General features: G+C 43.8%; 3 protein-coding genes across 14 annotated transcripts in view; 1 reads left to right on the top strand and 2 right to left on the bottom strand.

Annotated features, from left to right (window-relative positions):
- Positions 1-3,188: 3,188 nt before the first annotated feature.
- LOC106888407 (chromosome unknown open reading frame, human C6orf58) lies at positions 3,189-16,678 on the top strand. Its single transcript, XM_014942615.1, has 6 exons — positions 3,189-3,510; positions 8,129-8,215; positions 10,745-10,929; positions 12,123-12,247; positions 12,689-12,927; positions 16,326-16,678. Exons 1-6 carry the CDS (start codon positions 3,189-3,191, stop codon positions 16,508-16,510), a joined length of 1,143 nt encoding a protein of 380 aa, XP_014798101.1. The 3' UTR covers positions 16,511-16,678.
- Positions 16,679-32,221: 15,543 nt separating this feature from the next.
- On the bottom strand, positions 32,222-108,620 carry THEMIS (thymocyte selection associated). Its single transcript, XM_014942616.1, has 6 exons — positions 108,492-108,620; positions 90,961-91,119; positions 82,572-83,030; positions 78,525-79,570; positions 42,405-42,558; positions 32,222-32,382 (listed from the first exon to the last, which is right to left on the bottom strand). Exons 1-6 carry the CDS (start codon positions 108,580-108,582, stop codon positions 32,222-32,224), a joined length of 2,070 nt encoding a protein of 689 aa, XP_014798102.1. The 5' UTR covers positions 108,583-108,620.
- A 16,853-nt stretch (positions 108,621-125,473) lies between these two features.
- PTPRK (protein tyrosine phosphatase, receptor type, K) overlaps positions 125,474-144,179 on the bottom strand; it is a 353,816-nt gene continuing 335,110 nt past the window's right edge. For all 12 annotated transcript variants that reach the window (XM_014942619.1, XM_014942624.1, XM_014942626.1 and 9 more), the window contains 11 exons: positions 144,029-144,126; positions 142,842-142,958; positions 141,943-142,097; positions 140,748-140,883; positions 138,389-138,538; positions 136,908-137,081; positions 133,867-133,998; positions 133,519-133,644; positions 131,402-131,565; positions 129,825-129,960; positions 125,474-126,770 (listed from right to left, as the gene is read on the bottom strand). In XM_014942619.1, coding sequence (XP_014798105.1) covers positions 126,717-126,770; positions 129,825-129,960; positions 131,402-131,565; positions 133,519-133,644; positions 133,867-133,998; positions 136,908-137,081; positions 138,389-138,538; positions 140,748-140,883; positions 141,943-142,097; positions 142,842-142,958; positions 144,029-144,126 — 1,442 coding nt within the window. In that variant the 3' untranslated portion in view covers positions 125,474-126,716. The remainder of the gene's footprint in view (positions 126,771-129,824; positions 129,961-131,401; positions 131,566-133,518; positions 133,645-133,866; positions 133,999-136,907; positions 137,082-138,388; positions 138,539-140,747; positions 140,884-141,942; positions 142,098-142,841; positions 142,959-144,028; positions 144,127-144,179) is intronic.

The following is a 144,179-nucleotide window of genomic DNA, read 5'->3' as shown; positions in this document are numbered from 1 at the left end:
TTCAGTTAATTTGTCTTATAAATGGATGCATAATTAATGAAAGATTGAAAAAAAGCCAACTCACGATGTGATTCTGGTGCTTTTTTTTTTCCCTGCTGTTTGCTCTTCCCCTTGTGATGTACAAACAAACAGCCAAAAAATTTCCTTGAATTTATAAGAGGACTTAGGGCTGTATTTCACTAACTATCTCTGAGACCAAATAGAGATTGTATTAAAAATTTACTGTCGTCTTCTTACATTAGACAATTGTTTACAACTCTGATGCTCTCAGGGATATATTTATCTATTTTGCTTTCACCAGATTTTAAATATATGTTTCAGTGAGCAGGGGTTTGGTGTGGTCTGCCTCAGAGGAATGAATTCCATCGCCTTAGGAAAATAAGGCTGATGCTTTTGGCAGTGAGTGCTGTTGAAGAGATGATGATGAAAACAATGTGTCTGGAGGTGCTGAGTACTAGAGACACCTGACTCCATCCTCAGCTTAACCTTCACCCTCTGGGCTGAAGATAACAGAAAGATGCGAAGATCTGAAGACCTGAACTAACCTATGAGGTAGCTACACTTCCATAATATCACCTTGAAAATGAGAAATATAAGTTAATTCAAGTTTCCCTGTTTCAGGTCTGATGGAGGGGGGGTTGGTTGGTTGTTTATATTTATATATCTATACCTTAGCATTGGTCCTGTAAGCAAGCCTGCCCAAGGAATTAGAGTATTGCCTGTGCTCCTCCTCTGGAGAGCTCTGATCTGCAAAGGGTACGTCTGGGACAGCATCAGGTTCCCATTTACACATCAAGTGTGTGGGCTTGCTCCTAAACCAGTGTAATGAAGATATTTATTCCCATCTCCTTATCTCAGGCACCTAGAGTGAAGTCACTGATGCAGGATGAATGACTGGTATCTCCCATCAGGAGAATTCAGAGTCTTCTCCTTGACTGCAGAAAGAGTTTAAACTCCCAAATTAGACACTTAGTTCAGTGATGGTAAAAATAGATCCCACTGTTACTCCTTCATGTCCCCAACCAAAAATTCTGCCCTAGTGTAATTATGACTGTTGTGTCTTTTGTTTCATAGAATCACAGGTTTCCCCCATGTATCTTGTGCATTAGCTAATGCTTTCAGCAGCCTTGCATTTCAGGTGATCCTCGCTGCCCATTACCTCAATTAGAGCCTAATATACATATATTTGTAAACAATACAGTTCTTGGCATTTATCCTCAGGATTATTTGATACAATGTTTTCTTTCAAGAAAAAACAAGTACCAGCGAAAACATTTCTGAAATGACTATATAAAAATTGCTAAAACCAATATTGATTTTATTTAATGTAAAAGTGTTTTTCTATGTCTAAAGCTAAACTTAAAATTTCAACTCCCTCTATAGTCAGTCAAGAGCAACACCTCTCAGTGGTGTATTTTAACTGAGTCACATTCTGGACGTGCCTGATTCCCTGCTTTGGCTGTTGAGGGAATCTTCATAGAGAGGTTAATGTTTGAATGTCCACAATTATGTTAGATAAATCTCATCTGTAGAAACTTAGTGAAAGAACAACTTAATTATTTGAAACCTCTGTGAAGCAGCATGATTAGAAATAATGTCCTCAGATCCGTGCTAATCTCTGATGAACACTGATTGTTTTTCAAAAGCCTTTGGGTTCCTTTCTCAGTAGTGGAGCCAGAAATGTGACCATTGAAAAATTATGCTATTAACTATTAGAAAGTCTCCTAATAAATAGAGAAGATGGAAAAAAATGAATTGAACTGATACATTTCTTTATTCTACTGTCAAAAGTTTGCAGCCCGTTTTGACTTGCTCTCATCCAGGGTTTAAGGTACTTTAAGCACACAAAGCCCAACCAATACTCTCAGAATTACTTCAAAGAAAATGAGCATTTGTGATTTTTCTCATGCAAAAGAAAGAGTAGAGAGATAAGAAATGATGTGTTTGTTTGGTGGCTGCCGTTTTGTAACCATTGCTTATCTGAGAAAAAGCAGCTGAAGATTATGGAGCCCTAGAAGTCCATGAGGTGAAGGTAAGGGGGCTGTTTCCTTTTGTTGGAGTGGGGCTTAGTCAGACACGGATTTTATCAGTGGAGGGGTGGTCTTTGTGTTCCCTCTGGAGTCTGCAAGATCATGGAAGTTTAGTAGGAGACTTTAGGTCTTTATAATGACTGTTTCCATTGCAAGACAAACAGACACTAAAAATACAGCTAACCAGGTGTTGCATGGCCTGCCACCCGGCTGATTTGGCTACATCCAATGCTTTTAGGACCTGAAGGCTGCAGGCAGTTGTCCCAAGGCCAAAAGACAAAGGTGCCAATGGCAGATATGTCACTGCTGCTCCTTGGTGGGCGTCTGGAGCCCTTCTCCAAGCACCTCAGCCCTAACCTAACCCTGCCCATGCCTCTTCTGGGGTGAGTTCTGTGGCATTGCTGTCCTGTCTTTACCTGAAGGAAAGGGAAGGTGACAGCTCGTAAGAAACACAGGGACAAAAAGGTTGATAATGGGGCTGTGCAATCACAAAATGGTTTGGGTTGGAAGGGACCTTAAAGATCATCCAGTTCCACCCTCTGCCCTGGGCAGGGACACCTCCCACCAGACCAGGTCACTCCAAGCCCCCTCCAACCTGCCCTTGAACCCCTCCAGGGATGGGGCAGCCACAGCTTCTCTGGGCAACCTGGGCCAGGCTCTCACCACCCTCACACCAAACAAGTTCTTCCCCACATCTCAGCTCAATCTCCCCTCTTTCAGTGTCAAACCCTTCCCCCTCCTCCTAGGGCTCCCCTCCCTCATCAAGAGTCCCTCTCCCGCTTTCCTGGATCCCCTTTATGGACTGGAAGGGGCTCTAAGGTCTCCCCGGAGCCTTTCCTTCTCCAGGCTGAACACCCCAACCCCCTTAGCCTGTACTGAAGCACCTCAGCCTTTTGGGAGGGTGGGTTTCTATCACAGACAGCACAGATTTGGCCATTTTCTGGTCAGACTGATCACCTTTAAACATCCTGCTGCTGCTCCCCAGACCCCACGGGGAGGACAGAGCATTACTCATGGTTTGCTAATCTGGCAGCTCCACGTCAGGGTCACTGGAGAGAGGGAAGGACCTCTGCGTCTGAGTCACCCTGTTTTACCCAGCCCTCACCTTTCATGATAAAAGCCCTGCAGCCACCAACACCTGGGTCACAGACCTTCACAATGCAGCCCTACTGTGGCGTATGTGCTCTTCTTCTGGTGGCTCTTACCCTGAGTCCAGCAGCCACCACAGCACAGAGTGGAAACGATGTCACTGGAGAAGATGTCTATCCCCCGCTGTGGGACCTCGCCCCTGAAAACCTGCTGGATTTCCCAGTAAAGGACAACAAAATTGTCATCAATGCTTGGAACTATCGAGAGCGACTGGGAGTCTACAAGAACTTGCTAAGCTCTTCAGCCAAATATTTTACAGCCTTTGGATCCCACAATTTTGGCAATATTCTCTGGGGATTGCCATTGCAGCACGGGTGGCAATTTCGTACAGGTATGAGTTATGGCCTTCAGATGCTGGAACACCTCAGTGTTTACTAGACCCACGTGAGGTTATTCTTCCCGAGGTTTCTGCCTCGTAAACCCAGTATTGCCTCAGACTGGGGAAATTCTGATGTACTGAGATAAACTGCCAATTTGAAAAAGAAATCCTGGATGAAGGGAACACCCTTACCTTGTTGAGCAACAGCGATTAAACTTCCCAGTAGGAAAAGGTATTGCCACACACAGGGCTGGTCAGAAACCAGAAGACCTGTGGTTTAGATTGGCAGTATTTCAGTCAGCTGAAAATCTTTGAAATGACTTTTACAGTTGCTCTGGTTTCCAGCAGGCAGATTTCAGGGCCTGCACTCTGCAGTGCTGGGCTTAAATTGTTAACTAGTGTTAACCAATAGGCTTTTTTGGGGGGGGTTGTTAATGTTGTGAACCTCTATTGGTGCTCTGAGTCTCATTTCTAATACAGGTAGTTGAAAGTCCACCTCTCCCTCTGAGAATATCTTTCCATTTGCCCTTCTTGGGTCAGTTTAGGAGTAGCCTCATTACTTTCTAAAGAAGTTTTTCACAAAAGTTCAAGTTTTTTCTGTTTGTTGGTTCAGAGTTTTTTGTGTCTTCTTTTGTTTTTTAAATTATGACCAACTTCTATTGGCTCATCCCCTAAAAGCTGGGTGTTATCTGGGACAGTCATTCTCGTTTGCTTGTTGGCCATGCCGGGGAGGCAGATACAGGAGCCTGTGTGAAAGGTCCCTTGAGGTTAAGGCTGCAATATGTTATCCAGGGCTTTTTGTGGGAGAACCTGCTCTCCCACAGGCTGCTTGGCTTACAGCAGGCAGAGAAGCTCTCCATTCAAAGCCTGAGTTGACCTGCCTCGTTCTAGCAACCAGGAGAGGTGGGAAGAAGGGAATAAGAGTCAGTGATGTTCTCAAGAACTTGTGCTGGCTGGTAACCAGGCATAAGCAAACGCATTTCTCTGCCTGGTCTTTTCTTTATCAGCTGTAATCTGTAGTTTCGTTGAGGTGGTGGCGTGGCTGAAGCTGTGTGTTTGGCAGAAGACAGAGGTGCTGCAGCTGGTGGTGAAGGAAGGCTGCCAGCACTTAGTCACACCAAATGGAAAATTAACTGCTAAGTCAAAATGAGGAAAAGGAGGTAGAGTAAACAAAATCCAAGCAGGCAACTAACTGGCAACCAGACAGAAGCAAGAAGAACTTGGCTGGAGTTTAGGTAAGCTTTTTCCTCTTTCCCTTCTTTATGTATAGGAGAGGAAAGAGGAGATGAAGAGGGAGGCTGATGAAGCAGGAGAGCTGACCCAAGGTGTGGCAGGGGCAGAGATGACTGAATGCAGAAGCTCCCCTTGGGTGGTTACCTACTAGAAAGGATCTAGTTGTATAGTGTGGCCTCATCCACAAAGTGAAGGTGTGCCTGGTTGCAGTGGCAGTTCCCAGATAGAGATGAGGGACACGGTAGGTGAGAGGAAGATCTGCACCTGGTTGCACAGATAGGTAAAGACCTGCTGTCAGCTGCCAAAAAATCATAGGACTGTATATTTTTGAAATTATGTGATCAGAAGGTTAAAAAAATAGTAGAAGGAGAATTATCATGTGTCTGGGAAGAGTTTTACAGAAAAAAACCCAAAAACATGAGAATTTGAAAGACAAATAGGTAAGGGGGAAAGAAAGACATAATTTTGGTGCATACAGTAGTGAGGTCAGCAACTGGCTTAACCTAATCCAGACAGGCAGCTGGGCTAGATCAGTGAGGAATGACTGAAACGTTTGTAAATTGACATAATAAGCTTGGACAAACAAAAGCAGGATTTGAGTTTGTGGCGCAAGACAGCAGATCCTTAAAAATACTACAAAAATTGTTGAATTAACAATTATGTCTGGTCATGAAAATTATGTTGCTGAGAAAATATTTTTTGGATTTGATCCCATATAAACCATAAAAAGGAAGTGAAGCTGATATTTAATGAGAGTGGCACAAAGATTTGCAATAATCTACTCATGGACATAAAGCAAAATCTGTGAGATGCCTAAATTTACAGCAGGGACAATGATGCTGAGGCAGCAGAGCTGATAGGAATGAGACTTGGGAAATGGAGCTAAACTGAGACTCCTGCCTACACAAACTGGGGAAACTGGATGGTCTCTGCACCCACTTGGAAGAATTGGCATATATAACCACAAATCCAGGAGCAAGAACCTTAAGAAAGATTCAGGTGGTATTGTACATCTGAAGAATAGGAAAGGATGTACCTATACTTAAGAAGAAGGGAAAATGGGATAAGGAGACAAAAATATTTATTTCTCTTACATAGTAGTAGATAAGACATTAGAAAAAGTATAGAGGAAAGAATATTTAAAGACATGGAGCCAAATAGAAAAAGGGATAAAGTGCAGCTTACGTGAATCAAAGGTAGACTGTGTCAGACTAACTCAGTATCTTCTTTTATGACATAAGTGATGTTTTACCAAAGTTCAGAAATAATTTCCTCCCTTTGTAAAATCAAAGCACAGAATGAAAGCTTTTAATGACACTTCACAAAATAAGAATGAAACAGGGAGTTGCAAACCTGGTGAAAGAGCACCTGAGGGAGAAATTAGTGATGAGCGTTGCTAAGGGAAGTTCACAGCTGAATGGAGGATTTGCTCAGAGTTCTTCAATTATTCCTGAGAACAACTGCATTTAGCTTTTACATTAACAACCTTGCCACAAAAAATAGCAGAGAGATCTTGCTGATGAGGCTGCACAGAGTTGCTAATGACATGCAGCTGGGAGGCAGTGTCAGTACAGACACAGAGCTTGGGTGGACCTGACGGCTGAAATAACAGCCCTGTTAAACACAGGGAATAAAAGGGAGCAGAGAAAGCAAATCTGCAGTGTAGTGGGGTTAATGCTTCCAGCTCCAAGTAATTTATACATATCATTATCACCGCTACTGCCCAGGTCACTTCGTTTTCCCAAAGCACCAAGGCTAACAATCTTTGGTAAATCTCACCTACAACTTTGCCTTCTTTTTCTTCTTTTTCTTTATCCTTCTCATTCATCGCCTTTGCATGTCAGCGAGCTGCTGCTGCCTATTTCTGATGTGCTGGCTGGAAGCAGAATCTTGGGGAAAAACTCTTTCTGTAAATATCACAAAGACCATTTTTCATTCAAAAAAAAAAAAAAAAATCCCGTTGAGCTGCATTCCTCACCACTGCAAGGTCATGCTCTCAGTGCTGTTACCTAAAGACAGAGGGTTGAACAGCCAGCATGACCCAAAGCATGAGCTCCGACCGGTCAGCTGGAGAGGATGAGTAGGGTAATCTGTATGCACATGGTTCATGATCTTCTCTTCTTCTCCGTCAAAAAGTATTAGAAAATTTGGGTTTGTTTTTTAAAGAATGTAATGAGGTTTAGTTCTAATCTGAGAGAAACGACACTGTTGCTATTCAGGTGACTCGTCAGAGGGTGAGTGCTTTGTGGGGCAGAGTTTGGGAGCTTCTGGAATGGCTCAGGTCGTCGGACCTGACCATGGTAATTTCATGCCATTCACTTAAAGCACCCTCCTGACTCGCTGCACGGCTCCTTACCACGTAATGGACACGTGCACACGGGGTTTAGGCTGTTTCTCCATGTCACGGGCGTACAGTACAACATTCCTGACACGCTGTCACCAAGAACTGTGGAATGTCACAGAATCACAGAATCTTCTAGGTTGGAAGGGACCTTAAAGATCATCTTGTCCAACCGTCAACCTGACTGACAAAAATAGACACCCACAGAACAAACAAGGAGCATCACCATCACTAAACCATACCTCCCAGCACTACATCAACCCGTCTTTTGAACACCTCCAGGGATGGGGCCTCAACCACCTCCCTGGGCAGCCCATTCCAATGGCTGATGACCCTTTCAGTGAAAAAAATTTTCCTAATATCCAGCCTGAACCTCCCCTGGGGTAACTTGAGGCCATTTCCTCTTGTCCTGTCACCTGTGACTTGAGAAAAGAGACCGGCCCCCACCTCTCTACACCCTCCTTTCAGGGAGTTGTAGAGAGAACAACTCTTGGGTGTTTGCCCCAGCATGGACGCTTGGGAACCCTGCTGATCAGCTACAGCAGCGTAGCCTCACGGTAAGGCCGTGTTTGTACGCATCGTTAAACCGGAAGGCAGTCTGTATCACCCAAACCAATTAGGTGAGACAATTAGGAGGTTTAATTTGTGCTGTTCTGCTCGTTGAGCGGCTCCCCCCACACCCGCAGCCCTGCACCTACCCAGGGCGACGCATCAGCCGTGCATCTGGTTGTGGCCCCATGTGCACGGACGTTCATCTCTCCATAAAAACGCCACTCTGAGGTCCTACTTCCAGGCAGTTCTGTAAATTCCCAGAATACATTTACAGCGAGGAACAAATCAAGCCATAAACCACAATTGAATCACTATGCACTGTGTGGAGTATTGACGGGGAAATTCAGCTACTCTTGGAACAGCAGCTCATGAAGTAATTGTTCTGCTTCTCTGAGGAAAATTCTGCCTGAGTTACATCTCTATGGTTTTTTTCTTTCATCTCCCTGGGAACTCCTGTGTGAAAAAGATTCAGAAGTATTTGGTGTTTTTTTACATTTGATTCAGGCAGATTAGCAGATCCTTCCAGGGTGACCTCCTGTGGCTACGAAGACGGAGACCTCCTGTGCATATCTGTGAGGAGCTGGTGGTCCTGTAAGTATGTGCTATGACGCTCTTCTGCTCCAAAATATAAGTGTTCAGAAGCCAATTTAGAATCTTTCTTCCCCTTAGGCTTCTATATTACAAAGTAATTTCAGTGCTACATAATTCTCTATCAAAAACTTGCAGCCAGGCACCTAAGTGTGAGGGAGTAAATGAAAGTTAATTGACTTTGGTAACTTATTTGAGGAAAGAAAAAAATGCAAATTTGCAGCCTTATGAATATTTACAGTACAAAAATGAATGTAAAATTGTGGTGGAACCAGCAAGAACGGTGTCTCTATTTGTAGGCATTTGTAGAAATTACAGTTTCCAGTTGCTCCAGAGCAGATTTGTTCAATTAGGATGCTAGTGCTTCTAACTAAATCTCAGCATGAGAATGTCAAGCTGCAATCTTTGTGGTCCTTGCATCACCCCTGGTAATCCAGGGCTTTGATTCCTTCAGCTGCACCTGAGCTACTTCCCTGTGGTCAGTAGGCTCCAGGGAAAGGAATAAAGGTAAACTTTGTGCCCATGACATCCAAACAACTTCAGTAGCTTCATACGCTGACATTTATCCAGTAGACTTTCAAGCATTCAGTTAAAACTTAGCTAATACTTTGACCTGGTGTACATGAAATATGAGGCAATTTCTATGCACTTTAGTATTGGCTTTGAACTTCTAGTAGGCTGAAATTCTGTTAAACATCTTTCATTATTCCAGTAAGGAGCAACAAACTGAAGACAGTGACAGAGAGAGAGAAAAGTGTAAAGATCTGAATTTCTGGTGTCAATGTCCCTGATTTTTTCAGTGTTTTCCTCAATATCTCAGTATTTCCTCAATATTTTATCCTCATTACACACCCAGATAAATCAGTCTTCCCAAAAAATGGAAGTGGGTGGCCAGCAGTAGGTGCTCCCTGGGAAGGTGTCCCATGCAGTGACAAGTCCCAGGAGTCATTGCACAACTCGGTGCAAGCAGGGGACCTCCCTGGAATGGAAACCACCACCTTCACTTCCTCAGCGTTTGCGTTCCTCACCTACTTCTAAGCACTGCATGTTTGCTTGATACCAATTTTGTTGCCTCCAGAAAAGGGATAAACTCAGCCTTGATTTACCCTGTTGCAGCAGGAACGTGCACAAAGTCTTTCAGGCTGCACAGAAGTGTCTCTCGTTGTTCTGAGGATGTGGGTGGTTTCTGCTGGCCCTCAGGCGTGAGTGCTCATGTCAAGCCAGGAATGAGCTTAAACCAGAAGCTCACATTTAATACACCCCAAGGTGTGTGAGACACTCCCTACTGAAGAACTTAATCCCTTTTTGCCCCAGCGTAGTCCTTTCCTGCCTTGCTTTCTGCCCTCTCAGTCACCCAAGCAGGTACAAATAGGTCATACATGCAACCCCGCTTCAGAGAATGTGAGTACCTTCTGATGTGAAACCCAGGTATTTAACATTTCTCATGAAAACACTGAACAAGAAGCAAGGCCCAGCTTAGCAATGGCTCCCAGTGCGACACTGTCTTCTCCTCACTTGGGACTTTTCCTTGCTCTTCTTCATACATTTCCATACATTCCCAGCCAGGTCCACATACAGGAGGTGGAACAATGGTTTCCCATGAGTACGACAGGGATACGTGGTAGGTGGCCAGGTTTTGATGATTTTGGTCCTCACTGCTGGGACCATGTACAAAATACCTGGGTGGTTCGTGGCCCTGAGACCAAGCACAACCAGGTGACTCCTCAGAGTGATGGCTCAGGAGTACCAACCCCAAGTGGGAGAACAAGCAGCTCTGCAGGCTCTTCTTCACTCAAAGTTATTAAACTTTGTTCCTCGAAAGAGGACACAATTAAGAGGAGAATATTAAATCCTCCTTTCAAATGAGGAATATCAAATAGCCCTACAGACACTTTCACTGGAGATGTGGTCCAGCACCGGTGAGAACTGAACCTGGGTTTCCTACCTGCTGGGTCTGACTGCTCTGACTTCTGGATCAGATCCGAGGAAGCCATCATCCTAAAATAAATCTAAACAAACTGAGGTCATTTCCAAGAAGCTTTCAGTCAGTGAAATGCTTTTAAAAAGCAAAATAATTAGTCTCCAGTAAAATATCACTTGTATTATATTTGCCTTTTCCTTTCTTCTATGGCTAGGACACACAGAAGAGGTTTTTTAATGAAAACAATACTCATGAAATACCCTTAGACTTTCTGGACTTAGTTTGCAACTGATATTTGAGAGACTTTTGATGTCCTGTCTGTGACAACCTGTGAAGATCTAACTTTTTTCAGTTGTTCATGCTTTCCTGCAAAGTATGGCACGGTGCCAGCTCACACAAGGCTATTAAAGGAAAATAGATAAATGAATATTAGAAATCACATCTAAACAATACAGATATCACCAGTGCATCTCAGTACGCATGTCCAACTGCTGAACACAGTTCTATCAGTGGCAATTTGAAAGGGTTGCCTTTGGTAGGGGACAGAGTTCGTTTTTCTTACGCGGGAGTTTTTCATTGGCTTGTGACTAAAACCTTCTTTTAAATTATAGGTATGAACTACTACCTGGCTGTCATCCCCTTCCTGGGGGCGGTGGATGCTGGTCTCTTCGGGCAGCTGCAGCACGAGATAGAAATATTGCCCCCTGAGGAGCGAAGCGCTGATTTCTGTTACAGCGTTGCCGACTGCCGGTCCCGCATCCCCAAGCTCATGGATGAGTGGAAGGCCTATTTTGAAGTAAATCACTTTACTTTTTTTTTCTCTTTTTTTCCATATTTTGTAGGAAATCATACCAGAATATTACTTTTAAAAATTATTATTCCTGTTGTTTGTAAGATTCAGAAAGCTTGGTTTGCTTTCAGTAATAGCTTGGTATAAAAGTAATGAGAAACAGAAAAAGTAAAAAGCACAACATAAAGGGAGTAAGAGATAAGAAGGCCAGTTATCTGTAAAGATTATGGATTTTTTTCCTTCCTCTTAAGATAATTCTGTGTTATTGGGAGTCTGTCCCAAGAGACTGTTTTGATAACAGTTATATTTGTATTCTTGCTATACTGCTTGTGTTAGCAATGCAAAATCAGCATGTGAGATGGAACATTACCTTCTAGAAATGGCCTTGTGTTGGCTTTATATGGTTCATTATTCCTTTGAACATCTAAAAACTGAAAATGCTGAAACTTCATTCAGAAGGACACTTCTTTATGCAAGTAGATATTCTCTTTCCTCCTCATCCAGCTGTTCCCTAATCCCAAAGATGGCAATATTTCTTACTTAATAGATCCATTAACTGCTTTTATAGAGAGACTTCTATATTCAATATTTTTGTTGGTACTCAAATAACTGATAATGAACAGAAAATTTACACTGTAAGTCCTTCTTGGCAACTGAGAATGAAGGTAAAGGTTTTAGGAGCAAGACTGTTTTCTTACGATTATTTTTCCTAAGTATGTTCCCGAAGTTATTATAAAAGATCTGCTCCTCAAATAGCCACAGCGATAACCATCAAGAATCATTTCCTTATTTTCTGAAAATCTCCAGAAAGTTGTGGCCAAAAGAGTATAAACAGGTTTTCAGGGGACCCAATATTTCGGCATATTTCCATGGCACTCAGATTCAAAAGTCCACTGAATTATTGTGACAGAATACCCAGATTATGTGGGTAAAACCCTCACTCTGTTGAAGTCAAAGAACAGGAGCTCCGGTCAGCTTCAGCATGGACATGTATTCACTCTCTAAATCTATATTCATCATCTTTTTCTCCCTATGTCAGACATTATAGTTACTTACAAAGCAACACATCCTAAGTAATTACAGCAATTTCCTTTAGTTTGCAAACTTTGTATTTTGTGAAGTGCGTGGAAGCCTGAAAAATTCATTGGGTTTAAACCACCCCCCTGTTTCTCTGCCTTTTTTCTCCCCTGTTGCTGCAGTATCTGTTGTCTACAGAACACAAAGCTGGGAGTCCCACAACCTTCAAACTGGACGATGCCCTTGGTCTGATGTGGAGAGCACATGTTTCCTCCATCGCGTACGCGCTGCCCAAGTTCCAGGACAGGTACTGGGATGATAGAGGTGGCCAACGGGGAATCTTCTCACCTGCATAGCTCTTTGGAAGGATGGTTTCCCAACGAAGTTGGCATGAGTTTTCTTACTTTAGACCTCTACTCTTCAGGTTCTCTTCCCTCGGCTCTCTTGGAGCATGCCATGACCAGCAAGAGGTGGTTGTCCCAGCTGTGATGGGTGGGCTGGCTCTGGGCTTAACAGGAGATGCTGGTTCCTCTCTGGGAGCTGCAACTGGAGTCAGGAGCTGTGACTAGTCTGGGGAGAGGCAGCCACAACAGGAGAAATTAGGTGTAAAATGCTGAAGTAGGCTTTAAGTCACTGAGACAGCTCAGGATTTTATACTGAACAAAACACATTGGGGATAAATGACAGACTAATGTGTTCTACAGTGGATTTCAATTATCTGTTATGTTTTCCTTCTTATCCCTTTCAGCTTAAAATATCTCCCTGATCCAGAAGCAAACTTTGGTGAAGACTGGGCTAATGCTGTAGATTTCATTGCAGCCACACACTTCTCTACAGATTTACAGTCCACAAACCAGTTCCAGACCTTCCTGCCCCAGAGGATGCTCGTTGAAGGGGATGTCCTCCCATCCATCAGTGACTTCAGCCCACAGCAAAACCGAGTCCTGCTTTCACTGAGAGTCCTTCACAGAGCAAATCAATTAACAGGTATGAGCCTGACAAACGTCTGTAGTTCATAGATATTTAATATGTTGTTCTCTTTTTATACCTTTCTCCGCACAGAGCAAATCAATTAACAGGTATGAGCCCGACCTACAGACGTCTGTAGTTCATAGATATTAAATATGTTGTTCTCTCTTTTTATACCTTTCTCCATATGAACACAGTGACTTTTTAATATACAATAGTATAAACACTTCCTAAGGGCTAGTGATAAAACAGTACAGCTGAAAATACAGCCATAAGTAAACAAGACCCCAGAGAGCAGCTGCAGTGATGGGGTAATGCTGACAGTGAGGATTTCACAGGAGACAAATGCATCCTTTGTTGGAGCAGAAAACCTTACTTTTTTCCCTCCATTTTTCATAAGAACTTTGAAAAGACAAAGAATAGTTTGTGTTTCACTAGTCACATCTGAAATCATTGAAGCTGTAGATGGGCATGTTTAGTTTGGAGAAGAGGAGGCTGAGGGGAGACCTCATTGCCCTCTACAACTCCCTGAAAGCAGGGTGTAGAGAGGTGGGGGTTGGCCTCTTCTCCCAGGGGAATAATGACAGGAGCAGAGGAAATGGTCTGAAGTTGGGGCAGGGGAGATTCAGATTAGATATTAGGAAGAATTACTTTACTGAAAGAGTGGTCAGGCACTGGGACAGCCTGCCCAGGGAGGTGGTGGAGTCACCATCCCTGGAGGTATTTAAGAAACATGTAGACGTGGCTCTTCAGGGCATGCTCTAGTGCCCAAGGTTATTTGTTTGTGGTGGGGTGTAGTGTGTGGGGTTGTGGGTGTGGGGTTTAGTTGGTGGGTGGTGGTTTTGGGGTTTGTTGTTTTTGTGGTGGGTTTTTTTTGGTTTTGGTTTTTTTTTATGTGGTTGGACTCACTGATATGGGAGGTCCCTTCCAACCACTAAGATTCTGTGAATCTGTGAAGTTATTCGATCAGTGAAGGTTGTTACAAAAAATGGGCAAATGATCAGGAACAACAGTTTGTGTGCCCACAAGTGTTCTGGTTTGGGGTTTTGTCTCGATCTTTGGTCTAAGAGAGAATATTCAGGCTATCCCAGTCTAATGCCTGTCCCAGCAGACCTGCATCCTTAGAGGATGTCGGAGTTTCACTAAAATAGGTTGTGTATCCCCATCCAGCGGCGAGACGCGGAATTACACCCTGCCCAGCTCAGCTCATGCCTAGGGATTGCTGGGTTGGATATTTTTGTTTGCCCTTTGTGAAGGAAAGTTATTTTGAATCTTAAAACGAAAACGCAGTCTAAAAATACGCTGAAAAACTAGTATCCAGAGCTACGGCGTGTGCTTTGTGATCGTCATCTTCTGGCCGTACATTCCAGTGAAAATTCTTTTGCTAGTTATATTTGTAGCTGAAAAAGACGTGATGAAGCTGTTCAGTGTTACATAGGAGCATCCTCGCATCACTGAGTGCTTCCCCCACACCTCCCACACAGCATTACTCCTCAGAGAATAAGGATTTTAGCAGCTCCATCCCAAGCCTGGTAGCCTGTGCCACAGCTCAGGGTTTCGTGACCTTTCTCCAGGAGGGGAGGGGGAAAGGAAAGCAAGAAAGCACCACCAGAAAAGCAGCAAGGAGGGAGCAGAGCACCAGGGCAGCGAGGAGGGAGAGCGGAAAAGAGGTGTGGATGATGAAGATGATACAGGGAAGGAAAGAAAGGGATGAAGAAGTTTCCTGCAGGTGCAGCCATCCTGAGGTCCATAGCTGAAATCCCTTGCCTTGCAGGTGAGAGGTTTCCCTGACTCTGAAGGGATGGGCTTTGCGTTCAGCTGACCACCAAAGGCCAGCTAACTCAACCCAGTGACTGCTTTGCAGATCAGAAAAGGAGCTTTAAACTAAATTTGACTTGGGTCTGGAGCCACAACCTCAGCAGGGACCTGAAACACTGGATCCTATTGCTACGAAACTCAGATGGCAAGATGTGACATGCTGGTTTTGTAGAGTCGGACTTCTCAAACTTTTAAAGACATCCCCTGAGGTGTGGAGTCCTCTTCTGGTGCTGCAAACTTCAACAGCAGATAGAGGGTCTCAGTACCTCTCAGGATGGGGCCCTGTCCAACCCAGAGTGAGATTTGGTTTCTTGATTCAGAGCTTGAGTACTCTGCCAGTCCTGCAGGGACCTGTACTGAGACAGTGCTCTGCTGCCTCTAAAGCTTTTTGGCTGTGGGCTGTCAGAAGCTTCACATTTTATGCTCTATCACTCAGCAATATTTGAAGGCAGAACAACAGATACCTTGTTATTCGAGACCTTTCCTGCGGTCCTCACCTTTCCTGCGGTCCTCCTAGGCAAGAGGAGCATTTGCTGCCTTCGCCTCTTAACTCCTCATCTCCCTCATACAATACTGTGCAAACTCAGTTCTTCACTGGTGAGGCCCCAACTGGAGGGCTGTGTCCAGTTTTGGGCCCCTCACCACAAAATGGACATCGAGGGGCTGGAGCGGGTCCAGAGAAGGGCAACAAAGATGGTGAGGGGTCTGGAGCACAAGTCTGGTGAGGAGAGGCTGAGGGAGCTGGGGGTGTTCAGCCTGGAGAAAAGGAGGCTGAGGGGAGACCTTCTGGCTCTCTCCAACTCCCTGAAAGGAGGGTGTAGCCAGGGGGGGTTGGTCTCTGCTCCCAAGGAACAGGCGATGGGACAAGAAGAAATGGCCTCAAGTTGCTCCAGGGGAGGTTTAGGATGGATATTAGGAACAATTTTGGCACTGAAAGGGTTATGAAGCCTTGGAATGGGCTGCCCAGGGCAGTGGTTGAGGTACCATCCCTGGAGGTATTGAAAAGACAGGTTGACATGGTGCTTAGAGACATGGTCTAGAGATGGTTTATTATCAGAGTTAAGTTGATGGTTGGTAAGAGACATGGTCTAGTGATGGTTTATTATCAGAGTTAAGTTGATGGTTGATATCAATGATCTTAAAGGTCCCTTCCAGCCCAGGCAATTCTATGATCCTATAATTCTAAGCATCAGCATAGATTTCTGCTTTAGCTTGAGGCCTTAACTGGCAGAAGTGCAAATTCTTGGTTGCTTTAGAGTCAGTAAAAGCAAAGATGTGCGTGATTGTAACTACCAGGCCGAGCCGTGAAGCTGTGTGCTACTGGAGAACAAGACCTTAATGCCCACCTTCAACCATTCTGACTTACAACCTTGGTGACAAGGAGACAAGCCTGGCTGTCTTATCGATAGCGAAAGGCTCCTGGGCTGAATAAATGGCCCGTGTCTCCCTGCACAGTTGTAGGCAATCATTACCCCATTGGCACGCTCCGGCTGTGCCTACGTTGCCCTGGCCACAGGAGAGCAGGGGGGTTGTTGCCAAAGGAGCACTCCATCCTGACACTGCTAACCTGACACTGTCACCTTGTGTTTCTCCCCAAGGAGGACTGCTGCTGAAGCTCTGGAGAAAGGCTATGTCTACCGAGGCAGGAAGAAAAATGGGCCGAAAATTGATGGAGGACTTGGTTTCCAGCCAGAAGTTTGACCTGGTGGGAATGTATAACGATTGGGAAGGAGCGGATTTGACAGCGTTCGGTTTCTCAGGGAAAAAGCAGTTCCAGCATTGATTGATTTAATCTTTCAGCAGATATGTGTCTGGTAATCTGGTCTTGGTAATTTCTTGTGGCAGGATTTCCTGGGTAGCCATGTGTGCATCCCTCTCATATTGAATCAATTTTTTTTATCCTTAATCTTCCTAATTAGCTCATTTGTTCAACTCATTTCCTTATAAATAAAAACTCTCACAGAAAAAACTTAATTTATTACTTTTTCAGACTTTATAAATAATGTATCATTATTGCAGACAAAATTAAATAAAGGCAGACACTGTCTGAAAAACATGCCATAAAATCTCAGGTAGCGCAGTTAGTTGGAAGAGGCTTAACTGATAAGTAAAATTACCAAAAAGAAAATTGGTTCTGTTTTACCTTAAACCAGGACAATTCTGTTTGAGACTGGCTTTTTTTGTCCCATATACAAGGATCCCACCAGGGATGTAGTTACACAGGTCCTTGATGGTCTAACAGATGATCATCCAAAACTTTTCCTTTGCGGTCCCGATCCAAACCCAATGCCTCAACTGTTTCCCACCAAAGCTGTTATTTCATAGACAAGCTGCAACCAGGGGGACACTTGATGAGGGAATGTAGTGGTAGGAGAAAGGGGAAGGGTTTGACACTAAAAGACGGGAGATTGAGCTGAGATGTGGGGAATAACTTGTTTGCTGTGAGGGTGGTGAGAGCCTGGCCCAGGTTGCCCAGAGAAGCTGTGGCTGCCCCATCCCTGGAGGGGTTCAAGGCCAGGTTGGAGGGGGCTTGGAGCAACCTGGTGTGGTGGGAGGTGTCCCTGCCCAGGGCAGGGGGTTGGAACTCGATGATCCTTCCAACTCAAACCATTCTATTATTTGATGATTCTGATTCTAATTTGAAGCTTTCAGGATTTTCAGATTAAATCCTCGAGTACAGACGGATCCCCTTGATAGGTTGCTTTGCAACAAGTGTGTGCCTCACGCCCCGATTCGGAGCCCGTCCTGAGAGGTCCTGAAGCAAATGGGCTTGTTCTTTAGCAGCCCTTATGTGACCAACAGAGATTTCTGGTATTTGATTTATTTCATTTGACTCTTGCCTCAAGAAAACATTGATCCATCTATCGATGTGTGTGATCACATAGTCTGTATAGCCACGGGTGGCTTTTCCATCCCCCCATGTCTAACCCTTCTTGTTGCAGGGCCTCACACATTAGATGTGATTACAGCACATCCACACCATGTGTCCTCCCAGCCCTGGCCACACGCAGAGCCAAGGGCTGGTCCCAGGCTGCTGGGTGAGAACACGTCCTGGGAATTAATTACAGCAAATTGGTGTCAGAGGGTGTGGGGAAGTGGGACAAGGTGCCCACAGGCAACCAGAGGTTGAAGTTCCTTAGGAAATTTGCTGATTCGAATCCCTTTCCCAATCTGATTGGTCCTTTCTCCCCAAACTTGCATAATATTTGCACTGCAAATTAAGAAATAATTATCAAGACATTGAGTGGTTAAACACTATTCTGTGTCCTTTAACGTCTCAGGACAAGGGTTTCAGTTATTCATTGTCATTTTATGGATAAACTCTTACTGTTCCATCATTAGCTAACAATTTTCAAAGGAAATACGTTAATGAGGCCTAAGAAAATGTGGGAGTTTTTACCTTAATTACCTGGTTCATAGATCAGAGTAATTAGATTCCAACAGACTTTAGGTATAATCCAAAAGTAATTACCACAACTGCCAGCTGTTAAAATATTAAGTTAATTGTGCTCCAGAAAAGTTTGAAAAATTTTTTGACCTTTTCTGTGGTCAACTTAGATTTAACCTAAGGTGTGCTTGGAGAAAACAAAAAGAGCCGTTAATACAAACAGAGAAAACAAATTTACAAATTGTAAACTGCTACGCTTGTGGGGATATTTTTAAAACGAATTTTTTAAAAAGCTAGTATGACCTTACCTGAATTTATGATGACATTAGGAAATACTTTGATATTTTGAAAATGAGCCACCTTTCTTAATATAACAGTGGGTATTTATGCATTTCAGACATTTTTTCCTAGTCCAGCATGCCAGCCGGTCAGGTAAAGGCTTTAGAAATTGCTTTTCAAAGCGAATAAAGAGGCTAAGGGGATAGAGACAAACGACGTTCAGAGGGAAGGTTAGAAATGGATGCGCAATAAAGGAAGAACTTGGGAGAATAACAAATCCACCAGGAAAGAGCCTGACCATCCTCAAAGCTTGGGCAATAGGGCTGAGCCCTGTGGCCCATGGGCAACCACTGCCCTCCTCCCCTGAGTCTGCTTTACCCTCTGTGGTCCCTAATCTGCACGGAATTATTTGGGCTTTCTTCCAGCCTATGCTCTCTAATGCATAATTAAGTGCTTTTAGCTGCTGGAAAAGCACTCTCCTCTACTCCTGCCAGGTACAGAGGGACAGCAAAGAGGTTCTTGTCCGGACTTTAACCTGGCAGGGAGGAGGCTTTGCTGGGAAGCAGAAGGTGTAGGTTTGGATCCTCCCAGAGAGAAAACAAAACTGAACCTAGTGTAAGTTCTTGGACTGTTGGTGCATAATATTTAAAAAAAATCCATTTTTCCCAAAACCAAACTGCTCACTTACTTTTTTTGATGCTGCCTGCCCCTTGGTGGGGTGTTGCGAGCTGTGGACCCCCAGGTCCCACTACGGAAGGTGGTGAGATGCAAGATGACACACTGTCTTTCCAACATTTCCCTCACCCTAATCTCAGTGGCTCCAGGAGGAGCACGTTGTGTTTCTCAGATCTCATGTTGAGCCTTTGTATACGGAGTACAAGGGGCTGGCACCTGAAAAGGGTCTGATATTTCCTTCAGTTTAATTTTCAGAAGAAAAAATCCCGTTTTGGTATCACCTCTCCCACTGCTGTTTTATTTTTGCAGGGATGCTGGACATCAGAGCACTTGCTGGGCTCTGTTCCGTTTAAGTTTGAAGAGCTTCCAGCCCAGATCCACAGATGCTTTTGGACTCCTGACACCCAATGGGATGTTCTTGGTATGATTTCAGGCGTTGAATATGCTTGTAGATCTGAACCTGAACTCATTTGGGGTCTAACCTTCTGGACTACAGGTGAGACGAGGCATCTTAAGAACAACTTGGATGGGGTGAAGTGCAGTTCTGCTCCAGGCAGGGGCTGGTGGGGATCCCCAGGAGACCCAAGGGGAGCCTGGGGCTGCAGCACTGCCAGACTCCACTGGCTGGAAAAGGCTGTTCTGGCTGGGAAATCACAGCCAATTACTCAAAATGGGGTTCAGAGGATGAGGACTGGAGGCAGAATACCATAAAGATTTGTTACAAGGCATTTATACCTACTTTAAAAAAATCAGTCTACTGATGTAACGTGTTTTTCTAGAAAAAAACATGATAATTTTGTAATGGTTTTTAACTCCTTCATGGAGTTAAAACTCTCCAAGTAACCAAACTCTTCAGGACAGAAAATGCAATGAAATAAAATTTTTAATGTCTCTCTCTTCCCTCAGCAAACCGTTTGTAGCTGTGGGAGGGAGCTGCAGGACCCATCAGCACGTGTTTTTGCAGGCAAGGGCTGCAGCAGGTTGGGCAGGACAGACAGTGGACTGGAGAAAAGCATCATTTTAGAAAGAAGGTGACGAGGTCATCTAATTGATATGTGCACGCTCCAGCACCAGGGCGGGGGGTAGTCTAATCTGGTCCCCAGTTGAGTGGGTGGTCACCATCTCTCATGGTAGTCTAATCTGGTCCCCAGTTGAGTGGGTAGTCACCATCTCCCACGGACACCTTTACCTTTCCCCCAGTTACTGCAAAATTTTGGTGAGTTTATTCCTTATCCAGCAGCTCTTGGGTTTTCAGCCAGTTTCGGCACCTCCTGTGGTGGGACGTTCCTTATTATCAGCCTTCTGTTCTTCTTCAAGGGTATATTCATTAGCAAGGCATTTATTTATACCAAGTGTCTGGTTTCATAGCGCCTTGTGGCCTTTTTACAGCTCTTTGTTCTTAGTGAGAGATTCTACCTTCTAAAATATATTTTACCTTTTCAAAAGTACATTCTACCTTCTTAAAGTACATCACTGGTACAGCACATGGGGATAAGGCATTTTAGAATCATAAAATCATAGAATTGTCTGGGTTAGAAGGGACCTTTAAGATCATCGCGTCCAACCATCAACCTAACTCTGATATGAACCATCACTAACCCATGTCTCTAAGCACTATGTCAACCCGGCTTTTGAACCCCTCTAGGGATGGTGCCTCAACCCCTGCCCTGGGCAGCCCATTCCAAGGCTTCATAACTCTTTCAGTGGAAAATTCTTAAATTCCAAGGCTTCATAACACTTTCAGTGGAAAATTCTTAAATTCTTAATTTTCTTTCTCAAATTCTGGAGGGATCAGGCCCTATAGACACCATGTAACCATTTCCACATACTCCCATTTCTTAACACACAGGCACACTAAAAAAAGAACGGAAGAAAATTTTTTTAAAAAACCCCAACAGCAACAACCTGCCACGAATACATGAAGTAGAAGCAAGAAAACTCTTTCTCTTCAGAGACTATTGCTCTTAATATGGTGTCAAGGAGTTGAAAGCTAACATGGTACAGGTGCATCAAAGTGAAAAAATGTTTGGAAGGCAGCTGGTCTGTCTTAGGAGGGGTAGGAAAAGTATCAAACATGTTAAGTGAAGAGATACCCAGAATAAACAGCGACTTCTTAAGGGGAGGAATGTGGTAGATAAGTGTTTGTTTGACACCTTGTATTTAAACAAAAGAACTTTTGGCATTTAAAGAAGAATGCAGGGAGAAGATTCCTCTTATCTTCTCAGGCACAAAGGCTGGATATATAAAATATGTGCATGTTGATCACCCAAACAGAAAATGCCATCTCACCCAGGGTTTTTGCACAGACGGAGTGCTCCTGAGCAGGCCTTCGGTGAGAATCTGCTGGAAATACTTCTCAGCATTAAGAGAGATAAGCCTTTAAGCTAGCGGGTCTGTGCAAAAGCTTATGCCAATCTTTTGCAAAGCAAACAGCTTATTATTTAAATACACATGTATTCTCCTCAGGCACAGCGATTGTGGTCTCTGTTTGGCTGAAAATGGCTTTTCCCTCTCGAATGCAGCCTCCTTGAGCAGTAATGTCTGGGAAGGATAACAGGGTCCCTCAAGGATCCCGGTGACATCATAGCTCTGTCAAACAGGTACTAGCAAACAGTACGGAATCACTGGGGTCATCTGTAGGGAAGGGAATTAAAATACTTATTGACTCTTAAACATCCAACATGAGCCTTTTACTAGGACTTACCTTCATGCCTCCTCCCTCCTTCTGCTTTCCCCATAGAATCACAGAATGGTTTGGGTTGGAAGGGACCTTAAAGCCCACCCAGTGCCACCCCCTGCCCTGGGCAGGGACACCTCCCACCACACCAGGTTGCTCCAAGCCCCCTCCAACCTGGCCTTGAACCCCTCCAGGGATGGGGCAGCCACAGCTTCTCTGGGCAACTTCTCCCCAGCGAGGCAAGAGGTCCTCTCCTCGCAGCAGGGCACCATGGACTCTCTTCTATGCCAAGGACTCAACACAGATGCCACTGTGTCACGTAAATCAAATGGCCAGGCTAGTGCTTGTTTCTGTGACAGGACACAGGGTTGGCTGATGTACCTGAGGAAAAGATACTGGAGACATCTCTGCCACTAATATATTTACAAGGTTCATAAAATCTGCCACCTTTACTTACATGAATAAAATTAATTGAACTCAGTGAGGTTGAAAACACAAGACAGGATCGTTGCACGTGACAAGGGTGGCAGAACCAGACTCCTTATGTGATGGGACCAACACAAGGAAGAGAAATTGCTTCTTTGGAAATATTGTCAAGGGGAAAACTTGCAAAAAGAGCTGAAAAGTCTTGGTTTTACAAGCAAGCAAGTTCCCAGATGCTTTTATACAGTGTCTGAAAGCAGCTCAGGTTTGTCAGGAAAGTAACTGCATCCCACCCCATTCACACACCTCCTAACACCTGGGGCATCTAACAAGAGCCTTGTTTTTTCAGCTGTCACAGCTTCTCCTTGCATGTCAGATGATCCAAGTCCTCAACCATCTTCATGACCCTTTATTGAGCTTACCTCAGCATGTCCACATCCTTCTTGTACTGGGGAACCCAGAAATGAACACAGTGGTCCATGTGTAGCCCCACCGGTGTTGAGCAGAGGAGAAGAGCCACCTCCCTCCACCTTCTGGCACTGCTGTCGTGCAGCCCAGAGGGCTGTTGGCTCTTCTTCCCTCCTTTCTAGCCACAGAAGTCAGGCTGCTGGTGCTTCAGTGAAGGAAAATTAAGGTAGTAACATATATGTTTGTTTGACACCTTGTATTTAAACAAAAGAACTTTTGGCATTTAAAGAAGAATGCAGGGAGAAGATTCCTCTTATCTTCTCAGGCACAAAGGCTGGATATATAAAATATGTGCATGTTGATCACCCAAACAGAAAATGCCATCTCACCCAGGGTTTTTGCACAGACGGAGTGCTCCTGAGCAGGCCTTCGGTGAGAATCTGCTGGAAATACTTCTCAGCATTAAGAGAGATAAGCCTTTAAGCTAGCGGGTCTGTGCAAAAGCTTATGCCAATCTTTTGCAAAGCAAACAGCTTATTATTTAAATACACATGTATTCTCCTCAGGCACAGCGATTGTGGTCTCTGTTTGGCTGAAAATGGCTTTTCCCTCTCGAATGCAGCCTCCTTGAGCAGTAATGTCTGGGAAGGATAACAGGGTCCCTCAAGGATCCCGGTGACATCATAGCTCTGTCAAACAGGTACTAGCAAACAGTACGGAATCACTGGGGTCATCTGTAGGGAAGGGAATTGAAATACTTATTGACTCTTAAACATCCAACATGAGCCTTTTACTAGGACTTACCTTCATGCCTCCTCCCTCCTTCCGTTTTAACATGAGCCTTTTACTAGGACTTACCTTCATGCCTCCTCCCTCCTTCTGCTTTCCCCATAGAATCACAGAATGGTTTGGGTTGGAAGGGACCTTAAAGCCCACCCAGTGCCACCCCCTGCCCTGGGCAGGGACACCTCCCACCACACCAGGTTGCTCCAAGCCCCCTCCAACCTGGCCTTGAACCCCTCCAGGGATGGGGCAGCCACAGCTTCTCTGGGCAACTTCTCCCCAGCGAGGCAAGAGGTCCTCTCCTCGCAGCAGGGCACCATGGACTCTCTTCTATGCCAAGGACTCAACACAGATGCCACTGTGTCACGTAAATCAAATGGCCAGGCTAGTGCTTGTTTCTGTGACAGGACACAGGGTTGGCTGATGTACCTGAGGAAAAGATACTGGAGACATCTCTGCCACTAATATATTTACAAGGTTCATAAAATCTGCCACCTTTACTTACATGAATAAAATTAATTGAACTCAGTGAGGTTGAAAACACAAGACAGGATCGTTGCACGTGACAAGGGTGGCAGAACCAGACTCCTTATGTGATGGGACCAACACAAGGAAGAGAAATTGCTTCTTTGGAAATATTGTCAAGGGGAAAACTTGCAAAAAGAGCTGAAAAGTCTTGGTTTTACAAGCAAGCAAGTTCCCAGATGCTTTTATATAGTGTCTGAAAGCAGCTCAGGTTTGTCAGGAAAGTAACTGCATCCCACCCCATTCACACACCTCCTAACACCTGGGGCATCTAACAAGAGCCTTGTTTTTTCAGCTGTCACAGCTTCTCCTTGCATGTCAGATGATCCAAGTCCTCAACCATCTTCATGACCCTTTATTGAGCTTACCTCAGCACGTCCACATCCTTCTTGTACTGGGGAACCCAGAAATGAACACAGTGGTCCATGTGTAGCCCCACCGGTGTTGAGCAGAGGAGAAGAGCCACCTCCCTCCACCTTCTGGCACTGCTGTCATGCAGCCCAGAGGGCTGTTGGCTCTTCTTTCCTACTTTCTAGCTGCAGCAGTCAGAATGCTGGTACTTCAGTGACGGCCCATTGTGATAGTAACATATATCTTTCAGACATCCAGCAGAGGACAACATCGCATTCAGCAGGAAAAGAAAATAAAAGTCAGTAAAATACACAACAAATTCCTTTTATTTAAATACCAGACTGCATTTGCTGGCATAACAAACTGGGCTGTGTTGAGCTGCTACAAAGAGAAACAGAGATTTTTGTGAAGAATGCTTAAAATGTATTTCAAATACCCACAAGTGATGTGTCAGCCAGTTACGAGTTTTGTACACACCTGCAAGCCTCCCTATGAACTAGTGATATGCAAAACGCTGGATGCTACATATGCATGGAATCAAAGCACTCTGAGCGATATTCTCAATACTTACATTGTAATTGATTTTAATGAGGGCGAACGTTTATCTTGAATAAATTAATGTGAGACAATATTGAGAAATTCTAAATTAATTTGCATTAGTGAAAATTAATAATTCAGTAGAATTTTAATAGGCAATTCTGAAGATACTATACTGTCTGCCTGAAAAGAATTTTTCTTTAAAGTATATTAAGACATTTTTTTTGTGAGCGTTTGCTTTTCAGCTCCTCAGTAGGACTGAAAATACGGTATGTCTAGGCTTTCTAAGCACGTTCCCTTTCTCCTCCCAGCTGTCTGGGATTTCTGAATGTGCCACTCTGATGGAGCTGCGCTTGAGTCTGGAAACTCCTGGCACATCAGCTTTGTATTTACACATCAGTCCTCAAGAGCTTTCCTTGAGAGCCAGAGCGCTGCCAGAGGGATGTGCACATGCCCTAGGTCTGGACACATGACACCACCCTCACAGCAAAGAATTTCTTCCCCACATCTCAGCTCCATCTCCCCTCTTTCAGTGTCAAACCCTTCCCCCTCCTCCTATGTTTCCCCTCCCTGATCCAGAGTCCCTCCCCATCTCTCCTGGAGCCCCTTTAGGGACTGGAAGGGGCTCAAAGGTCTCCCTGGAGCCTTCTCTTCTCCAGGTTGAATCCTCCCAACTCTCTCAGCCTGTCCTCACAGCAGAGGGGCTCCAGCCCTTCCAGCATCTCCATGGCCTCTTCTGGACCAAAGTAGATGGGACAGGAATATGACAGCTCGAATATCAACACCAATTAGGTGGTCGGTGCCAAGCCCACTGAGATGCTCGTCTGCGTAAGGACAGGCTCTCCCTGCTACGCTTGGCACTCACAGGGTAGGGCAAAGTCTTCTAGGCCAAGGAGGCCATGTATCTTTTCAGATACCATGTCACCATTTGGCTCTCATTTTTCATTTTCAAAAGTAGACAGTAAAAGGAAATCCTTCAAAGCAAACATTTGTTTTGTTTAATAAAGGGGAAGAGCAAGTGCTGCTCTTGCTGTGCCCTCTCTCCAGCAGGGCAGTGTTGACCATTCATGCACGATGCAGAAGCACCACAAGGTGCAGATGAAGCTCTTCAGAACTGCTTTTCCCCTCTTAAATGTGCCTTTTTCTTCTTTGGGAGGTCTGGCACTAACATTACTCTTTCTGCTCCAGCTTCTGTCCTTCCTTCTGGGCTGTGCTTTCACCAAATTGCTGAGCCTAATAGCAAAATATGCTGCTCTAGTGTGATTCTGGACAACCTAAGCTGTACAAGGGGTTATGGAGATGGCACCCCTGGTCCTCCTGAGCAGCACTTCTCTCCAGGAGGAGTGGCCTTGATTTCCAGGGTGAGTTAATTGTGGTGCAATAGTACTCCTTGTGCAATAAAGCATTGCTCACCTGTCTGAAAGAGTGGTAGAACCTGTCTGTTTGCAGTTTTGAGCCTTAACCTGAAGCATATGTGACTGGCTAAAGAGACAGATGTTCACCTTGGACAAACCTTCATTCCCCTCTCTGCGCCTCCCTCCTCCAAAAACCAAAGGAAACAACCACACAGCTGTTTCAGGGAGGGATGGTCCTTTTGCATATGCCCTCCTGCAGTTCAGAAAATCAACTGGTATTTCAGATGCAATAAGAATGAAGGATTGGACTTGGCATGACTGTCTGAATTCGTGAATAAATACGTACAGAACTTTGTCCTTTCAAAGGGTCATGAGACATTAGCTGGTTTGACTTCTTATTTGGGACAAGTAAGCAGTTTAGTTTCTCAGGGGATTATTATAGTCAAATTACAGCCTTTCGTGCTCTTCACGAGACAAGAAGGACACTTTCATGAGCAGCTCTTTTGTCCAGTTGCGGTCGATCTTAATATGTGAAGGGCACAACTTCCTATTTGTTCCCAGTTAATTCCAGAATTATTTTGCTTCAGATGTCTCTGAAAACAAACAAAACAAAAATGACAGGGTGAAACGGGAAACCTTAAATTTGGATTTAAAAATTACACAGAGAGTGCAAGTGAATGAGCTCTTGAGTCAAATTAATGGCTGCAAGTCAGGGCTCATCTGTGCTGTAAAATGGTTTGTCAGTACAATTATACCAGCGATGCCAAGACTACAGCAAAAATAAAGCTAATATATGACTCCTGCCCAGCTGTGCCGGCAACTTTGCCTAAGTGTGTGAAACTTCTACCAGTAAATTTTTCTTTTACTAGTGTAGCTCATGCAGTTTAGGTGCTTGTTTGACCCATATGGGGCGAAAGAGCTCCTTTAGGCAGTGTAAGTACACTGTGACGCCAGGAAAAAGTTTTCCCCGTGTTTCTCTGGTGTGACTGCACCTGTGATGCCTGCATCATGGTGAGATGCAGGCCTGGAGGGGAAGTTAATTAATAATTTAATTTCTATTTAATATGCTGGAATGCTAAGACTTCACCGGTGGGTTCTGCTCCCAGCTCTGCCACACTACAAAACCACACATTTTAATGTGTCCTCTAAGGGAATGGCAAGACCTCTGCAGATGGGAAGAACATCTAGATAATAATGGTGGTTTTTTAGTTTTCCCTGCCCTTAGGGAGGGAACTGCTTTGAGACAGGCTGCTTGAGGTCTCCGAAGAGAACTGAATTGCAGCTCTCAGAGAAGCACACTATTTATTTGCTCCCTCTCCACTCTTCCCTTCCTTTGTAATCACCAGTGATTGCACCCTGGAAAAAAAAGCTTCAGTTTGCATGTTAAGGAAAAGTGAAAACACCCAGCAGCAGAATAATTACCTAACAATGAAAATTAGCAAAGTAGGTGATGACCCCAAATCTGCACTGAAAACTGCCTAAAAAGGAGAGGGATTTTCAAAGGTGCTGAGAACGTACAATTCCAGTCGCAGATTTGGGTTCCTCACCTCGATATCCTCGAGGCTGCAAAGTTGACCTCAGCCTTCTCTGGCTTTGCAGTTGTTGGTTGTTGTTGTTGGGGCTCCTGCACACCTCCAACTCTTTCTTGTTGGGATGAAACATTACATTAGCACCAGAGCTACCCCACTTCATTGCAATCAACCTTTTCTTGCACTCAAGAAAAACTGCTATTGACATCTTTAATGCCTTCTAAAAGACTGCCAAACTGAGGGCTTTCCCTACTTAAAAAAAAAATAAAAATTACAAAAAAACCAAAACCAAAACCCCAAAACCCAACAAACAGCAACAACTACAAAAAAAACCCCAACCAAAAAACCCCCAAAAACTCATGGCAGTAAAAAGAAAGAAATTGGTGGTGCTGAAAAGAAAGCCACACATTTCAAATGTGTTCAGGGTTTTTTCCTACTTTCTCTCTACTCTTTTGTGAAAGGGTAAAATATGCTAATGGTGGTTGTTGCTATAGCAAGCTCAGGCGTCTGTAGCCAAGTCCCTTGTTCATTGCTTATTGTTCTGGAGTGATGAGGTCATGTTAACATCATTGACCCTCTGGGCACATTTATTCTATCAAAATTAACATAGCAATGACCTGAGGCAAATCTCTGTTCTCTCTTTCTCCTTCCTGCTTGGGGTGAGGACAGTATCACCCTGGCATGCTTTGGTCCTGATTGTGGAAAGATTTTTGGGAGCCACTGACGAAACACTGCAAATAATACATAACAATGTTTTAAAAGTGCACCTGACTGTTGAGGTTTACTTCTGTATTTCATTAAAACTACTTTTCCTTCTAATGGCTCCATTTTAAAGTAATTTGGATCAATAGAGCTCATTTTGATAGATCACACATACCAAATAATTAAAAGTAGATATTAAGATATAGCATAAATGTCCTGAGGAAGGGAGGGACCATGGGTGGGAAATGGGTGATTGATGAGTTCTTGAGGTAGAACCAACATGATCAGATTTGGCACAGATGAAAGGAACAACTCATTTTTCTGCATTATTTGCCTGTAAGTAAGCCCAAACCAGCTAATTTCATTATTTTTAACAGCCCCTTTAACTAGCTGCGTAGCATACAGGCTCAAAAGCTGATTTTTTAAAGCCCATCAATCATTTTACCTGTCTAGATATTTTATAGGCCTTTTGGTCTCGTTAAAATTTAATTTCATGTGCCCACATCAACTCTATATTTCTGAAAATGCTCTGATAGAAATTTTAAGTGCTGGATAAAAGCCATAATGGAGGTTTTGTGATGGTCGGGGGGAGACCAGGAGTCTGGAGGAGCTACCTGCTCCTTGGCTAGTTAACGATTTCAGAGGGTGGATACCTCTGTCATCCACCAAGGATAATAATTTCTGGGATTGCTTCATAATCGAAGACAGACAATGGTCTCCCTCAAGGCAGCAAAGGTCCCTTCTTTCATGTTTTGCTGGAGCCCTCAAAGAAGACACATAATAAAGTGAAAACTTGCCTCAATTGATAGGGAGTTCAAAGGGCAGGTGGATAACGACTTAAAGGAGATAATGCCACGAGAGTAAGTAATGTAATTAGAGGCTGATCCTCTGGGCTGGCATTGCTTCTTGAAATTGTGCTTAATGTCCACAGTCAAAGTACTAGTTTGGTCAAAAGAGAATTCCATTCTCTTTCTTGACTTCTTTATGCGAATGAGCTAGTCCCTGTCTTCAGCAACATGCGGACTGAGGAAGTAAAGCATCGTGTGAAACACCCTACTTCCTATCATTTTTCAGTCTTTCCTGTAACTTTGGGGTTTCTGTGGCCGTGAGCAGGTGAAGAGATGGCTGCACAGATACCAGACACTTGTCCTGTCATGTTTCTGAGGGGTCTGAGCATTTCAGAAGAAAAATAATAGCTTATTTTAGATTCAGTGCTCAACTAGAATAGAAAAGTTGCATTTTTTAAAATGTTATATTTAAATTTTTTCAAATTATTTTAAAATAAATACAAAGTACATTTTGAAATAAAATACTGTTTCATAATAAAATCATTTTTTAAATCCCTGAAAGACAACATTTCACTTTTTGCTGGGTTTTCAGGGGTTCCTCTTAACGAGAGAAGCTATTCAGCTGAATCAAGTGAAGTTCATAGAAGGTTCAGCTGTGAGTGAAAAGAGCTGGGGCTACGCAGCTTCACTCACATCCAGAAAAAAAAGTCCAATCTGTGTTTAGCTGGAAATGCTGCTTGTGCAGCTTTTCAGAAGGAAATGCCCTCTTCACTAGCACTTTATGTCTCTGCAGACTGACAGAGCAGAACCTTGAGGATTTAGTGAAAACACAGACAATTCCTGAAATCTTTTTAAGAGACAAACCTTGGTCATGCACGACAAGGCATCCGCTTCCAAAGAGAGGAAAAGGATTGCATTTAGAGCACTGTAATTTGTCACAGCAAACTGGCACAAATCAGAACAATTAGACAGGCTTCCTGAGACAAAGCCATTCTCTGGGTTTCTGTGTGGTTTTGGAAGGAGAACTGCTGGTCTAATTAACGTTTTGTCTCCACCTGCAAAGCTGGTCTTGCCCGTGCACTTCTACCATCAGAACGACCGTGGGTACCACTGTGACAAACGTGACATCTCCAAGAGGGACAGGGGCCACAGGAGGCAGCTCAGAGGTGCCCTTCATGCCGTCTTCACAGAACATTTAGGGTTGTGGCAGCTGCTAGGAGAAACCCTCCCTCGTTTTGGGCAATGAAGGTTACCAGTCAGTCTGAAAAATCCCCCCGCCCTCACTGGTTTGCATCTGGAAGCCATCATAGATCTCACTCACCTTCTTCCTTCAGAAAGCGCGGGCTTATTTCTGACTGTGGCGTCTTGAAATACTTTTCTTATGTTTTCAATCACGTTTTCATCCACATATTCGTAGTTGTGCTCTTCTTCCTCTTCCTTTTCTGCCTCACAGCTTCCAAGTCCCTGATCTGTTAGATCTGAGTAAATGGCAAAAAATAACTGTAAGGAAATTGAAGACTCTGCCTCTGCCCTGAAAAATGTACAATTTATACAGACAACCACAAAGGCATAAAATAAAGGGAGCAATGTTCTCCTCACTTTTCTGACTTTCACAGAGGTCTTAAATGACTTGCTCAAGTTCCTGAACAATATCTGTGGCAGATCAAGAACGAAACCCAGTTGAGCATTTAATAAAAAGCGCCTTCACTCTCAATGATTCCTCTTTCAGTTTTCACATCATACTTGTGCTTCTGAGTCTGTGGTGAAAGCAGGTAACCTGCTGTCCACAGGTCACTGTAAGGTTTGATAAAATGGTTAAAAAGTGTGATCGCTGACAGTGTAAAATCAGGCAGTGAAAATTGTCTGACCATACCAAGAGAAGAGTGTCCACCTGCCTTGTGCAGCACCCACCGTGCCTCCTGCAGATTTGCTCCCATGCTTTTGTATTTCATTACCTGGAGAGGTGAGCCTCTGCAGTTTGGAAACTGTGGTGTTACTTTGGGATTTCCAAGAGCCATAACCCCCAGCTTCTTCTTACTCAGAAGGTGAAATAACAGAGATGCAGGCTTGAAAGTGGTTTTGAGGTTAAACTGAAAAGTTTTGAAGTACATTTCTTCATGGCCACCAAGACCAACCTGGGCAATACAGAGGACAAACCTTCCAAAAAATGGTGGCCTTTCCCACAGGGGCAGAGACCTTCATGGGAGGCCTCTTTCCAGCTCTAGAGCCAGGGTAGGCTCTGCTCTGAAAAAGTTTCACCTGAAATGGCAAAACAGTGTGAAACACTCCCTTTGGTACAGAGGTTTTGGTTCCTGTTTGGTTAATTAGCTATGAGGCAACCTAAAAAAACCTGCAAACATGTACAAGGACTTGCTTGTCAAACCTCCTGGCAAGGCCCCGCTTGTCAAACAGGTCATTATTCACAGGAGTGGGCTTCTCAGACAAGAATCCTCCTAAGCTTACTCTTGTGACCACCGTGTGCCCCTTCACCAAGAAAATAGCTGTATATACTGTCGGCAGTCCCCAACTCCACCTATGTTCTCCATGGATTTTTCTCTCCCTGAAAAACTGGGAAGGACTCATTTCTTTCTGAAGTTGTGGAGGGACACGGTCAGTGATGGGTTTTGTCAGTGTTGGGTTGAAGGTTGGACTCAATGATCTGAAAGGTCCCTTCCCACCCAGGCAGTTCTATGATTCTACGAAAATGAGTGAAATCTGTAGGACTCAGAGCCTATGCTTGCTTTCCCCTGCTGCACAACAAGTTAGAGTTTAGTTAAGAGAACTGCTGGTCTAATTAACGTTTTGTCTCCACCTGCAAAGCTGGTCTTGCCCGTGCACTTCTACCATCAGAACGACCGTGGGTACCACTGTGACAAACGTGACATCTCCAAGAGGGACAGGGGCCACAGGAGGCAGCTCAGAGGTGCCCTTCATGCCGTCTTCACAGAACATTTAGGGTTGTGGCAGCTGCTAGGAGAAACCCTCCCTCGTTTTGGGCAATGAAGGTTACCAGTCAGTCTGAAAAATCCCCCCGCCCTCACTGGTTTGCATCTGGAAGCCATCATAGATCTCACTCACCTTCTTCCTTCAGAAAGCGCGGGCTTATTTCTGACTGTGGCGTCTTGAAATACTTTTCTTATGTTTTCAATCACGTTTTCATCCACATATTCGTAGTTGTGCTCTTCTTCCTCTTCCTTTTCTGCCTCACAGCTTCCAAGTCCCTGATCTGTTAGATCTGAGTAAATGGCAAAAAATAACTGTAAGGAAATTGAAGACTCTGCCTCTGCCCTGAAAAATGTACAATTTATACAGACAACCACAAAGGCATAAAATAAAGGGAGCAATGTTCTCCTCACTTTTCTGACTTTCACAGAGGTCTTAAATGACTTGCTCAAGTTCCTGAACAATATCTGTGGCAGATCAAGAACGAAACCCAGTTGAGCATTTAATAAAAAGCGCCTTCACTCTCAATGATTCCTCTTTCAGTTTTCACATCATACTTGTGCTTCTGAGTCTGTGGTGAAAGCAGGTAACCTGCTGTCCACAGGTCACTGTAAGGTTTGATAAAATGGTTAAAAAGTGTGATCGCTGACAGTGTAAAATCAGGCAGTGAAAATTGTCTGACCATACCAAGAGAAGAGTGTCCACCTGCCTTGTGCAGCACCCACCGTGCCTCCTGCAGATTTGCTCCCATGCTTTTGTATTTCATTACCTGGAGAGGTGAGCCTCTGCAGTTTGGAAACTGTGGTGTTACTTTGGGATTTCCAAGAGCCATAACCCCCAGCTTCTTCTTACTCAGAAGGTGAAATAACAGAGATGCAGGCTTGAAAGTGGTTTTGAGGTTAAACTGAAAAGTTTTGAAGTACATTTCTTCATGGCCACCAAGACCAACCTGGGCAATACAGAGGACAAACCTTCCAAAAAATGGTGGCCTTTCCCACAGGGGCAGAGACCTTCATGGGAGGCCTCTTTCCAGCTCTAGAGCCAGGGTAGGCTCTGCTCTGAAAAAGTTTCACCTGAAATGGCAAAACAGTGTGAAACACTCCCTTTGGTACAGAGGTTTTGGTTCCTGTTTGGTTAATTAGCTATGAGGCAACCTAAAAAAACCTGCAAACATGTACAAGGACTTGCTTGTCAAACCTCCTGGCAAGGCCCCGCTTGTCAAACAGGTCATTATTCACAGGAGTGGGCTTCTCAGACAAGAATCCTCCTAAGCTTACTCTTGTGACCACCGTGTGCCCCTTCACCAAGAAAATAGCTGTATATACTGTCAGCAGTCCCCAACTCCACCTATGTTCTCCATGGATTTTTCTCTCCCTGAAAAACTGGGAAGGACTCATTTCTTTCTGAAGTTGTGATCCTCTCCTTTATAGATTATTTTTTTTTTAAGGTCAGAAATAACCCTTAAGTTAATGAAGCAGCTGTCTGGCCACAGCAGAGTTCATCATAGACCAATTTACCTACAAGGCCACCTGCTATTTTTGAGGAATGAGTAAATTAGCAAAGTGTTTCCAGATCTAGGCATCAAAAGGACAAAAAATAATCCCAAACCCCAAACGTATGATGCGAAATTTAATGAGGATCCTGCTCGCACATGTGGCCACTATCTTGTTAATAAGAAGTTCCAGGTTTGTAGTTCATTTGCAAGTTGGCTGTGTTTGACATCAGTAAAAGTAAACTAATGAATAAAACAGTCTCTGAAAGAATAGGCTAATCCCCGTGATTCAGCAGGGGAAATACTGTTTGTGCACTTAGACTTGCTAATACGGATACAAAGTACAGATTGCTCAAGGATGGCAGAGCTAGACTTTCCTCTTTCCCAAACACACGCTAATAAAATGATACGCTTCTAAGCAAGGTAGCTCAAGGAGAGAGGAAATTAATGTCATCAGGCCAGACTAAATCACAGCTGTCCCCAGTCCCAAACCTGTGGAGGATGCCTTCTGAAATGTATATATTTACACTTCAATAAAGCATTAAGCAATGAATGGGACAAGCTGAACGATCCCAAGGGAGCTCTGAACAGTGAAATCAATGCAACCTGCTTCCCTGTTTGAAAAAAAAATAATCTATTAGTCTCAACACTGAATTACTGAATCAGATACGTCGTCTCAGCCCGCTTGGAAAACAAGGCTTATGTCATTGCGCTGTCTGTCCATCCATCTGTCAGTCTCTTCAGTACTTTATAAGTGGGTTTTTTTGCCAATTTCAGTCAGATTTGAAAAGGGGGCAGAAGTCAACGCGGGTACAAAAGCGAGAGTGGAATTAGTTCCTCTATTGAGAGAAAAGCATGCAGAACACAGCTGCCACACGCTGCGGTTGGCAGCAGGATAAATCGGCCGGTGCATATTGGTTGGACACTCGACACACACATAGCTCCAGACCTGCTCTTTTTCATTTCATAGGAGTGCCATAAGGAGAGTTTTGGTTATTATCAGGGAAGGAGAAGAGGAGCAGGAGGGGACAACAGACCTGGATACTTATTAAACCAAATTTCATTAATTCTGCTCTTCCTGGAACAATCTATATAATTATGTTTGCCTTTATAGTGGGAGGGTAGTGCTCTGCAGATGAAAAATTTCTATTTATCTCACTTGTATCACCGAGAGGGTAGGATTTGGGTTTTTTTTTCCTCAGAATAGACTTGCTGGTTTTTTCACAAATTTCAAGGCCACAAACAGTTGTCATAATTGCCCATTCTGCAATGGGCATTTTCAAAATGTAGGGGACAGAAGTAACGCACCCCATCGGGACCCCTGCTTGAATGCAACCCGTGCTAGGAACCCCAGCTCACCTGCCCACAAGGCTGCACACCTCAACGCCCCTCAACGCCCCTGAACAGTATCTCTGTTCAGGATTTATGCTGCATAAATTAACATTCAACCACATAATAACATTTAGTGTTTATTTATGCCTAGCTTGAAAGCAAGAGTAGTGAATTATTATATGCAATAATATTCTGGACTAAGCACAGCAGAACCACATCCTTATTTCTGCACATCACCTAAGTGAAAATACTCAGAACACAAGGCATTTGCATAAGAGAAATCTATGAACAGTAGCATTTTATTTGCTCTGTGCCTGGTTCTAGTACTCCTCAGTGCTAATGAGGACTAATTCCTACGGGAGTGCTGCTGAAAGCTATTGAGTGATAGCAGAATCAGAGCCATTAAAACTAATGGACTGTTTCTTGAGCTGGTATCCATCAACCAGTCCTTCACATGATGATGTAGCATATCTTTAAAAACTCTTAAGTGCCACAATCAAAATATTTCATTTGCACTGTAGAGTTGCAATTCATATACGGGCAATGTTGATCTCCCTCCGGAATCTACTAATGCGTTGTTTGGAAAAGTTTACTCTTAAATTTAATTTCTTAAAAAAATTTAAATTTCCTGAAAGCACATCCATTGACCTCTTTCACTGTCCTTTTATTCTTTAATTTTCTGCTTTGTCACTTATTTTCTGGTCTATCTTGCTGCTTCTACTGAATTCATAGAGGCTCTAATTTCCACTGTTGCACTACTGTACTGGGCACTGGTGAGGCCCCACCTCGAGGGCTGTGTCCAGTTTTGGGCCCCTCATGACAAGAAACACATTGAGGGGCTGGAGTAGGTCCAAAGAAGGGCAACGGATCTGGTGAGGGGTCTGGAGCACAAGTCTGGTGAGGAGCAGCTGAAGGAGCTGGGGGTGTTCAGCCTGGAGAAAAGGAGGCTGAGGGGAGACCTTCTCACTCTCCCCAACTCCCTGAAAGGAGGGTGTAGCCAGGGGTTGGTCTCTGCTCCCAAGGAACAGGCGATGGGACAAGAGGAAATGGCCCAAAGTTGCACCAGGGGAGGTTTAGGATGGATATTAGGAAAAATTTCTCCACTCCAAACCATTCCAAGGGTTATTAAGCCTTGGAATGGGCTGCCCAGGGCAGCGGTGGAGTCCCCATCCCTGGAGGAATTTAAAAGCTGGGCAGACGTGGTGCTGAGGGACATGGGTTAGTGATGGGTTTTGTCAGTGTTGGGTTGATGGTTGGACTCGATGATCTGAAAAGTTCCTTCTGATCCAGGCAACTCTATGATTCTACGAAAATGAGTGAAATCTGTAGGACTCAGAGCCTATGCTTGCTTTCCCCTGCTGCACAACAAGTTAGAGTTTAGTTAAGAAGAAAGCTGATTGAAAATGTTTAAATATAGTTTACTGAAGTGTACTTGCCACCCTATGAAATAATGCGATATCCTTTTTTTAAGTCATTTTACATTTTTTAAAAACTTATTTCAGAAGATGTGTCAGCCAAGAATAACTTTTGTGTTCACAGCACAAAAACTGGAAAGATGAGTCCAACTATTGTTTTAAAGATAGTTACAGGACCGTAGGAGCCAAAGGATCTAATAACAGCCTTGCCCTAATCAAAGACTGGCCTGAAGTGCAAAGCTGGGAAGAGCTGCCATACGTGCATACATTAAGGATTCCTAATTCATGTTGCTTATCCATATGTGCCTAATTCAGCGTGCTGGTGTGAAATCCCTGTCACATTACCCAATAAAGAAGATATTTTTTTCAAAATAATTCAGAATTCCTGAACAGTGAAATCAATGCAACCTGCTTCCCTGTTTGAAAAAAAATAATCTATTAGTCTCAACACTGAATTACTGAATCAGATACGTCGTCTCAGCCCGCTCGGAAAACAAGGCTTATGTCATCGCGCTGTCTGTCCATCCATCTGTCAGTCTCTTCAGTACTTTATAAGTGGGTTTTTTTGCCAATTTCAGTCAGATTTGAAAAGGGGGCAGAAGTCAACGCGGGTACAAAAGCGAGAGTGGAATTAGTTCCTCTATTGAGAGAAAAGCATGCAGAACACAGCTGCCACACGCTGCGGTTGGCAGCAGGATAAATCGGCCGGTGCATATTGGTTGGACACTCGACACACACATAGCTCCAGACCTGCTCTTTTTCATTTCATAGGAGTGCCATAAGGAGAGTTTTGGTTATTATCAGGGAAGGAGAAGAGGAGCGGGAGGGGACAACAGACCTGGATACTTATTAAACCAAATTTCATTAATTCTGCTCTTCCTGGAACAATCTGTATAATTATGTTTGCCTTTATAGTGGGAGGGTAGTGCTCTGCAGATGAAAAATTTCTATTTATCTCACTTGTATCACCGAGAGGGTAGGATTTGGGTTTTTTTTTCCTCAGAATAGACTTGCTGGTTTTTTCACAAATTTCAAGGCCACAAACAGTTGTCATAATTGCCCATTCTGCAATGGGCATTTTCAAAATGTAGGGGACAGAAGTAACGCACCCCATCGGGACCCCTGCTTGAATGCAACCCGTGCTAGGAACCCCAGCTCACCTGCCCACAAGGCTGCACACCTCAACGCCCCTCAACGCCCCTGAACAGTATCTCTGTTCAGGATTTATGCTGCATAAATTAACATTCAACCACATAATAACATTTAGTGTTTATTTATGCCTAGCTTGAAAGCAAGAGTAGTGAATTATTATATGCAATAATATTCTGGACTAAGCACAGCAGAACCACATCCTTATTTCTGCACATCACCTAAGTGAAAATACTCAGAACACAAGGCATTTGCATAAGAGAAATCTATGAACAGTAGCATTTTATTTGCTCTGTGCCTGGTTCTAGTACTCCTCAGTGCTAATGAGGACTAATTCCTACGGGAGTGCTGCTGAAAGCTATTGAGTGATAGCAGAATCAGAGCCATTAAAACTAATGGACTGTTTCTTGAGCTGGTATCCATCAACCAGTCCTTCACATGATGATGTAGCATATCTTTAAAAACTCTTAAGTGCCACAATCAAAATATTTCATTTGCACTGTAGAGTTGCAATTCATATACGGGCAATGTTGATCTCCCTCCGGAATCTACTAATGCGTTGTTTGGAAAAGTTTACTCTTAAATTTAATTTCTTAAAAAAATTTAAATTTCCTGAAAGCACATCCATTGACCTCTTTCACTGTCCTTTTATTCTTTAATTTTCTGCTTTGTCACTTATTTTCTGGTCTATCTTGCTGCTTCTACTGAATTCATAGAGGCTCTAATTTCCACTGTTGCACTACTGTACTGGGCACTGGTGAGGCCCCACCTCGAGGGCTGTGTCCAGTTTTGGGCCCCTCATGACAAGAAACACATTGAGGGGCTGGAGTAGGTCCAAAGAAGGGCAACGGATCTGGTGAGGGGTCTGGAGCACAAGTCTTGTGAGGAGCAGCTGAAGGAGCTGGGGGTGTTCAGCCTGGAGAAAAGGAGGCTGAGGGAAGACCTTCTCACTCTCCCCAACTCCCTGAAAGGAGGGTGTAGCCAGGGGTTGGTCTCTGCTCCCAAGGAACAGGCGATGGGACAAGAGGAAATGGCCCAAAGTTGCACCAGGGGAGGTTTAGGATGGATATTAGGAAAAATTTCTCCACTCCAAACCATTCCAAGGGTTATTAAGCCTTGGAATGGGCTGCCCAGGGCAGTGGTGGAGTCCCCATCCCTGGAGGAATTTAAAAGCTGGTCAGACGTGGTGCTGAGGGACACGGTCAGTGATGGGTTTTGTCAGTGTTGGGTTGAAGGTTGGACTCAATGATCTGAAAGGTCCCTTCCCACCCAGGCAGTTCTATGATTCTACGAAAATGAGTGAAATCTGTAGGACTCAGAGCCTATGCTTGCTTTCCCCTGCTGCACAACAAGTTAGAGTTTAGTTAAGAAGAAAGCTGATTGAAAATGTTTAAATAGAGTTTACTAAAGTGTACTTGCCACCCTATGAAATAATGTGATATCCTTTTTTTTAAGTCATTTTACATTTTTTAAAAACTTATTTCAGAAGATGTGTCGGCCAAGAACAACTTTTGTGTTCACAGCAGAAAAACCGGGAAGATGAGTCATTTTAAAGATAGTTACAGGACCGTAGGAGCCAAAGGATCTAATAACAGCCTTGCCCTAATCAAAGACTGGCCTGAAGTGCAAAGCTGGGAAGAGCTGCCATACGTGCATACATTAAGGATTCCTAATTCATGTTGCTTATCCATATGTGCCTAATTCAGCTTGCTGGTGTGAAATCCCTGTCACATTACCCAATAAAGAAGATATTTTTTTCAAAATAATTCAGAATTCTATGTTTCGCTTTAAGGTTCTGGGGATATGTTTAATTAATTTTAATATTTGGGTTAAAACACAGCCCCATGACCAAATGTATTGTCCTAACTGCTGGCAAGATACAGCACAAGGGCAGAAATTTTGTAAATCATCTTAATTGCCAAACTTAGTAGAATTTATATATGCATCTTAAACTGCAATCAGAAGACCCCTTCCCTTTTTTCTTTCTCCAGCCTACTAAATCAAGTGCCTAAATTTAGAATATATAAATATCTTCCGTAAAATGTCCTGACATCAGTAAACAAAACCATCAGAAACACATTTTTATTACAGACTGTAACAGTTCCAGAAACCTAACGCATAAGCAAGAAGATTAGGTAATGTTTCAGAAACTCCACTTAGAATAAATTTCAAGGTTAAAGAAAAACTGATACAGCAGATTTCTGATGAGAGTTATTATCCTGCAGATATTGCTATTATTTCTAATGAATCCAAATTTAGTCAAATATAAGAAAATAAGATAATATCTTTAGTGGCCAATTCAGGTTTAATTGCAACAGAGGAAAAAGGTTCAATTTCTTAGAAAGAAAGATAATGAATCTTATTTTTATTAACACGAGCTCTGCAAGGAAACACAATGGAGGCCTTAAAACTGAAAGAAAAACATGTTGCTTTTCATTTCGGAATGATCTGGCCTTTGGTAAGAAATAGTAATTGTCTCTGCAACTGTTTTTTTTGAGAGCACAGATTCAACATCCTTATTAGGAATTTGAAACAGGTTGGTGCTCTGGAGGGTGGCTTAACATCCACCAGCAGAAGTTTAAAGATTAGTCAGTGAATGGTGCATTTCCTCCCACTCAAAACCCACAGGAGTGTGTCTGTGTTATTAGTTTTGACATATTTTCTAATCCATTATCTCGTGAATTAGCAGAGCAGAGTACAGTCTCTGGAACAGGCCAGCTCGCTGCACGCAACAGTGTGCTCATGGGGATCCCTTGGCTGCCCAGGAAGAACAGCTATATCATCTAATCCAATCTCCTGTATAATTCTACAGTTATCTTTGAATTAAACCCAATAATTTTGGGCTTCACTAACACACATCTTTCAGAAAAGCCTTTAGCTTTGATTTGGGTATGTCAGCATACAATCCATCACTGCTCCTCGGTCTGGGTTAAATCTGCAGAGCTCAAACTCACTCGGCACCCAAATTTAGACAAAGCTTGGACAGGGCTATACTCCAAGGCAATTAAACAAGAAGCAATTTCTTAGCCTTGCAAAAGAAGAAACATAATGATGCTATCAGTTGACTTTGTGTGTACTGAACAGAGATATTAAGAGCTTGTTTGAAAACTGTTAGTCACAAAGGCTGTTCTTTACCTGATCTTCTGCGAGTAGTCCAAGCTAATACGGTATATAGGGTGAACATAAAATTAACTAATTGTAAATTTCAAGAGGAATGAGGCAGGAGACATACATTTGGAAATCCAAACCATGGCTGAGAAATGGGCCAGCTGGGAAGAGCTAGTGCTGAGAGTCTGCAGGACCAGAGGGAAGCAAACCTTCACCAGCCCTAACACCCTTTTCTCACTAGTACTTTTTGCCCTACACCCAGGGCTACCAGCAAAGCACAGGTCTCTAGCCATGAACTCAGGGCAATAGATAGGAAAAATTGAACCAATTGATACCTAAAGTTTAAATGAAAGTCATCTACTGGAAGCAGGAAGAACCAAGTCAGAGATCTGCCGTTATGATTGATGCGTTGTTCACAACCAGTGGATAAGAAAATTCTGCTTTCATAGAAGGGATACCACAACAAAGGCTGGGATTTTAATGGAGTGAAGGCCAAAGGAAATAGAGCAAGAACAGCTAAGAGAAGATCATTTAGGACTTGAAAAAGTCCCCAGAAAAAGCTTTCTTCCCAACTAAGAAAGTTGAGAATTCAACTTTCAGAGTTGAAAACAAATGAAGAATTGGATAAGAAAAATCGACTTGTGCTAGAATGTGAAAAATAGTTAAAAAAAAATAATCAAGTGCTCTTGGAAATTATGAAAAAGGTTTATCAAGGACATAGAGAAAAGGCTCATTTAACACTATGAATTTAATCAAATCATTAAGCAGTGACAAAATGGAACCTGCAAAGAGATATTTTCAAAGCCACAAAATAACCCATTCGGGATTATCTTTCAAAGTAGCCAGATACCAAAATACCTTTCAAAAACTAGTCCCAGAATAATCGACTTCCACAGCAATAAGGATTAGTGAATATTCAACACACAACAGTAATTCTTCACTACAAAAGTTCTTTATGTTGCCTTTGGAAGCTTCAATATGTGTAGTTTCAAATAGATAGTCCTTTTCAGGAGTCTCACACTGAATGACAAGACAATAAAGAGAAACTTTAGGGGAACTTCTTGTATTGATATGAGTTATCAGCTAACAAATGCTGTGAGGACAAGTATTTGTGCCTTAGTCTTCCAAATTTTCCAACGTTGCAATTAATGGGATGTGTTCTTATTTCAGAAATAACCTGTGACCAACAGATTAATGAAATCTATTTAATTCTTTATATTAACTGCAAAGTCTTTTGGATTTGTCCCTAATTGTCTAGCTTCTCGACTTCAGTACATTCTGAAAATAGAAAAACTTGTAAGATAAGTAGAAAAACCAACCAACTATCAAAAATGGTTGGGAAATTCAAGCAAATGGTGACTTTAAAAACTGATATCGATCAAGTAATTTGCTCAATATTAATTTTTTCTTCGAAATACAAGAGCTTGTGTTGAAGATGTCTTCATATCTCCAATGTAAACTGCTTGCTTATCTTTAATATCTGTTGGAATTGGCATTTTTTATAACAGATGATGTGTAAGCATCATCCTAAAGCAAAAGGAAAGCACATCTTTTCCACACATCTGTTCCTAAAAGCTACTGAATATTCATGCTGCAGTGTCAAACAGAGTTTAATACCATGCTGCTGTTGAGAGCTTGGATTAATTTGCCTTACGGCATTTTTGGTGAAAGGACAGAAAGGTTCACTTTTCATCTCTTTTTGACTAAGCCACAGATTCCAAGTGAAATCACGCAATATAATCCTGCATGTAAATAATTTGTCAGAGCCAGGGTTAAGTTTTGTTATATTAATGACTCAAACCAAAGAGTTTAACTGACCTTTAATCACACCAGTATCCTCTTCTATAGCTTTCCCAGTCGTGACGTTCTTATTCTCATGATGCACCGAATCATTTTGACAACTAACTTGTAATTCCGAAACACCGGCACTTTCACTTGAGCACCATTTCTTGGCAGTGTCTACACAGAAATTCTGAAATGACATAGAAAAGTACATTGGCCTCACATGTAAATAGTTACTCCAGAAGGGATGCTTTCTGACACATAACACATACAAACAACATTCTTTGGGTTACCTTGGTGAATTTTAACCACAAATCTTCTATTTGTCAAAGTCAGACATCAATCACCAGAATGCTTGTCTTTGAGGCATGTACGTCACAAAATAAGATGACCAGAAGGCACTCTAGGGGAAGAAATTGCCTTTAAAAACATCTCCAGTCTCTCTTTTCCATTTTTGGGTAATATGGGCTCACACAAACACAAGGAGGGAGATTTACGTGTGCCTTTTGCTTGATAGAGGTTTCTTTCTGATTAACTATTTTTATTGTATCAATTGTTCATTTAACGAGTTCTGTTATATATTACATCACAGATTCATATAAAGTCTGACATTTCAATTACATTTATCCGGTAGCATTTATAGCATAGAGAGTATAGTTAGATGATAGGAACAGGCAATTATGGAGCCATTAATTATAGAGTTATTACATTGCAGAAAGTTAAGTTACGTGGCTGCAATACTTGCACCCCTTTAATTTCATGCTTGATACATACATTTTCATAATTCTGGGTTTTTTTGAACTGCGAGGTATTTGTGTCACAAATACTTTCAGTCAAATACATATTTTTTCACCTGTGTAAATGAGAGTCAATTAAAAGTGTGAAAAAGTGTATCCTCAAGTGAAGCAGTATAGTAGCTGCAGTGGAGTTATAATCCAATTGCAATCACTACACCAGAAAGAATATATTTTAAAAAAATAATCAGTACAGGTCTTGCCTTCAAAATCAAATGTAGGTTTCTCTCAGCCACCCTGTTCAGAGAGAGAAGGTCGTGTGGATAAAACTGGCAGCAATTACACAGCGATAGCCTGATCTGTCCAGAATCAGCCCACAATCTGTGAAAGTGCAACGTGAGCCCGCATTTTATGACAATCTGTGCCTTTAGCAAAAGGTACCAGGTGGCAACATCACTGGAGACTGAAAGAGAAAATCTGAGGGAGTATATTAAGCAAAAACAGCTGTGGATGAAATCTATGAAAGGTATGGACAATTTTCCTCAGTGGGTGGGTCAGGATGTGACATAGGTGGAAGACCCTCATTTTTCAGTTAGAGGAACCTGCAGTAGTTCTATCCATTTTCTGAAATAAAGAGTGCAAGCTCGATCTCCAGGGGCTGGCTGAGTTACAGATGTGATGCAGGTCTGTGTAGTACAGGCTCTACGATGCTGGCCAGAGCTCTCCTTGATGGCCAAAAGCCTCCGAGGTCAAGCAAAGCTTTAGGCAGTGCTGTAAATCATAAAAAAACCTCTGGGATTTGTGCTAAAAGAAACACAGCTGAGAAATATTTTGAAAAGAGGACAGAAATGGTAGGAGTTCTTCACAGCAGAGAATAAAAACAAGCCAGTGGAAAAGGAGCTGTTGGAAGTAGGAGGGTGCCGTGGTGGAATAACTTAACCAGGGTTCCAGGGCCTTTGCCTTTCATTCACCAGCACAGCATGGACTTTCTTTCATCTCCAGTCCTTTTCTCGACCATCAGCACCCAAACACACCTGTGTCCACCACCTCTTTGTTGCCCAGTAATGTGAACACACGCTTTGCATTGAGAAATGTCCAGCTTTGGCTCAGGGGAAACTATGTGCCTAAATAACCATTTTTCAAAGCTGCCAGGAAACTTGTCCTCTCCCCAGTATCAGTCACACCCATTTATCACAAATGAAAGATCTTGGGAAGGGCAGAGAAACATTATTATTCATAGGCAGATTCCTCCTGCATTGGAGTTACTGGGCATCCTTAGCACACAGAGAGCTTTCCCTTGGAAGTCACCTTCCAGGTAACAAAGGAACTTTAATTCTATTTAAACATAAATCATGATTTCTCTTATTTTCTAGTCAGCTCCTTATTTAACATATAAACCCTAGCAATCAATATCATCAATGAGTATGTTTAGATTATTTATTTTGCATGGCTTTAGCTAACTAAAAGCAGTCCTTGGTATCAAACCAGAAAGATCCCCTCATTAGGAAGAATGTAACTGAAGTTTGTGCTAATCTTATCAGTCACCAGCAAAGCCACCCACTGGGATACAGTGCTTACCTGGGGCACCCTGCAAGCAAATTGAAGTGTGCAGAACTCAAACATTTTAAAAAAAACAAGAAGATTAGACAAACTGGATTGTCACTTCACCATACGCTGAGATCTGGTGTTGCTTTAACATTCTTAATAGCAGTGCGGATAACAATTATACTAGAGACCAACAGAGATAAGATGCTTTTTTTTAAACTCTACAAGAGAGAAGACTTAACAGTTGTCTTTCAAGCACTAGGCAGGCTTAACAGCACAGGGCTGCCAGCTATGTGGAGCCATTGTTCCACCAAACTTTGCATTGAGAAATGTCCAGCTTTGGCTCAGGGGAAACTATGTGCCTAAATAACCATTTTTCAAAGCTGCCAGGAAACTTGTCCTCTCCCCAGTATCAGTCACACCCATTTATCACAAATGAAAGATCTTGGGAAGGGCAGAGAAACATTATTATTCATAGGCAGATTCCTCCTGCATTGGAGTTACTGGGCATCCTTAGCACACAGAGAGCTTTCCCTTGGAAGTCACCTTCCAGGTAACAAAGGAACTTTAATTCTATTTAAACATAAATCATGATTTCTCTTATTTTCTAGTCAGCTCCTTATTTAACATATAAACCCTAGCAATCAATATCATCAATGAGTATGTTTAGATTATTTATTTTGCATGGCTTTAGCTAACTAAAAGCAGTCCTTGGTATCAAACCAGAAAGATCCCCTCATTAGGAAGAATGTAACTGAAGTTTGTGCTAATCTTATCAGTCACCAGCAAAGCCACCCACTGGGATACAGTGCTTACCTGGGGCACCCTGCAAGCAAATTGAAGTGTGCAGAACTCAAACATTTTAAAAAAAACAAGAAGATTAGACAAACTGGATTGTCACTTCACCATACGCTGAGATCTGATGTTGCTTCAACATTCTTAATAGCAGTGCGGATAACAATTATACTAGAGACCAACAGAGATAAGATGCTTTTTTTTAAACTCTACAAGAGAGAAGACTTAACAGTTGTCTTTCAAGCACTAGGCAGGCTTAACAGCACAGGGCTGCCAGCTATGTGGAGCCATTGTTCCACCAATTTAAAGAAGTCAGGGTATCAGCCATGGCTTTCTGGACTGTTACTGCCAGAAGAAACACTTAACTCAGTTAAAAACTCATGATATGAACCACAGCCGTTTGTTGTAATGAGGAGTGTTTGGAAAGTGTTTGGAAAGTCCAACCGACACCTGGAGGCACGTGAACTGGAAATGTGTCCCCATGTGGGGCTGAGCGTTGCCCACCACACCTCCAGCATCGCCCCAAGCCCAGAGATGGCCCCGAAGCCGAAGCAGGAATCTGCAGAGGGGAGGAGGTGCCAGCCCCTCTCAGGAGGCAGGAGGTGGTGTGTCCAACAGGACGCAGACCCCCCGGGAACCCCAGGGCTGGAGATGCACCCCTGCAGCCAGAAGGGGAGTTTGGGGGTTCTGCAGAAGCCGGGAGCGAGCGCGGGATTTACCCGAGATGCACGAACTAAAAACAATGCCCTGACAAACTGGGTTTCAGAGCCAACAGTTTGAATTAATTCCCCCTGATTGCCCGAAGGGCGCAGAACAGGGCATTTGTGTGTGTGTGTGTGGGCAGGAGCTCCCCTGGGTGAGCAGGGCGCCCCAGGAGCAGCCACAGCCAACGGCAGGTCTGGTCCTCACTCACGGCACAGCACAAATAGTGAGGCTTTGCCTACCCACAGCCCCACACACGCAAAACCTGCTCCAAAAACTCCAATTTCCCCTGCAATTTGGGCATCCCCTTCTCACAGCCCCAGGTTACGTTCTCCTCTGACTTAAAAAATTCAGGCTGTCGGCATTTTCCTCCCCACGACTGTTCCTTCCATTACTGTTTCTAATTGCCTTTTGAGCGTAATTTTGAATCATAACTTACATTTCTGACAGCAACATCACATGGCAATGGGTTCCAGAGTTTACTTCTGCGTTGTGTAACATTTCATCTGGGTTGGTTTTTGTACTGTCCTACCTCCCTATTTCACTCTGCTGCTGTAATCCCTCTCTACTCATTTTCTCCCTGCATTCAGGTTTTTACTCTTTTTTCCTGAGTCACCTTTTTTTTCAGGCTGAAGAGTTTCTCATCTATTTAATCCTTCCTCTTACGGCAGCCAAATTGCAACCCGCTTGCAAGGTACAACCTAAGACTATCGGAGGCACTGCATACACCATACGTACTTCAGACAGCGGTGTTTGGTCACAGCTACTCAGTAAGACAAGAAAATAGCACAGGAGTTCTTACAATTCAAAAAAAAATTGGCCCCTTCGGAGGGGCCCAGAAACCTCTGAGACAGAATAGCAGAAAGAGAAGCTCTTAGAGCAAGTAAGAAAAAAAAAAAAGGCTGTTAAACGTGTTTACAAAAAAAAGGAAATATTACATGCGTTCCTAATACACATTATTGTTTTGGTTGTTTTCCTTTGTTTTTTTTTTTAATGAAAGAAAGCCTCAACAGCATCTAGAACATTCAGAGTAAGGAAGGAGAAACAACATTTGTTTAAAGTAGAGAAAAATGTGGGAGTAAATACAAAACGAGCAGCTGTCACAGTCCCTGAAAATGCTGTGAGAGATGTAGTGGCATAAACCAATCTGACAAAACTATGCTTTTCCAGACAGAAAGTCAAGCTGTTCTATGATTACAAATGGCTCCGGTGAAGAGGAGTACTCATTTGTCGGAGCAATCAGTGCTGGACATGGCACTACACCTTTGGAGTACATTTATTACGAGTCACCCGTGCTACTAGATACAGATCATAAACCTTTTACTGCAATCTTTAAAGACAGCCTGGAGTGGCACTCGGTGCTGCCTTCACAAACTCAAGCCAAAACTGTAGATATACATCTTCTCTTTGGCATATACTGCACCGGTATATTTATCTCTAAAATGCTTAATTGCTGCACGCACCTTTCCACCAGAGAAAAAAAAGCTGTATACGCAGAATGAAAGTGTGATAAATGCTTTTGCAGTCCCAACGCATTTCACTGTTTCCAGAGAAAAAAGGCCATTTATTCTCACAAGCTACAAATGAAGATTCTGTAAGAGAGCGCTGTATGGACAGGGAAGGCCAAACAAGGCTGATCAAAGCTTTAGCTCTTAATATTTTTGAGCATATTTTAAGGAAATTATGAGAAGGGGGTAGAGAGCAGCATATCAGGCCAAGCAGGACAGGGTGTTCATCGTCGTTGATTTATAGAGAAGACTTCGCAAGTTTCAGAGCAACCTACAGAACAACACCCTGCCTATGTCTTTTTGCTCCAACCTTCATTATATCTGCATAACTTTCTGCAGGGACAGCTTGGATCACGGTGAATCAGAGAAGAATCCCAGGTTTTGATTCCTGCATTGTACCGATACAGAACCAGAGTAAGTGCTACCACAATCAGAGCCCTAGACCATCCTGAAACACAGATTTCCAATATTTTCCAGTTTGCAAGAGCATGGGCTGGAGTAACTCCATTCTGACTCCTGATTTGCACCAATGTTGGTCAAAATAAAACTTCGCCCACTGTATGACTAGAAGTAGATGTGGGTACTTCCACCTAACAGATGGGAAACACAAACTCAGATAATGGGAATACACACATGGAAACTGCTGACGCCTCTTAGGAAATTTGTGTCATTACGGCAGAGAGTTAGGACTGATTTATTCCACTTGAAAGGAAACAATTACCTTTGGATTATTGCTGATTTCTATCCCAAGGTAGTCTTCCTGCACGATCTATTGGCAAGGCAACTTACCTTGCACTTCAGGGTAATTTTTGCAAGGGCAGAGTGTACCCACAGTTAAGAGAACGGACAAGGGCCTACGATTTTGTAGTGAAGAATTTTAACACTCTTCCCCATTGCATCAATTCCGGTACATGATATCAAGCCTTCATTTTCCACAGTCCATTGGAGTGTGAAAAGGAGAAGAGCGAGTTAGAAGATGCTTCAGAAAGGCCATGGGCAATAAAAAGGCTCCTCATTTAGCCTCATTACCATACAGGACGGGAGCACTTTGGAGAATTATTATTTGCCTGCAGAACTCATAAGGTACTATAAACTAGAGATGAACTGTTTTTGCCAAAGAAGGGGTCAAGGTTATATCATTTCAAAGACAGGAACAAAATTACATTAGTTCATGAGTTCATCTCTGCCTAAAAGGGAAGTGAAGCATCTGATCAAATTAAATTTTTTTGATCAGGGTTCGAGCTCTAACAGGTTTTTCCCTCACAAGGTACTTTCTGTACGTGCCTACAAAATCACAATTAATTCTACTTTCATTGTCAGTAGTCTGGGTTTTCCCAAGGATTAAAAAAGGGGAGGTGGTGTAATAAAGTCATGATAGGTTGTAGGCAGGTGCCACCGTAGACTCATTCTTAGGGTTCAAACAATGCATTTAAAAAGTGGTATTTTCCCTACAGTAGGGAGAGAATTAGTTAATCCTTGTTCAGAGCTTGACTAAGAATATTCAGATTCAAAAAACAAAACAGAAACAGAAATATGACAGGAAGTCGTGTCTTATCTGTATCCATTTCCTCAAAGATAAAAGCAAATAAGGCATCAGACCGAGTGGTTTGGGAGAAATCAGTGGCACGTGGACCCCTCTGCTCTTTGCCCGACTGGTTTATCCGTGAGCTCGGACACATATTCCAAAGTCACAGGGACTGGAAAAGAGTAACGGGTGATGGAAGGAGCTGGTGTGTTTCAGGGGGTGGTGGGTACCACTAGATGGCTGCATCCCCCACCTCATCCACACAGCATCCCCGCCGAAACCTCCGCTGTTTCACGGCTGTACCTGGCACCAGATAGAAATAAAAACCTTCTTCATCCGATTCGATGATTTCTTGGGGCAGCGATACGTGGTGAAACGTTAAAATCTGATAATTAAACAGGGTGAGGTTTAATAATTCGGGGGGGGAGTAGCGAGTGGGGGACAAAAAGGGATCCAGCCGACAGCGTGACCTTTAAAGAAGGGCTGTTGCATATGCACGGTACATGCTTTTCAAGGAAATTTCATGAGGGCTTTTAAGGAGGTAATTAAATGCTGCCACTCTTCACTGGCAGTTCCCACAGTTCAGGTAAATTTTCTACAGCTGATTGAGGCAAAATAAGTTGCATTATGTTATCAATAAGAAACACGCAGGAGTGTACTGCTGTTACATTCCACTAAAATTCTTTGCTTGCTCCAGAAATTCAGAGCCCCAAGCTTTTTGTTCTTAATCCAATGACTTTCATGTACTCATTCACTGCTCACAGTACTCATTTAATCATTTATTGCTGAATGAGATCTTTGCCTTTTCCAAAACCTGTCCCAGAACAGTACAGAGTACGTCTCAAGAGACTTTAAAATGAAGCTTTGCTACCAAAGGGTCTTTTATGTCCACGGGTAACTAGAGCTGTCAGCCTCTTTTCCCAGGCATTTTCCCCCTGCTCTGTGTGGGCACAAGCAAACGAGAACAGAAAACGACGCTGGGCACCCCTGAGTGGCCTGGGATGAAACAATGCTCTATGAGCCAGCACAAAATCACCGGGCTCACACATTCAACAATAAAAAAGAGTATTTTAGCATTTTTTTAAACAATAGTTCAAATGCAAAATGCAGGACCGCATAACGCCCTCCCAGCTCCATCTCTTCCCTCTCCTTTCCCTGCTAAATACATAAAGGAGGGGGGTGTTTGATCCCCAGAGCCTCCCCCAGAGCAGAGAACAGATTTTTCATCTTTAATGTATGCGATGTTTGAATTACCTTTCTTTTTGCAGATATGTCTTTCTCCTAAGGCTGGTCTCAAAAAGCCTGCCTTTGCTGCCAGGCACTGCCCAGCCATCGAGCCGCCCCTGTGAGCACTCGGCTACAGAAATCAGGCCTGGGCTGCCTCACACTGGGCAAGGAGAGGCAGTTAGTAGCCACCTGTGAAAATCCTGGTTTCCATGGCACTGGTGGTGGGAGAAGGCAGCTGTGAAGGGAATGGAGGAGAGGAGGCCGTTGTTGGATGGAGAGTGCCATGCCTTAACCCCGCCGCTGGCTCTGCTCCTCTCCTGGGCTCCTCACCCACCCAGCCCTGGAGCTCTTGGGAGAAAAGAGTGTGCATCAGAAGATGTAAATTATTAAGCTCTGCTTCTGTATTACCAATGCAGCTCACCTTGGCGAGTGGAAGTGCTTGTTTGTTCAAAGACTATGAAATGTTGCATTTTGTGAAATCACCACTTAAGCAGAAGATGCGAATTCTTCTCATTTATCTTAATGGGACATTAACTGGAAATTTAATTACAAGGGAGAGCTAATTATCTGCAGGTTTGCCAAACTGCAGATGGAATCTACTCAATAGAATGAAATCCAAGTGCTGAAGCCAACGCGAACATAAGTGCAGTTTAGCGAGGGGAAAATCTGAACCGAAACCAAATGGAAAGAAGAACGAAATTTCCAGCAGCTCCTGACACAGCACCTCAGCCGAGGCTCCTCTCGCTGCACCGTCCCCCAGCTCAGCCCACAGATCTTCTCTGCCCCTCAGAAATGAAGTCACAGCCCCAGAGGTTCAGGTCACAACACTTCTCACTCCAGACTTTTCCTTCGCCCTTCCCCTGAGCGGGGACCGAGGAAGAGTGAGGACAGAACAAGGCGATCCACTCCCTCCAAATACACTCTCAGCCTCTTGCTATTTTCAGCCCAGGGAATTTCCTGCGTTTGACATGGTTTGTCTATCACTGACCCTCAAAGGGTCTCCATTCCGAGTTTTTTGTCCACTCTCCCCTTGAACTCCTGCTCTGCTTCCAGCCTTGCTCTGCCTGCCCGAGCTCTGAATGCATCCCGCCGCGTTTCCCTTAATTGTGGCCCTGAGGAGAATGGGGAGGGGTGGGGGAAAAGATTTTTTTTTAAAATAAATTGTTTTCAAGTCCTTACTGCTGTGCTGCCCTTCCCAGCCCCAGCCTGCAGAGCTCATGCTGTGCTTCCTCCTGCTGCCTGACAGGAACCTCTGAGCCCTGCAGACAGACAGCATCCTCGGGAAAGCAGCAGGGCATCGCCCGGGGAGGAATTAAATACTTGGGACCGGATCCGGAGCTCAGAACCCGGGTGTAAACCCAGGGTCACGCAGCTGCCATCCGGAAACCTTGCTCTGGGTTTGCTCAGTCGTGGCTCAACTCAGCATCAGGCTTCTGGTTTTTCAAAATCGTCTGGTTTCCAGGCCACAGTGGGGATCGTAACAGAAGCAGCAGATGGAAAAATGGGTTATTTTATTAGTAAAGTGCATTCCTGTCCTAACAGGTATTTCTGCAATGTTTCGATCTCTCTTTTCAAGAATTTTGCCTCCTCACACACTTATAAAGGTACACGGAGGTATGAGTGCATCAATATTTCAGCTTGCCCACTAGGAGCTACTCTGTTTCAGCAGAAAAAAAACTACTCTGCCCCATTTTTCACTTCCCTCTTTGTTCTTTATTCTGTGATGTAATTTTGAAGCTCTGACACTGCATTCAGTCGCAGCTGTGTTAAACAGTCAGCAAACCCAGGCAAGGCACAGAGGGGTTGGGTCAGTGGCAATACTGAAAAACGCCCTGGGAAGGAGCTGGGCTCTTCCTCAGGGGAAAGGACATTCACATCCTGGAACTTCAGGCAAACTGGGAAGTGATGCCCCCTGGAAAAGATTCACTTCTAATTGCAAGTACCTATCAAAACTCTTTGCGTGGTGAATCCCATAGTGAATGTAAGGTCTGTGTTTGATGATCTTGTTAATGTCCTCACACAGTCCTTGGGGAACATCAATCTTCAAGCTCCCACGAAGGACCAAAAGGTCCCTTTCCTTCTCAGTCCCTGGGGCAATCTCTTGCTTGTGTTCTCAGCACATGGCATTATCCGGACCCACCTTGTCTCCTGCTGAACCCCTGGCACTCATGATGAAGCTGACAAAATTGTGTTCAAATCAAACAGATTTCAGCAAACTGGTTGTCACTGCCTGTTTTACCTGTTCCCAGTCACCGGTCTGGAGCAGTTCCTTTGTAGTCCCCCTTCCAGTGACAATGTCCTTACTGCTGCTGTGGTAGATCGGACGTGAACAGTCCATTAAGTAAATACTGACACTTTGCAAGTATAATTAAGAAAGCCGTGCTTCTGCAGGAACCAACACCCGTGGTTTATTTTTGTTGGCCACAGAAAGGTCTGTGATAAAATCTTTTAAGATATTTAAACATTTAAGTAATTTTTAGACCTTTAAGGCAGATTTTGTTCTCAGTCATGAGACAAATAGGGCTTCTTTCACTGTTTGTCTTGTTCTGATATGGGACAACTTCTTCATTGTAGAACAATACTTTGGTTATAATAGTGGCTGTCTTGCTTGGCTTAAAAAGAGAATTGGGATTTCATTAATCTCACTGAAGGCTTTTTCTCACATCTGTTTGTTGGGTGTAGCAGCTCAAAAGGAGAGCAGGAAGTTGTAGCCTTGTTAAGTATGCAATGGTCTTAAAAAGTAACAATACCCTGACAAAACCTCAGTTGACAGTTCTCAGCTAAAAGGACTGCTGTTCTCCAGCCTCCCCTCGTTTCCTTCTTCTGGTTTGCTGGTGGCAGGCAGGAGGGGAGGTCCTCAGTCTCTGGGCTGAAGCGGAAGGAGTTAGTCATTGCTGCCCTGGGAAACTGCCCACCCAGGAACCTGGGGCTTGGGCGAGAAAGACTCACCACAACCAGCTGTGAAAAGTGATGTCATTCTCCAGAGCTGCTCTTTTCTGTATCTCTCCCCAAAACCTAGACAGGAAGTATGGTGCTGTAGAGGAGCACGGTATTGATCAAATGCAAAAGTAGACAGGAAGTATGGTGCTGTAGAGGAGCATGGTATTGATCAGATGCAAAAGTCATAGAACTGCCTGGGTGGGAAGGGACCTTTCAGATCATCCAGTCCAACCATCACCCCAACACTGACAAAACCCATCACTAACCCATGTCCCTCAGCACCATGTCCAACCAGCTTTTAAATACCTTCAGGGATGGGGACTCCACCACTGCCCTGGGCAGCCTCGTCCAAGGCTTTGGGGCCCTTTCAGTGAAGGAATTTTTCCTAATATCCAATCTGAACCTCCCCTGGTGCAACTTGAGGCCACTTCCTCTTGTCCTATCTAAATGTTCCAGCACCAGAGAGACTGGGCTGTCTCCCAGTTGTGCCTTCAGCCAACTGCCGTGAGCAGCTCGGGGCTGCTGTAGATCTTGCAAACAGAGAGGCAAGTGGTGGCAGAGGAGTGATCCGAGCTGAAACCAAACAGCAAACCCAAACTGACCCCTGCCAAGTCGAGGACAGATGAGATGGCCGGTGCTTGTTTCCAGCTGGTTGAAAAAGGGTTTACTGAGAGTTTCACGAAAGCAGCACAAATTCTCACAAGCAGTTGGCTGCTTTTGGCTATTGTTGTCTTCCTGCCCCAGTGAGAAGCAGATTAATGCCAGAAAAATCTCTAATCAGCTGGAGTGAATTAAACTCAGTGTGCATCCTCGGGTGAGCACAGCCCTGCACGTGTGTCGGTGTGTACGGGAGCAGAGCCTGAGGGGCTCGGACCCTGCCAACACCTTCACACATACTTAAGTTTGCTGTGGCAAACAATCCCATTTGGCACATGGAAAATCTCACCATGGTATTGTACAAGCCTGAGAGCTGGCAAGACAAGGACCTCGGACTCAATTATTTCCTACAGCAAAGCATATTTTTGGCACTAAGGAAACGATAGAACCTAGCTGAATAATCCATCACATACACAAACCTTGTATGTCTTAAACCAAAAAGTATTCAGGGAAGGAACTGTATTTTCCCACAAATGGAGTTAGTGTTTAACATACTGTGGGTGCTACCAAAATTCAACTAATAAGTAGAGAAAATAACCTGGCATCATTTATTTTTTTGCTTCTTTCTGGATTTACGAGATGGTTAACAAGAAAAAAAGAAGAAAGTACCGTTTGTTATCATAAATTCTGTGGTTTAATAGTCTTTCACTTACTTAGGTGCAGAAAACTTCAAACTCTACAGATCCATCTTTGTTTTCTAGGTGCTTGGTAGCTTTTGAAAGGTTATTGAAATAACACAGATCTCAGGTTAGCCTCACCCTCCAACACTGATTTCCAGTTCTTGGCTAACAAATAAGCTCAACAGCAGGCAACACTGCATGTGACAATGGCTCCTGGGAGAAAATTCTCTAATCTACCCGGAGTTGGACTAAAATCTCTCATTAATTTCATATGGATCACCAGAGAGCATCTGTGGGGTGACAACAGTTTGTGGATGACACAACTCCAATTGCCCGCGGAAGCCTTCCCTTCGGCACTACCCGTTTCCTAAGACACACAGCCCCAGATTCTGCATTCTTGACTGAAATCATGAAAAGAAAACTCTGTGAATTAAAAAGCTGTGTCATAGGTGACCTGAGGGTACCCCCGATGACTCCTTTTGAGCCAGAACTTATCAGGTCAGCAACTTCTGACTCCTCCTAGCCCATTTGGCTACCTCTATAACCAGCACATAGCAACAGGGAAACATCCCCTCCAGTGACAGTAACTGGCTCCTTTTTGAAGCCCTGTTTGACATTGTCACAGAAAAAAAAGAGGCTTTGATGCAAGCACAAGTGAGAGCCAGGATGGAGCAAGAAGCCCCACTTGCTTTTTTAGAGCTTTTTTAGAGCTCTTTGAAGCCACCAAGTTTCGCCACGCTTGAACAAACCTTTGCAGAAGGTCCTCTATGTGGTCTTGTGACCCAAAAGTTTCATTTTAAGTTTGGAGGGGTCTGGGTGAAAGAAGACATTCAGGAAGAAATGGAGTGAAAGATTTACCCATGTCTTTGAAAGCTTCAGGAATTCTTCAATCAGCTGGCTTGATTTCTAGTCTGAAGTGGGATTTCACTGGAATTTTCCAGTAAAATTTCTAAGACCTTGAATTTTGATCCATCATATGTATGTTTGAGATTAAAATAAAGCAGAAAGAAAAGATCTTGTATTTTAAACCAAGTTGTTCCAATATTTTTAGTAGTCTATCAGTTTTGCAGATTAATTTAGTAAATGTTCCATAAACATTTTTTAATGTCTTAGAACTCAATATTAGGAAGACTGCAGTTACAAACTTTCCTTTCTCTTTTCGTTTTTTTTTTTTTTTCCCAGAAAAATGGCTTGCAACATTCATGTAGTGAGAGGAAGAAAGCAGAGGCAATAAAACACTCTGCTGATAAAAGCAGTATTACTGGTAGAAATTTCTAGGTTTAAATAGTCCTCATCACATTTCTCTTACAAACTTAAGAATATTCTTTATAGCAATTTCGTAATGTAGCTATCTAAAGCTTCTATATTAAGCCCTGGATTCAAGCAGGTATTCATTTTTTGAGACTTTACAGGTACAATTGGTACATTGCTCCTGGCAGACTGGCAAGATAGCATGCAGGAATTATCTCATTTAACTGTAGATCAATGCCATGACTGCAACTATAAAATTGTAGGCAAATTGTACAGTAACTACAAGGTTATTATCAATCACTTTTAGCTCTGCAGTGGTGCAGGAGAGAGGACAGATACCATAATAGGCTCTCTGCTGAGCACATTTCATTAATATACTCTGTTTTCTTCCAGTCTTGCACATCTCTTTCCTCCCCATGGCTACTTTTGTCTTGCTAGTGATAAAAGTAGGGAAATTAGCCCAGGTTCAAGTACATACGTCAGGATCAGTGATGTTTTTCTTCTTGGGTGGGGAACTGGCTGACCCGCTGGGAAGCCTGCCATGTGGGGAAAGGCTGAGAGAAGTGGGTTTGTGCAGCCTTGAGAAAAGAAAGCTTCAGGGAGACCTTATCACCGTGTTCTGGTATTTAAGGGTGGCTACAGCAGCAGGGAGACCTTATCACCGTGTTCTGGTATTAAAGGGTGGCTACAGCGGTGGAGACTCCTTTTTTACAAACAGTCACATGGAGAAGATGAGGGGTGATGCGTACAACTTACTCCAGGGGAGACTCCACCTGGACACAAGGAAAATTTTTCACAGAGAGAACAATCAGCCACGGGTGATGCGTACAACTTACTCCAGGGGAGATGCCAACTGGGCACGAGGAAAATTTTTCACAGTGAGAACAATCAGCCACTGGAATAATCTTCCCAGGGAAGTGGTGGATGCCCCATCATTAAACACTTTTAAGATTCAGTTGGATGGGCAGCTGGGCCATCTTGTCCAGATCCCCAGGGAAGTGGTGGATTCCCCATCATTAAACACTTTTAAGATTCAGCTGGATGGGGAGCTGGGCCATCTTGTTCAGACCGTGCTTTTACCAAAAAGGTTGGACCAGATAATCCTTGAGGTCCCTCAAGGTAGGCATCATTCAAGAGAGAACTGTCTGGTGATGATCTCCAACTATTTCAGACTCATTTTGCAAAAATAATATCTAACCGTATTTCACGAGGCTACCCTAACAAAGAACTTTTCACTAGGCTTTGATGTAAATGTATAGGGACACATTACACCCTCCTGACAAGTGCATCCTCCCAAGGACAGCATTAATTCAACCTGAACAGCAAACAGTTGACTTAAAAAAATACTATAGTTGCTGCGAATGCAGTTTGTAGGCTGATAGTTCGAGAAACTCTGTGTCTGGGATCTGAGTCTATTTTTCTCCCCAAAAAACTGCAGAGAAAAACTGCCGTCCGGAGATTTAGTTCAGGACAAAACAGGTCTGCCAGCCAAGAAACCAACCTGCTGAGTGACTGCGGGCAAGTCATCTGCTCTCTCTTCCCTCTCCGTCTACTTAGAGCGAGAGGATGTCTGCTGGGGCTGCAGCTCGCTCCGTGTGTCTGCAGGGCTCAAAAGACCCCCAGACCTTCCCACCGCACAGGCCTGTGGCTATTACAATGACCATCAATATCACCATCACACCGTTTCCTGGAGGAATTTCATCTCACCCAAACACCCCACTGCTATTTTCCGGTGATTGGCCCAAGCGAGTCCCCAAGTGTGTGAAGCCCTCCAGCTGCCTGGAAACTGAAGTTACAGACGGCTGCAAGAGCAGGAAATACCTCCCAGGATCCTCATAGCTGGCCTTTTAATCCCTTCTCTTTTTGTGTTACCCTCATACAATCTTCTTGTACAGCCAATACAAAACCAATGTGGAAAAAAAAGCCCCTTGCCTTAGTTCATTTGTCTTGATAAGACAGACAAATGCACACACAGATATATTTATATCCCAGAATCACAGAATCTTCTAGGTTGGAAGGGACCTTAAAGATCATCTTGTCCAACTGTCAACTTAACTGACAAAAATAGGCACCCGTATAACAAACAAAAAGCAACACCATCACTAGACCATACCATACACCTCCAGGGATGGTGCCTCAACCACCTCCCTGGGCAGCCCATTCCAATGGCTGATGATCCTTTCCGTGAAAAAATTTTTCCTAATATCCAGCCGGAACCTCCCCTGGCGTAACTTGAGGCCATTTAAAATATACATGTTTTGAATATGGAATGCTGGAAACTTTCTAAATGAAGCAGGAGTCCGAGGTCAGGAAAATTCCACTGAGTTATGGCTAAGTCATGCAAAAATGAGTTGATTTAAATATAGCCTGCCAGTAAAGAAACCTGTTTTCACCTCCATATGTACTATCAAAAAAATCCTGCCTTCAGCAACCAACTTCTCTGTCATCAAACACTTGTGGCCTTGCTGAAATGTGGTTATAAGAACCCCAATATATTAAAACCTCTGAGAAAAATGTGAAATTGATTTCTCAAGACAAAGAGCTGCCTATTGTGAGGGTTCACCGTGTATTCTGGTCACCATGACAATAATTTCCACCCGGCCCAGGGTGTTACCTGGGACACGGCAGGGACCTGACTTACAGGAAAGAGAAAGAAGCACCGCTGAAGATCGAGGTTAAATGACAGGCACAGAATCAAACTCTAATAAGCAATAGGATCAGTTCATGGCTTTCCCCACCACCCGTGTTCCACATCAGCTTTCCATTTCAGCTAAATCAACTATAACACCGGTGCCTTAACCTCCATACACTTTTTTTCTGGAGTTGTTTTTTTTCCCATTTTTTTTTCACCCAGAATCACCTCTTCTTCTCTGTTTGCAAACCAGGCAGCCCCCTCTCACATTTACCAGCATTTACACACCTACACAGCTGTCCTGCTGACTCCACGTTATTCCTCAGAAGAAAAGGCTAATAACGTGCAACAATTAGGATCAGAGCTGGACACATGCCTACATGGAAACACGCCTCAGGTACGGCAAACATAGAATCATAGAATCATAGAGTTGTCCAGGCCAGAAGGGACCTCCAAAGGCCATCTAGTCCAACCTCCCCACAGTCAGCAGGGGCACCCCAACTAGACCAGGTTGCCCAGGGCTTCATCGAGCCTCTCCCTGAATATCTCCAGGGAAAGGGGCCTCAACCACCTCCCTGGGCAACCTGTTCCAGTGCTCCACCACCCTCGCAGTGAAGAACCCTCTCCTAACATGCCAACAATTAATGCCAAGGAGAAAAATGACCACTAAAAGCAAAACACAGTCTTTACGAAATTACTAACACGAGACCTGGAAAGCAGAAGGACATCAGCTGGCTTAATTGCATGGCTCCTCTGAGATGAAGTGCCCCGTTAATGGCTACATGTCGGGTCTGCGAGTGAGACTGTTGCCAAATCCATCACTGCTCGGTCGAAAACCCGAGGGTGAAATTCTCTGCTGCCCAACAAAAAACTTACGGCTGAGAAAGAGGGAGTTTTAGTGGCTTAAAAAGGTCTTCTCATCATCCAACTCTTAGCTGCCCCAGGAGCTATCGCTGACATCGACCACTTTTATGCCCTGCTGCCTTGTTTTTTACCGAGGCCCTTCAGAACCCAGGGAGCATTGCAATGAAGCACAGGAGCTACCATCCAAGGACAGATTTATTTCCATCAGAGGCAGGGGAGAAGGCATGCTCAGCAGAGGAGCGGCAGGAGAGGAGAGAGAGAACAAAATTAGGGAAGTGAAGAGGAGCCGTTCGAATTAACTCATTGCATCTGTCTGAAGTCATACAAAAAGATATAATTTCACCCAAGAGCAAGCCTTCCAAGCGGCAATTTACTTACTAGAAATTATTTAGTGGCACACCGCTGCTTGAGAGCCTGGTACTTTACATACAAATAAAAATGGCAAGTCCCTGCACTTCAGCGTTGTCATCTAAATTAGACTTTTGAGACCAAGTCCTCTGTGGGTATAAATTAGCATAGCTCTACTGATGCTGGAGGAATTATTTATGCACCAGAAGGGGAAATACTATGGGGAAAAGACATCTTTTGACCGTAAATGATATGGGAAAAAGACATTTCCTGACTGTAAAACGCCAACCTGGTCCTGACTGTTTTTATTTAAATTATTAATCCCCTGGGCTTCTCCAGTGACTCAATGATTTTATAACATTTGCAGATCTGGAGAATCCATATATAGATCCATAAAGTGATAGGAACAGAGCTTTCAGCGCTCAAGCAGAAGAAACAGAGGGATGAGCCACATAAAACAAGGGAAATCTATAACCAAGGCTTCTGGGCTCCTTATGTAAAACTCCTGCAATTTTGTCTTTAAAGGCCACAAACGCCAGCAGGGAAAATGGTCATAAAAATTAGATATGCTCCCATTTAAACCAAAAAAATTCCTTTAACTATTCATTATTGTCGGAGCCAGTATATTCTCTGAGTTTTCAGGTCCCTTGGTGGAGATTGTAAATCTTTCTAAATAGTAGCAGCAGCAGCAGCGAAGGCACGAGCAATGCTCCTCACCCCACCATCATGTGCTCTTAGTATCCACACAGGGGATGTAATCTTCTCCTGCCTGAGTGCATATCAGTCACAAAAGAGTGCTAAAAAATTAATTGTTGCTGCAATGGAACTTAAAACCTTGTCAAAAAAAAAATAAAAATTAAATTAAAGTGGTACAAATAGCAGCCAGAAGGAATTGTACCTCTAAACTCTTAGAGAAGAGCATCCCAGACGTTATCCATCAAGATCCCTGGACTCATGGCTGCCCACGTCCAACGCTGCTTGGAGCCAAAGCATTTCTACTTTATTGCAGGCAGTTATGATCCCTTCAAACAGAGGGACTGCAACTGGGCTGTTCATCTTTCAGTAATACATTGATGGTCCTTCAAAGGTGATACAATATTGCTTGGGTTTTTCTCCTTTTTCTTCTCAGGAGACATTAGGTAATGGTACTTTTACCTGCGGATGTGCATCAAGGCAGTTCACTCATGAAATGTTTCTTGGGAATGTCGGGAAGCCAACAGCCTATGCTCCCATTTTCTTACCGCTAATTCCGTATATTTAAAAATACCTCTGGTGCATTCTCTGTGCTCAAAAAAGAAAATAAAAATCTAAATGGGTCCACAAAAAGCAAATCAAAAAGAGCTAGACACACGTGATGTTAAAAATATACATGTAAATATTTAAAGAGAAAACGACTTGCGGTGGTAGGAGGTGAGGTAGTGCCCTGAACAGAGGCATCAGCAAACACTTTGTCCTCTGGAATTCTACCAAATATGGTTTCCGAGGAACTTTTTGCTACTCATCAGTCATGTTCTGCAAGTTGAGTGACGGTGATGCTTTCCCAGATTGCTCAATTTATTAAATGGGCATTTTATATCACCCCATTTATTGCAAGGTATAAAACACAGCCTAAGTGGCTAAAAACCTTTTGGCAGATGAATACAGCACTTATGATTGGACTGGGCAGAACTGAATCAAATTCAGTGGTGAAAAAGTGTGCTCTGCCTGGGTTTGGTTTCTTTCCCCAAAAAGTGTTGTTTGAAACAGTGGAGGTGACATCTTTCTTTAACTGAGCAAGCTGTTAAATGAAATGCAATGATGGGTGCACAAAAATGCTCTCAGTGGTTGTACATCAGTAGATAATCCTATCAGATTTGAAAAAAAGTCTTATTCAAGGTTATCTCGGTCTGTGATCTATGAGCATTTCAGGTCAATTAATAGAAAACTCTAACTTACTAGGCCTTTGGTGAGGGTTCCCAATACAGTGTTGTGTTTTGTAAATCATAATTGTCTATAAATTAAACCTATTCACATGCATCTTGCAGATCAAAGAGAAATGGTAGTGAAGGAAAGATCAGAAGGTAACATGAAAGAAAAATAAATTTACTTTATTGCACCTATTAATGAAATATGGACCCTGTGCGGTTAGTAGCTGGGGACACATTTATTAAATACTGAAGAAAAAAAGAAATTCAGTACAAAATTATTCTGTGGATCATTTCTTTTATCTACCGTTGAAAATTATCTAGGACAGAAGTTCAATACAGTGAGATGCTTGTGTAATAAGCATAAATGAAATAGATTGATAATGTTCAAAAAGAGAAGGAAAGCTCAAAAATTTTGTACTTCTGCCGTGCTACATTTGGCAATATCCAGTGAGGGAGGAGAGGGAGAGGGAGAGGAAAAGGGAGCGGGAAAGGGAAAGAGAAAGGGAAAGGGAAAGGGAAAGGGAAAGTGGGAAAGGGAAAGGGAGAGGGAGAGGGAGAGGGAGAGGGAGAGGGAGAGGGAGAGGAGAGAAGGGGACCTATTCAATTCTACAACCCTATACGTGTGGGGCAGAATTTTAGCAAACTGTTAAAATTTATTTACCAAGGAGGAAAACCATGACACATGGATGCTCTCTTATAGTTGAAATGGAAGCTGAACAGACATGCTGACATGATACTGTTTCTCTGTATAGATATATATATTATAGGTATCTATATAGATATATAAATATTCAAAATTTATGAATATTGTATAGATATATCAAAATTTATGGCAGGAATAAAAGCCCAAAACATTTATTCAAATGAAAATGGATTTTTCAAATGCAAATTAATGTAATTAAAATTTTCTTTGTCACAAGAGAGGTATTAAAATCTTACTGGAATTGTTTTTTAATTCAAGCTCATACTTTACACCTTCACCCACAGTGAAGATGAAGTCTTCAGAAATCCTTATTATCAGTCTTGTTGTGGGAAAAGCACAGGGCACGCTATAGGGTTTGACTGCGAAAAAGTAAACACTTTTTTATCTTTTCTGACTTTTTGCGTGTGTGCATGTTTGCAGAGGGCAAAGGATATTCTTCAAGGATTTCAAGACTTCAAGGAAAGATTGAATCACTAAGAAAACACAACCTGTTTTAAGTAAGAGTTTGAAGAAAAAGAAAAAAAAAAAAAGAAAAAAAGGCCAGAGCTGTCACTTGTGAGTGGTCAGTGTTTCTTATGCCTTTGAAACATGTGTGGATCGTCCCATCTGCGCTCCTACCTCCTCTTATAAAAAAAGCTATAGAAAGTAGAATGTTGGGTGAAAACAAGGACCTGTTTTCAGACATCCCACAACACAATGCACCCCACAATTGCTGGCACTGCAAGAGCTGAGGAAACAGGACGAGCTTGCAGCTGAATTCTTACCCTATCTCTTTGTCAAGAGAGAATTGGCACAACAATATTTAGTTTTAGTTAAGAAAAAGTTAATCTGAGAAACACAAAGGCTGAGAAACAGCCCTACTAAATAATTCTGTTAAATGTTTATTTACACATTCCCCCTGAACATCTTCTCACTTCAGTAGGAATGAAATGTGCACAACAGGAAAGCACGGATCCTCAAACTTCTCTTAAATTATGTTTGTGCCTGTTTCTGTGCAGGAATGGACTCCATCCTTGATGTGAAGATGACCAAACTTCCAGACCCCATCAGACTCCCAAACAAGACTGAGAAACTAATGCCACATACCTGGAAGAGCCCAAAAGGCTCTGGAGGATCTCATGGGTTGGGGATGAATGCAGTTCTCTGAGAGCATGATTTTTCCACCATGGGTGGGTGCATTGTAGGTTCCTGGATGACACAGAGACACCAGAGCCTCAGCCTTCCCTGCCAAAGCCCTTCTTCCTGAACCAGGGCCGCAGGTCCCCAGACCTTGTACCTGAAAAATCCTGCAGTGTCCAGGTCACACAGCCGGGTCACACACTGTCCAGGTCACACATCAGGGCTTTGCTTGAACTGCTGATGGACCTCCTGGGTACCAGGCAGGCACGATGTGGTGACCCTTTCTCACATCAGGGCTTTGCTTGAACTGCTGATGGGCCTGCTGATTGATACCAGGCAGGCACGATGTGATGACCTTTCCCTATGCAAAAGGCACTAATCACAACTCTGTCATGAAAAAGAGATGCCTGTTACTCAGTTTGGGTTAAATACTATGCCATGGGTGGAGTTCAGCTCCAGATCAAGACTCAAAAATATACATGATTACCGTGTCTACATGCCCCACATGTCCTACAGTCAGGAAACCTCATCAGTACAGTTCAAAAAGTGATTCAGCTAACCACAGAGCATCTCCTTAGCTCTCTGCTGAGAGCACAGGCCATAACGGAGACCTAGAGCCACAGCAGCCACCTCACCAAAGGTGCCTTCTTCTGGAGCTGGGCTGTCCCAGCCATGGGTCACAGAAGCGTGTTGGTCCAGCTGGGTAAAAAACTCACTCACTAGCTTCTTCTCCCAAAACAAATCTTCCAAATTCACACCTCTTGGAAGAAGTTTCAATTCCATGAAAACAAATGGATGCTGTGTTTCCTTAAACCGAGTCTGCACGTGTCCCAGGAGGTCCATCTATCCCAGCACAAAGAGGACGTGGGCAGCAAAATGCAGTCACAGCCAAGCAGCTGGACCCACTGCAGAGCAGCCAAAAGAGCGCTCGTAGTCTGGGTTTCGGAAAGGAAACCATTTGGCACTGCCTAATGAAGAGCATCAGCTAGAAACCCAAACCCTCCGACAGGCATTTTCATATCAGAGCGTTTGGTTTCTCTGTGGTTACATCTGAACGACACTGCACAGTGAGAGAAACCCAAGCATGACACTCTGGTGAGGGGTGCATGCAACGTGTGAGCACCTCCAACATTCATAAAGGCTTTTTTAAATCTGCAAATTAGTGTCACAGGCTGTCGTTCTGGTGTGAGCACCTCCAACATTCATAAAGGCTTGTTTTAAATCTACAAATTAGTGTCACAGGCTGTCGTTATATTAGAAGCTGTGCTGTACCTGCAATCAGGGCGAGAAGTTGTATTTACAATTTGAAAATTGTAAATACAAATTACATTTGTACATTTTATAATGCCTTTACACTTGAAGAAGTTATGAAAAACATGATGGCATTGCTTGGCAATGTGTCTTTTGAAATAAGCTGGAGGTACCTATTAATTTGAAATTGTTAGCATAATATTTTATGCCATTAGATATCAAATCTCTTTTTGTAATTACACAAGAGCTCACAACCAACAAATAAAGAAAATGTGCTTAGGTGCTCAGGAAAAACAAATTAGTTTAGTCTACAGTCCATAGAAATTCTAGAGTCATATATTGCTGTTGCTGTTGTTATTTTTGAAAGCTGCTATGATTTATTACTCTAAACATATAGCCACAAATTGAAAACATGGATTAAAATGTCTGCTACTTGACCTTTTCACAGATACTCCATGAATATAAATATTAATTTTATGCATTCAGCAGTTGCTGATCAAGTTACATATTGCAAAAAATATTGTTTGAAATATTGTTCCACCATACGAGTTACATAGTTCTGTGGCAAATTTTATGGGGGTTTTATGCTAATAAGCACTTCACAAACCATTGCATAAACTCCACAAATTTACACTCCATGAGCTGCTGTAGAGGCCTGTGATGACTTCTGGTCTGTGGCTGGATGATCTTTGCACTTCATCCATACAAGAAATCCTCTTTGACACTAACTCATCACCCGAAACAAATCTTTATCCATCCAGAGATGAGAAATCAGTCAGCTACCCAGGCATAAAACTTTAAAAAATGAATGCACAGCAACAAAACCAAAGCAAGTCCTTTCCACTTGCTCTTGGAATTTCATTCCTGTTCACATTTCCAGCACTTTCACTCTCAGCCTCTTCCCTGTTTCTCTCAGGCACCGCAATCACAGCAGAGACTAAGTTGTCTCTGCATGGCACAAAGCAAAGTAAAAGATGGTGCTGAGCTGCAGTGATTGAAGACAAACAATAGAAGAACGGATATTGTCTCAGGACGGCTACTAAATTCTGGCACGGGTTTCAGTCTGTTCTCCTTTCTGTGACTTGTCTGGTTGAGGCACCGAGGGAGACAAGATTGTTCACACTCTTCCTCCCTGTGTGCAGCTCTGCCACGGGATCAGGCACACAAACAGTCAGCCCTTACACTCATGCAATGAATTCCATTAAATTACACTTACACGGGCCTTGCAAGACACAGTTCACAGGTGCTCTGAAAGATAGGTATCTCATGTATCACGCCACATAAAGGTCCCAGAATGGTGTATGAATTCATGAAATACTACATATAAATTTGGCTAGCTTTGGGATGAAAACTGAGAAATAAATAATTAAAATAACTTAATTATTTCTTTTTCACGCCCAATGCCTACTAGATGCTAACAGCATCACTGAACGTTTAGTTTATCACAAAATCATTTTCATCCTGCATCAGGATTCCACTACTTCTCATCATCTGGTTTCTTAGGAAGACCTTTCTCTGCACATATATCGAGGAAGACTGGCTTTGTTGCAGCTAGGACTACTTGTCCTCTAGCCCCACTGGGCTTGTGGGTCATCTCATGAATAAAAAGCTCTTGTGACCTGATAAGAAAATGTTCACTGCCGTGACTGCAAAGACTCTAACAGCTCTGATATCCCAGCACGCTGGTGACCCTAAACTGTGTGTTTTGAAGGAGGGTTGGGGGCTGCTTGAAGTTGCCATAAACTTGCTTGCCCATCAGTTAATCAATCAGGCCCACTCATGTCCAAACTGGGAGCTGTGAAAGGACATGCCATACCCTTTACAGCAGCTGCAACAGCTTCCCAGCAGCTGCTTCGCCTCTGTTCATGTTCTGCCAGAGCAGACTGGTGATTTTTCCCAACTTCTATTTTCCTCAAGACAAGTTGCATCAACTGGTGATTTTTCCCAACTTCTATTTTCCTGAATAGACAAGTTGCATCCAAATTACATCCTCAGGTCCCCCTATGATTTCTTGTAGGGAGTGCTGACTATTCATATCTATAAATAACAGGTTTCTTTCCTAGTTTATAACCATAAAATTCATTGGTCTGATGTTATCAGATTATTTGCTACTCGTCCTGCAAGACAGTGAAAACAACTTTGTGTCTCCATGTCTGCTGGCATTAAACTACTCAGTAGAAAGCTACTTACATTTCCTATTTATGGCAATCACATCGGTGCATCAGTGAATAAGAACTCTTTCTGAGAATTATCATTTCAACTGCCCTAGAAAAACACTACCTGTACAAGCCTAATTTTTTAATTTGAATCTAAGTCATACTTACCCTGATGAAGGATATCTTAATGACCTGTGGCCTGCACGGACACACACCACCTCCCTCTGCTCCTCCCATGGAATCAGGGCCTCTGATATAAAATTTATAGATTTTTACCCATCGAACTCTTTGAAACAGCATTTATTTGAGACGCTTTTCCAAGTGCTTTCAATCTCAGCTTGAATATTTGTCTGCCTTTACAACCTTCTCAGCTGTTTGTCTTGTCTCTGGCCTTGCTTGTAAAGACACTGTCTTTAAGCACAGTGAGTTAGGGTATGAATTTTATGGTTCCTTGCCACTAACTCTCTTTGCAAACACTCCTACAGCACACTGATTGCCTTGGTTTGAAGCAGCTTAATCCCCTCTCGATGCCACCAGAAATACCGAATCCTTTCCACACGCTGAGTGACCACAAAAAAGGCCACTCAGAAAACCAAATGAGCTGTAAGCAAATTCTCGGCCTAGCACGCTTCTGGATGTAGACAAGCCACCTATTTCACTTAATTATTCGCAACTAGATGGGGGTGATGATACACCAGCACCCCCGAGAAGAAGTTTCATTTGCTCTTCCTGCTTTCGCTGTGGCTGTCACGGCTCTGCGCGGGTGTGGAGGCAGCGAGAGAATCTTATTACAGCAACGGCCAAATGTGACACGCAGCAAGGATTAAAGTGTTATCCAACTTGTACATGCACAAGCAGGCTCCCTGGAAACAGAACTCAGACTGATATTTTCATTTTCAGACCTGCATTTTCCTCCATCTGAGCAGTCAATGGAGCATCTTCCTTTCTAAGTAAGATCCAATTATAATGAGAGCTTGGATTGACAGGAAACATTATTATAACTGAATGAGCTGTCAAATCCATGATTAATAAGGTTTTTCATTTGCGTTCAACAATAGCAGCATCAGACCACTGGCATATTATTATTCAATAACTCATAACATTCATAAGAAGGCTTACTTTCCTTTTTGGAGGGTAGAGGGAGATCTCTCACGTTCAGATGTTCATATGGGGCAGAAGTGGTTTCAATATTTCATGAGAGGATTTTATCTCTGTATTTTCTGATGACACAAACTAACAAAAAGCCTTATGCAAAATCTAAGCCTGCAATTTAAGGACTTGGTTTCCCTTTTCCTCCTCACTTCCATATGTTTGCATCCACATTCTTATTGCTCAAACCACGAGGACAGAGAGGGAATATCAGTAGGAGGTTTGTAGCCTGGGTGTCCACATCATCAGGTGTTGACAGTACAGAGTATAAGGAGAAGGCCAACCAAGACATCTACGATCCGTCTCTATTTAATGAGGTGCAAAACAGCAGATAAACAGCAGATATTTAACGTTAAGCACCATATATTTTTGCATTTTAAAATCATTGTGTGTGGTTCAAGCAGAACAGATTTTTTTTACTGTATATTGCTTTTCATTTTTTGTGTGAGAGACCATGAGGTCAGGATAGTTATGAATTAGGATATTAACAAGAGGAAAAGAACACATTTAGAAAGAAAAATCTTCCCCCTTCAAAAAGCTTTTTCATAACAAAAACGCAATTCCTTCTATCTTACATAAATTCTGCTTTCCTGTCCCGTTTCACAGTTTGATAGAAGATAACTGGCTATCCCATTTTTCTCTTTCACTAGTTCTCCATTCCTGGCCTACCTCCTTAATCCACTCTTCCATCCAAATGGTGGTGCTGCTCCATCACTGCAAGTAATATAAATGATTCAGCTGTAAAAGCTGTGTGCTGGGATTGACTTCGAAAAATGGCCTTTCAGTCCAGCATTCATTTATACCTCATCAGTTACATCCCACTACTTTTTATCCAAATATAATCTATGAATAAAAAAATATACATAACCCATACTGTAGCGGTTCCTCTCCTCATTTTTCCCCCTCCCTGACACCTTGCACACTTGCACAAACTAACCTTTAAAGTACGACTTTCAATTTAATGTTGTCATTTGTCAAAGTCCCACAAACTGGGGAAATTTTTGGACGCATCCAAGAAGCATCTGAGTTTCCATCCATAACCCGTCATGTCTTGAAACGAACTGCCACCTTCTGTAAACCACCAGGTGAAGACAAGGCTTAAGACACTGGATATAGCACAGCAGATCACAGAATCATAGAATCATGGAATGGTTTGGGTTGAAGGGACGTTAAAGACCATCCATTCCCACCCCCTGCCCTGGGCAGGGACACCTCCCACCAGACCAGTTTGCTCCAAGCCCCCTCTAACCTGGCCTTGAACCCCTCCAGGGATGGGGCAGCCACAGCTTCTCTGGGCAACCTGAGCCAGGTTCTCACCACCCTCACAGCTAAAATCTAAGATAAATCCCCCCTTTTTCAGTGTCAAACCGTTACCCCTTGTCCTATGGCTCCACTCCCTGATAAAGAGTCCCTCCCCATCTCTCCTGTAGGCCATGCAGAAGCTAAGCACAAAGGCTGATGTCTACCGTAAGAATAATCTATGAAGTGGTTAACAAAAGGCCAAGCTTAGGAAGGTGACAGTGAACCTCATGGTTAACACCTTGCAATGTTAAATGGGGCAAGTTCTCACCTCTCTTCTCTCGTTTCTTCCTCTTTCAAATATCCCCACTTCAGAATCAGCTCTCCTAGACAGCTCACCTGCTTTTTGCACATCCTCTGTAAATTAACATTCAGTTGGAAATTCTTAAGCAAGGTTAAAATGTACCACTGCCCGGGAATCTCATTGTTGCTGTTATTTTTACGTTCCTACTGCTGTTCCCATCATGGCAGCCAATGCACAAAATGCTGCATTCATGCAAAACTGACGCTTGTCTGTATAAATATCCAAGACGGGAAAATGAAGCGTTGTGTCCCATTTCATAGACAGAGCAGACAGCTACATGAACAAGGTGCCACCAAGTAAATGAGCGTGGGTTTACAGCTCATTAACTACTCCATGGCAACTGTCTGAGTGGTTATTGCTCCAGAGTAAATGTGAGGTAGCTCTGACCCTTACCAAAAGCCAGGCAATGTATCTTGCATTTACCTGAGATTTAAGCATCCATATAAAGTAACTAATGGGCTGTAAATCCACACTCTCACCTCACGCACCACAGTTTCTTCATGTATCTCGCAGCCACGATATTTATGTGATTTGTCTGGTGTCACCGAAGCAGCGTGTGACAGAAGTGGGAATGAGAACTAGACCCATGGATCTCCTGCAAAGCTCACTCCTTCCATGGCCAGAATTGTCTTGCAGAGCTGCTGTTCAGCTGCTGGGCACATCTCCCTTCACGTGAGACTCCCTTCCCCAGAGAAGCTGTGGCTGCCCCATCCCTGGAGGGGTTCAAGGCCAGGTTGGATGGTGCTTGGAGCAACCTGGTCTGGTGGGAGGTGTCCCTGCCCAGGGCAGGGGGGTTGGAACTCAATGATCTTAAAATTCCCTTCCAACACAAACCATTCTATCTATGATTCTATGATTCCTGTATGAAGACCCCATCACACCCCTTCTGGTGGACCGTTGGTACAAGCCACCGCCTACAGTCACTTCAAGCCTGAGATCTTTGCTCTGATATTTCCAGTGGCACCATGGAAATCACAGCGGAACAGAACACCCTGTGCCTCCTCAAACCCCTTGTCACTTTCTGTTTAAAAAAAAAAAATAAAAGATAAAAAGAAACTCATGGGAGGAAAATCTGAGCCACAGCATCACAACATATTGCCATTTAAAATATTTACCAGTAAAATTAGTTCATGTCCTGAGGTAGAACAAGAACATAAACTTGAGAAAGTTCACTGTAAATTATACACCTCTATCCATAAAGAAGGGAAATTAATTTTCTCAGTACAGACATTAAGTACATTGTTTGTCAGCCTTTAAAAGCTCCCTCATATAATAATTGATAAACCTCGCTATTCATTTTATTATCACCATGCTTTTTATGTTATGTCTGTGGACTAACACATTCAAAGCACAGAGAGGAAAATCCCAGGACTTGGACTGTCTTGACAAATTTTAATGGATTCGATGAGTCTCTCCACATCACTCTCTGTTTCCCAGTAATCACTCAATTGCTCCCTGCCAGAACTCTCTGGAAAATGTGAGTTGTGCCTACAGATCCCTAGGGATTTGACCCTGCTGTCACACTGACAGCGACTTTCTCATTTCATTTCACGGGGCAATATATTTCAAAGCATAATCCCAACCCTCTGGGATGGTTCCAGTTCTGCGGTGCCCAGCTCTGACAGTACTGCAAAAGCTTGAATTTCATGAAGGCAGGCATAATAGAAATGGGAAATATCAGTGTTTTCTTTTGCATTGACCACATATAACACTTCAGTGATGCTGATGAGCATCCTTCATTGCTCTTGGGTCCATTACCATCCCTGGGCTGAGTTTCAACCTGGACCAACCAGCGCTTTCCCAAGCAGTTCCTGGGCATGATCGGGGGGTTAGAGCACCCCAAGACCCACTCCCAGGGAACAATTTGCAAGAAACCCCACAAATCTGAAGATGAAAAGAGTTGCTTTGGAATCCTAGCTAAAAATGAAACCCAACATTTCAGATACCCCTCAAATTAAATTTTTGGAGAGAGTTATTCTGCTGCAGTGTTTCCTAGAATTTTGGATTTATTTTTTTACTTTTTTGTCCTGCTTCAAAATTATACATAATTATGTGATTTTTTTCTATGTTATGTACTTTCTGCAAGAGAAAAAAAAAAACTTTCCAGCTAATTCTCCTCTTACTGACATCAATGGCTTTTGGCTCAAACTCCTGTGCGGGATTTTCCTTCTTCTTATCAAGGGTTCCATATTTTTATGTGGTCCAATTTTTTATTTCTTCTGGGCATGCTTTTTTATTTTGATATTTCCTTTCTCTTTGTTCTCCAAGTAATTCATTTTTAGCTCTAAATTAAGCAATTTTCTTTTAACCAGTTGGCATTTTCATCAGTCAGCATATCCAAATGTTCATCTGTACCTTCCTTAATTTCATGTACAATATCAGCATTTCCTGTAGCAGTAATGGCTCTCTGCAATGAGACTCACACCTCAGATTGCCCTGCTAGTTTTTCAGGCAATTATCTACTGCCTGTCCTTCTGGCAGGCACAGTGCTATCTTCCCCACTCTATTTTTGTTTTGAGAGTGACATCAATCCACAGTAAGTGCCTACTACAGACTCGATGCTTCTCTGTGGAAATTTTAAGCTTTTAGTATTGTTTAAAAGAGAGAGGGGTCCTAGTGCCAGCTCTCCATACTGAAAATATCAGGCAAGCTCCAGCCATTTGTTAACTGGGGCTTTAAGGTTTTCCACTTCTCTAATTCCTTCCTGTTGGTTCATAGACAATCCATAGGGTACCTGGTAATCTTGGTCCCCTATCATTCAGAGGAGAGAGCTTCTCCAGCCCCATAGAATTGTAGAATCACAGAATGGCTTGGGTTGGAAAGGACCTTAAAGACCATCCAGTTCCAACCCCCTGCCCTGGGCAGGGACATCTCCCACCAGACCAGGTTGCTCCAAGCCCCATCCAACCTGGCCTTGAACCCCTCCAGGGATGGGGCAGCCACAGCTTCTCTGGGCAACCTGGGCCAGGCTCTCACCACCCTGGAAGCATTTCTTGGTTTCTTTTGCAGAAAAACCCAGGACATGAGGTGGGACAGCACGCGTGCAGGCTTCAGCCCAGCATGGCAGCAGGATGCATACAGGGTTCCCAGAAAATGGTCATGGCCCCCAGGTATGGACATTAGCTGGAAGGATGTCTGCAACAGAGTACCAAAGTCCTTCAGCTCGGACTGTCCAACCTACAGCAGAATTAAGTGGCTTGACATTTGTCAGCACCTACAGCCTACAGGATTTATGAGGGACTTACAAAGCTATTGGAAAGCATCGGGGAGAAACAGCTCATGGGATGTGGGGAAGGAGGGGGAGGGAGTGGGTGGAAGCGGAGACTCCAGGGAGAGGGAAACCTCCTCTTCCATGGGGACAGAGAAAAAGGAGAGGAAGAGGAAGCACAGCTGCAGGCCAGCAGCCTCTACGCTGCACCTGCCAGAGAGAAATCCTCTTTCTTTCATTTGCATATGCACATTTTTGCATCTGCTAATGAACCACACTTACCTCCCCCGTCTCCATCCAGTGCCAAAAGATTATTAACTCCTGAAGTCTGTTCCTACCTACTCCTTCCTGGCTGTCCTGCATGCATCTACTAATACATATCTATGTAGGAAGGCTGGCTCATTGCTACATAGCAGAAATATTTGTGTTAAATCCACTCCATAAGGGCCCTAAAACCATGAAAAGTGCTCTGGAAGCAGAAAAGAAATAGTTATGAGGAAGGACAGGAGGAGCTGCAGGAAAACTCATTTGCTGAAAAAATGCAGCTTATGTCTTATCAATTTAATTCCAGATAAGTCTTCATTTTGCTCCGAAGACAGATCCGATAAATATGTTAATGGGCAGATTTCGATAGTTCAGTTTGTAGAACTGCAAAACCAGATGGAAAGTGATATTTTTTTCTTTCATTTTAATTTTGAAATAAAAAGCAAGAAAGCAAGAAAGTTCCTGATATCTTAACACTGTAATGACTTTTTGAAGGATAATGGACCTTAGCACAGAATGACGATTAACTGTCATGCCCCGATACTTACTATTTTATTAAATTCCAGTTTCCCTGGCTGGAATTCTCTTGGCTTTCTTGCCATAGCCAAGCAGATTACTGCCTGTGATGGACTTACCCCATTCCACGTTCATAAAGGTATTCAGCAGCAATTCTAACATGATGCTTGTGAGCATTTTACCAATTCTGCTGTTGCTCAGGCTAGATCCATGCCTGAGCAGACCACCAAAAAGAGCCTAAGGTAGAGCTAAGCTCTCTTACTGTGTATCAGGAGCCAAACACCACCTCTCCTAACTACTTAAGCAGGGCACTTATTGCCCCCAGGGTATTAGGAGTATCGGGACTAAACCGTGGCCTTCCATGCCTTGATTATGGTTCTGGTAAAATTGGTTGTTTCAATAGAAAAGAAAGCCATGGAGGGACATATATTAACGCCTTCTTAAATCTGTAGGATATTTACTGCTTGAACTGCTAGGAAAAAGGAAAGCTAGAAAACTACTTGCTGCTTGGATCCCCTAGAAGGGGAGAAAATGGTAAGTAGGAAATAATAAAGCTAAGAAAATTTCAAGGAAACAATTTCCAAGCCTCTTCTCTTCAGGGTCCCACCTGAAACATTTCTCTGGGGTTACTTGGTTTGTTATATTCACCGTGGTGGTTCTAACTGTGGACAGAACAAGCACATCTGACTTGTTCCTTTTAAACGAATTTTAATTTGAAGAAGGTGGAGTCCTGACTGGTTCCTCCCACAGGAACCTCTCTCCAGGAACAACTTGGCAAGAGCAAGAGGTGCTCCATTCTCAAATCAGTAGCATTCACTTCTAGGGTTTTAGTAGGTTGCTCTTATTTTCTAGCTAAGGTCGCAAATCAGAAGCTGAATGACTTAAACTATTTAATTCAACATGGCATTTAAAGTCCCCTGAGGACCTTATTCCAATGATTCCAGTGAGGAAAACATGGATTTCTTGTGAGTCTCTGCTTATATCTTAAGTTTTACCATTAGACGAAGGGTACAATCACTGTTTGACCATCACCATCCTCAGCTGGTGGTGCACAACTGGTAGGGTGTGTGGTTACGGGTGATGTTTGGTTGTTAGATAGATATCTGATATTTAAATTACATAGATACCTGACACCTGAAAGATCAGGTTAATTTTATCATTCGATACATGTTATTTCCTTTCATCTATTTAGTTTGCATATGTTTTCTTGAGGGTTTTCTTTCTTTATTCCAAGAACAATGAATGCAGAATTGCACACATAAGTGGTCTGGATGTTTCTTATCGACCTTATTCCAATGATTCCAGTGAGGAAAATGTGGATTTCTTGGGACTGACTGCTTCTATCTTAAGTTTTACCATTAGACGAAGGGTACAATCACTGTTTGACCATCACCATCCTCAGCTGGTGGTGCACAACTGGTAGGGTGTGTGGTTACGGGTGATGTTTGGTTGTTAGATAGATATCTGATATTTAAATTACATAGATACCTGACACCTGAAAGATCAGGTTAATTTTATCATTCGATACATGTTATTTCCTTTCATCTATTTAGTTTGCATATGTTTTCTTGAGGGTTTTCTTTCTTTATTCCAAGAACAATGAATGCAGAATTGCACACATAAGTGGTCTGGATGTTTCTTATCCAAATCAAATGATCAGCAGAGAGGGAAAGGGAAAGTCCACACCGCACGGAGGAGGGGAGAGGAGAGGTCCCCAGGCTCTGCAAGTGAAAGCTGTGTCAGCAGGACCCAAGCCAACTTAATTAGCCCTGTGAAGAGTCCGGGCAGAGGGCTCGGTTAATGCAGCGATATCATGTTTGAGAATTCACCTGGTGTCTCTGGGCTTTGCTGAACTGTGCAAACGGACGTGTCTCTGCAGCATCACACCTTGCACGCGAGCGGAGGCATCAGCTGAGGCTCCAGCCCACGCTGGCTGCTAATCTCATACTACTCAGTCATTAACATGCCCAGAAGTGCTCAGTGAAGCACACGCTGCCTGGTGCCTCTCCTGGCCCTGCTGTTCCCTTGCCAAGGTCAGGGAACAGCAGGCAGGGACAGCTGGAGCCTCTCTGCCCCTGCAGCCTGGCTGTGGGCTAGGAGGCCATCAAAGCACAAGCCGTGGCTAGAGGTGACCCACCCTTGCAGAGCATCCTCAGGTGTTGGCATTAAAACAGCTGGATCTTAGTTCTTGGTGGCCTCGTGCAGCAGCAGCATTTAATCCTGGAGCACCAAAGCCAAGCAGAACTTCCTGGCTGGTGGGCAAGGAAGCCATTGACCACCCTCCAGCAAGAGGCAAGATGTCCCTTGGCACACGGCAGGGAGCTGCCAGTGGGAGGACCATGGCAAGTCATGCAGCACTAAGGCTTATTCTAGGCTGCCATCTCGTCAGGCTCAAGTTCAGCTCGTTATCCTAACATTCATCTGTTATTTATGCAAATAAGTCTATGCATAGTCACAAATGGCCCACAGAGGGGCCATTTCTCAGTTTGGCACAGCCTCCAGCTTTCGGACCCTCAGACATCCCTGATGGATGTGGAAGACAATGTGGCCCTTCCCTTCTCAGCAGAGAGGCTGAGACAGAAGTTCTCCGCTACCACCCACGTCCTCTCAAAGGATTCCCAGTGCTTGGGATAGAAAAAATAATGCATTCCATATGACTTTAAACCTGTTATGCTACGGTTCAGGGTGTTTGATCTTATGAATAAGGGATCTCCACTTGTTTCACCTTTCCAGGGAAGGAGATTTACGAATCTGCATAGCTCAAAACATTCCGACTGCAGCTTATTTTTTATTTATAACAAGCATGTGACAAAAAAGGTCTCTCTCACTCATGAATGTGCATCAGAACCCCAGCTCAGCCCCCTCCTGCCCTTTCTGCTCTCTCCTCACTTTAGGAAATTATTATCTTCTGCACAAGTCTAGTCTACAGTCAGTATCTACCTCTTGCTCTCCACACACAGCTGGAGGAGGTCTGAGTCCTCCTGACAAGGGTACAGGTCTACCAGAAACACAACTTTTGGGAATTCTTCCCCAGTTCTGTACCCCAGGCCAGTACCAAGCAGACAGCTTTGCCTGACAGCTCCAGGAACCACTTTCTCATGTATGGTCCCCAACATGACAGCTTATTTAAAATGCCACAATCACACACAGAATCACAAAATGGCAGGGGTTGGAAGGGACCTCTGGAGATCATCTAGTCCAAACTCTCCTGTCAGAGCAGGGTCACCCAGAGCCGGTTCCACAAGAACATGTCCAGGTGGGTTTGAATGTCTCCAGAGAAGGAGACCCCACCACCTCTCTGGGCAGCCTCTTCCAGGGCTCTGCCCCCCTCACAGCAAAGAAGTTCCTCCTCAAGTTTAGATGGAACTGCCCATGTTCCAGTTTGTGCCCGTTCCCTCTTGTCCTGTCCTTGGGCACCACTCATAAAAGACTGGCTCCATCCTCCTGACACCCACCCTTTCAGTATTTATCGGTGTTGATCAGATCCCCCCTCAGCCTTTCCTCAGCAGAGACATGTTCTAGTCCCCTCATCATCTTCATAGCCCTCTTCAAGGTTCACTGTAGAAACTAGCAGAAAAGAAGTTTCCTTAATACAAGTAAAGATGGAAGAAAATGACACAGCTTTTTGCTGTACTACCCTTATCTGAGGGACCTGCCTCACCCCTTCACTTCTCCTATGGTCTGTTGTAATCATCTCCCAGGACCTCTGTGGAGCTGGGGACCTGCATGTGGTCCTGGGACTGGCCCCAAGGGGAGGAACACTTCCAGCAGGCAAGGAGAGGTACTCACAAAGGCTCCCCTTCCAGGGTGGCTACAATTGGACCTTAATTTGACAGCAACACAAAAAATAGCTTTCCCTAAGCACCCCAAAATCTGTTTCCAAGAGTTACATTGCATTTAAAGTGCAGCACAATCGCAATGCCTGAACGGATTTCCATTTTTTTTTCTTATTCCTCTGTAGGGAATTTGTATTTGCACAGGAGAGCAACTGCAATCTAAATTAAAAACCTCCTGGACAGTCTCTCTCACATCCATCAACGTGCCTTTCTTTGATTCTTTCAATATACACAAGGAAATTGGGGTGGGTTGACCCCAGCCAGCAGCTGAGCACCCACCCATGTGCTCACTCACCCCCCCGTCACCAGGATGATGAGCTCATCAGGAGAGGGAATAGTGACAGAAAAAGCAAGAAAACTCATGGGTTGAGCCTGGGAAAAAGAGAAAGCACTGTGGGTGCACTGATGGGCAATCGCCAAAAAAATAGTGTGTTATCAACATTGGTTTACTCACAAATCCAAACCACAACATCTTACAGGCTGCTGTGAATAAAACAAACTACATCTCTGCCAGACCCAACACACAAAAAAATTAATGAACAAATGCACTGTCTTAGGTTAACCATGAAGCAAATTGTCCTAGAAGGGGCACTTCTTTCCTAACATCAAGTGCTGTTCTACAACGGCTGCCCTTCTCATGCCAAATCTATTTGCCACTCGGGTAAGTGCAAAACCACACAGTCAAAAATATCTATGCAACCTGCCTTCCTGTGAATTTAATTCTGCCGTTTCCAGCTGAGCAAAATTCCTTTACATCACGAAAAACATATGCTTCCCCTTAATAAAGGTTTAAATACAGCCACTTCGAGCCTCTCCCTTCGCTTTCGCATTGGTGCGGTAAAGGATTATCCATGCAAAATTGTACGGCCAAGCCTTCTGCTGTGAGCCAGCATGGTTCCGTTGTTTTTCATGGATCAATTAGCACACACTGGAGATTTTAGCCATTGTTGTCTGCAATGGCTAATTTGCCTATTAGAGGGAGCTGGGAGCCATCTGTGAACATGCCGTAAGGATGCACCAGTGAGAGGGAGACTGCAAACCGACACAACGTGACCTCTGATGGTAAGAGACTCAAAGAGAAGATGGGACAGCTTACCTTTGGAGCCTCTGGCACATCAGACACGTCGTCCTCAGGCACTGCAAAAGCAGGGTTTGCTGCAAGTGTTGCTGGCTTTTTGGGAGGCCTGGGCGGGGGATGAAGGGTCTGGTTTTCGTATCTCCGCACCATGTAGTACTGCTCTTCGCTGATCTCCTCCACCGTTGTCTTAGTTGCAGGAGGTACAACTGCCTGGACCTCTTTGCTGAGCAGATGGACAGACATGTTTAAGCGATACACGGGGATCTCCCAGCTCTCCACTGGGCTGCTGGGACTACTGACCAGCAAATAAGAGTCCGTGATTTCTTCTTCAAGCTGCAGACCAGGCACGGCAGCCAAGACATCTTCCTCAACAGAGAGGTCCCTCACGGACACTTTGACGTTAAAAGGCAAACGGAATTCTTTGCAAATCTCCGAAAGCTGGTGCTGTTTCTTGTCATGAATCACTTCCACAAAGCCGCCTTCCATGTACATAGGGAGGAGCACTTTCTTATAGGTATTGCTTAGTATTTGTTCACAAGCTAAAACATCTATGACTTTCTTTCTTCCCTCATACAGGACTTCACTAGTCTGGCATTGCTGAACTAGAAACTGATCTCCAACCGACACAGAGAAAAGCTCTTTATGAGGGGAATCAAAGGCTTTAGTTGCTACAACATGAAGCTGTTCCTTTTCACTTCTCGCTATCTCTAAGTCATAGGCAGTTGGAAACTCCCGAGGTCTCCTCTTGAACTTTCCTTTGTAGCTCAGAGGGATTAAAAAATGTCTTTTGGGGGAATCACTTCTGATCTCAGAGGCTAGGACTCTCGTTGCCTGGTACTTTTTGTAGATGACGATCTCTTTCCCTGTATGCAATAAGTTATAAGGTTTTGGGCTTCCTGAAGGCCCTTCCATTATCTCAGCAACCATAGGAAATTCCTTGCTTGTTCTCTCAAATACATCTTCCAGAGACAGTGGCTGAAGAAAAGAGCTAATATCGTAACAGTCCGTTATATCCTCGACCTCCACGTCTAGATCTGAGAGGATATGAACTATATCCTTTCGAACTGAAAAGAAAAATACATACATTAATTTTTGTTCTCAAACCAACATTGGAATAAAATACACATCCTGTTGGCCAGACACTAATAGTACCTTCCCTGAAGTGTGCAGTCTAACTGTTTTAATTTGAGATATACAGTTATCAGCTATGTAAGAGACCTCACAAAGAAAGGGAGAAATAAGAGGAGATGAGAATAAGGTGTGCAAGTGAAAAAAGTTTAAGAAAAAGGGAAGTGAAAAATAAGTACAGTTCACTGTCTTTCTCACAGCACCTCCAAATTTAATCAGCTTTTTATCTTATCAGTCTTTTTTTCTTGAGTACAAAAAGTATTTCTGTTATTTTATTTCACAGTAACTTATGGTTTCTCCAAAGAAATGGGTGGGGGGAACATTGTTAATGAGTAAATAACATTTGAACCCATCAACACACGTTGTTGCTGTGGCCAGCCTGGGAGAAATAAGATATTTTGATATTATAAGAATAATTAAAACATCTATAATTATTAGAAAATAATAACACTTGGAAAAAAAGGCAAAACCTTTGTATAACAAAGTTTATTGTTAATGCATGAAGGAATTTCTAGTATAATAGTCCTCTGTGGAACTCCTGCATCCTTTTCTGCAGCATTTGGTTTTATTCATTGCATTTAACAGTCTGACAGGGAACAACAACTCTTTTACCACAACTGAACTTGCAAAATTTTGGATGCAAAACTTCCAAGCACAAAGCTGACTGTGCAATTAAGGCTTGTTAACGAATTTGGCTCCAGACCAGTGACACCACAGATCACTGACCAGGGCAGTAAAATTTAACAAGCAAATAATGTTTAATGACTCTCTTCAGCAAGACTTGTTCTGCACAGACCTGCACACAGGACATTATATCCTGGATTCACACTTCCTAGGAGCAGGACATACCAATATTTTGTACTTAAAAGTTGGTATCAGGTGCATTTTAGATGATAGAATTTTATGACAGTGATTTGGGATCTTTTATCCCCTCTTTGTTTTTGTCACATTGACACCTCCTGGTGACAAACTTCGCAAGTACGACCAGGGAAAGTCAATGAAGGAGGAATGACTAGTAAAAATGAAAGTTTTCTATGAGCATTTGGGGGAGTTCCACACACATAATTTGTTCATTACTGAGAACACGAAGTGGAGAGAATTCCTGCTCACAGCCTGGGAAAATGTAATCTGCCATCCCTCTTATCAGGAATCATTTTATTGAATTGTGGATAGTATTTCTCATACTTTATCTTGTGTCTATTTATAGTTCTTCTATAAATGGTGAAAATCCATTTTTCATGGTCCATGAGAAAGTAGTTAATCGTGTACCATGAAGCCTACTTTTCAAGTTTGTATTAAATAGTTTTTTAGGACATATCTAATGCTTCTTAAATGTAGAGCACACTATGAAACATAAATGGGCGTGAAATAAAATCAACAAGTGTAACTCTCACTGGAATATCTGATTGGAAGACAACTGAACACCAAACATTCCTGAATCTTCTGAAAGCTTTTTAGAAACATTAAATTCTTATTGATTCTGCACATATATCTAAGGGGATATAGGAATACGCCTAAGTGAATCCAGCTCTGGGAGATGGGCTGGATTCCTCAATCGAGCCAGAGCTGTAGAAAACGAAGCATTTTATCCCGTGAAGATATACTTTCCAAACTCTCACATTAAATCACACTGCAAGCACAGCTGAATGTCTCATGATAAGCATTTAACAACTACAGTATATTGTGCTAACAGTCTCTGCCCGCTTCCATTTCTTTCTCTTTCACCCATTTACTTACATCATTCATCCCAGAAAGCTCAATCGTGAAAAGATTTCCTGCTTAATATCCCCGGGAATGACATATTTCTGTTTGGCTTTCATTTCTGCAGAGCTCACTGGTTTGTTTCTAGTAAAAGAGGAGGCAGCAAAAACTTCCCAAAACCTAAGCTCCTGCCCTTTAGGCTTTAAGAGCAAGTCAAATGGCAGCGGGTTTCCATCTGCTGCCTGGGCTGTCCTCGAGCAAGGTCAAACATTTCAGCTTAAGCTGTTTTTTTGCTCAGGTGGGCATCTCAGCTCAGGGAGGGACACTACACAGGCACACGTGGGACATTGCTGCACCTTGGCTATTCCAGCCACCAAATCTCAGGAGAATGTCTCTGTGTCCTCATACCCTTCCGCACCTTCTAATTTTTTTTTCCCCATGGCTAATTTCACTCGTGGGTTTAAAGTCAGGCACAGATATAGACATCGGTAAGAACAGAACCCAGCAGTTTCAGAGTTTTGGTGGAACAACCTGAACACTAATAATGTGTGAAATGGACAAAATAATTGTTTGTTGTCTTTTTTTAAAATAAAAACTTGCAATGCAAATTACAGCTTTTAAAGCTAGTGGTTTTCTAATACCTGCTTGCTTCCTCAAACCTAGTGGTTTCAGAAATTGTCCGTGAGTCCTTTCTGTTTCTATTCTATTGATACTTGTTTCTGCAATAGAGTAAAATAATATGGTTTTGCTTTCTGCAGTACCCTCATTCTGAAAATAAACAGCAGTAGAGTGTGTTACAACATGTATATTTATATGCTTTTTACACCCCCCAGCCATAGCCATGAATGACCAAAGCCTAATCTCCATGGCCAAAGTCTGAGACACAAAGAAAGACAATATGAGAACTGAACGGAATTCCTGAACTCCGCTTTTTCACTATATATATAATACATTTTCTCTGCAACGAGGATTTAACTGTAGTGATCAATAAAATGGCAACAGAAAGAAATGCAAGGTGACTTCCTGAAGTAACAGCTGATAAATTAATAAATTTGCAGTATTATTTTTATTTTTCTTCAACTTGGAACTAGCATCAGTGGCAAATATGGGTTTCTTGACTAAGGAATTCTTGACTAAACTGGATCCTTCCTGCCTGTTTTTAACAAATTTTGTGTATTTAAGGATACTTTGCTATACCAAGACGAACAGAACATATTGACTTTGATTCCTACTCACATTTCATGACTGCCTGCACTTCATAGACAGGAGTGAGAACCAGGCAACCATCAAAGTTCTCCGGCAGCAGATTTGAGCAGTCCCAGGTGTGTAAAGTGTTGGAAAGTTTGACAATCCGGTTTCTGCACTTCGGGATTTTCCATTCTGCAATCTCTTTGAGGGTGTATATCTGGTCATCTTCACACTCGTAGAACTTTCCTTCTTGTGAAAGGGGCAAAGTAAAGGAATGAGACTGGTTGTTTCTGACCACGCCACAGTTCACGGCCATCGTTCCATCCACCTCTTCCACTGAGTTGAAGGTGATCTGCTCACCACATTTGATAGTGAGGTTTCCCAATTTTATGTCCTCTGGGCTGTAGAAACACGGGTGGCCAAATCTTGTTGGCGCAATAGAGACTTTTCTTGTAATTTCTTCAATGCTGACATATGGAGTTTTATCTGCCACAACCTTATAAAGACCTACGAACAGAAAACTTGGATTATAAAAGGGGAAATATATAAAGGAATCTATGCCAAATTTTAGACTGTGAATGCAGTAAAATAGGCAGCAAAGCACATCAAACAATTCATAGCTAATGACCTGGTTGCTAGAAATTTAACTGCATAAAGATAATCAACTACATGACACAAGTCATAGGTGGCTGGAATTAGCTTTTTATACTCTGCAGGTAATTTCTGACATCCAACATTTTTACATCCGTGGTAAAAAAAAATGAAAAAGTTATTTTCTTTGCTGCAGAAAAAAAAGAAAAAAGACCTTAAATTCTTATCTGTCTTCTCTCAAAAGCAATCTTCAAGAAAAAAATTGTAGACAAGGTATGAGGAAGAGCAACAGTAATGTGATCAGTGAAAGCCAGAATGAAGTTTCTGTCTAAACATTGAACTATGCATTCTTAAACACACCAACTGGGGATTCCTAGACCAAGTAAATTTAAAGGCGCAACACAAATGAAAAAGTAGCACCTACAGATAAGAATGAGCAAAATAAATTGATTTTAGTATTTCTGGTAGCCCAGACCACCAGATGGAGTAAATCGAAGTCTGTGTCTTGCAGCGTTGTAGCCATCACAAGGCAATTAAAGTGCTGGAGTTCTGTAAGGCAGGAGCTGCATCTGCACCTCTCTGTCCCCCTGGGACATTATTATTTCATGTTAATCACGACCCTCAGAGCTGTCTCATTAAGAGTCCACATCACAAGAATAATATGTACATATTTGCCTGGGTGTTTTTATAGAGGAAGACGAAGTGGATGGTTTAGAGGACTAAACAGTGGGGTTTGGCTGAGCTGTGGGATTCAGCTGTCTTCTTCTCCAGGCATGGCAGTGGGAATGCTGCCTCATGGAATTGTGTCGCAGCTTCCTGGGACAGGCATGGACTCTATCCCGAGTGAATACAACTGAATGTAGAGGTTATTCCCAGGCCAAGTTTGCAAGCCAGGGGACCCATGCACAAATTAACCGGTTCCTGCAGCCACAGTGACAAAGCCAAGGGAGGTGCAGTGTCTTTTCTCCTTCCTACCCCCAAAGCCAACTAGCAGAAACCTCATGGTCCCTGCTGCTCCACATTTTTGCCTTCTCTGGCCCGCACAAAGGGCACTGTATCTTTGGGCTAAAGGAATAGGACAGTGCAGTGTCTTTTCTCCTTCCTACCCCCAAAACCAACTAGCAGAGACCTCATGGTCCCTGCTGCTCCACACTTTTGCTTTTTCTGGACTACACAAAGGGCACTGTATCTTTGGACTAAAGGAATAGGACAGACAATAGGACAAGAGGACAATAGTTAAGTTGTGCCAGGGGAAGTTTAGATTAGATATTAGGAAAATTTTACACTGAAACGGTCATTAAGCCTTGGCAGAAGCTGCCCAGGGCAGTGGTGGAGTCCCCATTCCTGAAGGTATTTAAAAGCCGGGCAGACGTGGTGCTGAGGGACATGGGTCAGTGATGGGTTTTGTCAGTGTTGGGGTGATGGTTGGACTCGATGGTCTGAAAGGTCCCTTCCAACCCAGACAATTCTATGCCTCTATGAATACTCCCACCTCGGCATTTATGGAGCATAGGATGGGGAGTCGAGGACTGCTGTTTGGCACCATGAGAGACTCTTTCATGAGACCTCCACATCTCATGGGTGGTTTCTGCCATGTCTACAAAGGTTTCAGTGACCCATCCACCTGCCCCTGGTTGTCTCGTGTGGGAACTGGATCCAAACTATGTCTATGACTCCCTTCCTGTGGGCACCAGAGAGTGAGAAAAGATCAGGATGTTCCAGCAGATACTTGGGTCTCAGCAGGGTGGGATGCTGCCAGAACACAGTTCCTGTTGGATGTTGGGAAGACACTCACACCCTTTTCTAGGCCTCTTCTGATAGTGGGATTAATTAACAAATTAGATCAGGGGATTGCTTCAGTTAAAAACAACCTCCAAATTGCCTATTTTCTCTCACACCTTTTCCCTTACTGAGTTCCACCACCTCACCACAATCAACACAACCGAGGGGGCCTGCATGGAAGCAGGGCTCCTTAAGATTGTATTTTTTAAAAATGATATATCAAACCATTCCCTCCAGCACAACAACCATCAAACCATTCCCTCCAGCACAACAACCTTTTTTTTTTTTTTTTCCCCACAGAATTGCTGTGATTTTTGTTTCACTGAAACAAACCCCACTACCTTCGCTTCATAGCCTCAACACTCATCTTGTAAAAGAAGATGTTATCAAGATTCTGTCTGTTGAGTAGCTTTTAACTGAATTTATCATCAAATTGGGAATGTTTTGTTCTAGATATCCCATGAGACCACTGGAATCTGTGGTCTAACTAAGAGCTCTGGGGGCTTGTGGCAGCCTAAATAGTAGCAGCCTATTTATCTACTGCAGAGAGAGTCACTGGTTGTGCCCCTGTAACAGCTTTCTGCAATAACGTGCCTCCACAGTTGTCTTTTATTGACGGTTGGCTTTTTCTGTATGAAATTAGTACCCTTGGGCAAATGTATCCTTTGCATTTCTCTTCCTCGCTGCAGCACTATGGGGAAGCCTCTGGGCCTTTTCCTGGGCTGTGATGAAGCCACATCCATGAATGTAACAAGTCCAGCTTCAACACACTTTTCTTTCTCACTGGTATTTTTAATGCTTTTCACAGCCGTTTTTAAAACAATTATTAACAAGCAAGTTCACTACCCCAGTCCTAATCACCACTGGAGCTGTCAGCGTGGATCAGGGCAAACTGGGTCATCAGCAATTAGAAAATATCTCAGTGACAAGGCACCAATGACAAACTGGGATTGTGGAAAAGACAGCATCCCCCAAACAGCGTTCCAGCGTCATGCTTTGCAAGCACAAGATGGGCATCACCTCCTGGCAGTGCTGGGAGAAAGCAAATAGGAATATTCTTCATAAAAAAAAATGTATTCAAAGTACACATGATGTAACCCAAAGGCAATAACTATGTTTACCCATCTGTGATACAGGAGCATGAGCATTGCCCCTAGAAAACCTCTCGAATTGCATTAAAAGGCCTCCATAAACTATGTTAAAAACCCATTCCCAGTTGAAAATACTTGGCAATATACAGGTATGAGAATATTCTTCTCTATGTTTTTGACAGTAGACCCAGGCTCTACTAATATTTCTGGGAATACAGAGCTATTTGGAAGCCAGATATTTCAGCAACAAACTGATGACCATCCTGTGTTGGAAAATGGGTTTCATATGGAAGTATAATTACCAGATCTGATATAAAACTAGACAACTGATTATCCCCTCTGGCCCAGGCAGACCGACTTTGTCAGGGCTAGGAGCAGAAAAATCTTCTCCTTCCGTTCTGCTGGTTTTCTTAATTTCAGTAACAGTATGCTTGCATGGGCAACTAAAGAGCCACATGACCTTGCATATTCAGTGTCGGTATCGATGAGATCCATGAAGGAGCAAAGGCACCTAATAGCCACCTGTTTATGCTTACAAGTATGGAAAGCTCCATGTATTTCCCTCTGTATAAAAAAGAAGTGAATATACCAAAAGTTATTGTGGTACGATGGGTGAAAGCCACTGTGGTTCCCATCTAAGTGCCATAATCGGCCATGGTATCTTCCCATCTATTTTAAAAAACAAACAAACAAAAACCAGAAAAACCAAACAACATTATCTGAAACCATTCAGAACCTCATTAAAATCATTATGAACCAAATTACAAACCTAAATGTTTTCCAAACCATAGAGACCAAGGAAATCTCCAGAGTGGGAGACATATGGTAAGTTTGAGATGCTAAAGTTTGGACATTTTGAGGTCAAACAAAAATATTTTTGTACTTTTTCATAAGTCATAAAATGACTGAACCGAATTCACTTAGACTTTCCTAGGAGAGCTTGGTGGACTACTGGAGGAAAAGACAGATGGAAATAGCAAACCCAGAAAAAAGTCCAGCTGGTTTGTCCAGAGCTGACATTATTGCTCCTATAGATCTACAATAAATGTAATCTGGTCTACAAACAATGTGCAATAATGTCCAATAGTTTTGTGGAAAATTACAGATAGAGACAAGAATAACTGCACATACACAATAACCACAGGAGTGCAGAACCAGTGCAACACCCCACGGACCCTCTGCACCCAGTGGCATTTCACTAGGGGAAGTGCCTGCCTGGTCATCATATGATGATTAGTAAGGCCAAACCTAATCAGCCTGTTGTTTCCAAGAAAAGTTTTGGATATTGATGTACATGTCTGTAGAGAGAGGGTTTGGAAATCTGAAAATATTATTTTTGCTGGTGTGGGAGAGAAAACATAGCCCAGGGATCACCCATTTAATCCTGTGGGAAAGCATGTTTCAGTAGAAAGGCTGAGGGACTTGGGTCTGTTCAGTCTGGAGAAGAGAAGTCTGAGGCGTGATCTGATCAACACCTATAAATACTTCAAGGGTGGGTGTCAGGAGGATGGGGCCAGTCTTTTTTCAGTGGTGCCCAGGGACAGGACAAGAGGAAATGGGCACAAACTGGAACATGGGAAGTTCCATCTAAAGATCACAGAATCACAGAATCTTCTAGGTTGGAAGGGACCTCAAAGATCATCTTGTCCAACCGTCAACCTAACTGACAAAAATAGACACTCGCACAACAAAGAAGCATCACCATCACTAAACCATACCTCCCAGCACTACATTAACCTGTCTTTTGAACACCTAGATGAGGAGGAACTTCTTTGCTGTGAGGGTGGCAGAGCCCTGGCAGAGGCTGCCCTGGGAGGTGGTGAAGTCTCCTTCTCTGGAGACATTCAAACCCACCTGGACACGTTCCTGTGGGACCTGCTCTGGGTGGACCTGCTCTGGCAGGGGGTTGGACTGGATGATCTCCAGAGGTCCCTTCCAACCCCATAGCATTCTGTGATTCTGTGCCAGAAGGAGGTTTTTACCACCTTTTATAGAACAATATATGCAGCTCTCTTTACAGGTTATAGAGTGATAAAGTGTACCTCCCTGTAGCTTTATGGGCTCCTCATTTTCAGTCTCAATTAGAATCCTGAAGAGAAGGAGTATCCTTTATATTCTCTCTTTTTCTTCTTTTCCCCACAGAAAACTGAGAAAACCAGGAGTTAGGCTCAACTAGTAGAGCAGCAAGCAGCCTTCCAGGGAAAAGAGAATAGGAGAAAGACCATCTGTCCCAGAGGAACAGCTTCTCTTCCCCAGGGTAGTGCAGAAGACTAGGAAGAGCTCAAAGGGACAGTCAGCCTTATCTACGCATCCATCCGACCACGTAGGAAGGAGCAGCAGCAACTGCCAGGGACCTCCTGAGAATAGAGACTGCCTAGCAATATTTTGATGGAAGAAGGGATAAATAAGAGAACAAAATGAAGTCATTCATGCTGGCACACAGCTCAGGTGTTGTGCAAATTACCTGTCCCTGCCAACTTGTTAGTAGTGAAAACTGTAGTTCAAAACGCCCTTAGATGTAGCTACTGAAGTGTCTAGAGTAAGAGCAGACTGCTTTTTTTTTTTCACCCCATGTCTGAGCACAGAAAGAATAGCCTGGCCCTCTGAGGCATGAAAAAGAACAAATTAGAATGAGGGTAAAATGAAATAACACTGATAGTGAACTTGCGGTCGCGGCGGTTTCTCTAACGCGAAGGGCAGATTAGGGCTTTATCAAGGATCTGATTTGCCAGAGCAGAAAAAGAGAATTCTGTAGCCTGCAAATACGCTCAGGAAGACAAAGAGTAAGGCTCGTTTACAGGCAATGAGCCCGGTTCTTCACTCTCAGAGACGCTCTCCCCAGAGTAACCTAAAACAGAAGCATTGCTTATTTACTCCAGTGTCTGCTGGTGAAAGGGTACCCCAGCCCATCACACGCAAATGATAAGTCACGGCAGAGGAAATGGAAAATTAGATCAAAGCAAAAGATTTGTTTGCACCAAGACTAGCAGGAGAGGGAGGTACGCTCGATGTAAATACAGCGCCAGGCTCCCGGGGACCAGGGTATTTTTATCAAGGTAAGTCAATGGCACCATGAAAAGGTCACCTGCAATTCGGTTCTGTGCTTTGTTCTGGGCACGGGGGCAAGCCAGCAACGCTCTCATACAATGCCTCCTTCAGAGCCATAAAGTAATAGGGTGAAAAGGAAAAAGGTCAAGAAAAAGCAGAGGCTGGGACACCCTGACTTCGTAAAGCAGAACCATTCTCCAGCTAAGAGCTAAATGAGACAAATGACAAATTTACCTCTTACCAAAAAGCTCTTGAATGCAATAAGAGTACATATGCAGAGAGAAAGCAGAGAGCTGTGCTCCCTGTTGGGCTAATAAGAAGTGTCATTATACCCCTCTTCAGTGCTGCTGTTCAGTAATACCCGTCATGCAGAGGATAATAATGATAAATTTCAGCAAAATGAACTCTGAATTTATTTTCCTAGTGAAATAACCCGGTTTTCTAGAACGCTGGTTCAGAGGGTTCATAAGTATGCATGCAAATTGTAGTGATTAGATCGAATTTGAGAATGTACTCAATAGGGCAACAACATCCAAATGCCAAGTTGTAAAATTGATCACTTGAATGCAAACAAATCCAGATTTGCCAAGTTCAAGCATTTGAAATCACAAGCCATTCTGTTCTAAAAATCAGGAGATTCAACATTAATAAATGTAGGATTACAGTTATCACTCAGTTGTGTTGGATTTTTTAGGATTCAAAAGTTAAAACCCATCTGCCAATCAAGACTTAGATTATGACTTCCTGTATGTATATATATTTTAGAGACAAGAAATTTTAATAATAGCAAAGAAGCTTGGATTTCAAGGAAAATACCAAGTATCTTGAGAGTTCACAGTACAGCAGTGCTTCAATAGCCACAGATAATTAAAATGTCTTTTATCACTACATTTGGACCCTGCTTAAAAATGGCATTCCAAAAAATTATTTTAATAATGGGCCATGGAAGTGGTTCTGATTCACCAAGTGAGAAAAACTTGAAAGCAAATTGAGGATCTGCTGGGGAAAAGAAAACTATTTATAGGAACTATTTCAGAGAGAAATCTGTATTTTGGAGATGGAAAATGAAGGCACAGCAGAAGGTATTTTCCTGTGGAGTTCAGATGAAACACTGCATTCCCGTGCACTTTTACATTGTATTTGCTTCAAGAAGTGTGTCTGGTCTCACCTCTGCAGAAAAAACAGATACCAGTTTGGGCACTGGCATCACCTAAGCCACATGTAGGCACCCAGTTTGCCTCCTCCCCATCCCACACATGGATGCTCACAGTCCAGTACTCCTCCCTCTCCAACCCAATCATTCCCCTATTGAACACAGCCGAGCCCTCTTTCAAGTTTCAAGTCCATCTTCCAAAATAAGGATATTTTGGGACTTGTCTATAGAACAGCTGAAGTGGTTTTTAAGCAGAAGAACACATTCATTATCTCCTAATCCTGTTTCCAGGCATGGAGCAGCCACTTTGGCCACTGGAATTAAAATAAATCATTAAAATAAAAACAAAACATAACGCAGTAGTCAAAATATTTTCTATCCAAAATAATAAAATAAAAATATAGTAATCGTAAATAAATTCTAGTCTGAGCACAGTGAGGAAGATTTCAGCTCAGATAAAGTTTGGCAAAGTCATAAGTAACTGAAAAGATTCCTGTAATAATTCTTACACTGAGTGACCTCAGGTACAGAAAGCATTACTACCAAACATTATATCATAAATAATTTCTATCCAGGCTTGAAAAAGAGCTGTAAGAGATGAAATTTAAAAATGAGCTGATTGTGTCTAGTGCCATCTGATAAAATTGTATCCTTGACAGCTGAGTTGTAACCTCAAGCAAATATCAATCAAGCCAGCAAATCAATAAAATGAACAAAGGTGATTATTCAGAGTTATAATTCCTCAGAAACATGTATTCATGAAATACTATACCAGGAAAATTTAGTGGTAATTCCACTTTGGCTGAAAATGGGCTGACTTCATTATTCTCCCAGATACTTGCTATGAGCTTATTAATTTTGAAGCCAATAACTTTTATGACTTCTCCTGTTGACAGGCAGCATTCATTTCCAAACATTTCATAGATGGAGCCTGAAAAGAAATACAAAAGGAAAGAAAAGTGTTATTCAGCTTTTTCTCACTTTGTCAAGTGTCTTTACCTCTTGGAATGAAAGCAAAAATACTAAAAATAACTTATATGAAATAACTCTTATCCTGCGATCACTAACCTAATTTTAATTTTCTTCCTTAGTGTCAGGAGAAAATCTGTCTTGTGACTTCAATGTACACATAGATGAGTTCTGTGTGTCCTTAGATGGATGTAAGGAACACAAGGTCTGAAAAACCTGCATTTCCAAGTTTTTAGGCCAAATTGGAATGAGGCAGAGTACAGGATGGCCTGGGTCATCGGGTGGGAAAGGTGCCTCTGCAGGGGGCATAGCATGTCCTGTACCAGACTACAACAGAAGCCAAAAATCATAGACCCTAAAAGGTGCCCAGGGAGAGGCCAGGAGGCATCAGAGCGCAACCAGCATTTGAGCTTCCTGGAGTAACAGAAAACCTGAAGAAAGCACAAGAAATTGGAAAACTGGCAAACTACCAGTGTTCATCCCTGCCCCATGCTGAAACAAGCCTACAGATTCGGACCTGGCAGCCAAACAAAATTGCCTTTTTTTTTTTTTCTTTTTCCTTCCTTTCCTCTTGTGATGCTCAGAAGTGTGAGGGCAGGAACAAGGCAATCCAACCAAGCGTTTCAGAGCTTCCTCAGCAAAAGCTGGACCTTCAGCTTGCCCGGCCAAAACCCAACCCTCCCTCCTGCATTCGAGCTGTGATCAATCTCTGCCGTTTTAGAAGTGAGGGTAGGAACACAAGAAGAAAGCAAAATCAAAACAAAAGCCAAGTTATGCAGAAGAAGCAAAATTTTTCCTGGTGACTGCAGGAGATGAGCAGCAGCTTTGAGACACGGGGTCAATTAACTGTATGTAACGTCAGTGCAGCAAACACACGGTGTTCCTTTTGTAGACAGAATTGCAGTGAGCACGGAACATCAGAAATGTTGACTTTATTCCCAGCTTCCATTCTTGTCCTTCCAAGAATTAACTGAGCTCCCTCCTGATGTGATGTGGAAGTTCCCTTTCTGGAAACCCAGAAATTTCATTCCCCTTGTGGTGAGAAACCTTATTCTGATTTCCACTCCCCACTCACTGGTGAGTGTATTCATCTGCTAACGTTGCTCTGCTACTTAAAATACTTTCTTTTTTTTTTTTCCCAATTTCCATTTCTCCTTTACCCAAAGGGTTTGCAAGGTTAATTTTTCCCTTCTCTGGTCACATTTCTGACCAAACTCTAGAAGAAACAATTTTTTTCCTTCCCATAATCCCTCTCATAGTCCCTTCTTGCATCTTGTCCAGTCTAAAGTCTTCTCTTTTTTTCTTCCCTTTTAACCCAGGCAGCCAGAATGGTCTCAGAATGGTCTGTTTAAACCCTGACCTCTGGCTATGTAGTAGCAATCAATAATTGAGATGGCATGTACCAAAATATTGCCATTGCCTGCAGAACCCACTTCCCGGAGAAAGTCCTATTCTTTATTCCACAGCTCTGCTGGCAGTTAGTGGGGAAGAAAAAAAAATGGTTTTGGGTTTTTTTTTTTGTTTTTTTTCCAGGTGTCATATCAGAAATGCAACTATTAGCCAAGTGATTTTCCTAATGCTCACTCGCAATTAATTCCAGCCTGGGCTAATAAGCATCTCTTACTGAGTCTGGAGTGTATCTGTCAGCTCTGCTGCAGCACTTGGAGATGACAAGCCCTTGGTCACCACCTCCACCTCACTGGAAGTCACCGGGAGACCAATCAGAGCCAAAATTTCTCTGGTTTTAGCCCAGACCCTCGACAGATCACCACAGAATAACAGGGTTGTGTCAGGACAGGAGGATGAAGGAAAATAACACTGAGCAACTGGTCAAATTCACTCTGGTGTGAGGACATGTCCATCAAACCTCTCTGATGCTTGTGCAATGCTCTTGACAGGAAACCCCCAGCTGCTCCCCTGAAGAAGTCAGGGAGCAATGCATGTTTTTAACCCTATACTGGGCTAATAAGCATCTCTTACTGAGTCTGGAGTGTATCTGTCAGCTCTGCTGCAGCACTTGGAGATGACAAGCCCTTGGTCACCACCTCCACCTCACTGGAAGTCACCGGGAGACCAATCAGAGCCAAAATTTCTCTAGTTTTAGCCCAGACCCTCGACAGAACACCACAGAATAACAGGGTTGTGTCAGGACAGGAGGATGAAGGAAAATAACACTGAGCAACTGGTCAAATTCACTCTGGTGTGAGGACACGTCCATCAAACCTCTCTGATCCTTGTGCAATGCTCTTGCCAGGAAACCCCCAGCTGCTCCCCTGAAGAAGTCAGAGAGTGATGCATGTTTTTAACCCTATGTACAAGAATCTAGGTTAAAAATTAATAATAACTAAGAAGTTCCATGGCAGATGCTTTGGGCAGGCTGGATGTAGCAACACTGCCTTCTTTCCCTTACTGGGGATCCTATGTGGGATCAGGGGGACTGTTGTACATGGGCTCTAAACTCCCCCAGCAGGCTACTGCCTTTCTGTTACACACCAGGACAGTGGTCAGCACGGAGATATTCTGTATTATAGTGCCACACAAACATCAAACACAGTCAGGTGAAACACCACGCCGTTTACGCATCCCTTCAACCGGCCTGCTACTAAAGCAGAAGACCAAGGGAGCTGCTGCCCTTTAACTATAGAAGAAAAACCTGGTTTTCTCATTGTAAAGATAGTGCATCCTTGTTTGCTCTCCTTCTAGTCCCTGAGCAATTCAGCACTGAGTGACTCACTCGGATGTCTCCGCTGGGTATTGCTGCAGCTCCGGGCAGCGGGCTGGCGGCTGCTCCAGGAAACGCATGAGGAGTCATCATCGCTCTCATTGCTGGAGCTGAGCCCTGTAGGATGTCTTATGACAGCCAGAAAAGTGTATGTGCCATAGTTATTTCATATCAGAGCGAGAGGGAGAGAAAGACCGAGCAGCCGTGAAGAGGGTAATATTCCTCCTGTGCCGAACCACCTCGCTCCTCACATCAGCCACAGCAGAGATCACGGGCAACCACGATATAATTAGACACGGGGCATCCCAGAGGACCCAGCGTGATGAGCTCTGCATTATAGAAACATGGAAAGATGAGCAAAGAATTCCAATATGTTCACCCTCAAACAAATATTTGTGAAAAACCTACTCAAAACAGGAGCTTCTAGAGGCTTTTTTTTTTCTCCAGTGCAGATTTAGATCCAGCTTCTCCAGACTGCCTCACCTGGAAACAGACCCCTAGAAACCATTTAACGGATAGAAATAACTACACTGACTAATTATGGGTTTTCTTTCACCTCTGCCAGATGGCCTTGGCGAGGATGCCCTTCTGTGCAGCCAGGACCCACCGTGCAGCCACCTACAAGCATGGACATGGAGCCACGTGGGCTTGGTGGCCTCGATGGCTGGGCTTGAATTCCAAATAACAAGGGAGCTGGAGTAGAGCAAAGCAAGAAACAGCCCCCAGAGGGAGAATGGGACAGTTAAGAAGCTGAACTTCTCAAAAAACAATGATGTGATTGAAGAAGATCTAACCCCTACTTCAGTCTGTATCCACGGCAAAGTGGTGTCACCAAGAAATAAAGACAGGAATCAGAGAAGGGCCCTGCTTCTGATCAAAGGTGAGTTCTGAAGCACTTACTGCTTTTATCAGGTTTGCTTTTCCTCAGGCACACAATAGCTTAACTACAAATCATACTACAGAGAGTTTGGGAAGTCCTGCCCTCCATCACAAAATAAAAAGTATAAAAAAGTGCTTGCAAAGAAAATGAAAGGAGATGATCAGTCAATGATGGGCCCAGGGCTGAGGATCCCATCTGGCAATGGCCATGAGACGAGGCCAGTTCTGCCAAACACTCAAAAATAGGCGATTGCATGACACAAAAATTAGCCTTTGACAAAACAATCGAAATTTGCAAGACATGAGAAATGAGGTTAACAATCTAGACAGGGTAAAGAGGGGCCTGGCCCTGCAGAGGTGGCAAAGAATCTAAAACGCTACAAGAAAAGGGTAAAATACACAAGAAGAGAAAATCTGCCCTCATAAAAGAGAGAAAGTACCTGAGGCAGACAAGCATATGGAGTTCAAGCTGGAGTCTACAAAAAGCATTACATGGAGCTGCAGGCTCTGAAACATCAAGGGCCAGGATAATGCATTCAGAAAAAAAAAAAAGATGGATTATAAATGCCAGACTGCGAGCAGCAAACAGCGTGCACAGAGCAGGCACACGGGGCTGTCACAGCACCACAGCTCCCAGGGCCCTTCATCACAACAGAACCTAACTCTGGTGGGGAAAACAAATGGATCAGTCAGCTAAAAGCACCGGTTTTTGGAAAAAAGTGAGATGAAAATTAAAACTTAAAAAAAAAAAAAGCCACGGTTTTAATTAAAATTAAAAAGAAAATCAAGGGAGCTGGATGTCTTACCATCAAAGAAATAAATATTACATGGGTGCATAACGCACTGGAGAAGAAGAGAATGCTTTGTAATAATACCAAGGAAAGTGAACCCCTTCTTGAATTAAAGAAAGAGGGAAAGAAAAGATGCATTTTTTAGCATCGTCAAGAAGAGAAAGGGTATTAAGCAGCTAGGGAGGATGCTTTAAGTCTTCTAGAAGAGAGGAAGGCTTTTAGCAGAGTAGAAGCAGAGAGTGCCCAAGAGTCCCAGGCCATGTGGCCATAGGAGAGTACCTTTCATCCCAGAGGAGAAGCTGGATGAATTGCTGGCACAAGCCCTGGGTCACAGAGCTGGGCCACCACGTTTTCCACCCAATTATGGAATTCAGAAACCAACTTCAACAGCTTTTCAGTAGTAAAACTCATTTGAGTGGACAGACAGACAGATAGATGTATATACATGTAGGTAAATAGATATCTACCCAGATGACCATTTTCATGGGCTACTTGTAGGATTTTAATTACCTCCTCTCATTTACCAGACTTTTATGAAATAGACCAAGAGGTTGAAAGATTATGAGGGTGAGAGGTTGGGAGGAGGGTCTAACAGACCAAGACCCTGATTGCAGAAGCCTCATTTTTAATGATACCAGGATTAAAAAAAAATTCATTAAAAAATGAAACTCTGCCAGCCATACAAGACCAGAATCACTTTGGGAGGGCGGGGGGAGCAACTGCACATACAGTATTGATTAAAATTACATATTTGCCTGCAACTGGATTGCCTTAGCCCTGATTTTAGCCCTTGCTTGGCTGTTTGCCTGGAATAGTACAATGAAGATTACATTCAGACAAGAAAAATGTTACCTGTGTGATTTGTCATTTAGGCATTTGCAGCAAATATTTGTGCTGATAAAAGGGAGGGAGGGAAACTGCATGGCTTCCAAAAGGGACAATAAAAATTCTTTTTTCCTTTAAAAGCCACAATAATTAGTCTTAAAACATTGTGAAAATACCTGCTGTGTGACAATGGGACCCTGAAAGATTTTACTTCAGTTGTGTGATGTGGACTCACACAATATATTGAAAAATAAAATTAAAATGAAAATGGACCTTTTAGTACAGTTATTTGTTGTTGCACAACGGTGTTTTTCCCACTCAAATCGCAAAGAAAGTGTAAGACATTGAAAATGTAAATCAAGTAACCTTAAGGACTGAATCTTTTTGATTTGGAAAAGATGTATGCAATTTAATGCAAAAAAAAAAAAAACAAACCCAAAAACATTTTAGCAGAACCCAGAATAAAGCAGCTTATTTACAATGATCAAACAATGCCCCCGAAGGCTGTAATTAAAGAGCTTGTTGCCTTTGAAACCACCTTTTCTAGATTGTTACTTTGTTCAATAAAAAACACATTTATACCCTTTGATAAGCTCATCCCTGTTTGACAATCCATATTAGCAGCCGCTGTGATCACATCAAAGCCACGATAACAATTGGTTCAGTAGCTTTTTCCTCCATCCTTCCTAAAATGCCAAGCAGCCACACCAACGTCATCCCTAACGTGAGCCCTTGGTTTGATTTATTTCTCATTATAGGTACAAGAAGAGTCTTTGGGTGTTAAAAACAACAATATAAAACACAAATACAGTGGATGCCTGAGACAGAGACTGTCACTGCTCATGTCAGGGCGTCTGACAGTACCACCGGGAGAAATATTTTATAATACAGGGTAGAACAGCAAACATCTCAGCAATATTTCCCTTTTTCTTCCCCGGCAGCTTAGAGACCTGCTCAGTGACTGCTCTGGGAGGGAAGGAACGCTTGGCTGATGCTGATGGGAGGTTTGACAAACTCAGGGCCACGGCTGGGCAGCAATAACCCATCACTCCCGTCCATCTCCCTTTTACCCAACACCACCGGGCAGTTTCACAAGGAGAGCTGCGGGGGGAAAGGCAGACAGGACAAAAGGCTTCACTGAGGTGGCACAGAGGACCTTTCAGCAGGGCTGGAGCTGGAGCCCGGGCTGGCTGACTCCCAGTCTAACCATCTGTCTGCTGCAGGGCGCCGCCAAGCACTTCCAAATATCCTCCTAACAAAATGGGATCTCTTTGCAGGCCAAACGCTGGGCATCGGCTCCCTCGCCCTGTGAGTGTTGAATCCTTGCAGGAAAAAAAGCTCCCAACTTCTCCCTTTCATCTCTGGGTAACACCCAGGGAATTCACTGGGGCTGGCAGGCACGGCCGGCTGAGAAAGAAGATCCAGGGGGAACCTGGCTGCTTCTCAGGGAGGTGATGAAAGATCTCCCGCCAGGCCCTGAAAGAGTAGAGCTTTGTCCCCACGTCCTTTTCCCTCTGCTCCTGTCTCCACCATTATGCTGTCATCAGTTGCCCATATGGGTGCTGGCTTGCCCCCATCAGAGGTGACTCTGTGTCAGGGGCTGGTGGAACAGTTCTCCTCCCACAGAAAGACACAACATCCCTTTTTTTTTTTTTTTTTTTTTTTAACAAAGACCAAGCTTTTCCCCTAACAAAATGGGATCTCTTTGCAGGCCAAACGCTGGGCATCGGCTCCCTCGCCCTGTGAGTGTTGAATCCTTGCAGGAAAAAAAGCTCCCAACTTCTCCCTTTCATCTCTGGGTAACACCCAGGGAATTCACTGGGGCTGGCAGGCACGGCCGGCTGAGAAAGAAGATCCAGGGGGAACCTGGCTGCTTCTCAGGGAGGTGATGAAAGATCTCCCGCCAGGCCCTGAAAGAGTAGAGCTTTGTCCCCACGTCCTTTTCCCTCTGCTCCTGTCTCCACCATTATGCTGTCATCAGTTGCCCATATGGGTGCTGGCTTGCCCCCATCAGAGGTGACTCTGTGTCAGGGGCTGGTGGAACAGTTCTCCTCCCACAGAAAGACACAACATCCCTCCCCCCAGTGCAGCCATTCAGCCCCAGTCCCAACGAGCTGCTTTCCCCCACCACACACCTCAGCCAAAATCAGGGTTTTATGAAGGCTGCTGTGGGCTCCCACAGCAATAGGAAGGGCATCGTGTATCTCTAATAAAAAAGATGCCACTCTTTATGGGCATTATTTGAGGGTTAGCCAATTGCTCAGACTTTATGCTCTTTGGCAAGAAGAGAGATCTATTTTAAAGTTGCAGGGAGGAGAGTTTTGCTTAATAACTTTAACCATGTTATACTCCTATTAAGCAGTAGGGAAAAGCAACCAATTTCTGATGGTGAGAAATTAGGTGTCTTTTTAAATTTATTTTTTCAGTCAAATACCTCCTGAGTGCTGAAGGCGCTAATCAGCAAGCTGGGTTTTCCCCACTAAACTCAAATAAATTAACATCTTCCTGGGAAGATATGGAGTGCCCCTGCCCATGGCAGAGGGGTTGGAACTTGAGGATTTTAAAGGTCCCTTCTATGGGTCTATGATTCTAAGATTCCCATCCGGGGAGGGGTTCAAGGCCAGGTTGGAGGGGGCTTGGAGCAACCTGGTCTGGTGGGAGGTGTCCCTGCCCAGGGCAGGGGGTTGGAACTGGATGGTCTCTAAGGTCCCTTAAAACTGAAACCATTCAGTGATTCTATGATTTTATGGTTCTATGTTTCTATAAGCTAAAAAATCATATGCACAATGACAGGCAGAGAAGGAAGGAAGCCCCAGCTTCTGTCTCCAACTATTTGCAAATAGAATAAAGCACCTCTAAGGCTGTTACTCACCCCTTCCTTCCTACCCACCAAGAGCTGGTGAACCCAGCTCCCCCCCTGCCCACACAGGGCTCCAGACGCCCGGGGGTGGCAACGGTCATGAAGGCCATGTGAATTTGTGTAGAAGGTTCTCTATCAAGTGACGCAGCACCTTTCTGGCCTTTGTAACAGCCCTTTTCACTCTAACGTGTCCTAAGGAACAAAAACCTGCAGGTTTGGTCAGTCTGGGACACAAATCCTCCAGGGATTTCAGCTGCTGAGCTGCTCCCCCCCGGAGTTGAACTCCCATCAAAAGGCTCCGTGCACAGAGGGCATCTTATATTGATCAGACCTAATTAGGCTGCAAGAGGGTCTGATTTTTGCCAGCACAAACCCATCAAGTAACAAAAGCTGTAAGATTTATCTTTTGCCATATAAAGTCAAACTTTAAATGTCAAGTGCTTTAAGCCATTTCAATCATAATGGAAATTTTTAAAAAATTACTTCTGCAGTTTCTGATTTATTCCTTTCCTGATAGGTTTATGGCCTTTTTTTTTTTTTTTAATACTTTCCTCTTATTCTCATCTATCCGGAGGGCTCTCACTCTGCATGTGGCAGCAGAGCTCCGTGCGTGCAGCACCCGCTGTAATGGAAAGAGCAAGTGAAACCACAGCTCCAAATGCAACATCCCTGACCTTTTGTTTGGGTTTACCCACGCGTGAGTCGGAATTACTGCAGCAGTCAAGAGAATGCCAAAAGCTGCTGTTGAGCAGCATTAGTCACTGCTTTAGCTGTCCGTGATTTGTTCTGTTTCATTCGTTTTCTCTTTGCAGCGCTACTTGCTTTGACTTAAGGTGTGATTATTGTAGCGTGTGTTTAACAGAAAATCTGTGCTTTGTTGGACGAGGTTTAAGAAGGCTGCTTAAAATTTAAGATCAGGACAGAGTGTTGAGCACGTGAACACACCAAGTCTCACTTTGAGATTTGTGAGGTCACCTGTTTTCCTATCTTATTTCATTTTCTGCACCTTTTCGTTTTCTTTCCCTTTCCCCCATCATCACATAAGCCTGTTCTGAAGGTTTAAATCTCATCCTGCTGGAGGAACACGGTTATGCATCCAGTTTCCCAGCCATGTAACATCTAGCACCTTCTGGTGAAGCCCAGAACTGGAAACGTGTTTAAGCATCTTCCCCTACTGAGATGACATCGTGCTGCCCCTTGTGCCATTACTGTGTGTCCAACAGAGCCAACCAGAAACAGCGAACCTGGACTACTGCTGTGTTCCCTTGTACATAGATCGCCAGGTACTGGAAGAAAAAAACACCCCACAAAAGCCCTGTAACTTCAGAACAATGTCTGGTCACGGGCTTGTCTATCATGAGAATTTTATCCCAGGATCTTCCCTCCTCTGTCATTTGTTATAGAATCATAGAATGGTTTGGGTTGGAAGGGACCTTAAAGCACTCCCAGTGCCACCCCCTGCCCTGGGCAGGGACACCTCCCACCACACCAGGTTGCTCCAAGCCCCCTCCAACCTGGCCTTGAACCCCTCCAGGGATGGGGCAGCCACAGCTTCTCTGGGCAACCTGGGCCAGGCTCTCACCACCCTCTTCCCCAGATCTCATCTCCCCTCTTTCAGTGTCAAACCCTTCCCCCTCATCCTATGGCTCAAGAGTTCCTCCCCATCTCTCCTGGAGCCCCTTTAAGGACTGGAAGGGGCTCTAAGGTCTCCCTGGAGCCTTCTCTTCTCCAGGCTGAACCCCCCAACTCTCTCAGCCTGTCATAGTCAGAGCTGTCATAGCCTATTAGAGTTGTCCCCTTGTCTTCCTAGAGCCCAAGTTTGTGAAAATTCCCTTGTTCTATTTATAAGATGGCAGGGAAGGAGGGCTCCTGCTGCTGCAGAACTCCTCCTCGCATCCCTGGGGCCCCAACAACAGCCGGGGACCCCTCTCCCCCTCCCCGCTGAAGGGAAACCCACGCGTGGAGGGCAGATTCAGTGAGGGAGGGCAGGGGGCATCGAGACAAGGCAGGTCATTTGGGTATTCTGCCCACCTCCTGTGCCATCCACAGAGGGACCCAGAGCTGAAGGTCACGGAAAGAAAATCCCCACAAGGAGATCCTCGAAACAGCTTTGCCCTCAGTGCCAGCCACCCGGGGTCAGATTTTTCTCACTGCATCTGGATGAGTCATCCCGTCAAGGGCAGCGGCAGGAATAAAATGAGCAATATCTGACCCATAAAAGTCAGGTTTTGCGCTCATATTGCATTCACTGAAGGGCACTTCCCTTCTTGTTCGGAATAAAACATGCTTCTGAAGGAGCCTGAACAAGTGCAGGGGAGTTTCAGTGGTACATATTAATAGAGACAATTTACTAGCACGCTCTGACGGCTGACCACAAAAGAGAACTCAAGCTACCTCTTACTCCAGCTCTGGCTCCTAACTGCTCCATCAAAAGTAAGGGAAACAACTATGTTCAAGGGGAAAAAAAAGCCCTTCCATTTTTACAGACAGATTTGGCTTCTATCTATCTCTGTAAAAAAAATGAGACAAATTTTCAGGTGCAAACACAGTACTGCAAATTTCTACCCTTTCAGGTGTAATTCTCCCCTCAGCATGCACTCAAACCAGGCACCCCCCCATTAAGCGCAACAGGTTCATTCTGATTGATCTTCCACCTCTAGGAAAGACAACCCTAATTATCTTCATCAAAGCTGTCCACAGCTGTCCACGCTTTAGCCTCTCTTTAAATTGTCTCGCTGCTTTCTGTAAGAAAAAGTGCCTTGATCAATGCTGGAGAGGCACCTTGCTTGTTTTAGTCATACGGATTATAGATCACATATCCCAGCTTTCATGGACTCATTGGCTTTTCACACTGGAAAGGGAGCAGGATTTGTTCCCTCTAGGTTGGCTTAAAAACAGGAAAAAAACCTACTCCATCCTACATGAGTGTCTTCTGACAAGAGCGATGTCTTGTCTAAATTAGGATTGGGGCAGTTGAGGTTTGATACACAAAGATTTCTCCACTATTCCAACTGCGGTTATGGGGTTAACAGGACTGTTTTTAGGTGGTTCCAACACCCTGCTGCCAGCCTGTGAACCCGTTGCTCCCCTGAAGGGCTCACAGAAGCACAGAATGCTGGAAAGATGCCGTTTCCCCGCAAAAAGAAGCAGAAAAGATGAAATTGAAACTGCAGCGGCAGCGAGCAGGCGAGGGTACGCAGCCAGCAAAGGAGAGCCAAGAGGAACCCTGAGACCCAACATGTTCGTGTTCTTTATGGTTCACCAGAGAGAGTTTTGCCATGGAATTATTCACATTTGCCAAGAAAGGAGCGTATTTCAAAGGGATTTGTTTGGCATCACCCCGCATGCATCTCAGAGAGCCCAGAAAGGGCATTTCCGTGCCACACTGAGCCTCTTCAACCCCCTTAGGTGTAGAAGGGATGTCTATGTGACCCCACAGCTGTCTCTTCCCCCCGTTTTCCCCCTGTGCAGGGAGACGAGGCACTTCCCAGAGCCCCGGGAGAGGGAGCAGAGCGTGGAGCACCACATCCACACTCCCAGCCCGCGCGGCTGGAGGCTGCTGCCTCACAGAGCCCTTCTCCCCAGAGAAAAAGCACACAGCAGACACGTTCCCCATGAGTTTCAGGGGCTCATCATAAAACAGAGAGGTCCCAGTGCCGCGATTTACACCACACAAGCGTTGCTTGCGAACAGCAGAGCTGCAGAGACAAGCTACCAGCTCCCCCGGGACCGTGGCAAGTCCCAGCCCTAGGGCTCCTAGCCCCATCACTGATGGGAAAGCATTCAGCTTTAGGGGGACACAACAAAAGACAATGTGGGATTACCATTTAGGCAAAGCAAAAATGGGAAAGCTGCGGGCAGGGAACATGGCTAGTGGCAAGAAACGCCAGTAGAATGGGCGCTCTGAGCAGTCCTACATTTTTCACAATTAAAGTTTGACACTTTTTACTGTCCTGCCACTGGTTAAATTAAGCCTGCAGAATATTAAATTCAATTACCCATAAAATAATTACATCGGTATTAAAACAGACATAATTTTTGCAACCCAAAGATGAAAGCCCGTACTCGCATGCTATCTGTAAAAATCAGCGGCGTTGGCTTAAAAACAGGAAAAAAACCTACTCCATCCTACATGAGTGTTTTCTGACAAGAGCGATGTCTTGTCTAAATTAGGATTGGGGCAGTTGAGGCTTGATACACAAAGATTTCTCCACTATTCCACTGCGGTTATGGGGTTAACAGGACTTTTTTTAGGTGGTTCCAACACCCTGCTGCCAGCCTGTGAACCCGTTGCTCCCCTGAAGGGCTCACAGAAGCACAGAATGCTGGAAAGATGCCGTTTTCCAGCAAACAGAAGCAGAAAAGATGAAATTGAAACTGCAGCGGCAGCGAGCAGGCGAGGGTACGCAGCCAGCAAAGGAGAGCCAAGAGGAACCCTGAGACCCAACATGTTCGTGTTCTTTATGGTTCACCAGAGAGAGTTTTGCCATGGAATTATTCACATTTGCCAAGAAAGGAGCGTATTTCAAAGGGATTTGTTTGGCATCACCCCGCATGCATCTCAGAGAGCCCAGAAAGGGCATTTCCGTGCCACACTGAGCCTCTTCAACCCCCTTAGGTGTAGAAGGGATGTCTATGTGACCCCACAGCTGTCTCTTCCCCCCGTTTTCCCCCTGTGCAGGGAGACGAGGCACTTCCCAGAGCCCCGGGAGAGGGAGCAGAGCGTGGAGCACCACATCCACACTCCCAGCCCGCGCGGCTGGAGGCTGCTGCCTCACAGAGCCCTTCTCCCCAGAGAAAAAGCACACAGCAGACACGTTCCCCATGAGTTTCAGGGGCTCATCATAAAACAGAGAGGTCCCAGTGCCGCGATTTACACCACACAAGCGTTGCTTGCGAACAGCAGAGCTGCAGAGAGAAGCTACCAGCTCCCCCGGGACCGTGGCAAGTCCCAGCCCTAGGGCTCCTAGCCCCATCACTGATGGGAAAGCATTCAGCTTTAGGGGGACACAACAAAAGACAATGTGGGATTTCCATTTAGGCAGGGCAAAAATGGGAAAGCTGCGGGCAGGGAACGTGGCTAGTGGCAAGAAACACCAGTAGAATGGGTGCTCTGAGCAGTCCTACATTTTTCACAATTAAAGTTTGACACTTTTTACTGTCCTGCCACTGGTTAAATTAAGCCTGCAGAATATTAAATTCAATTACCCATAAAATAATTACATCGGTATTAAAACAGACATAATTTTTGCAACCCAAAGATGAAAGCCCATACTCGCATGCTATCTGTAAAAATCAGCGGCCATCCAGTACTTAGCTCACTAAGCATCAATATTTACTGAAATGTTCAAAGAAAGATATTCAATCAATCAAATCAGTTTCCAATGGAGTTTCTGTAGTTTAATTTTTTAATAACATATTTTAATGAGCTATTAAATTGCCATGTACTTCAGCCTGCACTGTAGTTCCTTTCTAATCAGTGCTGATTACTGAGATATTTGTATCTGGCAAACTTGTTCTCATTCTTTAATCAGTCTCCTTATTCCCTTCAAAGGTTCAACAGTCTGGTTTCTCTAGCTGTGATACTATGACTGCAGATCCAAAACAACACCAAAGCACAGCCTTAGCACAAAAAACACTGAAACCATCCCAGGGAAACCCTTCCCTCTGCTTCAGGCAGGGAACAGAGGGGCCAACAGGAGCAGAGTGTCCTCAGACAGGTGTCCAGGTCACACTATTCACTACCAACAGCAAAAGTTCAATTTCCCATAGCTTCCCTGGCAGAAAGTATTCTGAATAGAAACAGGGTCTGTCCAGGCCTGTCCATTTGCAGTTATTTGATGGAATAAATCACAATTCCATCAATAACAACAGGAACATATTTTTTTAATAGAGCATGTGCACACATTTTGGGGTCTGAAAACAGAGCCCTCCACTGCATTTGGTGTAACACGGGTATGAAGACAGAACGGGATCTTTCAGAGCTTTTACCTTGACCAAGGGCAAGAAAATTCCCACTCTTCCCCCAGAGCTTGACTACTATTCACTACCAACAGCAAAAGTTCAATTGTCTGTAGCTTCCCTGGCTGAAAGTATTCTGAATAGAAACAGGGTCTATCCAGGCCTGTCCATTTGCAGTTATTTGATGGAATAAATCACAATTCCATCAATAGCAACAGGAACATTTTTTTTTAATAGAGCATGTGCACACATTTTGTGGTCTGAAAACAGAGCCCTCCACTGCATTTGGTGTAACATGGGTATGAAGACAGAACGGGATCTTTCAGAGCTTTTACCTTGACCAAGGGCAAGAAAATTCCCACCCTTTCCCCAGAGCTTGACTTTGCAGCTTCTAATACAAATACCTCAGCAAATGGAAAAATATATATCCCTCCTTACAAAGAGCTGCAGCACTATGCTTTCCTCATGCTTCCAGAGATACAGAAATTCTGTTTAGAACAGTAAGGCTAATTTGCAAGTTAAACCTAAGTGCAGTGCATGAAAAAAACTGCTTCCAGATAGAGAAAGTGAAGACTTTCACCCCCACAGCACACAACCCACCACAGAAAACCAGGGAATGAATTACCCTCCTTGTCTTCTCACCTGTTGATGGCTCTGGCCACCTTGGGTGGGCTGCTGCAGGTGTGGTGTGGAAGCTCTAATGGATTGAGTAGGCTGTTATTTACTCTAGTCACCATTCTTTGTACCTGGTTAAGCTGATATTAAGAGACCTTGCACTTTTTTGGGGGGTTGTGGAGAAGACATGCATATGTACAATTTCTTGCTATTTAAATTCTTTCAACAGAATATTAATCACCCCTTAATTATGATATGATAAGTTTCGAACGATCCCATGTAATGCTTAAAAAATATGCCTTCTCCCTTCCCGTCTGCATGTTGTGCTGAGAATGGTTAAAGATTCCTGTGAAACCCAACTCCACACAACAGCTCATCCAAGCAGGACTCAGCTGAAGAGGTGGACTCTGTAGCTGGTTGGGAGCTACTACAATCAGTGCCCGAAAGCCCTGATTAATAAGCAATAAACCCATGGTCTCTGTCGACAGCCCTGTCATTACCCACAACATGGGGTACTGCATGGGGCAGGAGAAATCAAGAGGGTTGCTGGAGGGGCTGGGGATCTTCCCGAGGAAGGACTAAAGAATGGTTGTCCTAATGGAAATGCAAAGTGCACAACGTGGTTCCACTCTCCTGTTTAGCAATGTAATGGGAATTACTTCAGGTGCTGCCCGAAGCGCTACCATTGCTTCAGAAAAGGCAAGGTAAATCATAATGCAATCACAGAAGAGTGTGTTCACCCCCTGCTCCCAGGGGAGGAGGGAAGGAAAATGTTCAGGAGAGATCCGACATGGGAAGGGAGCTCTGGGAGGGAGAGGAAGGGAGAGTCTGGCCTGAGAAGACCTTCTGTAGCACTAGATCCTGCAAAACTCCTAGGCTCAGAGTGTGTCGAGCATCTCCAGTTTCCTCTGAAGGAAGGAAAAAGAGGGAAGAGGAAACACCAGGAGCCTGCTAGTGGACATTGGTGTTTCCAGGTACCTGCAAGTGGCCTGGGGACATGCTGACTGTGAGGGGCAGGAGCCAAGAGGCACATCTGTGTCGGCCTTGCTTGGTGTATGAGCAAGAAACACCTGCGTGTGCTGGTGCTGCATCCAGCCCGCTGGTGGAACCACCAGTGAGTGCAGCTGGGAGGAAGCCACCAGGAGCAGGGGACAGGAAGAGGTGGTGCTGCTGAAGAAGTGCAACCATTGCTGGGTGTCTATAGCACGTACCACTCCCTCCCAAGGCCTTGTGTATGCATCTGCAGCCATGCACGTACCACTCCCTCCCAAGGCCTTGTGTACGCATCTGCAACCATATATATATATACATAGACACGTACGTACAACTGGTATTTCTATTACCTCTGCTTCTCAGGTGTGGGGAAAGAGACAAATATGGTGGCTACTCCAACTCAAGGAGGTGATCTTCCCTTTTTTCTTTTAAACTTCACTGTTCATCACTTAGGTAGTAGCCTCCTTATCAAGAACTTAATGCAGTTCAAGTTCTTGGGTTAGCTTAAAATGTAAAGCTCGAACAGGCCACATGCCAAAGGTCAGAAAAAGCATATTTTTCAAAAGTTTCTGGTGATTTTGGACAAGTTTGTTTCACAGAATGCCTTTTCGTGTGTCAATAGGAAGAACACGGACAGCACGTCACCATCACAGTTTAAGTGTGATCTTTCCAAGAGGCTGTTCTCACAGAGGGAAGAGTTGCCCACTCCAGCCACAGCGCCGAGATCCCAGCTCAGACTCTCCATGGCCACAGCTAATGGTGGCCACCTCTTCCCTGCTCCTGCTATGGTGCAGCACGGGGATTTTCAGATGTGGGTCCTGCAGCAGGTCTTTGGCTGAAGCTGAATCAGGCTTCAGCTCATTTCACGAAGCCCTGTCTGTTTAATTCAGGGTGATTAACCCCAAGTTCTCCCTAGCAGAGGCGGGGAGGTAACTTTCTTTTCCTTGGCCTATACGTGGGATTAACACTGTATTTTCACTGTCATTAAACAAAGTCAATGCCCTGACCGAGCACAGCACTCCTCCTTCTAGTGCAAGCCTCTTTACGACCCTTCCACTGTGTTTTGGGCACAAGCAGAGCAGAATACTGGAAGCACTATAACAAGATCTGCAGCCAGAACCCCTTGGAAGCAAAATATTGCCCCTGTGATGCTCCTGTCTAACTCATACTCATCCCTTTGGTTGTTGCATCACCTGAAGTACCCCTAAAAGTACTGCAGAACTTCAGGAAAACCTTATGGTCCTTCACAGTCACTTTCCAGACTCCCTGGCTCTTTACTTCTGAGACAGGGAGCACCTCTCCCTGCCAACCCCAGGGGAGCAGAGCTAGCATTAATCAATTAACCTCTGCCAGGTGATCTGCGATTGCTGGATTGATGGCTCTGTGTGAGAGCAAAGCGAATTAATGACTCATTCCAGTACTCTTTCTAGGATGTGATAAGGAGTAACTGCAGCTCCTGCCTCGCTGCCTGTGAGAACACCAGGCGCACACCAGACCAAAGCCATCTCCAAAGTCAGTGGTCATCACGCTGGGTCTTCAAAGGGAAAAATTGCAGCTGGTGGGAAACTGGCAGGAGACAACTCTGCCAACATCCTCCCTCTGCATCCCCCACATCCCGCTCCCAGGGGGGACCTGTGGACGAAGACAGACTTACAGAGCCCAGCCAAAAATAACCCAATGATGCTCACCTTGGAAATAGATGCCCGACTGGATCTGGAGGACCCTCGGAAGGGCTTTGGGGTCCAGAGAGTGGATGAACTTCTCCAGGGTACACGCCATGGTCCGCAGCAAGGCAGCATGTGGGGCTGGCACGTAAGGACCAGTGAAGAGCTTTGGAGGAGGCTGCAACCCTCGCAGCCCCGTGCATGCTGAGGCTGGGAGAGCCGTGGGGTTTTGCGGCGGAGGGGAGGAGCGGCCACGGGGAGGGCCTTCTGCTTCCTCTCCTCCATGGCTGCTTCCTCCCAGGGCTGCAGGTGGATGGGGTGAGGTGGGGGGATGCTGAGCTGGGGCACCTGTACCCACCGAGGGTCCACACCGGGCTGGGAGAGGTGCAGGGGGTGGGTACCAGGCTTCAGAGAGGTGCAGGGGGACCTGCCACAAAACTCCTTCTCATCAGTGATGGTTATCAGCCCTGTGAAAAGACAACACTGAATATCAGCCCTAAAGCGGGGAAAAAAACACGATGTCTGGGTGGGTTTGGGTTGTTTGTTTTTTTTTTCCTGGAGCAGAGCAAAATAGCTTGGTGTTTGCTCCCTTCAAAAACCACAAACAGCCTTTGAAGAAAAGAAATGAAACCATTTTGTTCTGATGCTTTTCGCTGCCTTAAATATTGTATCCCGATTTAAGACATACAAATAGAATACAAATGGCTTCATCGTGTAAATGGACGTTAAAACGCAACGTCGTTGCACAAAATGGCCAAGAATTTTTCATGTCACCAGTGACTTGTGGGGCTTGAATTTCAGCTGCTGCAGCTGGGACTGAATTTTAAGAGGGTACTGCCCAGTACCACAGGAAAATCAGACGGCACTGAGGGCAAACCCATGGTGATGGTCCCAACCCTGCTGTTCTGAGCCCCATCAAGTGTTATTATTGTGGTCAGCGCTCCTCTGAAGAGTGAGACAGTGTCACAAATAAGTGGCAGACTCAGATCACCAGGAAAACGGAGGTGACTGTGATTTCGTGTCCCCTTGCACCGCTCTCCTGTTTCCCTGGGGTGTCAGGGAAAGTAGGAAGCGTGAGGAAATGGTGAGCGAGAGCCAACTGCTCATATTCAAAAAGCTCAGTAGCTGCATTTCATCTCTATGTGATAATTTGCAGGAGACAGGATAAGCTTCCTCACTTATTAAAAACAAAAATTCTCATCATGGGTGCTCAGGTCTTTGAGGTGTCAGCCTAACTGTGGGGTTTGAAGAGTTTGTCAACTTGGTCCTAACAAATATTGCTCCAGAGAATGCAAAATAGGTTTTACAAGTGAGGAGCCTCCAGGTGCAGGGCTCGCTGTTACCAGCTGCTGATGCTGCAGGTGCTGCAGGAAAAGATGAAAAAGAGGACTTTGGGTCTGGGGGTGACAGGTATCGGCAAAAGCCAAAGGAGGGAACACGCACAGCCAACTGCTCATCAACTATTTTAACACAAACCATCTCTTGTCCTCTCCTCCCAACAACACACACACTTGAAATTAAGCAAGTATAATTGAACTGGGAGAGTAGCTGGGGAAATAACACAAATTCAGCGGTAATGGAAAGACCTGTGTTGTAAAAAGCTGGCTCTTAGAGGGTACAGAGCACTGCAATGTGTGAGTGGTTTCAGCTATTTCAGTGGGACATCTTTATATGTTTAAAAACTATGTGTACAACTCCAGCAAATCAAAGTCAATTTTCTTGCTGTACGGGCTCCAGAGGCTGTCAGGTGTTGTGTCAGCGCCAGCAGCTGGGCTTTACCTGTCCACATTGCTTGAGTCTATGGATAAAGAGCCCCTAAGGCCATTTCTACTGCTCCTGAATTCACTTCTATTTGGCTCTTCTCTTCAATAATGCTGCCAGGAACAACACCACAAAAAGCATTTAACACGGACTGCAAACGCACATAAAAATTAATAACTGGTTTCAAAATCACTTGAATCCAACACAGCAAATGCACAAACAGGCATGGGTTCTGTACAAGGAACAAATCAGAATAAACCCTGTTTCATGATGCTGAATCCACCAGCCCCGAGAGTCTGGAGGAGGCACCTGGAGCTCCACGCTCCCCAGAGCAGCAGGTGCTCCCTATGGGCAGACGTGGGGGCGTTACAGCACCTGTACACACAAATACACTGCCAGAAACCACAGCACCCACACCAGCACCAGTGGCATCATCCTGTCCCCCCATCTGGCTAATGCAGATGAAGGTCTGTTAGTGAGAAATATGTATATGTCTATGTATACATAGTGTGGATCCCTCTGGGACCCTCTAAACCCCCATACACACACACAGTGGATAATAATTAGAAATGCAGCTGAATGAGAAGCCTGTACCAATGTGGCACAGGGCATGGACAGACAAGCATCCTGGCCAACAGCCTGCTTATGTGCCCTCATCCCTTTTGTCCCCTTAGCCTGCTATTGTCCTGCCCTTGCTTCTCCCAAAACCTACTTTGATCCCTCCCTTCCCCTGCCTTTGGTTCCACCCCCTAAACATCCCACAGCGAGCCTTGTACTCTCCTACTGCCCTGCATCCCATCGTGAGTCCCATATCTCTATCTATAGCACCCCCAAACTCTGTGAGGTGCTCTGGAGAACCTCTCCCCTCATCTCATGTGGTGGATCTCACCCCCAGCTCAAGGGGTGATCACCCTTCTGCGATGCCCTGAGGGGGGCTCTGGGCAGGGCCCCGTTTCTCTGATGTGTTACTGGGGTGCCCTGTGCCTCCTCAGTGGGAAGATGGGCTGCTGATGGCTCTCCTGTAATGGAGAGCCTGGAAATACCCTGGGCACAGAACCTCTGGGGTCCCCCCACCCACTGTTGTTCCTCTGTGCTCTGCAGAGAGCAGCTTTTTATCACACAGCCTAAGAAAACCATCCATCTTTGGTGCAATGAAGGAACTATATAGACACTCTTCTGAAATTGCAACCCAAATCGGGACCGCTATCCACTGCTCACGTGTTATCAGAGGAGCCCTAGCACCTGGACTGGTAAACGAGAACCACTGATCTGGTCTCACAACTGCTCTGAAGGAGCTTTCTCCAATTTTCTGGGCAATGACAACTGCAGAAAAAAAAATTTGCCTTCTCCAAACCACCCTTGATCCCATAGCAGAAGATTGTCACATCATCATCATGGACTGCTGGTAGCAGGGGGTCATTTTGTGGGGGGAGTGGGGTGGTTTCCTCCTGGGGATTAAATCCTCAGGAGGATCTTGACTTGAAAAAAAAATCATAGAATCATAGAACTGCCTGGGTTGGAAGGGACCTTTCAGATCATCCCGTCCAACCATCAACCCAACACTGACAAAACCCACCACTGACCCATGTCCCTCAGCACCACGTCTGCCCGGCTTTTAAATCCCTCCAGGGATGGGGACTCCACCACTGCCCTGGGCAGCCTCTGCCAAGGCTTCATAACCCTTTTCCTAATATCCATCCTAAACCTCCCCTGGCGCAACTTGAGACCATCTTGTCCCATCACTTGTTCCTTGGGAGAAGAGAGCAATTCCAAACCCACAAAGTCCTGGTGCAGCCACAGGATGGGCAGCTCCAGCTGCTCTGGAAGGTGCACACAAACAGGGACCCAAGTGTCCCCACATGGAGAAACCCCCCTCACATCCCCCAAGGGGGGTGCCCAGGAACCAGCTGCAGGGGAACGTGCCTGAGAAGCAGTGGTGGGCTAATTCAGAAAAACAGACAAACGGGCAAAACACAGAATTCTGAAAGCTATTCCCAAGACTATTTTTCTAGCATGCTGATGAACACTCATTTGTTTTACTTACTGGTTCTCAGGAAGCCAATAAAGTGTTTCCAGTTTCCAAATAAAATCAGTTCTGAGGCCTGTAAAGGTTTGTGATTTTTTTTTTTAAGCTCAGACCATTTTCCAGATAAATGCAGCCATTAGTTGAGTTGGTTGAAGGGAATCTTTAAAATGATCCTGTAAATATGAAAGCAGGCATTATGTCTACAGGAAGACATGCCCCATTTATTAAGCTTACAAACACGAGGGCAATGTATTTGATACTTGAGCTGGCAGAACTGTAATTCCAAAGAGGAGGATGCTTTAGGGAGCTGGGGAACAGCTCAGCCCTGGGTGTGAGTGAGGTTTGTACCGAATGGATACGTTATCTTTTGATTCAAACGTGAGGTGCTGCAGGAAGTTCAACACACTTATGTATTTTTTCTATGGTAAGGTGGAAACTCCACCTGTCTTTAAAAATAAAATCAGCTTAAATTGTAGGGAATCCTCCCTGACAGAGGGGCATTGGGCTGTGAAATAATATCCCAAGGGAACAAGTGGATACCTGGGATGGTTGGGCCTTTAATAAATATAGGACTATAGGAACCATCAAGAAAATTCTGATAAAGAAAGCGTGGTAAGTAATCTGTTCCTACAGATGATCAGCTGTAGAGCCACCCCTCATTCACAAATGTCTACTGGCTCCATCAAGTCCAGTGAACGCTGTTATATGGGAACTGCTCCGGCGGTAAATCCAGCAAGAAAAGAAGTTGGCTTTTTTGTTCTGTTCCTACTTCCTCAGGCAGCCTCTGCTAATGCTCCCCCTGGGATGAGGCAGTTTGGGTAGTAAACCTGCAGACAAAGGCATGGCAAGATCCTGCTGAAATTTAAAATAAAGAGCTGTGTTAAAAAGCCAGGATGATTACCCACAGAAATTTATACCATTTCCCCACCAGCTGAAGCACACAGATAAAGATAAAATCTGCCCTTCTAAAGATATCACCTTGCTCCGCTCTCAGTTTTTGGACTTGGTACAAAAATGGTCGGATTGAAAATCCAAACACCTTCACAAAGCGGGCGGTCACCCCAGTGACTTGTGTTGGCTCCTTGCTGTAAAATGGTGGAACGTTTTAATGCCCTGTGATTGCACGGTGAACTTTGCTTTATGTTTTCAGGAACTGTGTTTTGGGTTCTTTGACATTTCCTTACAGCTCGGCAGAGAGATCTTAGACGTGCTCTTCATATGAAATGTAAATGGCTTAGCAGGTGTGAACAAAAGAGTGTCAGTAAAAAGCTCCTGAGCCCAGAGGGTTGTTTGCCAATGCTTGACTCCAGAGAACAGTCTATTGAAGGACCAGGATCCCCCAGTGCTTTTCAAAGAACTGAGGCACAGGTACTATTTTTCAAAACGTAATGTGTGTAAGTTTTTTGGCTGACTGTTTTTATGGACCGAACAATAATAACCTGTGGGTATTTTCTACATTTTATTGAGCAATTCTGTACCCACTGGAGTCAGAAAGGTCTCTCCATTGATTTTAATAGGGGTTGGAATAAGTTCTTAATAAGGAAGAGTTATGGCTTTCAGCTGGTTGTGGCTTCCCACAGAAGCCCCTTGCTGATAACGGCATTTTAAGTTACAGTCTTGCAAAGAATATCGACGTGAATTTTTCCAAAGTTTCATCAACAAAGAGCAATTGGCTTTGCATACATTGATAAACCAGAGGAAATATTTCTCCAGAACTCTTTCTCCAACTATGCGATTATCATCATGATCTTCATAAATGCAATTAAAGTATTAGCACTGTGTATGAACTGGACACTCAACACCCTGAAAAGTCCAAGTGCTGCATCTGCTAACGTGCTGCTCAACCACAGCAGGAAGGACATGAGCTGCCTAAGCTCTGCATCAGTACGGACTCAAAACCACAAGCTAAAAGTCCCCCCATCTATGGACAGGTATTAATTAATGCTACCTGTCTTTACAAAAATATTAAGGTGATTGATTCTTAAGTGTTTGTAAAATATTTCGAAGACAGGGTAGTGTGCAAATGTTTGATGCAGTAGGAGTTTGGGGCCTTTCCGAGACAAAGAAGAACGTGTCAAAATGGTTGTTTACACAAAACTGGCCATACAGGTCACTCTCAACTAGAGTTACCCATTTTTATTTAACAGCACAGAACGTGAACTCATTACTCCCGTGAGAATATTAATATCTCTGTAAGGTGGCATCACACCCTAATATCTATCCAGATAGATATCCACTTGACTGATCCTCAGCATTCCAATTGCTAGCCAAAAAATTAAGCATTTTTGGTCTTTACCTGCCATACTCAGTTTGGCATTATTTTGCAGGAGTAGACCCAAAGCAGAGAAATTACGACTTGTCCAGGGCTACATGGAAAATCTACGGCAGAAGCCATGGGTTGTGTCCACATCTCCAAAGCCCAACCTGAGTGCTGTCACCACAGATCTAGTTTTCTACTCTCTCTAAAAAACATAAAACCAACAAAAAAAAACACCAAGAAAAAGAAAAAAGTAAAAACCAAGCACCTGTGCAGATTTCATTACATATCTGGCTTCTGTGGGTGGTTGCTTTTTGGGGGGAAAGAGAAAGGGAGGGAGGGAACTAAGGAAAACAATCATCCCACAGTTTTAGGGAGACATACAGGTCCATTAAAGATTTACGTTGGGAGGAAAAATTACTTGAGATAACTTCAAATTACAAGAAGTGTTTTGAAATATGTTTGGCATATCTTCAACGCATTTTTGACAGCTGGAGACATGTCAGAGAAATTTTTTGAATTAATTTTAAATATCACTCTCTCCCTTTGTGATTTCTTGAGTGGGGTGTGCTGTAATTTATTTTTAAAGAGGCAATGTAAGTTTCTAGATGCTGTTAAAGGAATCCAAAATAAATTTTTTGCACCCTGCCACTGTTCAAAGAAAAGGACACTGAATTCATTTAAATATATTTGTGAAAGATTGATTCCCCCAATGGAATTTACACGTCTACTTTCACTAATTATTCCTGAAGTTTCACCTATCAACTGACAATTTCCTACAGAAGGGAAGCAAAACAGTTTAACTTTCCCTGACAGCAAAGAGCTTTAACAGAACTAGAATGAAAACTGGCATCTCACACGCCTTACCTCTCTAATGGCTACATTACCGGAAAAAAAAGAGCACTATACCCCCTTTTTTTGCGAACATTAGTACCCACAGTTTAGTCTAAGCAGCCAGGAAAAGCAATCAACAAAACACTTATTTTAATAATGATTACCTTGAATTTTTTTGTTGCCCGTAATACTTATCTTAAATGACAGACTTGTTGTCTGACTTTCAAATCAATGATAAAGTGGTGGCACTGAATATACTTACTCATTTTTATTGGAACTGAAGTATCAGCTGTCATTTTAAAATACATACAGAAACAAGCATTTCTCTCTCTTTTTTTTAACCATTAATAGGTACCTTTCTAAAAAAGGCACACATAAAGATGCAGCCTGTCAACCACACAATTTTATTGGCTTGGTTTTGGAAGCTGCTTCAGAAAGTTGGCGAACAAACTTAATTGCAATTACTTCTACTCTGCGCATGAAGTTGAGTCTAAAAGCAAATTGTTTCTGCAGCAAAGCTGGGCGTTCATCAAAGAATAAAGGCTCCATATAAAATGCCATTAACACTTGCCAACGTCTCAGTTAAATTGATTCTAATTTCCTACCTTTTTCGAGGCGCTGATATTACCCTGCTGCAGGGCATTTTGTTTATCATTATTATTTTACCTTATGAAATCTTGGATGCACGTGCTGCTTAAATGATCTGCAGCTATGGCCTTGTTCCAAGTGTCCCTTTCTCTTTCTTAAGGAGAAGCCATATAAAGATTCCAGTAATTGGTGGGCCTCTTTCTTGGGGTGTATTTTTGGAAATACCCAGGAGAACTGAACATGGGTGAAGGGATTTGAAAAAGCCTAAGCAAGCTGTGGGAAAATGAAGATCTGAAATAAACAAAGGCTAAAGGGTTGGTTCGTTGGAAGAGGCAGACTCTTGGCTGGCACCCACCACAGTTTCAGCCCATGGGAGAGGAGAGCACCCAAGGAGGTCAAAACTAATGCAGAATCTGGTACGTTTGGCCATACAAAGATCTGGGATTGGTGTAAGCAACGTGCATTCTCTTCACAGCAAGCAAAGATAAGCCCTCCCCTCTTTTCCCCTCCCAGTCCTATTTCTCCCTTCCTGAGAGCAGGAGATTGCCTTTTCCACCATGCCTGGTACCATTGACATAGACAGGGTGGTCACCAAAGCCGCTCTGATGTCCTCAGTGGAGCACATGTCCTCTACTCTACCTCACACAAGAGAGAAATGAAGCAATTTCCACAGCTATTGGCCAACATCTCTTTCGAGTCCTACGCAGTCTTCACCAGCTTTGTGGCAGACTGAAGCAAACAGGGAGATCACTCTGCGAGGTTAAGCCTGTAGAGACTCATTTGGGATAAGTCCTGGAAAACACATGCATTTTCTTATGGAATTGGTCAGTAAGCCTGTCTTCCCAACCATTGAATGAGGAGAGCACAGGGGTTCTTCTACAGAACAACCTACAAAAAGACTGCAAACCCCAATTTTTTCTTGAAGAACCCATTTATTCTAACTTTTCTATTGAGCACGCTAGCCCTTGTCTATTAAAATACTCAATCCAGAAGCTTCACCATGTGCTTTTTTACCTATTATGTCTGTTTCTCCAAAGCTAAATAAATCTCATGACTTCTCATGCAGAATGGTAACTTACTGAGCAGTGCATACTGCATCCTTTTCTTCTTGTAGGCAGCCTTGCAATATGGAACATATGTTATCATCCAGCCAAGGCCCTTTCCCCTTGTCTTTCTCCACAGACTTCATTTAAATTATCTAAGATTTCAAACAGTCTGTGAGGAAACATCCTGGGGCTCTCACTTTGGAGTTTAAGTCTTTCTGCCAGCCTTTCATCTCGTTTTCAGTTTGCTGCGTCTACATTTATTTGACATCCAAGAGCATTTGTGACCCGTGGGCATCTCCTTCAATGTGTTCCGAGCACATGTTCTCCTGGGTGAAGCGTACAGCACGGCAGTTGGACCCTTCTCCTCGCCATACTGCGAGAGAGCCCAAGCCAGGGGGTGCTGAGAGCCTGTGGGGCACCACGGCATCCTGGACCTTCTGGTCCCGAGCGTGTTATGACCCAACAAACAGTCAGCACGAACAGATAGAAACATTTTGAAAAATGAAAGTCTACAGCTCCCTTCACATCTCTCTCAGGAACATATTTGCAAGTGTTCTTGTAGAATTATGTCAACAAATTAATTCAAACAGACTTCCCATGGCCAGAGGATGAAACCTGACCTCTGCAAAGCCATTGCTTACACCTTAGTCCATTTTACAAACAACATATTTTTTCTCATTTCTTTTTCTGCTTTCCGCTCTCTGCTCACCAATACTGTATGGCTGGGGACAAGCTTACCAAGGAAGATTTAATACATCATACAAGAGAAGGTACTTCAAAAAGAGGGAAAAAACACATCCAATCCAAACACTCCAACCCTTCATAACAGAGAGAATAAAATAAAATCAAAAGCAAGTAGACACACAGCACAAAACAGCTCAAAGATTGAACAACAATGCCAATTTTGAGCAAATTTGCTGATTCCTGTATAAAGGTGCCGTTGAGGATGCTGCACAGCTTCCTAAAACCAGCAGATCCCCAGAGCCCTTGCTCATCCCATGACAGCCAAGCATCTGCCTCTCAAAGTACTCTCCCAAAACGCTTCCCCTCTCACGCCCCCAGTACTTTTCTCAGTATAAATTTTCATCTAAGAAAGGCAAAACACACCCAAACCATAATTATGTTAACAAACAAGCATTGGAAACCAGCCCGAGAAGCAGCACTTGGCTCTCAATTAACAGCAGAGAAGGGGCTGAGATCCTGCCTGTGAAATCATGCCCAAGCTAGAGCTTACTGTCACATTTACCCTATTTCTCCTCATTTGTCCTCAAAACTAAGATGAAGACCATCTGAACCACCACCCTCACCATCACACCAGTGGTTTTGTCCTCCTTTTCTTGATCAGCAGTGGCAAAATTGCACCTTGTATCACAAAAACTGCACCTTGTGGACCTCAGGGCAGCCAACTGCCAGAGGCCAAAACTCAATTGGAGATCACGGGTCATTAAAGTCTCTTCTCTGTGCTAAGCCTGGTTTGGGGGGATTATTTTTCTTTAAATCTTTCATGATACCTACTCAGATCTCTCCTTTATTGAAGGAGCTGCTCACTTAAACTGCCCTTTTCCTGCCTTGACACTGTCCCTTGTGCAGCATCTTTCATCCTCGGTGGCCTAAAGCATCTGTTCAACCTTGCTGGACCACGAGTATGACATACACACACTCAATATTTGGAACTGTTTCACTGACTGGGGGCATCCAGGATTTTTATTTCCTTCTATGTACTTCATAACTGTGGTTTTGGGAAGCTCTTGTCTCATCTAGATTTTTTTATTCTCTCCATCTTGCCTAATCTTACACGGAAAGCCAGTGCTTTCTGGGTTGTTCCCCAAATAACCACCAAAATAACGTGCCTAACGCCATGTCCATCCCAGTCAGTTCACCCTTTCTCATGCACAAGGTGTATAAATCCTCCTGGGCACAAAGCAAAAGGCCTTTTCCCTGGGCTTCCCTCCCTCACGGCTCATCCCTGAGCGCGCTATCGCATCCCTCACACCTGCTGCCTTTCATCCACACACCAACAGCTCACCTGTATTTAAAGACAGAGGCTGCTGCGGGCTGTGACTCTGACTCCTTAAAGGACTATCATTTTCAAAAGGGTCTGCGTGAAGCAAGGCTGTTATCTGAAGCAAACGAGTGCCTGAAAGGAAGGCATGCCGAAGCAGAAACAAAGCCTGTGCTCCTTCCCTACGTTTTTTTTTTTTTTAAAAAAAAGAAATTTTTAAAAGCCTTTTACCACAGACAAAACCACACAGCTATTTTCTCACAGCCGTAATTGCAGCTCACTGTCACACCAGCTGAACCAGCTCGTCTTGCTGCGGGAGAAATAAATATTAGGAGAACCTCTGTATTGCTCCTGGTGCTGTTACGCCCCATTTCCAGCCTCAGCCCCGGCGTTGCCCGGCCTGTGGGAATGGCTGCTCAAACCACGCGACGTTCCCTCACGCACGGTGAGCTGGAAGCCTCCAGCATTTCAGAAGAGGAAACTCAGCACCAACCCGTTCATACCCCTTGAACTGCATCACCCCAAGCTCCCATGGCAGGACTTTCGTGCAGCGGTGCCACGGCCTCCCCGGCCTGCCATTCCCACCTCACTCACCCCTCCAGCAGGCAGCTTTAGGCATTTAGAGTAAATAGAGACAATTTGATATTGCTAATCTGTATCATCAATGAGTTTCAAAGAATCACAGAATGATATGGGGTTGGAAGGGACTTCTGGAGATCATCTAGTCCAACCCCCTGCCAGAGCAGGTCCACCCAGAGCAGGTCCCACAGGAACGTGTCCAGGAGGGTTTGGATATCTCCAGAGGAGACTCCACCACCTCTCTGGGCAGCCTCTTCCAGGGCTCTGCCACCCTCACAGGAAAGAAGTTCCTCCTCATGTTTAGGTGGAACTTCTTATACTTAAGTTTGTGCCCATTTCCTCTTGTCCTGTCCCTGGGCACCACTGAAAAAAGACTGGCCCCATCCTCCTGACACCCACCCTTCAAGTATTTATAGGTGTTCATCAAATCCCCCCTCAGCCTTCTCTTCTCCAGACTAAAAAGATCCAAGTCCCTCAGCCTTTCCTCACCAGAGAGGTGCTCCAGGCCCCTCATCATCTTTGTAGCCCTCTGCTGTACCCTCTCCAGCAGTTCCTTGTCCTTCTGGAACTGGGGAGCCCAGAACTGGACCCAGTGCTCCAGATGGGGCCTCACCAGGGCAGAGTAGAGGAGGAGGATGGCCTCTCTCGACCTGCTGGTAACACTCTTCCTGATGCACCCCAGGATGCCATTGGCCTTCTTGGACACAAGGGTACATTGTTGGCTCATGGTCATGCTGTTGTCCATATTTCATAACAACGGCATCCTGAAACTGGGGAAAAAGGAGGCTCCAGCACCAGGTTCTGCACTGAAGACAGTTGGGACCATGGGCCCAGATGGGCTATTTATAGTGCCCACTGATGGACACAGCAAGAGGGTCAGAAAGACTAATAAAACATGAGTAGTGGGACCTAATGGCCTTGGCTGCAAATGAACTGGGATTTCACCTGCTGGGACTTAACTCCACACACAAGATTTGTAGCAAAACAAAAGTCTCACCATATTTTTCTGAAACTTACCATAGTTTGCTTTTTATGGCTTCTATAAAAAACAATTCACTCTCAACAGAGAAACTGTAAAGACACTATACACAAGGGTACATTGTTGGCTCATGGTCATGCTGTTGTCCATATTTCATAACAACGATTGTTGGCTCATGGTCATCCTGTTGTCCATATTTCATAACAACTGCATCCTGAAACTGGGGAAAAAGGAGGCTCCAGCACCAGGTTCTGCACTGAAGACAGTTGGGACCATGGGCCCAGATGGGCTATTTATAGTGCCCACTGATGGACACAGCAAGAGGGTCAGAAAGACTAATAAAACATGAGTAGTGGGACCTAATGGCCTTGGCTGCAAATGAACTGGGATTTCACCTGCTGGGACTTAACTCCACACACAAGATTTGTAGCAAAACAAAAGTCTCACCATATTTTTCTGAAACTTACCATAGTTTGCTTTTTATGGCTTCTATAAAAAACAATTCACTCTCAACAGAGAAACTGTAAAGACACTATAAACTCTGGTTTCACGTTTGCTACGGGAGAGCAAAGAGACAGTAACTTTCTTCAAAATTTCAGGACTCGGCAAAATACTGTGTCATTCTCTACAAAAGATTAGATACACAAAAGAAAGACAAAAGTTTTCCACAGTGAAATGGGAAGAGCTCACACTGGTTTGCACCTGGCAGGAAAATACACACGCATTATCACAATCTGTAGGTACTGTGTTTGGCCAGAGGCCTTTTTGTGCTCATTACCAAAAAGCTCCAGGGTGTTCCCAGGCTTACAGAAAGATCATGTTTTGGTTCCGTGGCCAGAAGGGTGGTTTTTTTGTTAGTTATTTAATGTAGTCTTTATCTTTTCCTGCTTACTTAGTGAGGATGTGAAAAATCTCTGAGCATATGGGGATTTCAAATTTATCTTGATATAATTTGCGAAGTCAGGAATATTTTCTGATCCAGATGGAAGCTAGACGGGTTACAAAAGACTATTAAAAATCAAGCTTTTGTATCTCAACAAGCCACAAAAACATCTGTCCTTTGTTGGCCGAGACACAGTTAATAAACATTATTATTAGGTAAGCATCCCATTGTGCCTGTCATCACACATGTCAATCTCTGCATAAATCAGAAGTCTAAACACAACAGCAGGGAAAGAATTAATTTCTGAGAAGCGTGGGCCAAAATAACATTTATGCCTGTCAACCACCAACACCATCTCACATCACTCTTTTACTGAAGCTGAAAGAAAAGGCATCCAACTTAAAATAATTTAGAAACATTTCTTCTATGCTGTCAGCATCTCAAATTGTGTTCAAATAGAGACTCTGGTTAAAAAAATAACAACGGCAAGGTCTTGCTGCATAAAGTTAGAGAGAAATGTAAAGAGCTAAACTTCTGCATATGCTGAAAGTCTCACTCTCAGCACACACAATCTATTACTAGCAGATTATTCAGCCCCAGAAGGTAAGGACTTCAGTGAATATTCACAGATACCCCTGCCTCTCCTGGATCTGCAGAGGTTACAAGCCCTTTGGCTGTTGAACAAAGGAAGAGCACTAGCAATAAACCACCACAAAGCTGCTTTTGTGAGATTAGGATCACTTAACTCAATTCAGACCTCTACGTGACACAGGAAAGTACAGCAGAAAATGAGTTGCTTTTCTTTTCAGTACAGAGCAGGGCACTATAAAAGCAGCTTTTACATCTATTTCAAGATCTCAGGGTTTCTTCTGACACAGCGGCAGAATGAGGCTTAAAAGAGGCCCTTTATACAGGCATTTGTCAGCCCAGGTGGCCTGGCCACGCAATGATCCTCCAACATTTTTTCTCAGGCTGCCCCTTCCTTGTCCTTTAGCATCTCAGCTCCCGTTGGGGGCTCGGTGACACGGCACTTGCCTGATATCACTTCCCTGCTCACTTTTCCGAGACCTTCGGCGTTGGAAATTGTTATCCTGTTTGAAATTCCACGCTCCTGCAGTGGCTTTTGCTTTCATGTTTCGTGTTTCTTAAAGCTGTACCTTGGGCAAGGCAAGGACGTAAGAAATTAAATACTTTTATTATCTGAGCAACTTCCTGAATGAAATAAATCCCAGTAACTGCTTCCATAGTAACTTCCCAGTAACTGAGGATACCAAGCTTCAAACTTATGCCTGTGACTATTTTCTAGGAAGGCAAAACCTATTTCAAAACTGTTGTTTCTTGATGTCAGTGCTTACCCAGGAAGCAGGAAATGTAAATTCTAGGATCTCGTTGACAAGCTGGGGCCTGATCTCTCAGGACCAAGATGAAAGTTCAAAAACTGGGTCTCTTCACACCTGCTTCTGCTGGAGCTGGGTCACTATGAACAGGGAAGGCAGATGCAGAGGGTCAAAAGAAAGAGAAAAAAGAAATAAAAAAAAAAAGAGAAGTAGTGGAAATAGAACCTCTTTCCATACAGGGTGCTGAGGTTTAGTAGCTCTTGTTACAGCAAACTTCAAAACTTCAATCTCCATGGCATCGCTTTAGACACCTCCAAGGATTTAAGGTGCTCAAGGCTGATATGGTCTGGATCCTAAGATCTGGTTATTTAGGGAAAATTCAGACAGGTTGAACACATTCCTCAGTTACATCTTTGGTTACTGATCTATAGACAACGAATCAAAGTCATCCAGGTGACACTCAGACCCCTCCCACTAGCAGCTACAGAGACTAGGACACCGGAGTCATCAGGTCTCAGTTTTAGAGCAAAGAATCCTTTCTTGCACACAGCAATCATGTTTTTTGGCAACTTGCACACTCCTTTGGTTCCATTCACTCTATGACATTACATCAGTTTTGACTTCATTCATTTCAAATTTGACTCATCTCACACTCCTCCAGGGATGGAGCCTTTGGTGCCTCTTCTTTGTGCTCTGACTCGATGCTCGTTTGCTCTCTCTTATTCACTGCTTGTGCTGCTCCTGCCTTTGTTTCTGAGGAAAGCAGGGCCCACAGGGGCTGTAGCCACTTTGACCAAGTCCACGCTAAATACTGCAGCACGGGCAGTAGCCAGCAGAAGGATTCTGAGCAGTCTTGAAGCCTACGGGATTTCTCCACAGCAGGAGCTGCTGACACGTTGAGATACTGATGCTGGTGGGTTTTCATTGCCTCAGGGAGCAAAATATTAACCCCTTCAGGTGCCCAAGGGGAGGAATATTCCTCTCCCTCCACTGCACAGTCCATTTATGAGCGATATCCATTCTCCCTCTGGGGCAGGTTCTCACAGACCCCCAACTTCTCTTTCTTCTGTCTTCTACAGGTGTAGGAAAACAACCCTGGAGCAGCACCTCTCTGGGGAACCAGCTGCCACATGGAAAGCAAACTCTCTCCTCCTGGTTTTATACTAAAAACCTGATTCTAATATTGCCTTTTGCCTAAGAGAAGCCCAATATACATCATTACTGGAGAATGATATTTCTGAGCTGCTTCTCACACACCACATTCCCTCTCTGTCCTTTTCCCCGGCCTGGCCAGGAAGAACTTCCTGCAAATTTTTTCAATCACAAGTTATTTCAGAAGCTCATCAGGTCACCACAGTCGGCTGCAGTTACAGAGATTATGAGTCTCTCGGGGTACATGAACAACACAGGCAGGGGTCCCATCTGCTGAATAACCACCAGAGCAACAATCCCTTCCAGCCGAGGGGAACGCTCCAACATGGATCCAAGCAGAGTGTCCCATGACACCGGGATTCACACCACCATTTGCACTAGTCATGTCTGATGGACAGGGAAAGCTGGATACAAAAACCTTACCAAGGGTTGTGAAGTACAGACAGGGGTGGACCCCACCATTCCCAACACACAAGCTCACCCTGAAAACAACTATTCGTTCAGCCTAATGGGGGACGCTACATTTTTGATCAAGAAAGAAAACAACAAACATAAAAATCTCTCTGGTCAGTATGGAATTTGGCTTTTGCATTCCACAGCCCTTAAGAGCTCCTCGTCTCATCTGTCAGACAATTCATCTAGACTTCTAGACTAACCTTCTCAACCCCCTTCATTGACAACAGAGGAAGGTCCTTCCAGAGGCCAACTCATTCAGCCCCAACACGTGTCTGAGAGATAGGACGCACCAGTCTGTGGAGATGGTACCTTGTGTCCACAAAACGTGGTGACCAGCCAGCCAGCTTCAGAAGGGACATCCAGCACTTTGATGGCCAGAGTCTGCTGCAGGCCATGGCTTCACAGAGAAAGCTGGGAACATTGGACTTCTGTTCCATACAGCTTATAATTGCCGTTCCAACACGGTAAAACATAAAAACAACATTTTAAGTATCAAGAACCCAGCCCCACTGCATGTTTTCAAACCTGATTTGCTTACCTTGAGGTTCAGAGGTGGGAACTAACGTTGGGTGACAAAAGAAGACGACTTTTTTGTAGATGTGGAAGAGGTGGAGCTGTATGCCATCCAGGTAGAGGCACTGAAAAAAAATCTGAGAAGCAGAACTTCTCTAAACATTTATCTTCCATTTATAGCATTGGATGGGTAATTCCACGTCTGGAGTACAGGAAGAAACTTAGGCCATACGTATGACATGGAATCTTTTCAAATATCCTCCCCCACAAAACACTGAGGTGAAAAAGAATATAATTTCCTTTTGAGATTTTCCTTGTCCAAATATATTGGTGTTCCAGACAAGAATGACTCCTTAACAAGGACAGTAAGTGAGAGGCTATCAAAATAGGAAATAATATTAAATAATCTTTAAATAAAAGTTTAATTCACTCTTACTTTACAGCATATTTAAAAGCACCTTATCATTAGACTGTCGGTTCTAAAAAAGACCAACAAGAGCCTGGAGAGATTTTAGCCGGTAAAATATGGGAAACCTCACGAACAAATGGATAGAAGCTGAGCGAAAGCACAGTAATATTTTGTACGCCACAACTATAATCAGAATCTGGCATTGGTTTATTCAAATTTTGCTTTCTTGGAAGCAAAGCTTACATGTTCGTAAACATCAAAATAAACATTGCTTAATTTTACAATTTGCTAAACAAATACTTTTTTTTACCCTGAAGGGCATTTGCAGAGCCATCTATTTGCCTGGCAGTTCTCTTGTCGACCTGTGCTTCAATATTTTTTTTTAAACAATTGGTTCCCTCACAATTTTAATGGTGCTTAAAAACATCTGATCTTGTGCAAGTCATAGGCAAGGCCATTTTGATGCGTGCCCTTCCTTACATAGTTTTTTCTTCAGTACTTAACTAATGCAACTGTGAAAAACTATACATTTTTTCAGGAAAATGGTTTGATTTTGGTCCTGTAGTTAAAGACCTTCTATAACTGAGTTGTTTACATGGATTTGAATCACAAGCATGTACACAACAAAACCACAATACCGATGTGTCTTGGTCTATGCATAAAAAGTATGTCTTCTACTTACACTAAAACATACAAAAAATAAACTACAAAAATTGTTTACACTTGATTTCAGCAAAAAAAGCTTTCTTCAAGAAAAATGATTCTTCTGTTTTTCAGCCATCAAAAAAGGAATGCAAGTAAACAATAAATACATGTGCTTTCTCCATATAGACATATTTACACTTGAGTCTTTGGCTTATGTTTAAGTTTCTTTATAAAGATCTTTATGTGATCCAGCCATCATTGCACATTAAAACAAAATAAGCCAGTTTTGTTTTGTTTTTTTTTTACTATATATAATATATATATGCAACACTTGAAACGTATAAAGAATGAACCTTACTATCAATCTGCACTGTTATTGTACTTTAACCATGTATCAAAAGAAAAAAAAAAAGAAAAATTATTACCATATAGGAAATATTGATACATGCAACAGATGGTCGCTCTACTGTGATTGAGAGATGGCTGCATTTACGAACACTGAAAAGTCCTAATTTGCGCAAATCTCTTCTGACTCTGGTTCTCATTAAATAGTATTTATGTGGCACTAAATGTTGATACTGTATACAAGCATAGAAACAGATTGAGTTCTTTTATTAAGATACACAACTTCATAAGAAAAATACTTTGCATTTAAAATTTAAAATCCCTCCCCCCCCTCCCTCCCCTTTCCCCTAAAATCTTTCTTCACAGGATCAAGAACTGTTGTCAAAACAGCGTATTGAGATTGGTGTATTTGGTGAACTTCCTCACATCCATTCTGACTAAGAGGATTCCAAGTACTCCAGCGCCACGTCGTAGCAGAAGCGATACTGCTCCTTTAAGGGGAGAGGAAAAGAAAAATGTTAAATTAAGATTCTCAAGTATTAGCAGCAATATCTGTAAACTAGAATAGTCTTTGCTAACAACTGTGCAATTTTAACTTCAAGCCTGACATGCTCGGGGGTTCTTTTTTTCTTTTTCCCCTACTACACAGTATGTGACCAGCTCTGATTTAAAAACTCACCCCAACCAACAAACTGGAAAAAAAAACCAAACCCTGCCCATGAAACGCAATGATTTCCTTCTCTGATTTGTTTCAGCTTCTGAACCGCTTTATCAAACACAAGTAGTTCTCCTGTCGGTCAGAGCATCCTTGTGGTGACAGCACCTTGTCTGTGACACACCATTTATACTGAAGTCAGCTGACACCCAGCAGGTGCCCAGGACTGCTGGATGGCCAGGGAATGGCCAGGGAACAGCCAGGGAATGGCCAGGGATGGCCAGGAAATGGCCAGGAAATGGCCAGGGACACAAAGCTGCCCATTTGGATCCTCGTGCCAATGTAACATCCCAGATGTACATTTAAAAGAGAAGTTAAAGCTCAATATTTCAACCCTGCTTAGTATTTCTCCTTAACTCAGGGCTGATGCTGGGGGAGAGGGAGGGGGACGGAGGGGGGAGAGGGCAAGAAGAAAAGAAAACCTGAGGAAAATAATTCAATCTCTATTGTCCCTACGACCTAACAAAATTAATCTGCTTTTGTGATTTATTTTTGTTTGCAAAGGAAGGCGGTGTGATCCATTGGCAGGAAGTGGTGGGGATATCTTCAAGGCTTTATTGCGCCGCTCATTTTTGTTATCTGATCATGCTGCTGAATGTAGGGCACATGACGGTGCTGTACATTGGTTTTCCTGGTTTGTTTTCTACCTAACGACTCTACAGCTGCTGCTGTTCGAGAGTTCTGAATAAAAACCCCCACAACAGAAACACGTAACTATGGAAATTCAGTAGCTGCAGATGAAAGCTACAACGGAATCCAGTACTCTTTTGAAAAAAAAAAAAAATAAAAATAAGTTTACAGGCCATTTATCAGAGACACACACTGTCTACCTGGGCCTCCCTTTACAGTCACACAGGCCATTCTCCATGTGGTGTGACCTGTTTTCTCCCTAGGAGTGATCTGAAATCCAGGCAGCCCCTCGGTCTGTGGTGTCCCAGCTGCCCGTGGCACAGCAGATTGGAAAGTATCTGCAGCAAAGGCAGCAGTACCTGAGCCCAACCTCTGCTGCTCCAACAGGGTAGGTTTAGACTGAACATTAGGAAAGAATTTTTCACCGAAAGAGGGGTCGGGCATTGGAACAGGCTGCCCAGGGAGGGGGTGGAGTCACCATCCCTGGCTGTGTTTAAGGGCCGTTTAGATGCAGTGCTGAGGGACATGGTGTAGGGGAGGACTTTGTAGAGTAGGGGAGATGGTTGGACTCGATGATCCCAAGAGTCTCTTCCAACCTCAATGATTCTATGATTCTATGCTCTATCCCTTCATGTTGTAACCACCTCCTTAATTTCTCACTTCCAAGGGTTGGAACCAACGTACAGTAATAAAGCAAATCGTGCCACTTATGGTACTTGATACCAAGCAAGCAGGGATGCCCGGTCCAACCTAGACGATTCTATGATTCTATGCTCTACCCCTTCATGTTGTAACCACCTCCTTAATCCCTCACTTCCAAGGGTTGGAACCAACGCACGGTAATTAAGCAAATGGTGCCACAGAAAGTACTTGATACCAAGCAAGCAGGGACACCCGTGAAAAAGGGCCATGTGGGAAGAGGCAGCTACAGCCATTTTGCTCAGTGTGCAGGTTCACAAGGTCAGAAGCAATTTTCACTACGCATAAAACGCAAAAGCTTTTTAATTTCCATTGGCATCCCTCATTTGTGTGCCATCTGGCTGGAAAGCGAGCCTGGCTGCTGGCGGGGGGAGAGCCAAGGGGCAGGGACTCCCCGGCGCTGTCTAACCTGCTCTACCATCCACCCACAGCAAGGAAAAAAAGCCCACTCGGGAGAAATTTTTTAAGGACCTTCCACAATACTCAGTTTCTGTGACCGAAGCGATCACACGGATGGATACCCACTCGTACCACACATGGAAAGACTGACCAGAAGGGCAAAGGGTCTGTTTTTTTGTACATATAAAGATTTAGTCATGTGGTTTTGCTAATTCAGACTCATACTGTTTATATGAGTTTATTGTTTATACTGTTTATTCTTTAGGTTAACTGTTGGACTCGATGATCTCAAGGGTCTTTTCCAGCCCAAGTGATTCTAGGATTCTACATATTATTTTCCAACACATTAGATCCAACTCTTTGATTTTAAAGTTCTGAGGTATCATTTTGACTGCTACAAATCTGAGTAACAAACACTACCATTATTCAATACAGCTTGCGAAGCAGCAGTTGTTATTAAGAAGTAAAATATTCACATCTCCAGCTACTAATTACAGCTCCAGCTACTTTACAGCTTACTCCTACCAAGAAGAAATGCCTTGCTCTGTAAAACTTCAAGACGGTTTGTGCGAGCACAACCCACTGCAACTTCTCTTCAGATAGAGGGGGTTATTTTGGGAGATTCAAGTGCATCCTGTTAACTCAGAACGTCTTCCATGAAGGGCATGGCACCTCTACAAAAAATGCAGCTCCAAAGGCTCAGCTTGGCCTCTCAGGATGCTGCCTGGAGATTCAAGTGCATCCTGTTAACTCAGAACGTCTTCCATGAAGGGCATGGCACCTCTACAAAAAATGCAGCTCCAAAGGCTCAGCTTGGCCTCTCAGGATGCTGCCTTGTCCCTGGCTGTGTTTAAGGGACGTTTAGATGCGGTACTGAGGGATATGGTGTAGGGGAGGACTTCGTAGAGGAGGGTGGATGGTTGGACTCGATGATCCCAAGGGTCTCTTCCAACCTCAATGATTCTATGATTCTATGATTCTACACTCAATACACAGCCCTCTCTTCCTGGTGGCCCACCGTAGGTTGGCCCTGGTGTGTGGGCAGAGGGCTGGGAAGGCAGGTCCCACAACTCCCTGCCTGTTGGAGGTGACCAGCACTTACCGGAGTTTCTACCATGTTGGGTTTACTGTTCCTCAAAGTCTTCACGGCGTGGAAAACGTCCACCACGTTTTGCCTTTTCACCGTCTCCACCACGATGCCAATGGCACAGAACATCCCGCTCCGGCCACCCCCGTTCCTGTGCACAAGGAGAAGAGCTGGTTAAATGTCACTCTGGCATCCCAGGAGCATCCCAAACGCCCTTCTGTTCCCTCACTCTGTAACCACCAGTGATTCCTGTCCCACGGGGAGACCTCCTGGCAGCTCCACTGGGTTTGGTCTGAGACATTGGCTGTTCCTGACCCTCCTCTCAATCACTGCTTTTCAATTCTGCCCTTACAGCCCACCCTGCCACCCAGCTGTGCTATAGCCTAATTTATTAGAAATGAAAGACTGAGTTGAATGGCAAGTACAACATTAAAAGTCAAACCCCAAGCTGAATGGCAAGAACATCATTGTCCACTCAGTTCTGGAAAAAGGCTCACTTGAATTATTCTGTGGCATGAGGATTACCTAGCCAGAGTAACCCCAAGGCAGCACTGATATGATATCGTGTTGACTTTTGGGGACACTTCTGCACTATTTGAATCTTCATTTCAAAGTAACTAAGGTAGACATTTCTTCTTCCTAAGTTTAAATTAGCCAGAAGATTCCTCAGATAATGAGGAGGGGTGGGCAGAAAAGGGCCACAAGTTAATTCTGACCATTTAAACAGACATCTTTTTTTTAAAGTAAGGACAAATGCATAATTCAATTCCTAAGCTTTCAAATTTATATTTAAATAAGGTACAAGAGAGATCGGTCATTATCTGCTCAAGGAGAAAAAGATGTTGCCTTTTCAAAACTCCCAAACCAGCTCCCATTTAAATACCAGGTTCAGATAAGGAGTCATTTACCAACAACAGTTTTAGGATCACGTATTGTATTTTAGAACTGTTCTCTGATTTCATATACCCACAACTTTCAGTCTAAAACCCTCAAAATACAGTACGCCTTCTGGAAAAAAAAAATGCAGCACAGGTTATGCAAAGAGATACACAAAAAATACCCATTTGGCACTTAGCATAAAAGACTTCCTTACTGAAACCGCACAGAGAAATCGAGCCGTACACATTTTGTACCTGAAAACCACGCTATTATGTACAGAAGGAGACAATTCACAGTATCACTGCAGTATCATGTCCAAAGTACTCATTCCCGTGATACCTTGACTCAGAGCCAAAAGTTGACCAAAAGCCAATTGGAGACAATTCACAGTATCACTGCAGTATCACGTCCAAAGTACTCGTTCCCGTGGTACCTTGACCTGACCCAGAGCCAACAGTTGACCAAAAGCCAATCTGCATTAGCAGTGGTACTTTATTGTTTGTTTGTTGGTTGTTTTTTTATCTTTTTTTGCATTAGCAGTGGTACTTTATTGTTTGTTGGTTGGTTGTTTTTTTATTTCTTTTTTTACTAAAAGAAACAAGGGCATGTGCAAAAGAATATAGCCATAATGATACTGCCGGAACTTAACGCAAGAATTAATTTAAAAGCATTCATTTGAGGAGCAGCATTGTGACTTTCTCCCAGTTACTCACAGGCAGTGGATGATGGTCCGGCCCTCCCCTTCTTCACATTCCTCTTGCCATTTCTCAACCTGGAGAATCAGCTTCAAGAAGGATCTCTTGGAAGCTGGTACATCTCTGTGAGAAGCCCAGCCCAAATACTGGAATTGCTGCACCATCAGATAGCCCTCCTGTGGCTGAGGGAAATCAAAGAGTTTTAGGTCCATAGGACACCTTTACATCTTGGTTTCGAAAATAAAAATACAACACTAACATGGAACCTGAGTGTTTATATATACGTTGCACAGTAGGGTCTCCATTAATTTACATCACTTGAGCTCTAGGAAGGTGTATAAAAAAGGAAAAAAGGGAAGACAACACCACAGTTTATCAGTCACTACTATAACCTATCCTGACTTCTTCTAAATGGACAAATTCCCTAGATCATGTGTGTCAAGGTTTTTTATCCTTAACTTCAATAATTAATCAAAAAAAATCATTGTTGAATTCTGAGACCTACAGAAATGAAGAGCCATACCTCTGGTTCCTTTGGCATGAACTAACCCCATTATAAATAAACAACAAGTAATACTGGTGCACAAATATGACTATTTTCCTTGAACTCTTCCCTTTTTGCCAGAGTACAGGAATGGTGAGAGCCTTGCTGCTCTGAGCCCTCCGTGGGCCAGGAGCTACACAGGGAGAGCTTTGGGTAGAATGAGTCTGTCATGAGAAAGGCCTCAATAACTGGAAGAATAAACACCCTACTCAGTTTCTTGGAGCTGAAGAAAAAGAAAAAGAAAAGGAGCAGGAGCGTGGGTTTTAGAAATGGAAGAACAGAAAGATTATTTAGAAGCAGGATGTAAAGGTGCAAAGGCCTGGGAGACAAAGAGAAGCAGAAGAGCGAAAACCCAAAACAATGTAAAAGAGAAGAAATGGAAAAACATGAAAAGAAGAAAAGAACCAAAGAAAGAGAGGAAGTCTCAAAATACAACAAAAAGTGCCATGGCGTAATATTTGCCAGTGTGTCTACACCTTAGCTTCCTGTAGCTTCCAAACAAGGTATGAAAAGCTGAAAATGTTTTTCTTAGCTTTGAATATAAGCGAAATAAAGGTTTGGATAAAATACTGGCCACGTGCAAACTGCTGTCTGCACTTTGAAAATGTGACCTAAATAAAATAAAATAAAATAAAAATAATGTTTGTATACACAGTAATCAGTTTTCCCCATGGCTGTTCTTCAACTTTAATGAGGTTAAACCAGGTGCCAATTGGTGGTGTGTAAGTTCATTAATGGTCAGTAAAGCAGGGATTGCTGGTTAACTGTACATATAACGGTGGCACAAGTGTCTGTAACTCTTTAGCTGTAGGTAACACAAGTAAGACATTTACTGAGAGCTAGAGGAGGAGGCACTATGTGGCAAACAGGGTCTGAGAAGATGCTACAGCAGTGCGAAACGCTACGGGACACCAAGAAGACAGGATGATGCAAGGTGTGAAAGAGCTGATGAGAACGTGAGGCTGGGGCTGAGATGCAAGGTGTGAAAGAGCTGATGAGAACGTGAGGCTGGTGCTGCTACTGGGGCTGAAGGAAAAGATGATAAACACAGGTCGAGGCACGGTGGGGCAGAACCCTGCAGGGGCAGCAGAGCTTTCAGAGCTTTTTCACACCCGCTGTGCAGGGTGCCACAAATCCTCCCTTTGTGTTGTGGTTCTCACAGCTCAGGCTGGGAAGGTGCTGGCTGCGTACCCAGCCTCAGCCCTCCTCTTCTTCATGCACCACAGAAGACGTCTTATGGAAGCTATGCAATTAAATACCTGTCTCTACAGGGTTGGTTACAGGGCTATTTCCTTCCCTGCACACCGAACACACAGAGCACTTCTCATACACCTTCCACTCGTCAGGGAGAACACCACAGAACAACAGTCCTTCACCCTACTGCTCTCTCTGCTGAGCGTGCAGCTATGGAAAAGTACTAATAATTAGTATTAGATGTCGATGCTTGACCAATTCTTCCTGGGTGATGTCTTAAGAACATTAGCATTTTGCAATTATTCAAAATTAAAGCCCACGAGAGCCTAGAGAGTGTTAAAAATGTCTTTTTTTACCTCCCCCTCCCCCTGTTATGTATTGTTATGATAGTGCTTACTCTTGTGAGATTGCATATCCTGAAAATTCGGTTTATGACGTCGCAGTCCATGGAGCACGACATGCATTCCACCTGGATGGGGCCGTACCGCAGGATCCCCTCCTCGGGCCAGTACTGGGGGCAGCCCTGCAACCAGAGCACAACCACGTTAGTCACGGGGGGAGCCATGGCAGGAGCATCACCCCCTCCCACTGCAGGCAGCTCATCTGACCTTTACGGGGCCACACGTGCTAATTAGAGGGTGTGAAGCAGAGAATAACCGTAAAATCACTGCACTGCTCTACGCTTTGGGTCTGGAGTGATTAAAGCACGCGATGGCACAGGGGAAAACCAGAGCCCCAGACTGACCTGTGCTAAGTCGACTTCATTTAGCATCACAAGAGAAGTGCAGCCGTAGTCGTACACTAATCTCCAGAAATCTTTCACAGTGTTTGGGAGAGGATGCTGCGTGACGATGAACGCCGCCGGCTGCCTGTAGCTCTGCAAAGGCAAAGGGGTTCGTTAGCGCCGGCAGAGGAAGCCCTTCATAACTTCCACCCAAATACTGCAACAGAAAAAAAACCCCATATAAATAGAACAAAGCTCTGACATCAATTACACCAGATTTCACCAAGGCTGATGTTAAAAATACATCGTCGTCGCCAGTAGGAACAAAGAGGCTGCTCTGCTCAGGTCTGTCTTCTGCTCGGTTGTGGGCCAAGTCTCTGGTTCTGATCCTCCTGGGCACTGTCAGTCCAGGACCACGTCCTGGACACCCGGCAGCAAACCTTCTCCCCGTGCCCCAGAGGTCTCAGGTGGTCACCTCACCCATGGCAGGTCACACCTGAGCTCTGTGACCCCACCAGGGACTCAGCTCAATCCCAAAACCTGTTTTGGTGCCACAACCACAGGATCACTCCACAGAACGGGCCCCGTTCCCAGCAGAAAGCAGAAGTTAGGCAGCAAAATACTATTTCCTGCCCCAATTCCGCTTTCTGCCTGCTGCCCTGTGCACAACTGCAGGCTGGGGCTGCCAGCCTCGCACAGGTTGGCTGAGATGAGGCTCAGAGTTGGACTAGATGATCTCTATGGTCCCTTCCAACTCTAAAACTTCAGTGAAATTCACTGCAGAAGGGTAAGTCCCCACAGCAGAGGGGTCATGAGCAGGAGAGGAGAGATCAGAGGCTTTTGCAGGCACTTTGCAACGATGCACGAAAGAGCTCTGCAGGGAAGGAACGCAGACCTGACCTGGCAAAGGAGCACCCACGGGTTAATCTGAGAAACAGTAAAATGGTGAATCTTCTTGTAGGTGGATGGGATTGGCAGTCACCAGTTTGGAGATGAAAGGCTGGGACTGCTGTACGTAGAGATCCCCGTGCTGCTACTAAAAGCAGTTTGGCTGAGGTTTTTTTGACCGAAATACATTGAGTAAATTAACCTAGGAGAAAGACCTGGCAGCTAAACCCCTTTTGGTATGGAAGGTTGCTCATTTGAAGGTCGATGTGAGGGATCTTCACGTGGAATGTATCACCACACCCTCGAAGAGCACAGCGTGAGGCCCAGCAGGAAAAAAAATACAACCTTTTTTTTCACCCTTCTAACTTGTTGTAAACTGTGAAAATAAACAAATTAATGCCTTTAGCGTCAGTACTTATTTGACAACAGACTAAGGAGGCTGACAATTTTCTTTCCTCTGTGTTTGCTGTCTTTTTCTCATGCAGGAAGCCCCCGGGGGCAGCAGGACAGACAAGCAGCTCGTGTCCTGCTTCCAACCACTATCGATTCTTCCCATCTATTTATAAGAAATAAAACTGGCATCAGCTGATGTTTTCCTAGCTCTCCTCCCCATCCCTTCTGCTCTTTCCCAAGACAAGAGAACTAACTGAGATTGAGAAGACCAGGTTTTCAAACCGAACAGGCAGGAGATCCCCTGCCACACCGGGAAGCAGACACCTTTTTGGGGGAACACCAGGACAAGTACATTGGCAAACGGTGAGGAAAGGTTCCATTTCTGTTTTGCCATCAAAAGTCCTCATTCCTTGCCCAGCAGTGGGGCCCCTCTCTCTAAATAAATCAGCCTTAAAAAAAAAACAAAAACCAAAGCAGAAGAAAAAGGGCAAGAAAAAAACTTCAAAGTTTTATATTACTTTTTTTTCTTCTGCTGGTTTTTTTCATTTTATTACTACCATTTCTGTCTTTTCCTCACTCACCTCTGATTGCTCACCCATCAATACCTTGCTTCATTCCTGTCCCTGCCACCCTGCCTGCGTTTCCTTCCTTTCTGCCCAGACCACACTCCTCTCTGCTGTGCTGGCTGGGCCATTGCGCAGCAATTTTATCCAGGTGCTTCATGCAATTTTAATTGCAATTCTCGACAATTTTGGTTGCTACCAAAATTCTGCTCATTGCTGTCATCCATCCTGCCCTGTGACTCCCCAGTAGGTTGGTCTCACACACGCTACTCCTCTATTTTTCTGGCAGGACAGCTAATTGTGAGATGAAGGGCTGTGTTTTGCTCTAGCAGTTCAATAGTTTCCTGCGCTAGCTCAGGCAGGACTCAGGGGTGAATGGACCACTCAGTCCTGAAGACTTCTGCTGCTATTTTGCTGTTTTATTCCAGCATCTCTTCTTGACACCATGGTCTCTGACAGCACTTCATTTCTGAGAAAGGGGAGATGCTCCTGGAAACCAGGAGTATTTAAGTATTTAAGTATTTACTGTACTAAAGTATTTACTGTATTTAAGTATTTACTGTAAAGGTGGCTTTAGGGGTCTGACTCTGGAAATGCTCATGGCAGGGGCAGGCAGGTACCCGACAGCCCGTGTAATGAACTGCTTTATTGATCAGACACCTATAAACAAGTTCACCTCCATTTTTCCATTAAATTACCCTTTCCCCTGACAATACTCCTGTCGCTCAAACTTCAACCTCAAAGAGCTGCGACTCAAGAGATGAACAACAAAAACCCCAGCCCTATTCCCAAATGTGCCAAAGAAACATTTTTTTTTCCTTTTCTTTCCCTGTTTCTCCTGCCTCGGTATCCATAGCCTTTTTCATAAAATGGTGCTAACAAACTCATGCTCAGGCAGACAATATTTACTTCCTGACAAACAGCAGAGTTCTGAGATCCTGCTGGGATTTGAGATTCAGAGGGCTGGAGACTAGAGCTCTGTATAATGGTGTTGAAAAGTGGAGATTTCCAGTCGGTCCCAGAAGGATGCAAAAGACTAAAGGTAACAAAACCTTCTGAACAGGTAACACAAGCTGGTGGGGTTTCCTACCCGTTCCCCCCGCCCTCCCTCAGTAGGACTGTTTTACTTGGGCACCGCAGTTCAGAAGAATTACCCTTTCTTCAACCAGCCAGTGCTCTCTCTCTCATGTTACCCAGACAAAGAAGACAGTCTCTTACATCCATAAGAGCAGCATTGATGTAGTTGCTGCTCTCCCCGTCAATGGTAATTAAGAAAGGCAGACATCTGTCAGGTGGCAGCATATCCATGAAGCGGTTCTTGTCGTGGTTCCTTGGCAGGCAGGCGATGCTGCAGTCCTCTGCCTGCAGCCGGGGGGTCACAGAATTCAGGGTCTACAGGAGAGAGGAGGCTGGCATTAGCAGGCTGGAATAACCAGCAAGATTCCCCAGGCTTTCGTTTAAAACTATTGCAATATGGCAAAATGTGAGGCACTAGCAAATTAGAGCTCCCATCCGTGTGATGCAGCCGGGGGGTCACAGAATTCAGGGTCTATGGAGAGAGGACGTTGGAGTTAGCAGGCTGGAATAACCAGCAAGATTCAGTAGCTTTAGTTTAAAAATATTGCAATATGGCAAAACGCGAGGCACTAGCAAATCAGAGCTCCCATCCGTGTGAGGGAGGTGCTGGGGCTTTTCAGGGGGGGTTGGTTAAGCTGCAGGTGTAGAAGGCACTCCCTGTACCCCTGGAGAGATTCCTCATCACACCATCCCCTCCACAAGGAATGAAACAAAGAGCATCCTTTGGAGTCCTAAAGAGCTGTTGAAACGCAAGCCAAAGCTCTCTGTGGTTCCTAGCCACTGCTCTTCATTCCAGACACATATTTACCGCAAATTTATTCAAAGGAGCACATTCCATATTTAAAACAAGTTTGCAAAGCACATAAACACAGGGTACTTCATTTTTTGGTCTCAAAGTAAGGAACCAAATGCTATACGCATGATATGAAAACTCTTTCCCTTAAAATAAATTAAAAGTATCTACAGGCAAAAAAAAATTGTCATCACATGAAGAGTTAGTAGGGACTGTGAATACCTGGAACTCATCTTTGAGATGCGAAGAGTTTGTCTGAGAGTCTATTCTAATCATATCAAAATAAGCAGCTTTGAATTCGCAGACAGGAATGGCAGTTTCTCCACACAGGCAAGCTTCTAGGATGGCATCGTGAATAAAGATGTACTGCTCCTACCAAATTAAGCAAAGAAACAAAAATTATAGCCCTTTAAAAACAACAGATCTTTCCCTCTTTGAAGATAAACAGATCTCCTCCACGTGGTAAAACTCAAAACCAAGGCAGTGTCCATCAATCCATTCAACAACACTTCGGTACAAACACAATCTTGTCCTAATTGGGGTGCAGTTAACAAAGATGTTTTCCTCAGAACCAATTTAAGTCCAGCAAAACTTAACAGCACAGGCACAGCAATTTATTTAATGGGAGGTTTTCCGTTTTCTCGTATTCCATATTTAAAACAAGTTTGCAAAGCACATAAACACAGGGTACTTCATTTTTTGGTCTCAAAGTAAGGAACCAAATGCTATACGCATGATATGAAAACTCTTTCCCTTAAAATAAATTAAAAGTATCTACAGGCAAAAAAAAATTGTCATCACATGAAGAGTTAGTAGGGACTGTGAATACCTGGAACTCATCTTTGAGATGCGAAGAGTTTGTCTGAGAGTCTATTCTAATCATATCAAAATAAGCAGCTTTGAATTCGCAGACAGGAATGGCAGTTTCTCCACACAGGCAAGCTTCTAGGATGGCATCGTGAATAAAGATGTACTGCTCCTACCAAATTAAGCAAAGAAACAAAAATTATAGCCCTTTAAAAACAACAGATCTTTCCCTCTTTGAAGATAAACAGATCTCCTCCACGTGGTAAAACTCAAAACCAAGGCAGTGTCCATCAATCCATTCAACAACACTTCGGTACAAACACAATCTTGTCCTAATTGGGGTGCAGTTAACAAAGATGTTTTCCTCAGAACCAATTTAAGTCCAGCAAAACTTAACAGCACAGGCACAGCAATTTATTTAATGGGAGGTTTTCCGTTTTCTCGTGGTGCTTGTGGGTTTCTGCACATTTGCCAATGACTTATTGGCTTTACTCATTTTTTGGTTTTTTTTTAGAAATAGCTTTCAGCCATGTAGCTCTAGCAGAAAGTGTAAATTGCTTCAAGCACTACTAGTGTGAGTAGCAATTATTTGGCACCTTGCATTCTCCTTACTCGTGTGCCAGCCAGTCCGAGTGACTGAGTGACAGCCGGCTGCGGGCCACCAACACACTCAAGGGTGTCCCAACAGAAACATCATTTCCTCCCATATTTTTTTTTTTCCTGATTTGCCCTGAGATATCCCGAGTCCTAGACAACTTCATTACTATTTAAATGGGCTCTCCTGTCAATTTTTACACAATGCCTATTACATTTACTCAACCTGAGAGTAATAGATGTAAAATCATGTCTATACAGGCGATGGGAAGAGGGAACAGCCTCAAGTTGCCCCAGGGGAGGTTTAGGATGGATATTAGGAGAAAATTCCTACACTGAAAGGGTTATGAAGCCTTGGCAGAGGCTGCCCAGGGCCGTGGTGGAGTCCCCACCCCTGGAGGGATTTAAAAGCCGGGCAGATGTGGTGCTGAGGGACATGGGTCAGTGGTGGGCTTTGTCAGTGTTGGGTTGATGGTTGGACTGGATGATCTGAAAGGTCCCTTCCAACCTCAGAAATTCTGTGATTACATGATTCTATAACTATGCCAGCCTCACCAAGCTATTGTGGGCACCGATGAGGTCATTAACAGCACAAACATTAACAAGAGCACACATCCAGGGACCACAGTGGTGTTCTGGCACCACAGCCTGTGCTGTCCTACCCACACAGCTATGGCCATCACTGTTGTCTAGATGACCACAAACAGAACTTCCTGCAATTTCAGATTTATTTTGCTGTGTAGGTATGAATCTCTGAGAGAAGATGAGAGGTGAGAGGCAGAAGGGGAAGAAAGAGAAAGGACCAGCAGTGGGGACATTAATTCACATGCAAGAGCAGGTTAAACTGGGATTGCAGCAGTCACACTGAAACACTCTACCCCATACACTTCCCAAAGGTTCAGGGCTCTGTAGCCAGGAGTAGCTGATCACCAAAATTGATTTGTTCAACTGCCACAGGTCACGGCATGGAATAAAAAGGGCACCAAATAATTACATCGATATGCCTGGCTGTCAGCTGCAGAGATTTGCAGGTGGTGACACATGGAATGACTTCTTGGGTAGATGCCCACATGGAGGACAGGAAAGAGAAGGCAGAAACCATGCCAGGTGACCTGTCTAAATAAAAACCAATAACCTATTGATAATAACCACTCAGGTGGCAGAAGGGGAGATGTTACAGCTTCATCACTAAGGCAATGGTTTTACTGTGGAGTGGCTGAAGGCATGACGAAAGGCAAAAAAGGTAGAAATGGGTGGGCAATGAGGCCTAGAAATCTAATAAAAACAGAATTGAAAAGGGGGAGTGAAATGGATGTAAAGTCCCACAGGTAAGTCAAATTGTGGATAAAATGCCTGGAGATAGTCTAAAACTGGCAGCAACCTGCTGAAATTCCAACTTTGGGTTCCTGGAACTGCTGATACCAGAGCTGGGGAGAGACGTGCCAGACAGACCTAATGCAGGGTCTTCTCTACAAAATGCTCCATGCTTTTCCTTTCGTTACAAAGTCAGGTGGACATTGGTCTGGGTGAAGAGGGAAAGAGGTGGTGGTTTGTTGCCATGCTTTTCCTTTCGTTACAAAGTCAGGTGGACATTGGTCTGGGTGAAGAGGGAAAGAGGTTTGTTGAACCACCCTGGTTCTGGGCGCTGCTGGCATTGACCAACGCTCCCCAAAGGACACAACCCTTCAAAAGGGGCTCAACTGGCTGCTCTTTGCAGAGTAACAGTGAAATTCAGTGAATTTCAGGTTTCAGACAGCACTGGGTGCTGTGAAGGCAAAGGGCTGTACCTCTGTCTGTACCATGTTGATGCGCCGGGACCGCAAGGCCTTAACGCAGTTGTAGATATCCACGACACCTTCTCTCTCCGCCATGTCCAACATGATATCGATCACGATGTAACAACCCGTTCGTCCGGCGCCAGCACTGAAAACAATCAGTAAATGCCGTCAGGAATAGCCCCGTGAAAACATCTACAAACCTTACAAACCCATTACCCAGAGCATTTTTATAAAGTCATTCAGTTCTTTCAGCACAACCACCATACAACTTTTATTTTCTCTCCTTCTCTTTATAATGTCCTTTAAATCGTTTGATGTGCCCAAAATAACCATTTTCCACCAGATTCGATCCCTTAAGTAAAAAAAAAATAAATTTTTTGTTTTCCTCCTTTTATCACCCAGATCAATACTCAGAGTAAAACAGAAAAGTTAGTTAAACTGCAATCTGGAGGATGATTAAGCTCCTGCACTTCAAAATACGACAGATCTTGTTTTTCTTTAATAAGACTAAGGATGATTTTTAAGCGATATATTACAATAAGAAACTCCAGAGGATGTTTTACCAGCCAAGCTCTACGCTGGTTTAGGCAACACATTTAACAGTATCCAGAAGATTCTCTCGTGATTTATTTTGGTTTTATATAAAGCGAGACATGTTTTGCACCGTGAATTCTTAAAACCTGTAAAGGCTGAGTAACTTTATCTGCAGAATGTAATTAAACATTTGACGGCGCTGAAAGAAAATTCTGTTTGTCAAAAGAGCATGTCCCATCAACCCAAACCTTGCAAAACTTGCACAGGAAAACCAACATTCTGTATTTGTTGCCATTAATCTCATTCCATCTTCATCCATCTACTCGTTTACTTCAATTTGAATTAATAATCTGTTCAGACATTATATGCAACACCAAACTATCACAGCAGACGTATCTACCTAAATGATAGTATATGATTTAGCTGGTGAAGCTCTTGCAGGAAAAATAAAATCTCTGGCTAGTCTATTTTGGAAAAGTGAACTACAATCCAGTTATTTCCAAATGTTGCTGTAGACGGCCAAATCCTCCCGCAGTGTGAATGAGGCAATTCAAAAAGGGAACAACAAAAACAAAACACTTCAAAATGATGGATGCTTCGCAGAGGACTACTGTAACTGCTCACATCCACAGCTGTGGAAAAAAGATCAATCTTCCTCTTCCGTACCCACCTGCAATGGACAACAATGGGCCCTGCGCTGGGGGGGTTGGATAGTTTGACTCTCCGTATGAAGGAGAGCAGCCCCGTGGCGTTGTAAGGAACTCCATGGTCTGGCCAGCCAGTGAAATGGAACTGTTTAACTTCACGGATTTCATTGTAGCCCCTCTGTAAAAGTGAAAAAAAAAAAAAAAAAAAAAAAAAAAGTTATGAAATTCAAAGAACTAAATTAACAGACTAGATATTCTCTGACTGAAATAATGGTACCATCACACACTGACAGAATCTACACACTGTTTTCATTGTTTCACCACCGAAGCTTAAATATGTCATTGGGGGGGTTTCATTCTGAAGTTCGCAATTTTTACTTTGGCCATTAAGTATGCTAGTTTTGCCTTATTAGATTTTAGGTTTTTTTATAGACTTAGATGCAATTCGCATCGATTTTCAGAAGTTTTGCTAATTACAACAATGACCTGCTACGTTTACAGGCAATTACACATTGCAGAGAGGGGCAGGTTGGTCTCTTCTCCCAAGGAACAGGTGATGGGACAAGAGGAAATGGCCTCAAGTTGCACCAGGGGAGGTTTAGGAGGGATATCAGGAGAAAATTCCTACACTGAAAGGGTTATGAAGCCTTGGCAGAGGCTGCCCAGGGCAGTGGTGGAGTCCCCACCCCTGGAGGTATTTAAAAGCCAGGCAGACGTGGTGCTGAGGGACATGGGTCAGTGATGGGTTTGTCAGGGTTGGGGTGATGGTTGGACTGGATGATCTGAAAGGTCCCTTCCAACCCAGGCCATTCTATGATTCTATGACCTGGTACTGCACAGGAACTGGTGCAAGCACAGCCTCCTCCATACTCCTTCCTACCAAGGAAGAGGGTTTTGCTGAGCCCTTCCAAAGCATGCTCACCCTTCCCAGCGTGAAGGTCCTGACGACGTACTCCGCGAGGGGCTCCATCTCTATGCAAGTCACTTTGAAGTCACCATAAACTTCTGTGTCATCGGGCCAGTACTTGTAACACTTGACCTAAGTACATACAATAGGGGAACACATTTTACACCAAAGGAAAAGCAAAGCTCGAGGATACATTACTGCGTGACCTGTGTTATACCACGTTTATTTCCAAAATGACCAAGTGCTCACGTGTCTTGTCACGGTTAATGGCTGTTCTGTCAAGTTAAGCACCAGCTACATGGAGTTTCCACTGCTTTTTGCAGCTGTACTGAGATGCCAAATTCATTTCTAAATGGGCGTTTATTAGTTTTTTTTAAGTGCTGAGCTATGGCATACATTTCCACTTAGATTACACCGGGATATATTTCCTATCAGAAATCAAACTGTTGCAAGTAATCCCAGATATTTTATATTATTCCCTCAGGGATGTGTTAGTGCTAAATTGTAGATAATTTGCTGACTTCTAGCCACTGATACAGAGGTGCCTTAGCTCACTGCTCCACTGAGGAACTGGGCATGTTGAGTTGGAGAAGAAGAGGCTGAGGGGAGACCTCATTGCTCTCTACAGCTCCCTGAAAGGAGGTTGTAGAGAGGTGGGGGTTGGCCTCTTCTCCCAAGGGAATAATGACAGGAGCAGAGGAAATGGTCTGAAGTTGGGGCAGGGGAGGTTTAGATTAGATATTAGGAAGAATGACTTTATTGAGAGGGTGGTCAGGCACTGGAACAGCCTGCCCAGGGAGGTGGTGGAGTCACCATCCCTGGAGGTATAGACATGGCTCTTCAGGGCATGCTCTGGTGCCCGAGATTGTGGGGGTCTTTTGTGTGTGTGTGGTTGGACTCGATGATCTCACAGGTCCTTTCCAACCCTGAAGATTCTGTGATTGTGCTCGTTTGAGTGACTTCATATACAAATCTATTTTGCTGAAATAAGAGTTTTGGATTCAGACAATTTTTCACTACTCATGAAAGCAGCACAGCATCGGACTTCCGCAGAAGTTGGTTTTGATTTTACACGCTACTGTAACCCACAACTCCCCCCCTTCACCCCTCCCAGGACGTGGGGCCGTCCTGCACGAGGCTCTCCTCTGTTCTGCTGATAATACGTCTTGTGGCATTAAAAGAAAAACGAAACAAAAACTTACTCTCCCAACTTCCACTAAATTTGTGACCATCACAACGCAAGCCGACTGCTCCTGCCATATCATTCTCCAAAAGTCATACACAGTCTCGTGAACGGGACCTGTAAGAAAAATCCCAGGTGGTAGTACTGAGCAACAAAAGAAAGACTAAAAA

Source organism: Calidris pugnax, unplaced genomic scaffold (assembly GCF_001431845.1).
Source record: "Calidris pugnax isolate Ruff unplaced genomic scaffold, ASM143184v1 scaffold86, whole genome shotgun sequence".
Lineage (NCBI taxonomy): Eukaryota > Metazoa > Chordata > Aves > Charadriiformes > Scolopacidae > Calidris > Calidris pugnax.
The sequence above is the reverse complement of the archived record's forward strand: the minus strand, read 5'-3'. Positions and strand labels throughout refer to the sequence as shown.

Coding starts and splice junctions, on each gene's coding strand:
- LOC106888407 (XM_014942615.1), top strand. CDS start 3,189: ATGCAGCCCTACTGTGGCGTATGTGCTCTTCTTCTGGTGGCTCTTACC. Junction 3,511..8,128: donor CGGGTGGCAATTTCGTACAG/GTATGAGTTATG, acceptor CATTTGATTCAG/GCAGATTAGCAGATCCTTCC. Junction 12,928..16,325: donor CAGAGCAAATCAATTAACAG/GTATGAGCCTGA, acceptor TTTCTCCCCAAG/GAGGACTGCTGCTGAAGCTC.
- THEMIS (XM_014942616.1), bottom strand. CDS start 108,582: ATGGCGTGTACCCTGGAGAAGTTCATCCACTCTCTGGACCCCAAAGCC. Junction 91,120..108,491: donor GTCGGGCATCTATTTCCAAG/GTGAGCATCATT, acceptor ATTTCTTTTCAG/GCTCCATCTATGAAATGTTT. Junction 79,571..82,571: donor AGTGCAGGCAGTCATGAAAT/GTGAGTAGGAAT, acceptor TTTTCTTTTCAG/TTCGAAAGGATATAGTTCAT.